The 137,151-nt window shown below is 52.8% G+C and overlaps 8 protein-coding genes across 24 annotated transcripts in view; 4 read left to right on the plus strand and 4 right to left on the minus strand.

The window, feature by feature from the left end:
• Positions 1-2,221: 2,221 nt before the first annotated feature.
• Abcb8 (ATP binding cassette subfamily B member 8) lies at positions 2,222-17,068 on the plus strand. The gene is made up of 16 exons (XM_032907118.1): positions 2,222-2,410; positions 6,362-6,671; positions 7,009-7,164; positions 7,241-7,335; positions 7,458-7,563; positions 8,257-8,418; positions 8,651-8,736; positions 8,843-8,940; positions 9,605-9,710; positions 12,360-12,393; positions 12,676-12,812; positions 12,973-13,067; positions 13,252-13,385; positions 13,877-14,024; positions 15,519-15,769; positions 16,302-17,068. Exons 1-16 carry the CDS (start codon positions 2,316-2,318, stop codon positions 16,431-16,433), a joined length of 2,145 nt encoding a protein of 714 aa, XP_032763009.1. The 5' UTR covers positions 2,222-2,315; the 3' UTR covers positions 16,434-17,068.
• Positions 17,069-20,532: 3,464 nt separating this feature from the next.
• Positions 20,533-24,888, plus strand: Asic3 (acid sensing ion channel subunit 3). Of its 2 annotated transcripts, XM_032907132.1 has the most exons (11): positions 20,533-21,373; positions 22,479-22,629; positions 22,869-22,996; positions 23,150-23,348; positions 23,438-23,494; positions 23,593-23,740; positions 24,008-24,099; positions 24,178-24,257; positions 24,351-24,422; positions 24,545-24,603; positions 24,722-24,888. In XM_032907132.1, exons 1-11 carry the CDS (start codon positions 20,837-20,839, stop codon positions 24,798-24,800), a joined length of 1,602 nt encoding a protein of 533 aa, XP_032763023.1. In that variant the 5' UTR covers positions 20,533-20,836; the 3' UTR covers positions 24,801-24,888. The 2 variants fall into 2 exon arrangements, with proteins under 2 accessions (XP_032763023.1, XP_032763024.1); XM_032907133.1 differs by lacking the exon at positions 24,545-24,603.
• A 398-nt stretch (positions 24,889-25,286) lies between these two features.
• Cdk5 (cyclin dependent kinase 5) lies at positions 25,287-30,681 on the minus strand. Its single transcript, XM_032907131.1, has 12 exons — positions 30,550-30,681; positions 29,899-29,987; positions 29,756-29,823; positions 29,592-29,652; positions 29,436-29,492; positions 28,005-28,100; positions 27,779-27,853; positions 27,530-27,626; positions 27,283-27,352; positions 26,799-26,859; positions 26,615-26,695; positions 25,287-26,489 (listed from the first exon to the last, which is right to left on the minus strand). The coding sequence occupies exons 1-12, from the start codon at positions 30,584-30,586 to the stop codon at positions 26,403-26,405; spliced, it is 879 nt and encodes a 292-aa protein (XP_032763022.1). The 5' UTR covers positions 30,587-30,681; the 3' UTR covers positions 25,287-26,402.
• Positions 30,682-31,457: 776 nt separating this feature from the next.
• Positions 31,458-48,757, plus strand: Slc4a2 (solute carrier family 4 member 2). Of its 7 annotated transcripts, none has more exons than XM_032907122.1 (23): positions 31,458-31,480; positions 34,591-34,704; positions 36,496-36,661; positions 36,773-37,017; positions 37,103-37,221; positions 38,312-38,544; positions 38,633-38,775; positions 40,606-40,786; positions 41,975-42,110; positions 42,210-42,375; positions 42,507-42,621; positions 42,734-42,918; positions 43,031-43,256; positions 43,460-43,675; positions 43,754-43,902; positions 43,987-44,181; positions 46,499-46,750; positions 46,856-46,945; positions 47,060-47,226; positions 47,587-47,840; positions 47,932-48,101; positions 48,256-48,429; positions 48,521-48,757. In XM_032907122.1, the coding sequence occupies exons 2-23, from the start codon at positions 34,654-34,656 to the stop codon at positions 48,599-48,601; spliced, it is 3,714 nt and encodes a 1,237-aa protein (XP_032763013.1). In that variant the 5' UTR covers positions 31,458-31,480; positions 34,591-34,653; the 3' UTR covers positions 48,602-48,757. The 7 variants fall into 7 exon arrangements, with proteins under 7 accessions (XP_032763013.1, XP_032763010.1, XP_032763011.1 ...); XM_032907119.1 differs by lacking the exon at positions 31,458-31,480 and adding an exon at positions 32,364-32,533; XM_032907120.1 differs by lacking the exon at positions 31,458-31,480 and adding an exon at positions 32,666-32,947.
• A 91-nt stretch (positions 48,758-48,848) lies between these two features.
• Fastk (Fas activated serine/threonine kinase) lies at positions 48,849-52,910 on the minus strand. Of its 4 annotated transcripts, none has more exons than XM_032907127.1 (10): positions 52,723-52,910; positions 51,551-51,961; positions 50,920-51,099; positions 50,647-50,786; positions 49,997-50,210; positions 49,739-49,898; positions 49,544-49,635; positions 49,339-49,474; positions 49,146-49,260; positions 48,849-49,071 (listed from the first exon to the last, which is right to left on the minus strand). In XM_032907127.1, the coding sequence occupies exons 1-10, from the start codon at positions 52,802-52,804 to the stop codon at positions 48,964-48,966; spliced, it is 1,638 nt and encodes a 545-aa protein (XP_032763018.1). In that variant the 5' UTR covers positions 52,805-52,910; the 3' UTR covers positions 48,849-48,963. The 4 variants fall into 4 exon arrangements, with proteins under 4 accessions (XP_032763018.1, XP_032763020.1, XP_032763021.1 ...); XM_032907129.1 differs by having other exon boundaries at positions 51,551-52,049; positions 52,723-52,898; XM_032907130.1 differs by having other exon boundaries at positions 52,467-52,898.
• Positions 52,911-53,119: 209 nt separating this feature from the next.
• Positions 53,120-55,773, minus strand: Tmub1 (transmembrane and ubiquitin like domain containing 1). Of its 2 annotated transcripts, none has more exons than XM_032907134.1 (3): positions 55,630-55,773; positions 54,208-54,623; positions 53,120-53,934 (listed from the first exon to the last, which is right to left on the minus strand). In XM_032907134.1, the coding sequence occupies exons 2-3, from the start codon at positions 54,591-54,593 to the stop codon at positions 53,583-53,585; spliced, it is 738 nt and encodes a 245-aa protein (XP_032763025.1). In that variant the 5' UTR covers positions 54,594-54,623; positions 55,630-55,773; the 3' UTR covers positions 53,120-53,582. The 2 variants fall into 2 exon arrangements, with proteins under 2 accessions (XP_032763025.1, XP_032763026.1); XM_032907135.1 differs by lacking the exon at positions 55,630-55,773 and adding an exon at positions 55,116-55,575.
• A 6,204-nt stretch (positions 55,774-61,977) lies between these two features.
• Positions 61,978-112,554, plus strand: Agap3 (ArfGAP with GTPase domain, ankyrin repeat and PH domain 3). 6 transcript variants are annotated; one of them, XM_032907141.1, is made up of 18 exons: positions 61,978-62,592; positions 86,638-86,696; positions 86,943-87,030; positions 87,257-87,342; positions 87,421-87,562; positions 88,086-88,220; positions 88,358-88,485; positions 90,060-90,218; positions 93,657-93,749; positions 98,480-98,584; positions 103,485-103,656; positions 107,045-107,209; positions 108,423-108,560; positions 110,015-110,169; positions 110,273-110,363; positions 110,508-110,730; positions 111,532-111,787; positions 111,915-112,554. In XM_032907141.1, the coding sequence occupies exons 1-18, from the start codon at positions 62,268-62,270 to the stop codon at positions 112,119-112,121; spliced, it is 2,727 nt and encodes a 908-aa protein (XP_032763032.1). In that variant the 5' UTR covers positions 61,978-62,267; the 3' UTR covers positions 112,122-112,554. The 6 variants fall into 6 exon arrangements, with proteins under 6 accessions (XP_032763032.1, XP_032763030.1, XP_032763028.1 ...); XM_032907142.1 differs by lacking the exons at positions 61,978-62,592; positions 108,423-108,560 and adding an exon at positions 83,790-85,437 and having other exon boundaries at positions 103,485-103,701; positions 107,102-107,209; XM_032907137.1 differs by lacking the exons at positions 107,045-107,209; positions 108,423-108,560 and having other exon boundaries at positions 61,980-62,592; positions 111,915-112,394.
• A 2,225-nt stretch (positions 112,555-114,779) lies between these two features.
• Positions 114,780-137,151, minus strand: part of Gbx1 (gastrulation brain homeobox 1) — a 24,512-nt gene continuing 2,140 nt past the window's right edge. Inside the window, 1 exon segment of the mRNA XM_032905322.1 lies at positions 114,780-115,615. Coding sequence (XP_032761213.1) covers positions 115,065-115,615 — 551 coding nt within the window. The 3' untranslated portion in view covers positions 114,780-115,064.

Genomic DNA, 137,151 nt, shown 5'->3' on the forward strand with positions numbered 1-137,151 from the left:
AGACAGGGCAGCCGCAACAAAAATAACAAGCGCAGAGAACAAAATCCTATCAGAGGGTTCTAGAGTCTGGGGTGGGGGTGGGGAGTAGTAAACCTACAGTTACATCCCCTTCCCTTCACCCTGACCGGCACTGTTCAATAGAGAATGAGTTAAGACCACCTGCCCAGAAAGGTGATCCATTCAAAATTCCCAGCACTTAGGAGGAGACGGACAGCAGGATCAGGGGTCTGAAGCCATTTTGGGCAACATCTGACCCTACCTTTTTTTCATATTTTCATATTTTCTCATATTTCATTTCTCTGAATGAAATAGGGGAGACTTTGCGGTCAGCTAGGGGAAAACAAGGAGTAAAAGGAGGGAGTGCTAACCATCTTGGATTTGAGAAATTATTTGAGGAGCTTAAGTAGGAAAGCTTGGTTCCTTGAGAGTTCATTTATGTCTTCTTTATCCTCTTGAACCCCAATATACCCTCCAAGTCCTGACCTGGTGTTGGGGCCTCCTCAAAAGTGTCAGCAAAGGAAGGTAGGAAGAGGTGAGAGCCTTGAAGGGTAATTTGGGTATGCAAGGATGGACTGGCTCAGTCGAGTTCTTTGTTGTTGCCTCATCCAGGAGGAGGAGGCCCAGGTGGCTGGTCTGATGGCTTGCCCAACGCCATTCCCAAGGTCCTGAGTCACCAAGTGCCCTACTGAAGCCCATGCCTGAGATGCTGACTTAGCAAGCAGGTGTCAGGGCCTTCAGCATTCAAGCCAGTATCTCAGAAACAGAGAGGAAAACAGTGCTTCCCAGTGCTTCCTGGAGGAACGTGGAGGACATCCATGGAACGTCCCACAAGTTTAGCCCAGACTGCCTGATTTTCTCATATAACCAGAGCTCATGACTTCCATACCTTTGTGGGTAAGGTTCAAAGCTATGCTTTGTGGCCAAATGGAATCCCAAGGAAGTAAAGGGGTGGGGGGTGGGGGGAGCAGAAAACTCCCATGATCTTTCTGAGACCTCTAGAGAGATAGGTTAAATGTGGCTTTAACTGGTACCTCCCTCTGACATTTCTTACACGGCATTCTTCATAGTATATACTTGTTTAAGACTACCTCTATACACACCCTGATCTCCTCAGCCCCAATCTCAAATTCTGGCTCATTGCTCAGTCTAGTTTCACTCCACATTCTCATATCCAGAGCATCCCTTTGCGACCCTCGGCTTAAGGAAAATTGGATCCCGGAAGCACCACCATGACAACGATACTAGTAACACTAATAACAATCAATGTTCAAAAGTCCAGATGGATTACCAGAGAGTAGATGCGAGTTAGAAGCAGCGCCCCCTGGTGGTCAGTAGACAATAGCGTGTGTCTTTCCCTGACCGACGCGTGGAGGGAGCAGGTATGAGTCAGAGCCACTCCCACCAAGAAGCCACAGCCCAGTGGAGGGGGCAGTTAAAAAAAATAATTACACAGAAGGCATAGTGACTCAAGTCTGTAATCCCAGCACTGGGAAGGAAGGATGGAGAGTTCAAGACAAGCCTGAGCTATAAAGAGTCTCAGGCTAGTCAGAGATAATGTAGCAAGTCTGCGGGGTACTTTGGGAGATAATTATAGCAAGAATAAGCTTAGCCCAACTGCTTCAAAAGCTATACGCTTTTGAGCTGGAACTTTAGGCCAGTGATTCAGATTCAAATGAGGAAGGAACCTATAGGTTTGATCTTAGGTTGTGCATTGATAAACTTCATGACCTACATACTAATAATTCCCGATAACTAAGTGTCAGTAGCAGGATCACACAGAGAATTTTCAATGCATGTGAGTGGTGGCACGTCACGGGCATGTATGTTTTTGTTTTTTGGGTTGGGTTGAGTGTGTGTGTGTGTGTGTGTGTGTGTGTGTGTGTGTGTGTGTGTGTGTGTGTTGCTTTTTTAACTCCCAGGTCTGTTTTCACTCATTCCTTCTCACGGAACCACCACTCTACACTCCCTGAAGATACCAGGGCACATAGAGATTGTCCATAATAACTCTAGAGAAACTGCTCAAGGTCAGAAACGCCAGGACATCCTCGAATGTGAGCGTGAACTACACACAACCTCTGCCGGTCACCCGACCGTAGGCCACTGAGCAAATGGTTGCCAGAGCTGCTTCTGCTCGGTCCCGCCTACAGCCAATACCTTATCCAATCACAGTTTGTGATAAGACTGATGTGTCTTTCCTCCAATCACCGCGGAGGTGAGAAGAGGTTGTCGGGATGGGGGCCATAGCTAACATGGAACCCTCGGTAGGATAAGTGTGAGATTGCCGTTGCTGGCTGTGCCTGTTTTATTGCCTCAACATGCTGGTGCACTTATTTCGGGTCGGAATTCGGGGTGGCCCAGTTCCAAGATGGTCGCTACAATCCCTGCGCTTCCAGACGTTCTCAGCCGCCAGGTAAAAGAACAAGAGCTACTTGGAGTATGGGCCATTGACCGGTCGGCAGTGCGTGGGGCCCGCCGGGAGGTGTAGTTCTGGCCTCGCGCGTGGCTTGCTGGGAGCTGTAGGCTAGCTCGGAGGGAGTGGAATGTCACTCTCCGGGGAATTGGCCTCAATTATTCATGGTGCTGTGTGGGTGCCAGCAGGAGGCTCTTCAGGTCTGCATCCACTAGCGGTCAGGACTCAGCCGACTCCTGGGCACTGACCACACCCAGTCACCACTGCCCACTAAGGGGCGCCACTCGCAGTTCGCATCTGCTCTCTGGTAATCCATCTGGAGATCTGGACGTATCTGTAATTGGTGTTCATAGACATTTACTATTGATGGTGATTCAGGATTAGCCGAAGTAATTTTAAATGATCAAAAGCGATTCCTAAGCTGGCGAGATGGTTTAGCAGGTAAAGGCACTTGCTGCCAAGCCTGAAGACCTGGATTCTAATTGAGAACTCATATCATAGGAGAGATGCAAACTATCTTCTTACTTCCACTATCCCAAACCCATTAAATAAATATACTCATACATTTAAAAATTTATAAAGTAGTTCCTAGCTAGGATCTGCTGTAAATTCAACGCCAGCCTTGTATATAGAGAGCTCTAGGCTAGCCCAAGCTACATAGAGAAATATCAGCAGCAGACACGTTGAAGCAGGAGAGTTGCTGGGAATTTGAAGCCAGCACGGACCACATAGTGAGTTCTGAGTGAACAAAACAAATAAGGAATTGATTCTTAGAGCTAGATGTATTATCATACAGTAGAATGTATACTATACATTCTAAGTCCAAGACCGACCTGGAAAACTTTGTAAGATCCTGTGTCAGAATAAAGAGTGAAAGGGTCATTCATATGACTCCCTGAGTAAAGATGTGTCACCAACGTGATCCCGAGTTTGTCAGTCCCTGGGACTCACATGTGGAAGGAAAGAACCAACTCTTGCAAGCTGTTCTTTGATCTCCACTCACTCTGGAGTGCTCAAGTGCACAGGCGCTCACACACACACACACACACACACACACACACACAAATTAATAAATTTTCAAAAAAAAAAAGCAGGGGACATGGCTCACTAGGAATTTTGTTTTGTTTGTGTCAAACATGAATTATAGACTCAATTCCTAGTAGCCTGGGTGGAAAAAAAAATCTGATTCATTCTTGGTAAGATGAAAAACAAAACCAACCAACTAACAAAACACTAACCCACACTGGTCCAGAGAGAATAATAGGTTGAAAGCATGCAAGAGTCCAAAGTCTAATTGTTTCTCTTAGTAATTTTTTAATTTCTTTTTTTTTTTTTTTATGTACGTGGTATTTTGCCTGCACATATGTCTGTGCGAGGCAACAGATCCCCTGGAACAGGAGTTACAGACAGTTGTGAGCTACCATGGGGATGCTGGGAATTGAACCCTGGTCCTCTGGAAGAAGAGCCAGTGCTCTTAACCGCTGAGCCATCTCTCCAGCCCTTTGTTTGTTTGGGTTGTTTTGTTTTGTTTTTTGAAGACAGTTTCACTATGTAGGTCTGGCTGGCCTGAAGCTCTCTATCTAGACCAGTCTGACCTTGAACTCACTGAGATCCTTCTGCCTCAGCTTCCTGAATGCTGGGATTATAGGAGTACCCTCTACCCAGAACCTAGAATTTAACTGTAAATATTCTACAAGAAGCAGCTGTTTCCCTGACAGGTCCAGGGGAAGATTGCCAAGGGTGGGTAACTGTGGCAAGCCCATGTGCTTGATGGAGGGAGGGTAAGCAAGAGAAGTAGACCTGGTGCTGGGAAGGTTTCCACCAACTGTTGGCAGTCTCCATAGCTTCCTGGTTTGGAAGAGCTGAGAGAAGCTAGAAAGTAGCCATGATAAATTATTAATGGTTTGAAATCAGTCTTTAGAAAGAGGGAGGGTATTGATAATATTTAAATCATAAAGAAACACAAGGTAAGACCAGATAAATGAGTGTGTTCATTTCAGTTCGAAACAAAATATTTCACTTTTAAGGGACCTATTTTGTGAAACCTTTCAACTTTGGCATACACACACACACACACACACACACACACACACACACGGCACTGGGTTGCACAAGTTGCAGCGTATTCAGTGACAGTAAATTTGTATGTTTGCAAAGCATTGCAGCAGTCAGCTTTACTGCAGCTCTAACAAGGGCATACACAGCTCAGCAAACATCCACTCATAGATATCTTATATCCCAGAGATTTCCTAAGTTCTGGTGCATAAAATATGCCTCTGTCCCCTCAGTAAGTCTGCTGGAAAATTAGGACAGCAGTACAGGAAGAAAAGAGTGAGTTTTCCCTAAACTGAGGCTGGATAGATATAAGACATAGTGGAGGACAAAGAGAAAAGCTAGGCATTTGTTTAATTATGTGTGTGTGGTAGTGGGTACATGAACAGGGTCAGAGGACGTTGGCGGGTCACAAGCGGTTGTGAACTCCTGACAAATATGCTGGAATCAACCTCAGGTTCTCTGTAAGAGCAGTGCAGACTCTTAATGCTTAGCTTCCCTCCAGCCCATCTTATTTTACTTTGTAGCACAGGCTGGCTTTGAACTTGAAATCTTCCAGTCTCAGCCTCCCACTTGCTGGGATTTCAGGAATGCACCGCCACACCCGCTTACATACTCTTTCCTTCTTTCTAAGCCTTTCCTCGTGTTAGTCTATCTTGAGCAGTCCTTGGTGGTTTGGCCAGATAACTTCTGCCCGGAACCGGTTCCCTCGATCCCATCCCTCCCCTCCGGCTCTTCCCTGTCACGACCTCTAAAGTGCAAATCTGACTTTATTACGCCTTATCCTAAAAACTCCAGCTAGCCCTAAAAACCCCTCATGTCCACACTGTTGCTGAAAGTCTTTTCTCACTGCAGACACTCCTGCGGGCTTTCCTCTGCCCCATCTCCCCACGGTCCTCATTGTTCACCAGTGCCTTTTCTGATGCTGTGGTCAAACCCTCTGAGCTCTGTGCTTCCCACCCCACCCTCACCCCAACCCGCATGACCCTGGAGGAAGGAGGTTACTTTGTCTGATTTGGTCAGCTCTGTATTCTCTGACACAGTAAGTGTTGTAAGCAGCTGAATCTGTGTTTCCATTTTATACATATGGGAACTGAAAGGTGACAAAACAGTCCTCTGTGTTTCTTTCTGTTTCTTCTGTCAGCATTGAGAGAGGAACATAGGGCCCTCTTGCCCACCTCATAACTCGGGAACAAATTATACCATCTCTCACTCAGTTCTCCTTACCAAGTGAGAATAGGGCATCTCCCGGTGTCGAGAGCTGTGGACCTTAACTCTGTACTGCTAGGTCATGTCTTCCCTGTTGCTGACGTTGCACATATGCAGGGGTAGACACAGGGAAGAAGCTCACCCCCAGGATCGGCTCTGAGCCTTCCTCTAAGGAAGCCTTCTTGGTCTGTGCCTGTAAAGGAGGCCTGGGCTATCTGCCGCTCCAGATGTCTGACAGGCTGGAGGGAGACCTGCATTGACTGGGTGGCTGGAGGCTAAATAGGGGCCTGGCCGGCTGATGCAGGCTGGACAAGAGTGCTAGAGGGAAAGGCTCTCAGGATTGTTCTCTGATGGCAAAACAGTCCCCAGCTGCTGCACAGGTGTGCAGGTGTCTGACAGACCTGCACTGCTTAAGAACGTGCTGAGGCATTCATTCTGGGTGAGGTAGCACATATCTGTAGATATAGCTACTCAGGAGGCTGAGCCAGGAGGATCACTTGAGAGCAGAAGTTGAAGGCCAGGCTGAGTAATATTGGAAGATTTTATCTCAAAAGAAGAAAAGAAAAGAAAAGCATCCATGGGAGAGGCTGCAGATAAAATGCCGTTTCAACTCAACAGGAGCCCACAGGGATGTGAGTCATCTGAAGGACAGCCAGGGCCACAGCTGTCAATGCCTTTTTCTACCTGCAGGTCCTCAGACGACCAGTTCAGCTCATGCCTCCTGCGGGCTGTAGCCCAGCTCCGGTCACAACTCCGCGCTCACCTCCCTCGATCCCCACCAGCTTCCCACCGGAGTACCTCTGCCTGGTGTTGGGTTGGGGGGACTTTGGTGGTCCCCGCTGTGCTGTGGCAGCATCCCCGCTTCTGCCTGATAGCACTATGTGAGGCCAAAGGGTCCCCTCCTGCCCAGCCCACACGTGCCCGGGAGCTGCGCTTTAAGTGGAAGCTATTCTGGCATTTCCTTCACCCCCACCTGCTGGCCCTGGGGCTAGCCATTGTGGTGAGGCTTTCCCTGCTCGCCCATGCTCAGGCCAGGAAGGTGCAACTCCAGACCCGAGTTGCACAGGGACAGCATTCTTGCCTTGTGGAGACAAGGACAGCCTAGGCTCTGGGGCATCAGGATGACTGTGCAGGGGGTCTGAGTTTGTGGGATGTGAGGACTTGGGCTGGAGGTCTGGACTTTAATTCACAAAGAGGCATTTCTGTGACCACATGAGTAGCCACAATGTGGACAAGGCAAGGCTATGTAGGGAGAGAGGAAAAGCCAGAGCCAGAGCCTAGAAGGGGATGAATATGGCCTCCTCTCCAGGTTTCTGTTTCCTCTGTTCCTGTTTCAGCTGGCCTTGGGTGCGGCACTAGTGAATGTGCAGATCCCCTTGCTCCTGGGCCAACTGGTGGAGATCGTCGCCAAGTACACGAGGGAGCATGTGGGGAGTTTCGTGTCTGAGTCCCGTAGGCTCAGTATCCAGCTGCTCCTACTCTATGGTGTTCAGGTATAGCTGGGTAGCAGGGTCTGGGGCTCACAGCAGCCTTCTTGGGGTATCCCTAACTGCCAGGCCTCTCTTACAGGGACTACTGACCTTTGGATACCTAGTGCTGCTGTCCCACATGGGTGAGCGCATGGCCATGGACATGCGGAAAGCCCTTTTCAGCTCCCTGCTCCGGTACTAGCAGCTCTAGTGGGTGGGGCCAGGGTAGACCAGGGTACACCAGGAGGTCGAGGTGGGACAGACCCTGAAGTACCATCTCCTCTCCTTCACCTGCTACCATCATGTCTTACTGCCAGGCAAGACATTGCTTTCTTTGATGCCAAAAAGACAGGGCAGCTAGTGAGCCGCTTGACTACCGATGTGCAAGAGTTCAAGTCATCCTTCAAGCTTGTCATCTCCCAGGTCAGTGTGTCAGTAGGCCAGAGTGCCTGCCCCAGCCCTGGCATCCTAACATTGCCTTGTTCCAAGCTTTTAGTATAGACTGCCCAGCTTTTAGTACAGACTGTCTGAGGAAGCTATGAGAGAGAGGAAACAGAGTCTGGACGGAGGCACTGGGAAAGTGTCAAGGTCAGGACAGGCTGTTGCTCCGTGCTCTGAAACCCTTCCTCCCCCAGAAAGCCATTGGGAGGCAATTATGAGTGACCCTGGCAGAGGCAAACTCACCTGACCCAGCGTGACCCCCTTTGTGTCCATCCCCAGCTGGCATCAAACCCATGCATGACTCTACTGCATACTGACAGCCCACCTTCCGCACCCCTCCATCACCTGGTCCCAGGTTAGCAGGACACTGGCCTATGGCAGCCAGGGTATCCCTGTGCAGTCCAGTGTGTCCAAAATAAACAAACAATGGATTTGTCTAAAGAAAAAGGGTATGGCCCGTGGACATTCTCACCCATCTCTTTTGAAACTGATACTCAGATCCTGGCTGGCCAAGAAAGGGGCTCATTTGGTAACCAGTGACTGCCCTTTGACCTCCAGGGCTCATGCTGGTGGCCTGGGCCTCATAAGTGCAGAGCTGTGGCCAGCCCACCCTCAGCAGAACACTCACCATCTGGTGCTGATGCTCTAACATCCTGCCCTCCTCTCACTGCTCAGGGACTGCGCAGCTCCACCCAGGTGATCGGTAGCCTGATGACCCTGTCTATTCTGTCCCCGCGCCTTACACTGATGCTGGCTGTTGTCACACCTGTCCTCATGGGAGTGGGCACCCTGATGGGCTCAGGCCTCCGAAAGCTTTCTCGACAGTGTCAGGAGCAGGTACTGGAATTCTTGACTTGTCCCCCTTGGTTCTTCCTAGCATCCCTGACCCAGTCTCCTTGACCTTTCTTCAGCCTCTTGCTGTCTGCAACTACTTCTTTTTTTTTCTTTTCTTTTCTTTTTTTCAGGGCTGAGGCCCAAACCCAGGGCCTTGAGCTTGCTAGGTAAGCGCTCTACCACTGAGCTAAATCCCCAACCCGAAACTACTTCTTATTTCCCTGTCTCCACACAGATTGCCAGGGCGACAGGTGTAGCAGACGAGGCCCTTGGCAGTGTTCGGACTGTTCGGGCCTTCGCGATGGAGGAGAGGGAGGAGGAGTAAGTCCTGGGAAGGCAGCATACAGTGGGCCCATCTCACACCCTCCCCTGCCCTGGCCCTCCGCCCAGCTGCTTCCCGAGTGCCCAGCCTGGCCTCTCTTCCCAGGCGCTATGAAGCAGAACTGGAGTCATGCTGCTGTAAAGCAGAGGAGCTGGGCAGGGGCATCGCCTTGTTCCAGGGGCTCTCAAACATCGCTTTCAACTGTGAGTGAACGAGACCCTGCCTGGGAGGGGACGTGGGCATGGGCTGGGTAGGAACAGACAGGCAAAAGACAGCCTCCACTTGCCCACGTGGTCCTAACATTGAGTGCCTGCATTTGTGAGATGCCCCAGCTACTGACTGCTATGGGATGTTGAGTGATGTCATCCCTTAGCTTGTGGAGAATGCCACAGGGCACCTTAAGGAGTGTGCCGTACGCCTCAATGCCAGGGAGACATTCTGTTTCTCCAGCCCTTTACTTTTTCGTTTCCGTACGCATGTGTGTCTGTGTATGGGTGTGTAGATGTGAATGCAGGTTCCTACAGAGGCCCCACAGCTGGAATTAACAGGCAGCTGTGGGCTGCCAGATGTGGCTGCTGGGAACTGAACTCAGCAGCAGTGTGTGCTCTTGGTCACTGAGCCCTCTCTGCAGCCCTTTTAGTTTTAGGTAGAGCCTCACTAAGTTCCCTAGGCTGCCTTCAGACGTTTTCTGTATCCCAGGCTGCCTCAGCCTCATAAGTCATTGTTACAGGCCAATGTCCTATACCTGGCCTGCCCATCCTGTTTCCCGAATGGGGAGTTGAGGGCTCAGAGTCGGCTGGTGGCAGGCTGGGGACAGTCTCCATCCCTTGCACTTCCTGCCTCACTTCCTGGCACCTTTCCATGTAGGTATGGTCTTGGGCACCCTGTTCATTGGAGGCTCCCTTGTGGCTGGACAGCAGCTGAAAGGGGGAGACCTCATGTCCTTCCTGGTGGCTTCCCAGACAGTACAGAGGTGAGTGGAGACCACTGTCATCTCTCAGGAGAACTCCCCTACCCCCACCCACCACCACCCTTTCAGAGCCCTGCTTACTATAACAGGGATAGCAGTGTACTGGGGGGATGGGAGGGCCCTAGCACTTTTAAACATGAGCTCCCCATCCCTCCTCAGCTCTGCACCCCCTTCTACTTCCTGCCCTCTATGACTCTGAGCATACCGGACACCACACAGAAGTAGCCATACATTGTTCTTCCCTTGGTGCCTGGCTGGCTCACCTGGCACAGTGCTTTGGGGCAGGCGGCCCTCCCTTTATGTGGTGTAGCCTGCATCCCTGTGGATACCTTCCTCAGCAGGCTTTTTAAGGGCTGCCCTGGCCTCAGACTATTTCCTAGGATGAGATGAAGACCCCTGCCCCCCAGGAGCTACTTGTGTAACTTCCATTTCCCTGTTTAGCTGAGCCCCATCCACTTGTGCAGCAACCTGGGGCTCCTCTGTCACCTTGGCCACAAGGTGGCCTCAGTGGGCTGCCCAGCAGGCCCCAATGGAATCCCTTCTCTTTCTCAGTGAAACCCAAGCACTTCCTACTGTTGTTTTCTACCTTGCTTTCCCTATACATAGCAAATATTTTTTTAAAAATTATATATTATATATATATGTTATGATAAATAGTGAGTGCTATAATAAATAAAGAGCAAATACTACGTGTCAGAAGTGCTCTCCCCTTCTCAAATCGGTCTCTCCCTACAGAGGTGACACTCCTGATCATAATGGTGCCCTGTCCTGTCATGGCTGTAACTCCACCGTTCTTAGAGAAAGGCTTAGTGTCTGATTGCTGCTGTCTAGTGTGAAGTAAGGCCAACTGGACATGGTAGGACAGTCTTGTCCACACTCTAGCCAGAGGACTACAGAGCAGAGCGCACTGGTTCCCAGCTACATGAGCACTGCCTTTGCTTCCATTTTTGCTCCACATCAAAGACTGTCTGACAGACCCTCTGGTCTCAGAAGCCTCATCTGTCCTCTGGCCCAGCAGCTGTTCCTGCCTTTGCTATCTAGGTGCCCTGATTGTGAAAGAGGTGGAGGTTACTGTGTCCCTTCTGCTACGTTGCATTCCTTGTACTGACCTAATTCCCTGGTCAGCACGGGTTCCAGCCTTTGGTGACTTTCAAGTCCTGTGGACTCAGATGAACATCTGGGCTCTATTCCCTGGTACATGCCTCCCACCTTCATGTTCTTCTTTTTTTTTTTTTTTTTCTGGAGCTGGGGACCGAACTCAGGGCCTTGCGCTTGCTAGGCAAGCGCTCTACCACTGAGCTAAATCCCCACCCCCCCACCTTCATGTTCTTACCTGCCTACTGCATTGTTCAGCCCTAAGCAGGTCTATGCTTCAAGTAGCCTTCCCTATCTCAGGCCCTGGCCAGGTCACCATCACCAGCCAGCTGGAGGGATCAGCTCCTTAGGAAGCTGCTGTTTCTCTCTGCCTCCTGCTGTGTATGCAAAGGCCCGTGTGTCAGGGCTGAGGTCCAAGGGGAGGGGTGAGCAGGGCATCTCAGCTCCAGCTAAGTGTTCCTTTGGCAGAGAATGGATGGTTCCCAGGCAGGGAATTTGCCCAAGCCAGCTTACTTCATCGCAATATACCAGCCCTCAGAGCAGGGTCAGGGCCTCCCATGAGTCGTGTGTTTTGGATTTCAGTTGTGGTTGGCCCCTTAGCCAGGCTCTAATGGATTGCCGGTTTCCTGTGAACTGGTCACATCCACAGATAACTCACCCACTCAGCCCCTCCCCCTCTGCCTTCCTACTCCTGGCAGTGCCTGTTGTCCTACGCCTGCTCTAACTGCTTCCTTGAGGACTTTAGGGGCTTGCCCAGCACTGGAGGAATGGACTTGGTCCACAGGGTGCTGGAATGGCAGTGTCTCTCTTCTCAGAAAGGGCCCGTTGCACTCAGTGCCATATACAAGTGGGTTGGCTAACCCACTGGGGAACATGACTAAGGCTGTTGACTCATCTTCCTCCTTAGCTCTCAGCAGGCGACCAGCCTCAGCCCCAGCCCTGCCAAGACAAGGGAGGTGACCCACTGTCTAGACAGATAAACACATGGCATCACCTACACATGCCCACCTTTAGGGCAAGCCGACAGTAAACTCTCTGTCAGGAAGTTTGCTTTGGGGGCTCCTTTCTTCTGAAAGGGCTTGACTTTTTCCACCTTAATTTGAAATTTTAATGAATTTTCCCCCTTATGTCCTTGCTTCTCCAGAAGTCTAGGGTTAGATCTGATCTCCCACTGTGGACCCATCCTTATCCCTGTGACTTCTGTCAAGGCATCTGTTTAGTTAAGTGGGTAGAGACCACAGGATCGGTTAGGCCCTCTCTGGTGGGCTGTCTTCACCCTGTTTACTGAAGGCCAGGGGAGCATGTGGGCACACCACTGAGTCCCTGTCACTTATCCATCACCCGCTGCATCCCGGAGCCTCTCCAGATGCTGGCTCTGGCAGCAGGCAACTGTTAACTCTAACTAAGAAGGGATCTGCTGCCCCAGGACCTCAGGGCTCCGGTGGCCGTAAGATCTTAGGGCCTTCTACATGTGAGCACTGCCATTGCCTCCCCACCACGGCCTTCCCGTCTGTCTGGCCCTTGTTAATACACTCTTCTCACTCTTTCCTCTGGCAGGTCTATGGCCAGCCTCTCTGTCCTGTTTGGTCAGGTAAGTGAGATTGTCCCAAGCCTGAGTTAGAGAGGTGTGAGGGGTGTGCATGCGTACGTGTGTACATGCGTGCGTGCGTAAGTGTGTGCATGTGTGCATACATGTTGCTGCTGTGACATGGCCTATTGTTGGGGGTGGGCAGAGGAAGAACAAAGAACAGGATTTTTGAACCCCAAGACCACAGTCTGGTTCTGGACACACTGCAGCCCTCTCGGCAGCAGAAGTCCCCTTCCATAGGAGCCCCAGTTTTTAACTCAACAACAAACTGGATTCCTTCTGCAGGTGGTGCGTGGGCTGAGTGCAGGAGCCCGAGTCTTTGAATACATGGCCCTGTGCCCCGTCATCCCCTTGACCGGGGGCTACTGTATCCCCAGCAAGGACCTTCGTGGTTCCATCACCTTCCAGAATGTCAGCTTCAGGTCAGCATATAGGCTAAGAAAAAGAACCTTTTGGGCTGAGAATGAGGGCAAGTCAGCTGGCATTTAACTGAGTGCCTCCTGTGAGCAAGGCCCTGTGAGGGGCCTTAGGGCACTAAGGGCCAGGAGCTGGTCTGACTGGGGCTCTCTTGGCCACCCCCAGCTACCCCTGCCGACCTGGCTTCAATGTGCTCAAGAACTTCACCCTGAAGCTGCCCCCTGGCAAGATTGTGGCTCTTGTTGGCCAGTCTGGGGGAGGTAAGAGGAACCTCACCATCTTTCATCCTCCGGTTCGTATTTTTGGTAACCACTTGGTGCAGGGCTGGTAGCAAGCCCTCCCTGGCTCCTGCTCCTACCTGGGATGAATATCCTGCAGTACTACAAGGGTCTCTCTTTGCTGGGACATTCTCCAAAGCCCTCCTCTTCACAATTCCCCCTCCAGGAAAGACCACAGTTGCTTCCCTGCTGGAACGCTTCTATGACCCCACAGCTGGCGTGGTGATGCTGGATGGGCATGACCTGCGTACTCTTGACCCCTCCTGGCTCCGGGGCCAGGTCATAGGTTTCATCAGCCAGGTGAAGGGCAGAGCTGGGCAGGGTCTCAACAGCAAGACTGGAGCCCATTTTCTCTCTTCCCCACTTATCTCCCTGTTCCTCTGAGGACGTCTATGGCCTTCATGGTTCCTAGCCTCCCTCTGGATCCAGGACGTCCCTCTCCCTCCGCAGCTTTGCCCTTGTACTCCAGAGCATAGACACTGCTCCTGTTGGCTGCAGTCTTAGGACTCCAAGGCAGTGGTTCTGAGGCTGCCGATAGCCACATGCAGGAAAGGCCAAAATTCCCATGACCTCCTATTACTACAGGGCCTGTCCATCGTCACCTATGGTGAGGTAGTCTGTGTCCTTTGTGGGAGGAGTCCTCTGCTTCCCGTTAATGAGCCACCCTGTCCTCACATGATTAGCATCTGGCTTTGAACTTCAGACCCGCACTGCACATGGCAGTCCCCAAGTTTTGAGGCTGGCTCAGAGTATAGCCTGTAGATGTGTTCCCATTCTACTCAACCTTGCAGGAGCCAGTCCTGTTTGCAACAACCATCATGGAGAATATCCGATTTGGGAAGCTAGATGCTTCCGATGAAGAGGTGTATACAGCTGCACGGAAAGCCAATGCCCACGAGTTCATCAGCAGCTTCCCCGATGGCTACAACACTGTGGTTGGTGGGTCCCTTGGTGGGAAGTTGCTGGGTCAGCAGGGCAGTGGTGAGGCTCAGGAGCCATGCCTCCACTGGCTTGAAGCAACTCAGCCGACTCTTGAAAGATTCAGCTAGGAGACAGCCAAGCCAAGAAAGACCGACCAGCCATGCTTGAAGGGACAGAGATGGCTTTATGAGACAGAAAAACCTGAGCCTTATGTCTCAGGCATAACAGACTAGACAGGACTCTGAGAGGAGACGGACATTATAATAGCAAAAGTAAAGGGAAGGCCAAGGCCACAGGCACAAAGGACACGTGCACTCAACCTGCCACAACCCAAGACAAGAAATAGGACCCTCTCAGAACTTCCCATGTTCTGGTTCCCTTGCTCTTCAGTGGCGTCCCTCAGCACAACAGGCTGGTGTCCTGTGCAGGCCTTTTCTGTCTTCAGGGTCCTGGACCATACAATGGCACCCTGTCCTGCCTGTGACAACCTAAGTCTTAGATGTTCGTCCCCACATGTCTTAGTTAGGGTTTTACTGCTGTGAACAGACGCCGTGACCAATGCAAGTCTTATAAAGGACAACATTCAATTGAGTCTGGCTTACAGGTTTAGAGGTTCAGTCCATCATCATCAAGGCTGGTGCGTGGCAGCATCCAGGCAGGCATGGTGCAGGAGGAGCTGAGAGTTCTGCCTCTTATCTGAAGGCTGCTAGTGGAAGACTCACTTCTAAGCATCTAGGGTAAAGGTCTTCAAACCCACACCCACAGTGACACACCTACTCCAAAAAGGCCACACCTACTAATAGTGCCACTTCCTGGGCCAAGCATATACAAACCATCACACCACAGCTCTTGTCTGTCTCTGGGGCTGTATATATATATATACAGAGTATGACTCTCCAGCAGTTTGGCTGTGCTATATAGAATGTCCCAGCACCTCTTGGGGCTTCTCTGCTGACTGACCTGGACCTTTAAGGCTGGACCCATCTCTTGCTGTCCCTCCAGGTCCTAACACAGCTGTGCTCACATGCTCAGGCTCTGTGTTGTTCTCATGGGAGGCCCCTGTCATCTCTATCGACACTCCCTTCTTATTGGGGCTTCCCAGGACTGCTCCCCTCATTGACCTATGACCCTGCCATCACTTGGCAGTCCCTCCCAGGTTGTCCTCTGTGGCTTCAAATTCCCCCTGCGGTTAGCATCTTTGTGCTGTGCAGCCCATGCTTGGGTGCCAGGTGGTCCAACTGCAGCCAGGGCCAGAATCCAGGAGGATAGTCGTTGCTGTAGGCGTTTGGTAGGAGCTCATCTCAAGAGGCCCGCCTAGGAAGGGAGGCTCCTGCAAGACATTGGCGTTCTGTGTGCAGTGTCAGGCTGGAGCACTCAGCCTGATGATATAAACATGGCAGTGTGGAGGTGGGGCCCTGACTGGAGCCTGATGGAAGTCCCTAAGTACCCAGCACCCTTTGCTAGTGTGGGGCTAAGGACCACCTTAGCCCCTGCCCTGTCCCCTTCCCCTAGGTGAACGGGGCACAACCTTGTCCGGTGGTCAGAAGCAGCGCCTAGCCATCGCACGTGCCCTCATCAAGAGGCCCACAGTGTTGATCCTGGATGAAGCCACCAGTGCGCTGGACGCAGAGTCTGAGAGGGTAGTACAGGAGGCACTGGACCGGGCCAGTGCTGGTCGCACCGTGTTGGTCATTGCCCACCGGCTCAGTACTGTTCGTGCCGCCCACTCCATCATCGTCATGGCCAATGGCCAAGTCTGTGAGGTCAGTGGGGCTAGGAATGGGCAGTGGTTCGGGTGGCACAGCTAAGCTAGATGAGTCTCTGGCCTGCTTCCAGCCGCTTGAGGTCATGTTCTGGGAACAAAACCCCAACAGACCAAGGTCTTCCTATCCTTGGATAAACCCAGGCTGCTACCCTCTGGGAAAGATGAACTACAGGCTCCTAGGACCAGAGAAGATATTGTCGGTAAAGAGACTGAGGCACAGCTGGCCGCTCAGAGGCCATGATGCAGAGAGGCTGTCTCACAGACTCTGAGAGCAGCCAGGGGCAGAATCAGAACACAAGGGTATCCCACAGCTACAGCCAGAGGAGAGAAAAGTGACCAGGCCTCTCAGTATCACCTGAAGAGAAGGTCGCATTGGCTGCTAAAGCCGTGCCCAAGGTCAGCACAGAGCTGTCAAGTGTACCTAGAAGGGACATGACCTTACGTGGCTGTGAGCCTCACAGGGGATGGAGGTCAGCCCTGCCGGGACTCCAAGTTCTCCTCTGTTGAAATGACCCTCCTTCTGTCTCCAGGCTGGTTCCCATGAAGAACTCCTTCAAAAAGGCGGGCTCTACGCAGAGCTTATCCGGAGACAAGCCCTGGATGCCTCACTGCCCTCAGCCCCACCTGCAGAGAAGCCCAAAGACCACAGAAGCTGCCAGTGAGGCCCCCTGGGGTCAGTCTGAGGCTGGAGCTCTGCTGGGGACAGAGCCCTTGAGGGCCAGTGTGCTGGAGTGTGGCCTGGACTGCTACTCCCTTAAAGGAGCTGGGACCCAACCGCTGGGGTGGGAGACTGGCTTTCCTCCCACCTGCTCCTGCCATCCTAACTCAGCTCTGTGGTCACAGGATGTATACGGTGAGGCAGAGTCCCTGAACACCTCTGCTTGACCCTCTCAGGCTGGCCCAGTTCTGCCCAACACTCAGTTGTTTAGGCCCCAACGCCAGGGAACTGGCTGGGCCTGGTAGAATGGGCTGAAGTCCCAGCACTTGGGAGACAGAAGTGGGAGGAGGATCAAGAGTTCAAGGCCGGGGCTGGAGAGATGGCTCAGAGGTTAAGAGCACTGTCTGCTCATCCAGAGGTCATGAGTTCAATTCCCAGCAACCACGTGGTGGCTCACAACCATCTGTAATGAGATCTGGTGCCCTCTTCTGGCCCAAATGTGCACATGCAGGTGCAATGCTGTATACATAATAAATAAATCTTTAAAAAAAAAAAAAAAAGTTCAAGGCCATCCTGGGCTACATAGTGAGACTGTATCTTAAAAAAGGAGAACCTAAATAAAAAGACAATTTTAAAAGAGGTTGTAGCTTAGTAGCAGAGTGCTTGCCTGTCGTATGTGAGGGGCCAAGATATAATCCTTAGTACTGCCAATAGGACATAAAACCCAGGGTTGAAGAGTGACCCAGGGGCTCAGGCTAGGCTCTGCCTCCCCCTAGGTAGGACCCACACATCCCCAACTTTACTCCTGCATCCGCAGTGCAGCTCTTGGTCTGTCCTCCGCATAGTCAGTCCTGGTTTCTGGCAGGATAAAGTGGTCCGTTGTACAAGAAGCACCCAGCCTCCCTGCCAGGTTGTGCCCTTTCTGTCACAATCAGACCTGGTGACTCTACAGAGCCAAAGGCAAGACACTGAAGAGGCCACTGTGCCGTGTGTCCCCAGAGACACAGACACAGTGCCAGCATGATGGTACATGCCTGTAATCCCCCAGATGGGAGCTAGCTGCAGGAGATCATCCTTGGCTACACAGGTCGGGGCTAGCCTGGCCTTTGGGAGAGTCTGCCCCAAAGGTGGAAGCACCGTTAATACAAGTTGATCTGAGTAACCATAAGAATCGTGGAAGTGGTGGGATGTTGGCCTCACCTTGAACAGGGGAAGCAGGCAGCCTGTAGTCCCAAAGCTGGGGTCTCCATTGGCTTCTCAGGTGTTGAGAAAAGTACTTGAAAGACCCTGTAGACTGCACTGATGCTCCCAGAGGTCAGCCCTTTGTCTACTCTGCTGCAGATTCCTTGATCCACGTCACTTAAACCCAGAGGATGGTGGCCCCTAGCCTTGGTACTGTAGGTCACTCTCCCACTGAGAATCCATCCCTGGCCAGCCACATCCAGGTTGTAGAACTGCAGATCAGGGACTGGATCGGGGGGAGGGGCTATAACTGCATGACCAGACAAGCATTTGTACTTTTCATGTGGCAAAGGATGACATTGTCTTTCAGGAGTGATGGGTGCAGAGGACCAACAGCTGCTGTTGGGGGCCATGGTGCCCCGGTTCAGTGTCCGTAGTGACAGCCTGGAAAGCAGAGCTCTGGGGTGGCTTCCACTGCCTGGCTACTGCGCCCATCCCCTCCCCTAACAAGGGTAGCTTAGAGCAAGGCTTTCATGGCATGTCCCTCTGTCTAGCCCTACCTTTTCTCCATCTGGAGCATAAAGTCTCCTTCACCAAGCATCCAGACCATTGGCTCCACGTACACACAGATTCTGTCCCTGACAGCCACCGGATGACTGCCCATCAGGGAAGGACCCCTATGGTCAGTGGCTGGAGACCCCAACCAGTAGCTATGTCACCCTGTCACCTGGCCTGGCTTTCCCAGCCCCTCAGAGAACAGTGACTTGATGACTCTTTTAATTCTTTTTTTTTTTTAAAGATTTATTTGGGCTGGAGAGATGGCTCAGCGGTTGGGAGCACTGGCTGCTCTTCCAGAGGTCCTGGGTTCAGATCCCAGCAACCACATGGTGGCTCACGGCCATCTGTGGTGAGATCTGATGCCCTCTTCGGGTGTGTCTGAAGGCAGCTACAGTGTACTCATATATAATAAATAAAAAAAAAAAAGATTTATTTATTTATTTTGTATATGAGTACACTGTCTCTGTCTTCAGACACACCAGAAGAGGGCATCAGATTCCATTACAGATGGTTGTGAGCCACCATGTGGTTGCTGGGATTTGAACTCAGGACCTCTGGAAGAGCAGTTGGTGCTCTTAACCACTGAACCATCTCTCCAGCCCAGACTTGATGACTCTTGCTCTTAAAAGCTCCCAAGAGTTAAATGACATATGTTGGAATTACGCCCTTAAAAACCACAGTATAATAGCCCCAGAAAGTGGTCGGTCACATCAGTGCCACAAGCCCTTTCAGTCACCTATCCTTCCTAAGATGTTACTTGCCTAGTCTGTGCCACTAAGCCTGGGGCCATTTCTGAGACTAAGCCCCAGTGCTTATGAGGAGGGCCGATGTCCATCCAGTCAGAGCCAGCACAGTGAACTGATTGGTTGGTGGGATTATGTCCCCACCACTCATGGCCAGAAGCCACCAGAACGAACCTGGCAGTCTCCGGTGCTTTTGACATGGGGCCAGTGATATTATTGCTCAACAAGTGGAGAACCTGCCACCAAACCTAAGGACCCACGTTCAGTCCCCCAAGACTTGTGGATGAGCAACCTCCAAAAGTTATCCTCGGACCTCCATGTGTTGTGACACACATACCCAGTAAACGAATAAAAAATAAAACTAGAAAAATTTATGCGAATTTGTCTGATTACTCTTGAGCGTACAAGATTTTGCCCAATTCCTAGATACATGAAGGTATATGAGACTTTAGCCAATACAGAACATGACAGTGACAGAACCAGGCCTTGCAGTCCCCTGGGCAGATGTCCTTGAGTGACTGGCCCCTCTCGTCTGAGTCCCTTGTACTCCTTCCTCCAAGCCAGCTAGCACCAAGCTTATGGGTGACTCCTCCTGCACTGGAAGCACACAGGTCCCATCCCCAAAGCTCTTTCCTCATCTTCCTTTCATCTGCATTCCTAGAAGTAGCTTCAGGACCTGATCACATGCTGCCTTTGCCTCATGGAAGGCAGAGTGCAGGCGTGGAGACCCCTGCAGGCACATTCCCTGGTTAAGACTACTAGGAATGCAAAATGGCATTCCTGCTATCAGGGTGGGAGTGGGGGATCTGATGACATCGATCAGATGAGTAAGGCAGTGCCCTCAGCCCAGAAACTCTGTTTCAGGCAGTTTCCCTATGACATCAATAGCAAAGCTGGAAAGTCCAGTGGTTATCAGAGGAGACATAAGACAGCACCTCCAGTAATGAGGGTGCTTTTCGGGTTCTGGAGTTCATGGTCCCTAGAATATGTTTGTTGAGAGAGGAAAATGTAAAGCAGCGGAGTACCCTGGATACCTCTGGGCATTGTGAAGGAGGACAGCTTCGCTAACAGGAGGGCCTGAGAATGAGGTGGGGTCTGGGTCTCCAGGATACTCAGAAGACAGAAAGCCACGGGATACGGAAACTAAAGAGAGCCCCGGTCACGTGGTATTGCTAGGATGCTAGGGGCATAAGAGGATCTGCCTGTGCCAAACCTCCCACCACTCTCTAACTTGGTCAAAAGCCAAGTCCACTCTGCAAAAGAACAAGCGATCTCAGGTAGGGTCACGGAAGGGCAGGAGAGGCAAAAGGAGAGAGGGGATAGACTAAGAATCAGCTGCGGACCCCAGGTCTAGAATTCAGGGGCTCTGACCAGGAGCCTAAAAGGCCCCAAAGGCATCCCAAACCCAAATGTATATCTGGGTTTCCTTCAAGCCCTACCATGGACCGCTGTGGTTTCCTCCTGGCGCCTCTGGTCTCTGACAACAGTGACTCCCCCCCATGCTGCACTAATGGCTCAGCCTGGGGCCCCAGGGATCTTCCCTACCCCCCCAGACTGCTCTGCTGCCCCCCAGCCCCCCTCGTGCTGAAACCTAATCCTCTGCCGCAGCTCTAGCTCAGTGCTGCTCCGCAGCCCCTGCCTGCTGCTACCTCCTGTGCCCTACTTGGTCTTCACTGCAGAGACCCAGCCCCACGGAGCCAACGCCTGTTCTGGGGAAGGCAGAACTGGACCGAAGTTCAACTCATCCAGTCCTAGCAGGCCAGTACTTTCACCTCTGTCTTGGCTCCTCCCTTCTCTCCCTTCTTCTCCTTTCTTTTCCTCCCTAGTCCTTGCTACTTGAGTCCCATCTCCATCCCCACCACTACCCTCCTAGCTCTACAAAACAGCTTCCCCAGCCAGCAACTCCCCGGTCCCTGGTCCAGCCATGAAACCTCCCTCCGGACTGGAGGAGGCCCAACGGCGACAGGCCTCAGACATCCGGGTGTTTGCCAGCAGCTGCACAATGCATGGTCTGGGCCACATCTTTGGCCCCGGAGGCCTGACCCTGCGCCGAGGGCTGTGGGCCACAGCTGTGCTCCTGTCGCTGGCGGCCTTCCTCTACCAGGTGGCTGAGCGGGTTCGCTACTATGGGGAGTTCCACCATAAGACCACCCTGGATGAGCGTGAGAGCCACCAGCTTACCTTCCCAGCTGTGACTCTGTGTAATATCAACCCACTGCGCCGCTCACGCCTCACACCCAATGACTTGCACTGGGCTGGAACAGCGCTGCTGGGCCTGGACCCTGCTGAACATGCTGCCTACCTTCGTGCGCTGGGCCAGCCCCCCGCACCACCCGGCTTCATGCCCAGTCCGACTTTTGACATGGCACAACTCTACGCCAGAGCCGGCCACTCCCTTGAGGACATGCTGTTGGATTGCCGATACCGTGGCCAGCCCTGTGGGCCTGAGAACTTCACAGTGGTGAGCCAGTTGCCCTGAGACTCCTACTTAGTGACTACACTCTTCAGCCTTGTCAGTAAGGAAACCTTAACACGCCTGCCTGGTCCTTCCTGCTGGCCACAGGCCCTCCAATCCAGACATTCTGTCCGGTCCAGGAAGCTGTCTTTGGAGGCTATCTCTCTCCATCTCAGTTAGACATCTGTGCACCTGGCTATGCCTCTCCCCGAGGACACCAACCCAAGCAAGCCGCAGGCCCAAAGGCTAATTGGTAGACGCTGCTGCCCTTGCTCCTAGGATAGACTGCAACACCCCAAGACTATTCTGGGGCAGGAGACCCGTTTGCCAGGAGAGGACTTATGTTCCTTTGCCACCCCCAAAGAAGGGCAAGAATGTATCATTACCCCTGTAGGGGTGCTGCTGCCAGGGCTTTGCTGAGAGGCAGGAGGCTTCCCCATGCCACATGTGAAGCTAAGGACATTGAGATGTGGGCTTTCTTGAGTTCCTTCAAGGGGTGGAGGGTGGAGGGTGGAGGGTGGAGGGTGGAGGGAGTGGTTTCTTTGCATGAGATCCAGTCTCAGAAAACCCAGAACACAAAAGAGGCATGGTAGTCCACACCTTTAATCCCAGAACCTGGAAAACAGCGGCAGGAGGATCCCTGGGAGTTTGAGGCCAGCCTCATCTACACAACATAGCAAATTCTAGGACTACATAGAGAGACTCTGTCTCAAAAGAAAAAAAAATCTTAAGAAAATGAGGACAGGATGGAAATTCAGCTAGATCTCCTAGACTTCATCACCTAGGCTTCCCCTAGGTACTTAGGCAACACAATCAGTGGGATGTTGGACTTCTGCCTCCAGAGCAGGAAGGATTTGTCAGTGCTATGGTGGTTCATCCCTGTAATCCCAGCACTTGTAATTGGAACCAGGAGATTCGGGAACTTGAGGCGAGCTCTGCTACATCATCGCAAGCACCAGACAAACCCAGACTACATAAGAACTTATCTCAATCCCTGTCGTCCCTCTCTCCAAAATCCCAAACGACAAAACAGAGAAGGGGCCCAAGGGGTGGTGTGGTCCCATTCCCAAGGGCTCATTTGAGAGAGGGACTGTCCTTTTCTATCCCCCAGATCTTTACTCGAATGGGGCAATGCTACACCTTCAACTCTGGTGCCCACGGTGCAGAGCTGCTCACCACTCCAAAGGGTGGTGCTGGCAACGGACTGGAGATTATGCTAGATGTACAGCAAGAGGAGTATCTGCCCATCTGGAAGGACATGGGTGAGGGGCACGGGGTCATTCGCTGGTGAGGAGGGATAAGGGTGGAGGCATGCCTGAGGCTGGGAAATCACAAACACCGTGGGAGGGAAAGGAGGCAGGTGTGTCGAGGGAGGAGTCCCAAAGCATTTCATTTTGTGAGAGGCAGGCCTGGCTCCTCTTCCAAATCCTGAGGAGAGGGACTGCTAAGGGAGCCCTCCTGGGAATGGAGTGTCTGGGGCCTTAAAGTCCCCTCTCTGCAGAAGAGACCCCATTTGAGGTGGGGATCCGAGTGCAGATCCACAGCCAGGAGGAGCCCCCTGCCATTGACCAGCTGGGCTTCGGGGCAGCCCCAGGCCATCAGACTTTTGTGTCCTGTCAGCAGCAGCAAGTATGTTGGTTCAACTGCCTGTGCCTCCCACCCTCCCCAAGCTCCTACCCTCCCTAGAAGACCCTCAGACCCCACACCACAATACCTCAGTCTGACTCTGACCCCTACAACCTCTATTACCACACAGCCTCTATAACCTTGTCCCTCCAACAGCTGAGTTTCCTGCCACCACCCTGGGGTGACTGCAATACCGCATCTTTGGATCCCGACGACTTTGATCCAGAGCCCTCTGATCCCTTGGGTTCCCCCAGACCCAGACCCAGCCCTCCTTATAGTTTAATAGGTTGTCGCCTGGCCTGTGAGTCCCGCTATGTGGCTCGGAAGTGTGGCTGTCGAATGATGCATATGCCTGGTAAGGGATTGTGTTGTTGGGAGTAGGGAATGCGGATACCCTAGGGGGCGCTCTCAAGCTCCCGGACTGGTCTCCTCTTCCTATCCTAGGAAACTCCCCAGTGTGCAGCCCCCAGCAGTACAAGGACTGCGCCAGCCCAGCTCTGGGTAAGGCACGCCTCTTCATTTTCCCTGTCCCCATCTACTCAGACGTTGATCACAACCCTCTGGCCAAGTGAGCCTGATCCTTGCTTTGCGGCCTGCAGACGCTATGCTGCGAAAGGACACGTGTGTCTGCCCCAACCCATGCGCTACTACACGCTATGCCAAGGAGCTCTCCATGGTGCGGATTCCCAGCCGCGCGTCAGCTCGCTACCTGGCCCGGAAATACAACCGCAGCGAGTCCTACATCACGTGAGCAAGGGACACGGTAGCAAGGCTGGAGGCACTGTACCTGAGTCGAGGAGCTCCTAGCGGGGAGCTGGACCCGGAACCCTTTTGCACACAGCCTAGGCTGGATTCATCTCTACACAATGGGTTCTGGAACTTGAGCAAACTGCTTTAATTTTCTGACTTGGGGGATGAGAACAACCCATGGTTCTTAAAAGGGGACAGAGAATGCCCTCACCTCAGCCGGCAAAGGTAGTGTCCAGCAAGCCTTTGTGCTTCTTCTTCCTGCAGGGAGAATGTACTGGTTCTGGATATCTTCTTTGAGGCCCTCAACTATGAAGCGGTGGAACAAAAGGCGGCCTATGAAGTGTCGGAGCTGCTGGGTGTGTACAGAGTGCCGGGGTCTGCAGAGGTGCAGACACGGTAGGTGGTCATGAACTGACAGCATTCTGCCTCCACAGGAGACATTGGGGGACAGATGGGACTGTTTATTGGAGCAAGCCTGCTTACCATCCTTGAGATCCTCGACTATCTCTGTGAGGTGGGAAAGAACCCCAGACACCACGGGGAAGAATCAGGTCACCAGTGTTTAAAAGGGTGGACTGGCTACCTTACTCCTGCCACTTGTCCCCAGGTTTTCCAAGACAGAGTCCTGGGGTATTTCTGGAACAGAAGGAGCGCTCAAAAGCGCTCTGGCAACACTCTGGTAACACTCTCTTTGCCCTCCCCCACCCCTAACATTGTAGGCCTCACCCCAAACATTTGGTCCAGGGGCTATAAGTGCAGCAATCTTGGCTGCTCTCCACCTGACTTTCCCTCTTCCCACAGCTCCAGGAAGAGTTGAATGGCCATCGAACACATGTTCCCCACCTCAGCCTAGGGCCCAGGTAATATGGAATATTCCATATAAGGGGGACAGGACAGGTTGAAAGGAGGAAGTTCAAGTTCAGGACAGAATAGGTGGAAGGGCCCTGCCCCAGTGCTATCTGTGGCTTGTCCCACCAGGCCTCCTACCGCTCCCTGTGCTGTCACCAAGACACTCTCTGCCTCCCACCGTACCTGTTACCTCGTCACAAGGCTCTAGACCAGCTTGGCTGCACTGTGACCTCTTGGACATGTCCAGCCTGTATATCTTTGCTGTCTCCACCCTAATAAAGCTCTCGTACATGTGCCTCGGATGTCTACCTTACAGATCAGACACTACCACAGTCGATGACAGCCCCCAGCCTCATCCATTCTCCCGCTGGGACCTGGATCCCAGTTAGACTTAACAACTCATTTGAGGTGTGGGTGGGGGTAATTTTAAGACGAGATCAGTCAGGTGCACCCTAGTGTTAGTGAGCTTCTCGAAGATTTTCATTTAATTTTGTGTTTCTTGAGTAATGGGGACAGCACCTCGAGTCTGGAGGATGCCCACTGTTTGAATGTTTTCCCATGGAAGGGTATCCCCGTCACTCTGGTTCTTCTGAGGCAGGACCTCCAGCTGGGCTTGTACTATGCAGCCAAGGATGATCTTGAACTCCTAACCTCCCAAACATTGACATCATAGGCATATAGCACCATGGTTGGCTTCCCTTTTTATATCTTGTTTATTTAGAAACAGTCTCACTAAGTTGTCCAGATTACCTTGAACTCACTCTGAAGCCCACACTAGCCTTGCAGCACATCTGCCTCAGGCTTCTTGGTAGTTTGGAATACCGGCCAGTACCACTAGGCCCACCTCCAACAATGTCTAAGAAGGTAGTCTCTCCATGCCCAGAGCTTAGGTGATGGCCCACAGGGGGCATGGTCAGGAGGTATTCACTGCACCAACAGTGGAGAGCTGGAACAAAGTTCTAAGTAGCTCAGTGAGACGGTGGAAGTGGCAGGGTTACCCAAGAAACTAGTCCACGTGTAAGAACGCCAACCAGCGTCCCGCCTTCCTGACCTCTCCACAGGAGCTGAGAGTGGGCGGGAAAGAGCTTTCCCTTCCCCTTCCTGTCAAGAGGGCACCCCTGGAGATCTGCCTCAGCTCCCGTTCCCTACTCTCACTGTACCCTAAGCCCTGGAAAAGTGCAAAACAGGAAGTGGGAAGGGCTGCAGTTATGGAAGAGACCCACACAGCTCCAGGTTTCTCCTGCTCCAGCAGACAGCTCCAAGTATGAGAAAACAGATGTGGAAGGCTCTTTACAGGACACAGAGATACAGAGGCCTGGCCCGTTCTCCATTTCTGACAAAGGTTCAGCTTCCCGCTCGGGCCGTGGCATCCTACCTCAAGGCTGCATCTGGCCCTTCTAGGCAGAGGAGAGAAGTGTGCGGGAGTATAAAGCCTGAGTGTGAGACAGGGCTGCCATGACACAATCAAAAGGACGGGGATCATGGCCTCCTGTTCCCGATCTCAGGATACGTAGAGACAGAGCAGACATGAGCAGCTCACTGTACAAGCTGTGGGCCAAATCACAGAGCAGGGGTCCCCAGTCGCCCTTCAGAGCCACCCCACCATCATATCATCAGACTGTGGGAAAGGAACCAATTTATGAAATTAAATAAAGTCCATGGAGGGAGGGAAACCGCGGACCAGGGTAACTCGCCCCTGGCTGGGCCCAGCACAGCTGGTACTCAGCATCCCATACCCTACTCTTCCACCCTCCTGGGAGGGAGGCTTAAATAGGCCAGGCCCCAGCCTGGCTGCCAGGGGTCAGAGAGTCTACGGGGGACAGAAGTCAGAGAAATAGGGGTGCTGCAAGGCCTCCTCTGCCGAGATGCGCTGCACTGGGTTACACTTCAACAGGTTCTGCAGTGGGAAGACAGGCAGAGGTGGCTCAGGCTAGGACAGCCTCCGGGCAAGCATACAATCCCCAGTTTCTAGTCCCAGACAGGCAAATGCCCCCATCTTTTACCCACCCCCCAGGCACCTACCTGCAACAGGTCTCTCCCCGTGGCATTGAGCTTGGGCACGACATTCACCAAGGATGTTGTAGCTGGGTACATTGGGTAGGGCTGCAGAGGAGGGGCCAGGCAGAGTCAGGTCAGAAGCATGGGTCACAGAGTTGGAAAATAAAAGGGCCTCTAAGGAACCAAGACCTCCCAGAGCTAGGCACACCTTATAGTCTGGCAGTTTGGTCATGGCAGGCCACTGTTCCTCAGTCGGTGTCCCTAGCAGTGTGTCCACGTGGTCAAGGGTCACTTGTGGGGAGCAAGTGTGTGGGGGGGGATTCCTCACTCCCACCTGCCCTTCTCTTATACCACCATGCTCTTTCCCCCAGCCCAGCCTGAGATGAACCCCATTTTACAGTATTTATAGCTGAGTAGGAAAACCCGACCCCTGATGCTTGTGGTCCTAACAATCAAGTCATTTCTCTCCAAGAACCCTGTTCCTTCCTAAGGCTTACTGAAACAACTTCTAATGGCTTTGTCAGGAGTGCCGTCCTTACCAACAGGCCACCTCTCTCAACAGTGACTCCATCCATGCAAGGACAATGTGAAGGGCAAGCAATGGCTAACCCTCACCCCTGCTCTAGGCTCTAGGCCCACTCCCTTTCTACAAAGAGGTAAAGGAGCGTAGGCTAGGGGCACTGGGAGGATATCGAAAGATCCTCTTCAGCTGGTCATCCACATCATTGCCGGGGAAGAGAGGTCGCCCTGCATTGGCCAGCTCTGCAGGAAAAAAACAGGGATAGAACAGTCATGTAGGACCCATCATTCTGAGGCGCCCCTATGCCTTCCAGCCCCAGCCCCAAGAGCTCCCTCTCCCTTCCTTCATGAGCTCCTCTAGACCCTTTTTGTTACCCCAACTGGGAAAGAGAGTACCTCCGCAGAACCCCAATGTGTCACCTGCAAAGATGCAGCCGGCTGACCACATGTCGATGGACGTGGAGTACAGCTTGGCCCCAAAGAGGACATCCGGTGGGCGGTACCACAGCGTGACCACCTGGAGAAGACCCCACCCACAGGGACCCCCCCTCCCACTTAGAGAGCTGGAGGGAGGTCCAGGAGGCTCAGAGAGCAGAGGAAATGATGTGGTGTAGAGAAGCCACTGGGGGACTCCCTCCCGCAACCTCACACACCACTTCCCAGGCTCACCTCAGCAGAGTAGCAGCGGACTGGGATACCAAAGGCTCGGGCCAGGCCAAAATCAGCCAATTTCAGTTCCCCATTCTGAGGGGAGATAACACAAAGGGAACATGGGGAAGGGCTTTTAAATGGTTCAGGGTAGGCTCCAGTTTCCTTCTCCCCATCCTGTTCCCTCAGTGCTTCCCATCCCTGACTCCGGCTTCTGATTTCTCACGCCCTGTTCCCAGAGCAATACCCTGTTAATGAGCAGATTCTGGGGCTTCAGGTCCCTGTGCAGCACATTACGGCTGTGACAGAATCCCAGGCCTTTCAGCAGCTGGAAGAGGAGTGACTGGAAGGAGGTAAGGAGAACGGAGTCAGACCCACTTTGCCCTACAGCCCATGTGACTTGCAGCAAGCGGAGAAGTTCATTGTGTGTGTGCACACGAGTGTGCATGCACGCCCACGCATGCACATAAGCATAAAGAAAGGGTAGGGTCCCCTGGAACTGGAGTTACAGGCAGTGGTGAGCCACCCAATGTGAATTCTGGGAACAGAGTCCTCTGCAAGAACATCAAGTGTTCTATGTTACTGTTTTGGTTTTTTGAGACAGGTTTTCTCTATATAGCCCTGGCTGTCCTGAAACTCCATCTGTAGATCAGGCTGGCCTTGACCTCAGAGATGTACCTGCCACTGTCCCAAGTGCCCGGGGTCTGGACAAGGCTCTTAACAACTGAGCTACCTTTTCAGCCTCTCATCAGTTACTTTCGAGAATCTGATTTGCAGGTACTGGGGGTCGGGGGGCAGTACAACAGTAACCAAGTTGTCCTTGCTTCTCACAGCTTTCTGGTGAACCTTCCTGTGCTCCCAGTCCATGCTGGTCTCCCCTACACGGCTGCAAGTGGGCACACACACCATAAGCATCAACACAAATACAAAGCTATAGTATTACTCAGGGCCCGCTTCCCCTGGAACTTGGGCCAAGGTACTTTTTAGTCTTGGGCCTAGAATAGTGACTGGTCCACAGCAAAACCTTCAGCAAATATTTATTTTGTTGGTCTCTCTCTCTCTCGATTTACTTTATTTTTAAATTATGTTTGTATATATGTATGCATGCACGAACATGGGTGTCCAGGGGAGAAGGGTATGTATGTGAGTGCAGGTGCCCTTGGAGGCCAAGAGTGGGTACTGGATCCCCGGGGTCTGCAGTTACAGGTGTTTGTGAGCTACCTCAGGTGGGTGCTGGAAGTTGAACTCACATCTTCTGCAAGAGTAATATGTGTTAACTGCTGAACCTTCTGTCCAATCCCCCTTGTCTTGATTTTGCTTTGATGTTTGAGACATCAAACCTCTCAGGCAGGTCTGAAACTTGAGATCGCCCTGCCTCAGCCTTCTGAGTGCTAAAGTTAGAAGTATGGGTACTGTGCAGGCCTGGTATTTGTTGAATCCAGGAGATAGTTTCTCTTATGTCTCATCTCTGGAGTGCAAATGACATCACTGAAATCAGATACTGTCTGTGCAAGTCAAAGGTGACCACATTAAAAACGTTCACCAAGACAAGTAGTCCTTAGTGAGCAGAAACAGGGTTCGTCTGGGACCCTAGCCCCCAACCTGACACTCAAGAGTGCTGATAACTTTATATAAACACACCCAGGCACCACGAATCCCTCGACATCCTTCCCCTCACCTTCACAATCTCAGGGTCCAGGTCACCATTGCAGCTGTCAAAATATTTCTTCAGGTCCTAAATAGAGGTGGCAATGAGGAGAAAAGGGCAGAGCTCAACCTTAGTCTGGAGTCCTACACCCTCCCAGGATTAATATCCCCCCAAGCCCTCTTTCACCTGATCACAGAACTCAAACACCAATGTCAGCTTCTTGTCACTATGCAGGACATCATGAAGCCTACGGAAAATGAAAGGCTTAACCAGATCCCCAAGTTGGCCTCTAACATCCCAATACCAGCCCAGTCTAATGAGGAGGTTCTACCTTCTCCAACAGACCTTACCTGACAATGTTTTTGTGCTTCAGTTCTTTGAGTAGACAGATCTCCCGGAGGGCTGAACTTGGCACACCCTACAACATGCAAGGGGGTAATAGTCACACACAGCCCAAGATAGGCTTTAGACCCCTCCCATGCCCTAGGCCTACCTCATCGTCATCGTCCAGCCTGACTCGCTTCAGAGCCACAATCTCATGGGTTTCCCGGTTTTTGGCCTTGAACACAGTTCCATAGGTGCCTAGGGGAAGGTCGGGGATGAGGAAGCGGATCCTTCTCAATATCTTAGTGTGTAAGGGTAGGTTTCCAGGGCAAAGGCCAGAGTAGTTTTATGAGTGAGGATGTCAAGGGGAAGGTGCCTAAAAGAGCGCAAGGCTTCAGCTGCAGGGAGAATCTGTCATAAGCTCCAGGGTGGGGGTAGGGTCGGGAAGTAGCAAGGAGTCACCTAGGAGAGGAATGATGGCCTGCAAGAATGTTAAGGTTGGAGGTTCTGCAATGAATTGAAGCAGGGATTCCAGGTGAGGTTTGCAAGTGATGCTGAGGCTAGGGATGAGAAATGCAGGAAGTGCCGCGGTTAGGAAGGCTGGTCCACAGAGACTGCTAAGGCTAAGAGCAAGAGTTTGCCGCAGATGCTAACACAGGGTGAAGGGTTGGTTTCTGCACTGGGTGTTGGGCTCAGCGGCCAGGGCTTTTGGCCAGTGCTGAGGTCGGAGCCTGCAGGCATAGCTGACGGTAAGGGAGCTGGGACTGCAAGTAGGGTCTTCAGAAAAAGACCTTGCAGGAACATCTCGTGGTTCCATTACCTTCCCCAATCTTCTCCAGTTTCTCGTATTTCTGCATCGCAGCGGCCACGGGGACCCCTGCGGGCCCTCGGTTCTAAGACTCCCGGCCCCGGCGTTGCAGAGGAGGTGGTACCCAAAGCTCCAGCCCCGCCCACTCGCTCACCACGCACTGGCATCTGGGACTTGTAGTCCCGGGGCGGCCATGTTTCCCAAGATTGCCTGTGGCGGAAGGCACGCGGACTACAAGGCCCAACAGGCTGCGCTCGGGCTCTCTGCAGCGCTCAACTCCAGGGACTCGTTTCCATCGCGGAGGCAAACCTTAAACTTCAACTCCCAGGAAGCATCGCGTGTCCGCTTTTCGGGCGTCTCCGCCAAGGCGCGGAGGCTCCCAGTGTGCCCCGCTCTTGTTATTATTCCTTTTCTGTGCTCACAGCCTTCCAGAAAAGGGCCGCTCCCGGACTACGCGTTCCAGAATACAGTGAGGGTGGGGGTGGGGTGCTCTCTGTTTGAAGTTTGCGTTTGACGGCCTAGATCCCGAGCGCTGTTGGCCCGGCTCTGACCTGGTTGGGTGTTTTGAGTCACCAGCGACCTCCTGACACAGCTTCAGCACTAGTTTTCACCTCTCCCTAGGCCACCTGGTGACCCCAGGACTGATTGGGGAATGATTCTGAGCGATGTCTTACTGCTGATGACCTCACAGGGACCAGCTGACCACAGGGCTGGGCAGCGAGACAGGTGTGCCCCGTTAGAGTCTGGATTTGAGTGGAAGGACACACGCCAAAGTCCCCTCTTTCTGCTGGGCCCATTTTATCGTCTCGAAACCCACCGGACTCCAGCGGCTCCACTTTGACATGCCGAGGCCAGCTGACTGGAGCCTGGGTGTCCCCCAGATCCCAGTATTCAGAGCAGGCCCACTGGAGTCAGCCAGGGTGTGGCCCACGAAGACTGGCAGGTCAGTTACTTCCCTCAACAGACAAGACCACAGACAGATGCTACACTTGCAGCAAGCAGCCTTTACCTCACCCTATAAAGGAGTTGATTATAGATTTTCTTGCACTACTCTCTAATTGTCTCATGATTGCATTCTTGAGGGCTGTGAACCGGGCAAAAATGGCCCCAAACAGCATTCCTCAGCGCCGGAACCAGAGTAGGCGCTAACCTTTTGTTAATTAACTCACTTAAATCTGAGTGCTATTGCATAAACAATATTGTGATTTGCCCACGTGGCAGACCGAAGACGCATAAAGTGAATTCTTTATCTGAAATAATTGATAATTTAGTTGAGAAAACAAGATGACACGCAAAGGTCTTTAAAATAAAGGTGTCGGCTGTGAATAGGATTCCATTCGGCGCGGAGGTAGTTCTAGGGAAAGTGAGGAATCTTCAACAAGTTGTCTTGTTTTCCATCTGTTCAGGGTCACGGCCACCCAACTCCAGCGTCTTTACTCCTCACATTCGCCGGCCACCCTGTTCTCTCAGGCTGACAACGGGGCTTTCTTGGAGCCAGTGGTGTTATTTGGGAAAGGGCCCTGCAGAACCTTAACGTCAAAAAATTTGTAATTCAGCTCCCTGCGCCTCAATTTCCCGGCCCTACTCCATGCCCTCGATCCCCAACGTGAAGCTGGCTTCTTTCCTCCCAGAGGTGGCTCACTAAAGCCAAGAGAAGGCGTCCCCGGAGTCTCGCCGCGGGTGGGGGGGAGGCACAGCCCGGGTGCCGCGCCAGCGGTGTCGGGCTGTGCCTGGGAGCGCGTCCCCGTCGCGGAGTCTCAGCGTCCGCTTTCCGCCTCTCAGCTAGCCGCGCCGGGGGCGCGCACGGCGCGCTGCGGGGGGCGCGCACGCTGGAGGCTGGCCTGCCCGGCGCGGGGGAAAGTTGAGTTGGGAGAAGTTGGGAGCGGCGGGGGCGCGCCCCGGGGTGGGCACCGGGAAATCGTCGGGAGCGCGCGAGGGTTCCGGAGGATCAGGGGAGACCCGGAGACCCCCGGGACACGAAATCTAGAGCTAGCGGGTAAGCAGTTAGGTGGCGGAGAGGGAGGGTGAGGGCCGCGGAGGTGGGGGGGGACTGGAGACTCGGGCGCCGAGGGAGTGGAAGTGGAGGAAAGGGCGGGGACTGGGGCGCAGGGAGCGAGGTCTTAGGGAGAAGGATGGGGAGGCGAGTGAGAGTACGAGTCGGAAGCGAGATTCCGGGGTCCGCCTCTTAAGAGTTACCTAAAGCCAAGGTGCCGCGCCCCCTGTCACCAGGAGGGGGTAGTCTCAGGGAGCTGCTGCCTTCAGCTGGCTTTCCCACTCCCGGGCGGGTTCCAGACGACCCTCTGCCCCAGAAACTCGCCAGTTTGGGGGTTGCCTGGGACCGCAACCCCCCGGATCTCCGGATTGAGAAGTGGAGCCGTGAAAGGGTTGGCGGGTCAGGTCAGGACAAGAGGTCAGACAGAAGGGGGAGCAGCTGGGTCAGGGTGGTTGGGACGAGCCTGAAGTTTGAGTCCTAGGGGGCTGCCTTCTCTGTAGGGAGTTCCTTGCTTGAGTGTGGAGGTAGTGCTGCTTCAAATCTGGGTCCATTTTATCAAACTCTCTCCGCCCCCACCAGCCCCACAGCCAAGAGCTGTGGAATGTACGAGTTCACTAGGGGAATGGTTAATGCCCATGTGGGGGTCCGGAGTGCTAATCCCTTGGGCTGGGGGAGAGATGCTAATCCTTCGGGCCCGTCGGGGCTGGTCCGGGGAATGTGCCCCCACTAGGATTATCGGTACCGATGCCCTGGACAGAGGCTGCTTTGTATTCTACGACAGCGGTGGTGGTGGGGGGGGGAATGGGTAGAGGGAGGAGGGCTTGGTGGTGGAACACACTGAGGGCAAAGCCTGGAGGTGGGAGTGAGCACCTGCAGGCGGTGAACAGATACCCCTCCTAGACCAGGTCCCCTCCCTGACACCTCTCCCCCACACTGACCGGCCCTGGCTGAAGGCCTGCTTAGGGGGGAGATGGAAAGAGCAGTCAGCTGAGTTGGAGTTCTTGCCAGGAATGTGTGGCCCAGACTCCCCACCCTGGGCTGATCCCCCCAGACCTCTATTATTTGACCGTATACTAGTCCATCTCATTGCCAAGGTAGCCATAAATCAGGCAACCTCACCCCCAGCAGCACTTAAGCTGCTTAGTACTGTTACCTTTAGAGAGCATTGGGTGGTGCCCTCACTGTGCATGGGCACCCCAGTTTGCACTGGTTGGGTTCCCTCTACCCCCATCACAGCTCACAATCTACAGTCATCGTCAGGAGGGCTGTCCTGTCACTCAGATTTTCCTGGCCCAGGGCAAGGGAGGGAAGGGATAGAGAGACTGCCCCTCAGGGTTTCTGTGCCCACCCCCCTGACGATGTCACGTGCCCCTCCCCCATTATAAGCCCGTCATCCTGCTCCTCCGTTCTTCCTACTGAGTGAGTGGAGCTGGTTCCTGTTCTGCACCGGGGAGCCTGTTTCTGTCTTAAGTCTTAAGTGCTGCTGGCCGGCCTGCCTGCTTTGTGGGGCGCCCCTCTGTACTTGCAGGCCTCCTGCTTTCCCTTTTGGGTTCTCTCCAAAGTTCTTTCTAGTCCCTCTCCTTTCTGTTTGGGAAGCCAGCCACCCTGGCCTCCACACCCCTCTTGCTCTGTGGGGTGTCTCACTCCCTACCACACCCCTTTCTGGTCTAGGCTCACCTCCAGGGGCCCCTGGTTACTGTCTGGCTCTTCACTCCCAGTCTTTCTGTTCTTTCTCATTCCCTCCCTCATCTCTTCTGTTTTCTTCCCAGGGCCAGGCCTTGACTCCTTCCTTCCTCCTGCGTGCCTTTTCCCTGTCTGTCTCTGTCCTCTCAGCTGTCTTGGTGCCAGCCACTCTTTGGTCTTTTCTGACTATACATACTTTGCTCTTTGTTCTTGCCACCTCTAAGGGGCCACTGAGGCCCTTCGTAGTCTAGAAGGATCTTGTACGGTCGGTCGGGACACCGGAGTGGCAGACAACTGAGGCTCCTTTTCTTCCTTGAGCTGGGCTGGGGGGCTGGCCTACTCTTCTCGGATGGTGACTGACCCTTTCCCCCACTCAGGTTATGCCTCCACCTTGTTGCCCTGAAAGCCGAAGCGACAGTGAGAAGGGCTAAGATTTGGCCATGAGCAGCGCCCCCAGGCGCCCCGCCTCGGGCGCAGATTCTTTGCACACGGTAAGCACTGCCTGCAGGTGAGCTGGCTGGCCCAGAGAATGAGGTGCTCTTGCCCAGGCTCCAGCGCGGGTGGGTGGGGTGCAGAAACTACAAAAAAAGAGGCTGTGTTGGATTGAGAAGCACAGCCATCCACGCCCAGACTTTGCAGAGAGTGTGAGGATGCTGAAATGGGGAGGGGGAAGAGGGGGAGGTGGCCTTCATTTGTTCGAGGAGTTGAGGACAGTTTAGCTGAAGTTGGAGGAGTTTGAGGACCCTGGCTTTTAAACCCTGTTAACTTTAATTGAGTCTTAACTGCATAGGCCCCCAAGAAGATTTACACACACACACACACACACACACACACATACACACACCCAAGGTTCTAGTTAGAGCTTGCAGGCAGTGACTGGCCCCGCCCCTGGCCCACGTGCTATCCAGGCCCGCCCTCCCCCCCTCCCCAATGTGGCCACTACCCCACATGGCCCTCTTCTGATTTTCCTAAGAAGTCTAATGATTAACTCCGGTGGCACAATCAGCCGCATTATATTGGTCACTGTGGCCCATCGGAGCACGTGACTGGGAAGGGACACTGGCTGGTGCCCTCCCCCTTCTTCTGGGTTCACCCCTGCCGCCATGGACTTCCTCCTACGACCTCAGGTTCGAGGAGATGCCCCATTCCCCCACCCCACAAGCTCCTTGGGAGCTGGTGCCTGGCTAGCTCCCCAGCTGCGCCCTCACTGCCGGCTTTCTCCTGCCCAGCTGCTTCTAGTGGAAATGGGACAAGTGCTTGGGATAGTCTGCTGGAGCTGCCGAGAGACGGGCTAGGCAGGACCTCCCTCCTCCGTGCCTACCCTAGGTGGTTTTGTTTTTTCTGTGTTCCCCACTTCTACCCCTGCATGTCTCCCCAAGATTGATCCTCCTCCCTGGCTTTTCCTTGCTGTAGCAGCTGGCACTGCCACGGAAGGGACGGCATACCCTGGCCTTTGGAGGTCCTGATGCCCTTCAGGTCCTGGAGCTCTTGAGCAAATATTTGGTGGTGGCGCCTGGAGCTGAAACCTGCTGGGGGTGGGGTGGGCAGGGGGCTGGACCAATGCTGCTGGACCTGCTGGGCCAAGGTGCTGGTCTGATAGCCAAGCTGAGCTTTCCCGCAGTTCTGGCCTGCACTGGCCTCGCTGGTGCTGTCAGCTGCTGCACTCCCGCAGGATGACTCAGGTGGGGGGGAGTGGGGGTGGGGTGAGGGGCGGGGCTGGCTGGCCGGCTGTGAGGGAAGGGTAGCACTGCCTGCCTGCCGGGGTGGGCATGTGTGCCGCTACGGAAGGGGATGGGGGCTTTCTGGGCAAGCAGGAGCACACATTCGTGTCTGGGCAGGGATAGATTTGACTCAGATCGACTCTGGGGCAGTTAGCATGGGTGCCTTCAGAAGCTACTTTTAAGGATCAGCAGTTATCCTCTCGATAAGGGGATTTCTTCTGCCACGGTAACAGAGAAGTTCACATTCTGCCTGGTTGCAGAAGGACTAGACCGGGAATTCTGTGGTGTCTTCTAGTGTGGGCCTGCCCTGGATTGATTGGGCCCGACTACACAGGGGGGTAGGTGCTGGGGTGCCAGGTCCCCGGCATTGGACAGCATAGCTGCTGAGGCCGTGGGACCAGGTCCCTGCATTTGAAGGGTGGGTTTCTGTACGTGGAGCTTTTGTGTATTGGAGATTGCAGGTTGTTAGCATAACTGGATCTCAAGCTCCGGGCAGGTCAGGGCTTTTGGGTACAGTTTCCAGTGAACCCCATGTGCTCTCTCCACGCTTCCTTCTCGCAGCCAGAGCCAGAGAGCCTGAGCCCCGGAACACCTGGGTTCCCTGAGCAAGAGGAGGAAGATGAACTTCGTACCTTAGGTGTGGAGCGGTTCGAGGAGATCCTCCAGGAAGCTGGATCCAGAGGAGGAGAAGAGCCAGGCCGCAGCTATGGGGAGGAAGACTTCGAATGTGAGGAGGCACACAGGGGGAGGGAGGCTGAGGGATCAGGTTAGACTGTCCAACAGAGAGAAGGCTGGGTAATAGTGGACCTGCCTGCAGTCAAGCCTCTCCTCCCTACAGACCACCGCCAGTCCTCCCACCATATCCATCATCCACTCTCCACCCACCTGCCTCCCGACGCCCGCCGTCGCAAGACTCCCCAGGGCCCAGGACGGAAACCTCGGAGGCGCCCTGGAGCCTCTCCCACTGGAGAGACCCCCACTATTGAGGAAGGGGAGGAAGATGAGGATGAAGTCGGTGAAGCTGAAGGGTTCAGAGCTCCCCCACAACAACCATCTCCTGCCTCTTCACCCTCTGCAGTTCAGGTAAGTGGTACCCCAGCCCCTGGCAGAGGAGCCTTCTGCAGGGTCCTGGCCTGGACTTACCTTTCCATCTGGGTTCCTGTTGCAGTTTTTTCTCCAAGAGGATGAAGGTACAGATAGGAAGGCAGAGAGAACCAGCCCATCTCCCCCTACACAGACGCCCCACCAGGAAGCAGCTCCCCGGGCCAGCAAAGGGGCACAGACAGGGTAAGTACACTGTACTTAGAGTGTCCCAACTAGACATCCCCTCACTAGAGCAGGGAGGAGGTGTGAAGGGTGGCGGGAGGCCTGCGCTAACCAGGCTAGGTCCCAGGCCTGCCTCTTACCAGCGAGGCCTCACAGCAAGGCCATGGACTGAGTGAATGCTGAGGAGGGAACAGCGTGAGAGAATGGGGCTCGATTAGGATTACAGGGTGGCTTAGCAATCTAAGCTGCCCCCTCCCTAGCACTGGCTTAGGCATTGGACCAAGGGCAAAGTACCCGCTGGAGCCCCCTCTTGTTTCTGGGAGTTGCCAGTGCACCCATTTGGAAATGTCACCACCTGAAGTGGTAGGGGACACCACTACATCCAATGCCCCAGCAGAGTCATCCCCAGGAGCTGATAGGAGTTTGAGGCACTAGGCAGAGAAGGTTTCCAGGAGGAAACGACTTTGAACGGAACCTCAAGGTTAGGACTATCACAGACCTGTGGGTTTCTGGGTGCCAGGCGGTGTGATGTGCTATGGAAATAAAGGGCACAGTGCCCCTCTAGAGAGCAAGTACAGAGGCTCGCTGTGTGCCAGGCTGGCAGGGGAAGAGGTGGGAGCCACAGGGAGATCCTGGCGTTGAGGAAGGAAAGAAGAAGCAGGCAAGACTGGCACAGCAAGGCCATGGGCCGGCACCGGCAGAGAATAGGAGTTCGCTGGAACTGGTGTCTCTGAGGGGCAAAGCATCGGTTTCGGCTGCAGTTCCAGAGTTCATTTCCAGGTTAAAGGGGCAAGGGAATGAAGCAATGTTGATAAATGCCGGGTTAAATCTCACCTTCTAAAACACCAAGGAATGCTGGCCTTTGCCTGTGCTGAGAGGAAGGTTTCTGACCGATGAGCCTTGTGGGAACTGTTGGGGCTGTACTGCCATGAAAGACTAGAGCTGGGCTTCAGACACTGGCCGTGGGCTGTCAGAGCCCTCAGCCTTTCCACATGCCCGCCTTCCAAGAGTGGAAGCCAGACAGGCCGAGGTCAGGCAGGCCAATGTACGTGCAGGAGTTTGCCTAGGAAGGTAGCTGGCTTTGGGGGGCTCATGGCTGTTCTGTCTACAGAACTCTGGTGGAGGAGATGGTGGCCGTGGCCAGCGGCACGGCTGGAGGTGACGACGGAGGTGCTGCAGGGCGCCCCCTGACCAAAGCCCAGCCTGGACATCGAAGTTACAACCTTCAGGAGAGAAGGCGAATTGGCAGTATGACAGGGGTGGAGCAGGCCCTGCTGCCCAGGGTCCCTACTGATGAGAGTGAGGCTCAGACGCTGGCCACAGCTGACCTCGACCTCATGAAAAGTAAGTGCTGCTGGGGCCTATGGCAGTCTCACCGTTGGCAGGACACGGGATAAGAACAGTAAGAAACCCGTTGTGGTTCTCACCCCAGGTCACCGGTTTGAGGACGTTCCTGGGGTACGGCGACATTTGGTGAGGAAGAATGCCAAAGGGTCTACACAGGCTGCCCGGGAAGGCCGAGAGCCTGGCCCCACACCTCGGGCACGACCACGGGCCCCCCATAAGCCCCATGAGGTACACCTGTCTACTTCTGTCTTCCATCTCCTCTCTTTCCACCGTAGTGACATGGAGCCCCAGAGCCGCCTCTACTAGGGTTGGCTGCCCACCGCAGCCTTAGGGTAGTATGATCTCGCACATGGTGCTGTGTGCCTCATGGCCGGTCAGCTACAGTAAGCGGTCTGCAGGAGGAAAAACAGCAGAACATTCAGGCTCCCTCCCTGTAGTGAAAGACCCTCAGATTGAGGAGACTCTCGCTCCAGTCCTGAGGACACCCACCACCCCACAAACACGCGGGACTCAGTCTTGATGTAAAAACAAGAGGTTTACTCTGGGATACCAGTGCATTGGGGCTCGACACGGTCCTCACGCAGGAGGGATGTGAAGAGCCTCGAACAACAGAAATGTACAGCTTAAATAGTCATTTAAGATTACACAGCTTCATTAGCTCAGCTATGTCAGTGCCAAGGATAACTGACTAGACAGATGTTTCTCGTCCCGGAGTTTCTGGGACAAGGCCGCAACCATATCAACGCAGCCATCTCAGTACCAAAGACGTCTGACTTGATATATGTTTTCCCGTCCTGGGATTCCCAGGACAAGGACCAAGGATATCTGACTTGGCAGATGTTTCTCTCCTGGAGTTCCCAGGACAAGGCTATAGCTATGTCAGTACAGCTATGTCAGTACCAAGGACATCTAACTTGATATAGGTTTTCCCGTCCTGGGGCACAATCTATAGTGGTCATTCAGCTTCCTGGAGATTTTCCTGCCTTGTAATTGCCCTGCAGTAAATATGTTCTATACCGTCTGTTCTTATGGTTGGGCAGCTTCCTAGAGAGTGGGTGGGACTGTGCTTTCTGTACTTTCTGGTCTATTGTCTAACATCTAGGGGCTAAGCAAGGGCCAGCTTAAAAGATTCTCATTCTTAAGAAATGGCTGCACTAAGACCAAACGGGGATCTTTCAGTAGCAAATCCTTTTCAAAGCCCAGCCTCCCTGCTCAGTTGACCCTTCCAACAGCTGGCGAAGGTGGTAGGCCAGGTGGTATCAGCCATAAACCAGCTCTGTTCCTTGGCCAAGGTTACTTGGTTATTTAGGGACACTGCCCATCTGAGAGTGTAGGGCTCTGAACTTTGACATAGTGGGTTTTTCTTTTTTAATGTTTTTATTGAAGTATAATAGTACTATAGTAAATTGCACCTGCGCTGAGTGTCCAGTCCAAGGTCATGTTGCACCCACACCACCCAGATGGCCACTGCCCAGCTAGAGCCTGTTCCGACCCTCAGCAAGTTCTTTCCTGCCACTCCCACCCTGGCACCATCCTAGAGAGGTGGCTGTCCCCTGGCATTCTTATGCAGTTTTTCAGGGAGAGAGAGAGAGAGAGAGAGAGAGAGAGAGAGAGATAGATATGGGGGTCTCGCTTTGTAGTCTAGACTGTCTTGGAATTCACTGTGGAACCCACACTGGCTACAAACTCAAGGCAGTTCTGTTCCTTGGTGTCCTGAGGGCTGGGACTTCAGGAATACTCCATCACTCAGCTGCTGCTAGTCTTGTCAGTCCTGTGTAGGTTTCCAGAAGGCAGTGGCTTCTTTGTATGGTGACCGCACTTGGCTCTATGAGTCCGGTTCACAGACTTGACTCAGTCAGTCCTCTATCTGCCATGGAGGTGGGCATCATTGCCATTTTACAGATGAGGGAAATTCATGTCTGGTTAGTCAGTCATGCATGCCCGTGCACCATCACCATGGCCCATGGCCGCCTGCCCCTTCTGATGCTGCTTCTCCGGAAGTAGGTCCCAGCATCCCCTGACACTGTTTCCTACAGCACTTTCTCATCTCACCCCAAGGTGTTCGTAGAGCTGAATGAATTGCAGTTGGACAAAAACCAGGAGCCTCAGTGGCGGGAGACAGCCCGGTGGATAAAATTTGAGGAGGACGTGGAAGAGGAGACTGAGCGCTGGGGCAAGCCTCACGTGGCGTCACTGTCCTTCCGCAGCCTCCTGGAGCTCCGCAGGACACTGGCCCACGGTAATACTTTAGTTTACCTCCTCCAAGAACTCTTTGCTTCTAGCTCCGTAGCTGATGCTTTTCTTCCTAGGTGCTGAAGTGACTTGAGAGCAAAGATTTTTATGAAAATGACTGAAATTCCTGGTGTGCCTTGTTAGCATGTTTTGTTTTAGAGATGTCTCAAATACCCCAGACTAGCTTTGAACTCCCTGTAGCTGACACTCACCTTGAACTCCTTATCCTTCTGCCTTTTTACCTCCTGAGTCCTGGAATTACTGGCATGCACCACCACACCCAGCCTCTGTGTTAACTTCTTAGAGGATCTGGGAATATTACCTAACCTGTAAGGCTTCTAAACTTCACTGAAAAAAACAAAAAACCACAGGTGCGGGACACAGTGGACTTACTTCCTCCTTCCTGTTGGGCAATCACTCCCAGTTGCTCTTTGAAAGGTTGTTTCTAAGCAGCTGAGGACTGAGATCTCCACTGTTGGAATTGTTTCCAAACAGAAAGCAAATAGGCTGCGAGTGAGGTTTCTGGGCTTTGGGTGAAGCCGGAGGGGAGGGGAGAGCTTTATCTCTTAGGCTGTTTTGGCTGCTCAGAAGCACTGAAGTCTATTTATTCCTTAGTTCTTTGTTCTGGAGAGTTGACCTTGCCAGATAAGTGTCTGGTAGCTTTTGAAAGGAGTTTCTTTTCTATATGTCTTTGAGTGACCAGCAAGCCCCCACTGGGCTTGCAGAAGTGAAGCAGGGAGTTGGGGAACTTTCAGTTGACCCCAGGCTGTCCTGTGGACAAGGCCACCGGCTAGCTGGAACATGAGGGAGATGTAGGACCCTGGGAACATCATGGAGAAGCAGCGCTGTGGGTTAATAACAGGAATAACTTTCTAGCATGTCAAAGAGGACGTAGCCTAGTAGTGGATGCCCTGGGTAACCTAAGCTGGGTGCTCCTTGGTTAGGGAATCAGAAACTAAATCGTGGTGGTTTCAGTCAGCCTCATGTAGTATTCCTCGGAGGGGAAAAGAATAGCCAAGAGGTCAGAAAGATAAATTGGCAGAGGCTCTCGGGGCAGAGCCGGCACTCAAGTCCAGGCCCTGGCCTACACTCCCGACTGCCCAGCCTGCCCAGCCTGCCCCACTCTCCCTCCTGTCTGCTCCCTACTGCTGCTACTGGTTCTGGGGTAACAAGTTCTCTCTACCCCTCATGGCAGGAGCTGTGCTCTTAGACCTCGATCAGCAGACCCTGCCTGGGGTGGCCCATCAGGTGGTCGAGCAGATGGTTATCTCTGACCAGATCAAAGCAGAGGACAGAGCCAATGTGCTACGAGCCCTTCTGCTGAAACACAGGTATGGCCTTCAGGCCAGGAGAACCCAGCCACCTTCCGCCTACCTGTTCCCTAGCCCCACGGTGGCCGATCCTGATGTGCATTGTCCTCTGTCTACCAGCCACCCATGTGATGAGAAAGAATTCTCCTTCCCCCGGAACATCTCAGCGGGCTCTCTGGGCTCTCTGCTGGGGCATCACCACACCCAGGGGACTGAGAGTGATCCTCACGTCACTGAGCCTCTCATCGGTGGTGTTCCTGAGACCCGGCTGGAGGTGGATAGAGAGGTGAAGCGGGATACATCCTGCCTAGGGGCTGGCAGAAGGGGCTGAGCAAACCCAACGTGGAAATGCAGCCGGGGTGTGTGGGAGGTGCTGCCTGGACTGATTTGTCCTGTTCCTCTCACCCCCATCCCCAGCGTGAGCTGCCGCCCCCAGCCCCACCTGCAGGTATTACCCGCTCCAAGTCCAAGCATGAGCTGAAGCTGCTGGAGAAGATCCCTGAGAACGCGGAGGCCACAGTGGTCCTCGTGGGTATGTGAGGGAAGTCAGGGGTGTTAGAAGCTGGGCTTTTGGGCCATCCAGGACTTGGAAAATGGAGGGGTCCTGCCACCTGCTCTTGCCCACAGTGGCTCCACTTCCTTAGGCTGTGTGGAGTTCCTCTCCCGCCCCACCATGGCCTTTGTGCGCCTGCGGGAGGCTGTGGAATTGGATGCGGTACTGGAGGTGCCTGTGCCTGTGCGCTTCCTCTTCCTGCTGCTGGGGCCCAGCAGCGCCAACATGGACTACCATGAGATTGGCCGGTCCATCTCCACCCTCATGTCTGACAAGGTCAGCTGCTTACCTGTGCTGCTCACTGCCCCGGCCACTTACCTCGTACAGCCCCAGTTCCCAGCCTCTGCCCCTCTCTTGTATGCTCCCTGATTCCTGTCTGCTCCGGCAGCAATTCCACGAGGCAGCCTACCTGGCGGATGAACGGGATGACTTGCTGACTGCTATCAATGCCTTCCTGGACTGCAGTGTTGTGCTACCGCCTTCTGAAGTGCAGGGCGAGGAGCTGCTGCGTTCTGTCGCCCATTTCCAGCGCCAGATGCTAAAGAAGCGAGAGGAGCAGGGCCGCCTGCTGCCCCCTGGTGCTGGGCTAGAGCCCAAGTCTGCCCAAGATAAGGGTACGCCCGCCCGAGTAGCCTGGGCCAGGTGATGCTACCTTAAGGAGGGAGCTCATGGGCAGTGGACGGCCTGTAGGCACCTGACCGGAAGCCAACTACATTATCTCTATCTGTATTTAGCATGGTCTGCATTCATGGAGGAGGGCCTCTTGGGGGGAGGGGAGGTGCCACAGGCACCCTGATGATGGAGGCCTGGGTTGCAGCACTCCTGCAGATGGTAGAGGTGGCAGGTGCAGCTGAAGATGATCCCCTTCGGAGGACAGGCCGGCCCTTTGGGGGGCTGATCCGTGACGTGCGGCGGCGCTACCCGCACTACCTGAGTGACTTCCGAGATGCACTAGACCCCCAGTGCCTGGCTGCTGTCATTTTCATCTACTTTGCCGCCCTGTCGCCTGCCATCACTTTTGGGGGGCTACTGGGTAAGGAGAGGTTATAGCGGGAGTGGCGGGTGTGCACAGGCCTGGCCACCAGGCTGAGCTTGCCCCTCTCCGCTTCAGGGGAGAAGACACAGGACCTGATCGGAGTGTCAGAGCTGATCATGTCCACAGCGCTCCAGGGAGTGATCTTCTGCCTGCTGGGCGCCCAGCCGCTGCTGGTGATCGGCTTCTCGGGGCCTCTGCTGGTCTTCGAGGAGGCCTTCTTCTCGGTAAGAGCTCTTTCTGTCCCACCTGATTGTCCTTCCCAGACGTGAATTCTAGCACCCCTAAGGGCTTCCACCTTTCCCGCCCAGTTCTGCAAGAGCAACCAGTTGGAGTACTTGGTGGGCCGAGTTTGGATTGGCTTCTGGCTGGTGCTCCTGGCCCTGCTCATGGTGGCTCTGGAGGGGAGCTTCCTGGTCCGCTTTGTCTCCCGATTCACCCAGGAGATCTTTGCCTTCCTCATATCACTCATCTTCATCTATGAGACCTTCTATAAGCTGATCAAGGTGGGTATGCATGGGGTACAGGGGCGCCGGGGGCATCCTGTCTCATCTTTAGGGGGAAATGTTTTAATTCGATTGTATTTGTTATCTGTGTATGCACGCACACGGCTGTGTCCCAGTGCCCGTGTGGAGTTCAGAGGACAACCCAAGGGAGTTGGCTCACTCGTTCACCCTCTGATGGACCCCAGATTGTCCAGCTTAGCACCAAGCACCTTTACCCACGGAGCCGCCTTGCTGGCCTCTGTCTGCCCTTGCTTTTCTCTCTTTATGCCTATATATGTCTTGTATCTTGGTTCTTCCTTCTGGACTACACTCCGGGCTGATTCTGACATCCCATGGAGTCTGTTCATGAGCACAGAGTGACATGGAGTCAAGAGAGGGCTGGAGGAGGTGGGTAGAACAGGAAGACTACTGGGAGTGTGGCAGAGATGAGGTACAGGGCTGGCTACAGCTGGCCTGCTGGCCCTCCCACCCCCACCCCCATCCTTCCCATGGCCTCATCATCACCAACACACAGCATCACATCAACTCCTTCAAAAACTCAGTTTTTTTAAAAAGACTTATGTATTTATTTCATGTATGTGAGTACACTGTAGCTATCTTCAGACACACTAGAAAAAGGCATCAGATCCCATTACAGATGGTTGTGAGCCACCATGTGGTTGCTGGGATTTGAACTCAGGACCTCTGGAAGAACAGTCAGTGCTCTTGACCACTGAGCCATCTCTCCAGCCCAGAACTCACATACTTTGAATAACAAGGATAACACACACTTCCATTCGAATCCAAGAATGTAAAAATGAGGGCCCAGAGATGGCCCACCCAGTCACAGTGTGATATCCAACACACAAGCGTCTCAGGAGCCCCGGTCGGTCCTCTTCCCTTAGCCTTTGGAGCCCAGCTTGGGCTCTGGCTCCCTCCCACTCCCTCCCCCACTATCCCAGGTAGCCTTATGCTTGCTTGTACCAGACTCTCTAGGCTCAACTAGGTCTTTGCTTTGATTTCATTTTTCATCTCAAATTCTTTATTATATACATCATGCTTGCTCAACATGAGGCTGGACAGTTGGTTTCCAAAGTCTCTGAATGTTTTCTAGATACCTACATGTAAGTGAGTATGAAAATATTTGGCATTCTTTTTCAAATCTGAAATTCTGAACAGGCACATATGTGAGGAGAAACATTGCCATCCATCCATAGATACTGACATTTAAGAAGCTGCTCCAGGCCGTGGTCCGTACAAGCTTTGGGCAGTGAAGATGAAGGAGATGGTTACTCTCAGAATGCCATAATAGGGGTTAGGGTTCGAGCTCAGTGGTAAAGTGCTGGCCTAGCAAGTGCAAGACCCTGTGTTCAGTTCTTAGCTCCAGAAAAAAAAAAAAACTGGAGTCAAAAATGCCATAATAGTAAAATAAGCTTAAAGAAATATAATTTGGGCTTTTTGGAACTCATAAAATTAACCGAGATTCTTGTGCTGAAGTCCATTAAGAAATCTTGGGCCTGGGTGCATTGGTGCACCTTTGATCCTAGCACTCCAGCGGAGGACGCAGAGGCTGGGAGATCTCTCTGAGTCTGAGACCAGCCTGGTCTACAGAGTGAATTCCAGGCCAGCCAGGGCTGCACAGAGAGACCTTGTCTTGAAAAGGGAAAATGAAATATTGGTAGAGGGCCAGCAAGATGACCCACTGGGTGAAGCTACTTGCCACCAAGTCTGATGACTCCAATTTGATCCTTGGGACCCACCTAATAGTAGGACAACTGCTTCCCAAAAGTCATTGCAACCTCCACAATGGGTGCCATGGGTGGCACATGCAGGTGCGCACACATGCACATGCATACACACACACACACACACACACACACTTGCACTACTATGTGTATACGTGCATGCATGCATACATTCACATACTAAATAAATGCAATAAAGTAAAAGAAAAACGTAATGTTGGTGCAAAAACCAATGAACGAAGTTAAGTGAAAGCAGTTCCCACACATACATTTCACGCTTTGTGTGTCTGGTCAGACCCTGTGCGTGTGAATTTGTGATGGTTACTTTTTTTGAGATAATGATTTAGTGTTAACTTAAAATAGAATGGGTAAGTTTTTTAAAAACACTGGAGAGGTGCACACCAGCCCTTGCCTGATCTTCTCTGTATCCAGTTTTAGTCCATGTGCTGCTGAAGCAAGCACAAAGTCATTTTCTTAACCTAGTAAGACAAGCTTCTAGAAGGCAGGCTGGCCTCTGCCAGACTCCCACTCCAGCCCGCCAACATCCAGCCTGGCCCCAGCTCAGCCCATGGTCCTGTATGACTCCTTTCCAGATCTTTCAGGAGCACCCCCTCCATGGTTGCTCAGTCTCCAACGACTCAGAGGCAGACAGCAGCAGTAACAACATGACTTGGGCAGCAACCACACTGGCACCAGACAACAGCAGTGCATCTGGGCAGTCTGGGCAGGAGAGGCCCCGGGGCCAGCCTAACACTGCCTTGCTATCGCTGGTGCTGATGGCCGGCACTTTCTTCATCGCCTTCTTCCTGCGCAAATTCAAGAACAGCCGGTTCTTTCCTGGCCGGGTATGTTTGCAGACTGGAGGAGCTGAAGACAGGAAGGGGATGGCTTGAAGTACTGGGGAATTGCATGGGATAGGAGGCCTCTGAGCATGGTGCTTGCCCTCTTAGATCCGGCGGGTAATTGGGGACTTTGGGGTGCCCATCGCGATCCTCATCATGGTGCTTGTGGATTACAGTATTGAGGATACCTACACCCAGGTAAGGCATTGTACAAGTGGCAGAACAGTGCTGCTGCCCCGGGCTTTCTACCCCTCGGTTCTGGTGTTCCATGGAGCACCCTCCATGGAACAGCACACTGTCTCTGCCTTGCAGAAGCTAAGTGTGCCCAGTGGGTTCTCAGTGACAGCCCCAGACAAACGGGGCTGGGTCATCAACCCCCTCGGAGAGAAGACCCCTTTCCCTGTGTGGATGATGGTGGCCAGCCTGTTGCCTGCCGTTCTGGTGTTCATCCTCATCTTCATGGAGACACAGATCACCACGTGAGCTATCCTAGCTGAGGGATCAGGGTCCTCAGCCAGACATAGGGATGCGAGGCCTATTGCCATTGGGCAATGACCTCAGGAGACCCTGAAAGCCAGGCTAACTAGCTTCCTTTCTAGGTGACAGAAACGTCACTGATGTTAGCTGGGGTTGGGTAGGGCACAGGGATCGCAGGCTAGCCTAGCAGGGATTGCCAGGAGAAATCCTGCAAGGTACAGACTAAGGACACAAGTTCAGCTCTGTAACAGAGGTCTAGTCCCAGTGGGATGGACAGAAGCCACCAGAACCAGCGGGGCCATGCTATAATGATCTCTCATTCTGTGAGTAGCCTGGGTCTCACAATGCCTCCCTCCCCCCAGGTTGATCATCTCCAAGAAAGAGCGGATGCTTCAGAAGGGATCTGGCTTCCACCTTGATCTGTTGCTCATTGTAGCCATGGGTGGCATCTGTGCCCTCTTTGGCCTGCCTTGGTTGGCTGCTGCCACTGTCCGCTCTGTCACTCATGCCAATGCACTCACTGTCATGAGCAAGGCTGTGGCACCTGGTGACAAACCCAAGATTCAGGAAGTCAAGGAGCAGCGGGTGACCGGGCTGCTGGTGGCCCTGCTTGTGGGTATGCTGCCTATACTCTGAACCTCACCTTCCTTGGGAAGTCCCCAGGTTTACCAACTGGAGGGGACCAACTGTTTCTTCCCCTTTCCCAGGACTCTCCATGGTCATTGGGGACCTACTGCGGCAGATCCCCCTGGCTGTGCTCTTTGGCATTTTCTTATACATGGGAGTTACTTCCCTTAACGGGATCCAATTCTATGAGCGGTTGCACCTGCTACTCATGCCGCCCAAACACCACCCAGATGTTACCTATGTCAAGAAGGTTAGTTTCTGCGCTGAAGGCCAGCCTGTTGGCCTCCTCCCTGTACAGAGCAGTTCTGGAAATCCTGTAGTACTTCATCTCCCAGGGAGGGGAAGGACACTCATCGTCTTGGCTGGCTGGGCTGTGTCTAGGCTCACCTCATCTCTGCCTCCAGGTTCGGACCATGCGGATGCACCTGTTCACTGCCTTGCAGCTGCTCTGCCTGGCCCTGCTTTGGGCGGTCATGTCCACAGCTGCTTCCCTGGCCTTCCCCTTCATCCTCATCCTCACAGTGCCTTTGCGCATGGTGGTACTTACCCGGATCTTCACCGAGCGAGAAATGAAATGTGTAAGCACCCCTCACCCTCTTCTCTCTCTCCTTCCAGTCGTCTCCTCCATGATTCCATAAAAGCCAACCCTCCCTCCCTTTCTTCTCACAGCTGGATGCTAATGAGGCAGAGCCAGTGTTTGATGAGTGTGAAGGTGTGGACGAGTACAACGAGATGCCCATGCCTGTGTAGCTGCTGTCCAGAGGCATAGCAGAGGGACTAAGGGGCAGGGGACGGGGGCTGGGGGCTGGGGCTCCCCTCCTCCTGCCCCTCCTCATTTTTATTTAAGTGAATAATTTAAAGCCCCCTTGTCCCCACCCTGCAGTAAAGTGCTTCAACCCCAACCTAGACTTGGTGCTGTGTCTTTGGTGGTAGGCGTCATGAATGGAAAGAGGTGGTGGCCCAGCTCTGTTCCTTATCCCAGAAACGAGATTCATCATCAGGAAGGAAAGGGATTTTAATGAAAAAAATAACAGGGAGCCAAAGTGCAAACTGTCCACCCTCCTCCCCATAGGGGATCCATCCTGTGCCCCGTGTGTACTGTGTGTACTCCCTCACCCACCCTCAGGTCCCCAGCGAAGACCTAAGGCCTGAAGCTTCTGCCTCAGGTAGCTCTTGAGCTGGGGCAGGCCTCTCTGAGACTCCAGTTCTTCAAATGGCAGCTGTGGGGAGAAGACAGGCTGCAGTGGGTTGTTTATAAGAACACACATGGAAAGGGTGGGACAGAATTTCTCACCGGCAGGAGTTGGTAGCCCATTAGGCCCAGGTGCCGCTCCCTCAGAGCCCGAGAGCCCAGCAGCACCCTGCCATCACGGCAGAAATGCCAGCGTTCTCGCAGCATCAGCACCACCCTGGAGAGCAGTGGGCTTGCCTCAGGTTGCTGTTGGACCAGCAGCCAAGACCCCCTAACCCCATTTCATTCTCCTTACCTTTGGGTAGGGTCTTGGGTTGTGGAATTAGAGTTAGCCTGGTCCTGTTGGCAGGGCCGTGGTGGGTAGGGCAGGAAGGGGTCCTGTGTCCTCATAGGTAGCACAGCACCAGAACCTCCCACACAGAGTAGGAAGTCTGCAGGGCAGACAAGCCTTAGCCTTGCTACAGCTTTATGTTGACCGCCCACACCCATGTATACCTTACCTGTGCAGTAGCCGGGTGGTACAGTCAGGTCCTGACGGTATTTTTCTTCCCCTAACAGCTGGCGCAGCCCCTCAGCTACCATGTCCTTGTGACTGAAAGGAAAGGGCAGCGGTAGAGGAAAGGTATTCTTCCGTTAGGAAACACTGGCTTTGGCTTTCCTACTCTGCTCCTAGGGCTGCCCATCCCCTAGCCCACCTGTATTTGCAGCGGGCGCGGTCAGTGATGAGGGGCTGTGGGAAGATGGGCACTCTCTGCCTTTGGGGGAGGCGGGGGCCTCGGTATCCTGGGAGTTCAAGCTCCACAGCCGTGTCGAGTAGAGAGAGGTAGCGTCGCACAATCAGAGAAGGAGGGGTGCCTGTAGGGAAGCAGGGACTGGGGGACACTGGGCGGCTGACACCTGGGGATGCCTCTGCCCTACAGCCCTAGCCCTCACCAGCCGCTCTGTCTGCATACCATTGATGTGGCTGATGAAGCTGGGGGAGAAGACAAACTGCAGGGCTCTGAAGGGCAAGCGCTGCAGCTGGCACAGTGACATCAAGATGTTGACTGTGGCCAAGGGTGCCACCCCTGCTTCCCGAGCCAGGATCCTCTCAAGACAGGGCATAAACTGTTGCTCCAGGGGCAAGTAGTTCAACCTCCCAAAGGGCAGGACCAACTTCTGTACCACCTGCAGAAACAGGCAGCACTGTCCAGCAGGGAGCACCGCCCTGTGTTGTCTTCTCTCCCATTTGAGGCAGGGTCTCTGGAATTTGCTATACAGACCAGGTTGGCCTCAAACCCAGAGAGCTACCTGCTACTGCCTCTGTCAGGATCAAAGGCACCACACCAAGCTCTCTGCCACGTTCAATGGGTACAAGCTCAAGGAGGCCTGGTTCAGTCAGTAACGGCTTTCAAGGCAGAACGCCCTCCGTATCAGCATCCGCCCCAAATTCTGCAGCTTAAGCAGTGTCCTGAGCCACATACTACAGTAGGGACATAACTGCGGGGCTATGGCTCACAGGACTAAGCAGAGCTAGGCAGCTATGCAGGAGCTTTAGACTCTACTGATATGAGAGTCGGACAACCAGTGAGCAAGAGACATGGAAGGTGGGAGGCCAGCCCACCTTGCTGTTGAGCTGGGCTTCCTGAACCACCAGGAAATGAGCAATGGCTTCCAGAAGTTGGGGTTCCCGCAACCGGTGCCGAGCCAGGTGCTGCGCCAGAAGCACCATTACGTGAGGAGTCAGTTCTTCTGGCCTTGCCTCTGTGAAGAACAGCCTGTCATACTGTGCCTTCAAGGAAGACTCCTGAGGGCTGGAGTGCAGGCCAGCCCAGGTGCTTCATCCCAGTGGCTTCCTCTCATCCCTTGCCTCCCTTTTGCTTTTACCCCTCGGCACCTGCCAGGCTTCTGATCAGATGCTGACGAGGGTACCGCAGGAAACGGGGGCAGCTCAGGGCCGCTTCCAACCTTTGACCACCGTAGATGGCAGGCTGACGTGGGGAGGGTGGTTTTGGAGGGACACGTGACCTTCGCTCCTGCTCGAGGGCACACAGGAGTGGTCCATCTGATGGGAAGCCTGGGAGGGAGAGGGACAAAGACCATCCTGGTGAGTGAGCTGGGGTGTGCCATCTTGCCAAGTGGAATGAAGGAGTTCCTAAATTCCTTGTCATCGTTTCTTGAATGGGAAAATACAGCTATTTCAGTGGAGTGATATGGTATCATGTGAACATGATGTATCAACACTGTATGGGGAAAGCCTTATACAAGTCATCTTGCGGCAAATACAGCAAACTCTGCCTCTGTGGCTTCCGAGGGCACTGTATTAGAAAGAACCGAGTACCCTGCAGTTAGAAAGATGCTGCTTGACTTGGACATCTCCCATGGATACAAGAGAGAAATCAGCAAGTGTGCTTGGGGAGGTGCCACTACAGGATGGGAATCTGAGAGTTATCAATGGCTTGAGTCCTCTAAGCTCTCTCTTCCTTCACTCTTCCCTCAACACCCACACCTTCCAATACGCTCCTCACCAAGTAAGACTGCAAGGTGTAGACACACATGGATGGTGTGAACGTCAAAGGAGGGGCAGTTTCGGATGATGAGCTGACTCAAGTCCTGCAGCGTGGCCTGCTCCACAGGAGAGGGCCTAGGTTGAGACACCAAGAGCTGGCCCAGACGACGAAGTGCCACAGGGTAGTGATGAGCTCGAACCTTGGTGGGGTTCTGACTCAGCCATCGCAGCAGCTCCCCAGGGCTCCGTGCCTGCTCCAGAAGCCGTTGAAGGCCTTGCACAGGGCCTCCTCCAAAAGGCCGGTCCCCGGACTTGCTGGGTCCCAAACAACAGGGCTGTACTGGCGGGATGAGCAGCAAACCAGACAGCCGAGCAGGGGAAGTCTGGGCAGAGAGCAGGATTCGAAGCATGGAGCTGGGTGGTGGAGACCCTGAGGGGGTGGCCCAGAAAACCGGGTGAGGTTTCCTCCAAGGGGAAATATGCTATCTAGTCCTTACCCGACTCCCCATCCAAAGGGCCTGAGGTAAAAAAAAAAAAAGCCCCTGTGACTGCTCTGGTATTCTGGTTCCATCCTGCCCCTCTCCCCCCATATTCCTTGAAGTAGAAGCCCTAATTCTTTAAATGTGCTCAGTGCAACTCTATTCACATTTCACATGCATATCTCCTTCGATGCTCCGTGCACCACGCTGATGAGGAGTAGCAGGGCTGGCATTACCTCATTTCACAGGTGGAGAAACAAGGCCCAGAGCGGCGGAGAGGTTAAGCCCGAGGTCATTCAAAGGGCTAGTGGTCGCACCCAGCCTGGAGCCCCGGTGGTCCCGGCGACGAGCCCTGCCGACCACCTCCCCCTCCCGCAGGAGGCGGCGGCGGGGTGGGTGGAACGCAGGCTCTGCAGCGGGCCGGTGCTGGGTCCCATGCTGGGCGCTCCCACTTACCAGCTGCGTGACCTTGGACTAATGTCTTCGCCTCTCTGCCTAAGCCTCCTCACTAGTGAAATGAGAACACAGCGCAACCTCGCAGGGCGCGCGCCGAGCCCGAGTGAGCCGTCTGCCAAGGCGCGGAGCTGATGCTGTCCGCGGGAGGGGCCCCCACACCCTGTCCCGGCCCCAAGAGGCTAGCAGTCCGTGGCCTCCACCACTAACACGAGCTCCCGCCGCCCAACCGAGGTCCGCCCCGCAGGCGCCACCCTACATGACTCCCCGGACCCCGCGTAGGTCACTCTCTCAGCAGGTCTCGGGGCCCGGGAGCCGGGCTCCCCCCGGGGCCTCCTCATCAGCGGGCCACTGAGTCCGCCATCTTCCCAGCAGCCCCCGGATCGTCCCCAGACACCAATCGCAGCCCGGCGCTAGGGAAGGGGAGACGTGGCTCCCGGCAGGCGCTGCGAGTAGAGGAGTCTCGAGCCCCGCCCTCCGCTTCCGGGAAGTGAGCATGTCGCGGGGGCGGGGCCACAGAACTTGTGGTGAAAGATGCAAAGAGCCGCGGTCCGCTGTCCAGCCCTGGGGTAGCTTGCGAACACAGGATCTAGGGCAGGTCCCATTTTCCTAGGACAAGGGCTCCCCACCCTCAAGCCCCACACAGACACACTAGGTGTGAAAACATCACAGTTTCTTTAATCTGCACAAATTCCAGAAAAACAACTCTGCCCCCCTCAGTTCCCCTTCGCCAGTCTTCACCAGTTTCCAATTCAGCCTAGGCAGCTCTTTGAAACTAGATGTATCTAGATCCTCTGTCAGCACACTAAGATGGGCCCATTGGGGTGGTCTGGCTCTGTGCCAGGCCAAGGCAGCGGCAGCAGGTGCCTGATTCAGAAGAGCCCACTGTCAGAGAAGGCTGAGGGCCAGCAGCCCCAGGAGATGGCCCAGAGCTATGAAGATCACATGGGGTGGCCTCCGCTAACACCTGGAGTCCTCTGCTGCGCAAGGCTGGGCTCCAGGGTAGTGGGAAAAGACAGGCAGCGGGTGAGGTGGGCCTGGGCAGACAGCAGCTCCCTTTGCGCCTTGGGGAATGAGGTCCAGAGGGGACGGCGACACTGCCAAAAGCCCGTGGAGGCACTACGGGCGATACATGGCAAAGGCCAGGAGACTGAGGAGCAGGGTGAAGCCGGCCAGGCCCAAGGTAGCGGTCAGGGGAAAGAAGGGCCGGTACTGGATCTGGCAGTACCAGAGCAGGAGCAGCAGCAGAAGCAGCAGGGGCAACAGAAGGCTGCCGATTTCCAGCCCGGAGGGGCCGGGCTCTGACCCCGGTGGGCAGGGAGGATGCGGGGGACCGACTCTCGTGGACACGTGGCAGTGGAGAACGCAGTTGGGGGGAAGGTGGAGACTGCCCAGTGTCTGGGTGTCGTCTCCTAGCAGTTGGCCTTGGTAGATGAGTCGAACCTGCTGTTCCCGGCCTGGAAACTGGGTTCTGAGGAGAGAGGGACCTGGGTAAGAAAGCAGGCCTCAGGCAATCCTGGTCCTTTGTTCAGAGAATCAATCCCAACTTTCACCCCTGCCCTACATCGGACCACCCAGATCCAGGCCTCTGAGGGGCTGATTGGAACAGGTTAACAAGTATGGCATGTAATGTGAGGAGACAGTTTTCTCAAACAGAAAAATGAGGGAGAATTTCATATGGTGGCCCTTCAATAGTCACCCACCCCATTTTTAGCATTTTGTTCTCACCCTTTTCCAGGCTTACCTTTTCAAGGAGCCAATGGTGTCCTGAGGCCAGGCCCTGGCCACCTGTTCAGAGTCATTGAGAAATTTCAACCGTAGCAGTAAGGGTTCCTGTGGAGAGTCTGGAGGTGTTGATGCTGTGACCCCTGCCTCAGGCTCTGGCTGTGCAGATGGACCTCTGTGCCTCAGGCTGGGACTCTCAGCTCCTGGGGCCTCCTCTCTGATGCTATCAATGGCTGTCATGGCTTCACTGGGCTGTGCTGGTGTTGTGGTCCCTGACGACTGTGGTAGGGGATCTGTACTCTCAGTCGTATGTGTTGAGACCCAGGCAAGGGCCAGCACCAGAAGGCAGGCAAGCACCGAAAAAAGGACAGTCACCTCATCCCCTACGCCTTCAATCAAGGCCATGGCACCTGTGTTGCCAGAGGTGCTAAGGAGCTAGAGAGGAACAAAGAATTGGTGAGGGGCTGCTTTCTGGTCAGGAGTCATCCCAACTTCAACTGTCCGAGTTAGTCTACATTCTTGCCCACTCAGGATAAGGACTGGTCCAGCATCCTGTAGTTCCAAACTTGCCTTTTGGGTATGTCCCTTTCCATCACCAGGTTCCAAGACCTAACTTTGCTATCTGAGTTCTAGACCTTCATTCAGCTCCTGATTAACCCAAACCATACATTCAAGAAAGGGCCTTGGGCTGGAGAGATGGCACAGTGGTTACGAGCACTAGTCAGTTGCCTTTCCAGAGGTCCTGAGTTCAATTCCCAGCAACCACATGGTGGCTCGCAACCATCTGTAATGAGTTCTGATGCCCTCTTCTGGTGTTTCTGAAGACAGCTACAGTGTGCTCATAAATAAAATAAAGAAAGGGCCTTGCTTTTCTAACCAACCCTCTCCTTAAATTTAACCTTCATCAAACTTTACCCAAAAGCTTACCTATTCTTTGGTCCACTTCATCCCAAAGTTCACTCCTTCACCTATTTATAGCAAAGCTCATCTGACGCCCTGTCGCCTAAGTTTCTCCGACAGAAGAGTCTCTATACCTCCCTGACTTCCCCCTTACCATCTACCCAAACCTCACCCACAACACAGACCGCTTTCCAAAGCTTCCTAGACAACCCCAAACGTCAAACTCCGCCCTTGGCCAATCTGGAGTCTACGGAGCTCAGCTGCCTACTCAGCTCGGCCCCTTCTCCGGGTCCACTCAAAGCCCATTCCGCAGCAATCCGACTCAGCACCTCCTGGGTGCCAAACCCAGAGGCCTCCAGACCCTTGATCTCTCGGGGCGAGCCTAGATTTAGCCTTCCCCACCCCCGACTGCTCCATCACTCCTCCCATCTGCCCGCCCCCCAGAGCTACTGGAGGGCACCAGCGATCTCGGGGCGGGGCAAGCAGGTCCCAGCTGTGGCCTGGGGCGACCGGGTGGGCGCGGCCACGCACAGAGACTCACCGCCCAGCTCCACCAGCTCCATTTCGGCTCCTCGGGCACTTCCGGGCCGAAGGCACCGAGGTCGCAGACACCTGAGGTCCCTCTCCTTCCCTGCTGCCGCGGCCCGGGAGCATTGTGGGGATTGTAGTTCGCCCTGTTTAGTTCCCGCCCTCCGCCCTGTTAACCCACGTGCCGGAATGGACCAGATGTTCCCGGTACCGGTAGATCTTCGATGCCCACGCGTCCCCACTCCCCGCCCTCCCCCTCAGAGAGGACCCAGGGGTTTTTCTTGTCCATAGAAGTTTGGTCAGCAGCGCAGCAAGAAACTCTATTTCCGCCGCCAGCTACTGAAGCATCTGTCACTCCTGACACCAACGTCAGTCTGCAGCACGTCAGAGCATCCGCGTTGGTGATACAGTGATGAAGGCTTTGGGGAGCGCAGGTGGCCACTACTACCCCAGTCTAGCCTGTATCACAGTGGACGTCAGAAAGCAGCTTGGTTTTCTAAACTGACTCTAGCCGAGGAGGCGTGAATTGCCTGTGCCACTTGCTAGGGAAGAGTGCCTGACCCCGGCTGTCTCTTTTCCTGCCTGACCTCCACTGTGTCCCTATGAGATTGTAAAAGTGGCATAGACCTTGGAATAGAGCATACATCCTGAGGTCTCACGTAGACTCATCAGCTATAAAATGTCTGGTGGGTTATTTAATCTCTGAACAAGTATAATTCTTCTAGGTCAGTTGGAAAGAAGAAACGTAATGTTTTATTAAATAAGTATGACAGCTCTGTAAAATATATGTCACTATATTTTGCTCGCCTAGTATTAAAGCATCGGCTTCACCAAAACCTAAACTGAGAAATTGGAAGTATAGTGGCATAGCCCTGTAATCCCCAGCACTGGGAGGTTGAGGTAATGATTAGGAGGTTTGAGACTACCTTTGGCCACCTAGAGAGACCCTGTCTTATTCCCCCCACCCCTAAAAAAAGTGTTTCTGCATATAGCGATGGATTTGTGGTAGCTAATCTCTGTAGATTTTTCCTTGACTCCAGTAACTACAGAAATCTTGAATCCCCGGTTTTACAGACCAGCTTTTACTTGGGAGTTTACGCATGCATGTATGTGTGTGTGTGATGCATACATGTGAGTGTACACATACAGGACTGGTCTCTGCTCCCTTATGCTAAGGTTACAGGCAGAGGCTCCCATGCCTGGCTTTTGACATGAATACTGAGGAGTCAAATTGAGGTCCTTATGCTTGCAGTACAAGCCTCTAATTATTCTTTTAAAAGGGGGTTTGTATATTATATTTGCATGGGTGTTTGCCTAGAGTGATAGGCAGTTTTTAGGAGCCATGTAGATGTTGGGAACTGAATCAGGGTCTTCTGCAAGAGCAGCAACCGTAACAGGTACAGTCAGTGCTCTTAACCTCTGGGCCATCTCTCCAGCCCAATTAAGCCCAGTCTGAATTAAAAATACTCTACTCTGGTCTTCTATGGATGGTGATTCTGTTTAACTACTTCAGTTTTTAGATTAAGACCAGATCAAATGTTGCCCTGGGCACATCAGTTTGGGTTTATAAAGTAAGTAACTAACTTGTCTCTAGTTTTTTCGTATTTCTTCATTTATGCTATATTTAAATATATATGTTTTATATGCTAGGTATTGTGCAAGATACTGAACATATAATGTTTTCCATGCCTTCACCGATACATACACTAATAGAGGAATAGATATGTAGGCAGACAATCGATGAATGTTAAAGCAGGCAGGTGCTGGTGCCTGGGCAACACTTTGGAGCTTTTCCCCTTTAAGAAGTTCTAGGAGAGTTCCAACACTAAGAATCCACTGTAGTAGAAGATAAAAGCTGAGACCTACCAAGCAAGCTTCAAGTCTCATGAAATGCAGCCAAGGTCTCACAGGGAGCCTTTAAGTGACAGTGAGCTCAACTGTAAAACAGATTTCAGACCCGGGGGGTGGACATCTTCACTGAGGCAGCCTAAGCAGCCACAAATCAGACTTCAAGGTGCACACACTACAGAGATCCAGTCAACTTCCCACCGGCGTAAACACCAAAAGGCGGAGAAGACTATTGACAGTAAGAAAACACCATGTCTGCTGATCCCATTCTGCTTCGAGACTGATTGATCCAGACATGGACAACAACCAACTCATCCCAGATAGGGAGCATCTGGTTTGGACACTAAATGACAGTTAAACCCAAAAGGAGGGTCCAGGACACCACAAGGGAAGCCTGGTGTTGGTCATCAATGAAGAGGAATAAGGCATCCAAGGAAAACCAAACTCTCTACAGAGAATTCAACTGGGGCTGGAACTCAATGGCTGGAAAACAAGCATCACCTGCAGGCTCCTTTGAGCAGATGAACCCAGGTGTTGTCTGGTCCACGGAGGCCAGAAGAGAGCATTGGATCCCCTGGCACTGGAGTTACAGATGGTCGAGAGTCACCACGGAGGTGCTGTGGATCGAACCTAGGTCCTGTGAAAGAGCAGCTACTGCTCTGAACCCCTGAGCTATTGATCCACACCCAGTGTTTACAGAAAGCACACCTACACATGGGGCAGGAGCTGGCAGATGGGAAGGTGGAACCAAACATGGAGGCGGTGGGAAAACAAACATGGAGACCCGCCACACTGCCGTGATGATCCAGGAGCGAGCACACTGCCTGCATGCCTGCCTACCTCTACAGAAGCCTCTTCAACTCACTGTCGCCTGAAGTTGACCAGGGTTTCTGTCCTAGGCTCTAGCCTCCTTCCTGCCCCGTGTCTAGTCTGCCTGTCCGCCATGTCCCTAGGGCCCCAGCCAACCTCTTCCTGGGCTCTATGAACACAGAGGGCACACTGGCTGCAGGGTCCAGGATCTTGTCAATCTGCATTTGTGCCCTGCGGTACACTCGGTGTCGCTCCTTAGTGTCACCGGAAGACAGGTCGTCCACCACCGGGAACTCGTAGTGGCCTCTGCGTTTGGCACGAAGGCGAATCTGTTGCGGTGGTGCTCTATCTCCGACTTGTGGCGTAGCGCCAACTGGATCTGAGTGCGGGGAGTGAACAGCAAGGACCATCACTCAGGGTGTTTCCTCAGGTTTCTGGGACCCTTACTCTGTAAAGCCCTTTTAGAGTTGTTCCCTTTCTCTGACCACCCTTGCTCTGTAGGCTTGATGGAGGTGACATATGTCACCCATGGAGGTGACAAAGAATGACCATTGCCTACACAATGAGTGGGAGAAAGCCAGCCGTGCATTAATGATCACTCTCTTAGGGAAGGCTGACCAAAGCCAGTGCACCAGAGCCGGGGGCAGCTGAGGCAGCGTGCATGGCTCTGAGGAGGAGCCGTCTCAGGGCTGCTGCCTCAGTGCCTTCAGTTCATCCTGTCAAGATCCATCACTCTCCCCGAGTAGTGGCGCAGTTTAAAAAAAAAAAAATCAATTGTGGGTGGTGGGAGGGCTCCAAGGTCGTCGCCACTGGCACAGGAGCTACAAGCAGCTGATGACGTCTGCCAAGAGGAAGAGACACCTTTTCTTCAAGGATTCAGCTACTGTTAAGCTGGCCACGTGCGTGTTCAGAGTGGATGGGCTTATTATGAATAACAACGATGAGAAGACAGCATGGAGTTGGGAGGGAGATAGGTTAGGAAGTCTGGGGAGAGATGGGGGGATAGATACGTTGTATCAAATATGGATACGTGTATCAGATATTCGAAAAATAAATCAAACATTAAAAAATAAAAAAATAATAAAAAAAAGAAGTTCTAGGAGAACTTCTTCCTGCCAATTCTATCTAAGCATCTAACAGAGACGCTATGGGTGTGTGGGTTTGTTTGAAGTTTTGTTTTTGTTTTTCAGGATGGGGTTTCTATATGTAGCCCTGGCTGTCCTGGAACTCTTGATGTAGAGCAGGCTGGCCTTGAACTCACAGAAACCCACCTACCTCTGCCTCCTCAGTGCTGGGATTGAAAGCACACATCTGCACCACCTGGCCAGAGTATTAGTATTAGTTTTAGAATTGTAAAGTACAAAAACTATAATTTTTTATGAAAAAAGCTGTATTTTCTGTTTAACTCCTTCAGTTTTCAGATTAAGACCAGGAAGTTGACAAGACATTCCTAAAGTCACACAGATAGAAGTGTGAATCATTCAATAGTCTGAGGGGTCCTAGAATTATTGATCAGTTTGCATCTGATCCTTTGGGAACTAGGAGAAATGTAGGAAGGTGGGTAAAAAGTCAACTAATGGTCAATATTATTTTGGGAAGAAGTCCAAGTTGACCTTTGAAGTAGAAATGAGTGTAAAAAAGATACATGCGGGCTGGAGAGAGGGCTCATCTGCTTAGAGCATGGCTGTTCTTTCAGAGGACTTAGGCTTATTTCTCACTACACCACATGGCAACTCAAAAGAGTATCTGTGACTCCGATTCCAGAGGATCCTGACCTCCGCAGGCATCCACTACTTGTCTGTACATAATACACATGTATTCACACAGAGAAAACACCGTGCACATACATAGCTATGTGTAGAGCATTTGGCCAGCATGGTTAATTAGTTCCTGCAGTCCAACCCTAGGACCAAAAGAGAGAGGGGAGTGCAGGGCATATATCAATGGTGAAATCATCCACTTAAGATAGTATCGACTACTATGCTAATTAAAAGTTTTACGTTTTTATTGATGGTCAGACCAAGAGTTGGTTTGCGTTACTGAAGTCTGTTGGTGTCCAAGCTCAGGGGTACAGAGTTAAAAGGCAAAAACCACAAAGAGACCATAATTTACATCAAAGTTAGATGACAGTTATAGAAACCTTGAAACATTTATGCCTGGCATAGCATAATAATTATTTCAGACATAATACGACTTTTTTTTTCTCGAGACAGGGTTTTTCTGTGTAGCCCTGGCTGTTGTGGAACTCATTCTGTAGACCTGGCTGGCCTTGAGCTCAAGGATCTGCTGCCTCTGCCTCTGCCTCTGCCTCTGCCTCTGCCTCTGCCTCTGCCTCTGCCCCTGCCCCTGCCCCTGCCCCTGCCCCTGCCCCTGCCGGGATTAAAAGTGTGTACCTCACTCACTACTACCCAGTGATGCTTTTCATTTTTTTTTTTTTTTGGAGCTGGGGACCGAACCCAGGGGATGCTTTTCATTTTTGAGACAGGGTTGGTGATCTAGGCTCTGCCTTCCTAACACCGTGACTTTAGACATGTACTCATATTCAGCTGGTTCGGTTTTTAAAGACGGTCTTATATAGCCCAGGTTGACTTTGAACTCCATGTAGCCCAGGCTGTCCTTGAACTAATCCTCCTATTCTGTGACCCCTGTGCTGGGATAATGTGTACATCCTGACACCTGGCATCCTCTAGCAGATTTATTCCACAGGGTCATTCTCTTGCACATGCCACCTCATGGAGGTTCGAGGATCTGTGTTGGGATGTGGGTTAACACAGCTGAAGACAACTTTGATAATGGGAATACAGAAGAACTGGGACATTGAAGGGCGATCTCTGGCCCTAGAAAGGGCACAAGATAAGACAAGGGGATAGGACAAGAAAAATTATGAGACTCATGTAGGTTCTGGTGAGTTTCTTTAATGAACCAACGGACCCTCTTCAGTATGGTATCTTTTGGGAGAGGGCTGTCACTGGGAGATAAGAATTGGGACACTGGGGGCTGGGGATTTAGCTCAGTGGTAGAGCGCTTACCTAGGAAGCGCAAGGCCCTGGGTTCGGTCCCCAGCTCCGGAAAAAAAGAACCAAAAAAAAAAAAAAAAAAAAGAATTGGGACACTGTTGTTTCAAGCTTGCAGGGGCCCTCGGGTGAAACTCAAGGAGAACTGAAAATAGGAACGGGGAGCCCATCCCAGTCTCTGCGGTGCAGCCAGCAGTGAAGACCCGGGCAGAGAGCCAGGGAAGAGAACCCTGACATGATCCCTAGGGCTGACTTCGAGGCCTGTAGACAGAGGAGCTGGTGCAGCACTAAAAGAGGGTGGCGCCGCTGGGCCTGGGCGAGCTTCTCCGCCAATCAGTCCCATTTATCAGCACCCTCAGGCGCAGGGAACTGTTCCGAGTGACCCAAGGATTCTACACCATCCTAGAGCGATGTAGAGAGGTAGAAATGACAGCTGGCCGGACGTGGGGGGGACAGCGTGGTCGTGTCCCCAGGCGGGAGGCCCTCAAGGCGCGGAGCTTTGGGGGCGGGCGAGCGGGCGGAAGGGCCTACGCGGGTGGGTGGGGCGGCGCGTCGCGGCCAACACGCGGCTCTTGGGGGTGGAGGCTGAGGCGCCTGCGAAAGAGGGGCGGGGCGCAGGGCGATGCGCTGGAGGGGGGGGGCGGCTGGGAGGGGGCCTGGCTGCGTGTGCCGGAGCTGGCGGGGCGGCGGTGTGCGCATGACGCGGGGAGGGCCCGGGCCGCGCGCTCCCGGTCCCGTTGTTGTTGCCGCTGGAGGCAGCTCCAAGGCGGCGGGATCTCAGCGCCGGTAAACGCCGGGCGGCGGCCCCAGCGTGCGCGACCGCGCCTTTTGGCCTCGGCTCCGGGCCTCATGCGCTAGCCCTGTGCCGCGCGCTTCGTAGTTAGGGTCCCGCCAGCCCCGCGCGCCTACTCGCCGCCGCCGCCGCCGCGCCGCCCCAGGCCCTGGCTGGGCCCGCTTTGGGCCCCGCGCCTCCGGAGCCATGAACTTCCAGGCGGGCGGGGGCCAGAGTCCTCAGCAGCAGCAGAGCCTGGCGGCTCCGGGGGGCGGCGGCAGCGGCGGCGGCGGCGCGGGGGGCGGTGGGCAGTTCGGCGGCGCGGGGCCCGGAGCCGGGGGTGGCGGCCCCTCGCAGCAGCTGGCCGGCGGGCCCCCAGCAGTTCGCGCTTCCAACTCGGCCGCTATCCGGGCCGAAATCCAGCGCTTCGAGTCGGTACACCCTAACATCTACGCCATCTACGACCTGATCGAGCGAATCGAGGATTTGGCACTGCAGAACCAGATCCGGGAGCACGTCATCTCCATCGAGGGTGAGCGGAGCCGGGGGGCTGCGGGATCTGAGGCGCAGTGGCATTTGCAGCGCTGGCCAGTGGCGGGTGGAGGGGGGCCCTCTATGGCCCCGGCCCGACCCCTCTCTGGCACTCGGGGGTCTTATGAAGCTGAGGTTTGCGGTTTGCTAATACCGGCTACAGAGCCTTGGTACAGGTTTTTCATACAGGAACACTTCTTTTTAAGGGGCCGGTGGGTTCAGTCCTGTGCCAGTGGACACGTTTTTGGGGTTTGTGTGTGTGTGTGTTTCTCTTCGTGACCTGGGATGTGAAGATGGTTGTCGCTCCAAGGACTGATGCGCCGAGTCGCCAAGGACCCGGAGGGCCTGGGGCCACATCTGGCTATGCATGGTCCGGCCGGGTGGGTGCGACGGAAGACCTTGGTGGGTCCTGAAGGTGGGGCTGATGCTTGAGCGTAATCTTAGCTGCTACCCTGCCCAACCCAGCAGTAGGGGTGGAGGATCTGAGCTTCAGGTTAGTGGATGGCAGCCTTCCTGGGCCTCTCCTGCAGGCTTTGGAGGGTGGCGCTCCCCGCGGCGCCCTCTCCCGACGCACACCCACCCCCACGCTTCTGTGGCCAGGCGGGCGCGGGCCTGGCCTGGGCGCAGGACTGGGGAGCTGTGGCCGCGTGGGAGGCGCTGGATGGTCCCTCTGCGCTACCAGTGCCCTCTAACCCCCAGGCATACATGCGGCTGCTGTGAGGATGCTGACTGACCTCCAGGGAGGTCGGGCCTGGATCTAGGGCCCCAGGCCATGCACTGCTCCTAGTTATGTTTCTTTCTGTGGGTACCTGCGCCCTGAACTCTGGCAGCTGTAGGGCACATTAATTAGGGGGCACACTGCTGGCAAGAAGCCCCACGACCTTCGGTGTGGTGGAGGCTGGCTGGCAGTAGCAACAGGCACCCCAGTGGCAGTGTTGACCTTCTAGCAAGCTTGGACAGATGGGCCTCGCCCTGGTCCATCTGCTTCCTTTTCCAACTCTGCTTGAAGGGGGACGCCCACCAGCAGGTGGTGAGTTCTGCCTTAGTGGCAATGCAGGGAGAGCCAAGGCCAGTTGCTGCCGACATGGAGTTGGGAAGGGCATGCCCACTTTTTGAGCCCTTCAATTTAGGTCCCGTTCCCATCTTGTGTGAGGCTTTGGGGCCCTCTGTACCTGAACAACCCTGTTTTGCTTTATGAGGTACCCAGATCTTTTGTGAGTAGAGCCCCCCTCCACCTTTATTAGATCTGGGCCCTTTTGTTGTAACATTCCCAGCTGTCTTCCTTTTGATCTTTTCCCAGCCTGTTTTCCTCTCTTTCCTTTCAAGGCAGAGTTCACTGTGAACTAATTAGGTGACAGAAAAAACTCATTAACATGGATTTGAGTAAATGGCTTGGAGTCACTGCTGGAGATTGGGAGGTAGCATTTGAGTGAGCCAGGGTCTTTAGAAGAGATGAGGTTTTTCAGAAGAGATGAGGTGGGGTTGTTTTGTTTTTTGTTAGGTTCAGAGAGGGTGAGGCCAGAAGAGACTGTTCTCTGAGCTTCCCTGTCCCTGGAGGAAGTATGAAGTTTTCATCAACTCCCAGGGTGATTCCCTGCCTTTCTGGGAGGATGAAACAACTTACTGGATTGCCACCAGTGAGAGAGGGAGGGGGGAGGTGCGTGTGCGTGTGCGTGTGCGTGTGCGTGTGCGTGTGCGTGTGTGTGTGTGTGTGTGTGTGTGTGTGTGTGACTTTCAAGGGTAGGGAGAAGACAGGCTGAGCAGGCTCCACACCTAATTTCTGTTTATTAGTGTTATTAGTGACCTAAATCATCCCTACTCACATACCAGATGGGGCATCTTCTGTGTAAGTCATGGTCCCAGGAAGTACTTGTCTTGGTTTTGAGCCCTCCCCCAGACCAGCTTCCCCACTGAGGTTTGGAAGTACCCCACTGTCCATCTGCCTCGCCTGGAAGCTTTGTGTCACCCTCATGAAATCCTAGGCCCTGATGATCGTTGTCACAAGACTGACCCAGCTGTTCCCCATACACGAACAGCCCTCAGCTCTGCTGTCCCCACCCCGTCCCTGTCCCTTCTGCCCGGGAAAATCTCCAAGCCCCTTCTTTCACCTTCCCCTTCCAGGCCTTTCCTGGGAACTCATTTTTTTTTTTTTACCCCCACCACACTGGCTTTCACACTTCTGTCAACCCAAGTTTTCCACTGTAGGCAGCAGGCTAAAAAGAAAAAATAAAATAAAAAGTAAGGTTAAACCTAAGCAACCAGACTCCTTCTCCAGTGTTCAGCCCTGCGTGCTTCCTGCAGTCGGATTCTTCATCTGCCTAACCATGTTGATCTGTTCTGCAAGGTGGTGTTCCCACCTTGCCCACAGAAAGCAATAGCAGCATCTTGGTCTTTCTGTTTGGCCTACAGAGTTGCCAGGAGCCTGTGCTTCAAGGGCCCAAGCTTCCTTCTCTAAGGGCTAACATTTCACCTTCCTTCAGTTACTCTCTTGTGAAGAAGGGCTTACTCTGTTTTATCAGAAGGCGACTGCCAGAACAGTTTAAAACACTGAAATTCCTATCCTACTCTAGGGAGAACACCTGTTCAGTCCTTAGCCCCAGGGAATGAAAGAAACACTACCAGGGCCTGGAGGATAGATACGTGCAGGACCTCTGAGTCACTCAGCCTCACCAGTGGGAAACTGACCCTCAGAAATGGGAGGGACCAGTGTGAACCCAGCCTCTCTCCTTCCCAAGGAAAAGTGAGTCTCCTGGGTGCAGCTGGAGCTGTATCCTAGAAAGAAGAATGCAGGGACACTAGGGTTCATGGCAGTGAGTGGGGAAGGGAGACTCAGGGTAGGCCTGGCCATCCAGAAGCCCAGAGAAGGTGTTGGGAGGAGCAGCTCTAGGGGTCCCACTGTGTAATGCCGACCAGGTGTATGTCTGTGGGGGGATGGGGCAGCAACGGGGCCAGCTCAGTTTCCGGTTTGGGTTGTGGGCCTGAAAGTGTCTATGTGTGTGTGCCACATGGCTATTGTGTATGCAGGAACCCAGCTTTGTCCGCTGCATGAAGCCCCTTTGTTTTTCCCTGGGGTTTGTGTTTCCTGAAAGAGGGAGAAGTTCCTTTGAGCATTCCTGCTCTCTCTGGATTGTTCCCAGCCTTATTCATGCAGTTCCCATTCCGCCCGCCTTCCTACCCAGCCTGTGGGTTAAGGGATATCCCAAAGGTACTGGAAGGAAGAGATCCAGGCTTCTTCCTGTTTGGTTCAGGCCAAGAGGGGCCAGGTATTTTGGGAACGCCCAGGGGGGCAGCAGGAAAGGGTTCAGCCACAGTCTTTGCCTGACCAGCCTGGGGTTAATGCTATGATTGTATTTCCCCCTTGCTCAGATTTCTCTCGCCATAAGGAAAGGACATGAAAGCTCTGGCCCGAGCTCCTGACTTTGCTCATTGTTTAGGGTAGTCTCCACCCTGGCTAGGATTCTTGCCACAGGGTCTGCTATCTTGTGCAGTGCCCAAGCTAGGCTTTTCCCAGTGGCTGGCCTAACTTGTAGGTCAGGAATGGGTTGGAATCTACATCTGTGACTCTAGTTCCCACAGTTAGCTATTTCAGTGGAGAGGGCCTATTGGGAGCATGGCTGCTTATGTAGGACTTTTCACACAAGGGTTCTAGGAATTCTGAGAAAGGATACCCATGTGGGGTGCTGGTAGGCAGCGAAAAGTGCATTTGTTCCCAATTTATCTCTTTAACTCCTATAGGTGGCCCAGTTGCATCTAGGACCTCAGAACACTGGAGAACAAAGGGGAGGGAGGGAGAAGAGGGCCGGCCCAGCCACCCTTTGGGGATGGCTCAGTGGGCAGGAGGTATCAGAGGGCACCCGGAGTGACAGTAATGAAACTGGCTTTTCTGAAACCAGGGCAAAACTGGGAGACCTGCTTTGGGGTTAGAAAGGACCATGCTTTCAGAATATGACCTCGGGAGAGCCTCCTTCACACCATTGGCTCTAGAGTCAGTGCCTGTTTGACCTCCCTCATCAGGGAAGCAGGCTGCCCCTAAGTACCGCCTGTGTCACTTCTCAAGCGTGAGCTGCGTGTGCTGGTTGGGGGGCTTCCCACCCACAGGGGACAGGACTGTGTTAGGGGTGGTCTGAAAACATACATGTGACATTCAGAGTATATAGCAAGTGAGTCTCTGTATTCATGGGGGACAGTTAATGGGTGAAGGAGGGAAGTTTGGTTAATTGAAAAAAATCTTTTTTCATACAGTATATTTTGGGCATGTTTTACCCCTCTTCCCATTTCTCCCAAGTCTTCCCCACCTCCCTACCCACTCAACTTTATGTTCTTTTTCTTGCCTCTCTAAAAACATAAAGGAACAAACTCACAAACCTCTACAAAAACAGAAACTAAAATATACAAGTAAAAGATCAATAAGAAAAAATTCCGAAGAAAATAAAATGAGATGAAACAGCTACACAGATAGCCTTGAGTTTGTGCTGGCCGACTCCTCCTGGGTGTGGGGCATGCCCTGAAGTGTGCAGTTCAGACCACTCTACTGGAGAGAATGGACTTTTCTTCTGCTGGGGAATAACTGTAGATGGTTTCTTAGGGGTGGGAGCCTGCATCCACTTCCTTCTTTCAGCACTGGGACCACATATGCTTGGAGCCTGTGCAGGTCATGGGTGTGTTCTCCGGTCTCTGAGTCCATGTGTGCATCTGGAAGACAGACACTGTTCTCTCGGACTCAGCCATGGCCTCTGTCTCATACAGTCAGCCCAGGAAGAGCCTTGATACAGACATCCCATTTAGAAACTGAGTGATCTGGGCTGGAGAGATGGCTCAGTGGTTAAGAGCACGGACTGCTCTTCCAGAGGCCCTGAGTTCAATTCCAGCAACCACATAATGGGTCACAACCATGTGTAATGAGATCTTATGCTCTCTTCTAATGTGTCTGAGGACAGCTACAGTGTACTCACATACATAAACAAATCTTTAAAAAAAAAAAAAAAAAAGAACCGAGTGATCCAAAGCTCTGCACGCTGTCCAGTTGCGGGCATCTGTTAGTTGGGAAAGGCATTTTTAATGCTCTCCTATAGTAACTCATCTCCATCTTCTAAGTCTCAAGAAACCGTGGGAGTTGGTGCTTCCTTCTGTAGGACATAGGTGGCCCGAGAGGGCGCAGGCAAGTATATGGACTGACCTGCCTGAGAGTGGGCCCCTCGACATGTGCCTGTGAGCCCTTGGCCAGCTGTTAGCACGTGTCATGTCGGCCCAGGTGCAGGGGTGCTCTGGGAAGATGGGTTCTCGGGGAGACAGGTGCCTTCCTGCTCATCACCTGAACATCAGCGTGTATTGCCACATTCTCTGAGGTTAGTTTAATCCTGAGGATTTGCCCTGGGGTGGGTAGGACAGGAAGGTGAGCAGGCCATGGGGCAGCTGTGTTGTCTGCCAGCTCTCCATGCTCCCTGGTCTTCAGTACTGTCCTGAAGGCAAGACAAAGACTTCCTCAGTGTTGCAGAGCCCCCCCCCCACGCCCCGCACGGTTTTCCCAGTGTCCTTTCATTTAGTACATAGATGGCCTGGGACTTAGAGTAGCCCCCCCTGAGGCCCTACTGTGAGCCACAGAGCCAGGACTTTTGCTGGAGTTCCTGTTCCTTAATTGCATGGTTTGGTCAGGTGGGCACATGGTGTCCACATAGATGACTCCAAGGGAAGAAAGTGTTTGAGATTCAAACTGCCCTGGAGTTTAAACTTGTAGATCATAGTGTGCAGTGGCTCAGGCCTCCTCTTCCCTGGTGGATCCCTTTTCTGGTTCCTTGATTCTCCATCTGAAGCATAGCATTTGAGGGTATCACTTCCACTCAGCAGAGTGCATGGACAGTAGCATACATGTGTTTTTAAAAAAAAAAAAAAAAAAAAAAAAAACAACTCATGTGAGGGCTGCAGAGATGGCTCAGCAGTTAAGAGCACTGGCTGCTCCTCCAGAGGACTCAGGTTTAGTTCCCAGCACCCACATGGCAGCTCAACTGCCTGTCACTCCTATTCCAGGGGCTTTGACACCCTCACACAGACATACATGCAGACAAAACTCTAATGCACATAAAATAGTAAGTAAAATAAACTATTTAAAAACTCTTATTCGAGCCACCATAATGGTGCACACCTTTAATTCCAGCACGTGGAAGGCAGAGGCAGGTAGATTTCTTGTGAACTGTATGGAAGCATCACCTGTCAATAAAAACGTCTGTGACCAATGAGTTGAGGCAAGAAATAGGAGGTGGGAGTTCCAGGAGAGAGAGAGGGAGAAAGGAGGATCGAGGGAAGGAGAGACTGAGGATGATGATGATGACTGATTGATTGATTGATTCTGCTAAAGAGTCAGGCAAGGGAGACTTGCCCCATGCTGAAGGAGACAGTAACATGAAACTGAGGAGAGGTAACCAATCACATAGTAGAACTTAGAATAGAATAAATGTGTGATTAAGTTATAAACTAGTTGAGAAACAAACCAAAGTTAAGGCTGTAAGCCAGCCCTGTCTCAAAGTAGATAAGTAATAAGCCTCGTTTGAAGGGCTAAGGGAATGGCTCAGTAGTTCAGAGCACTTCGTTCTCCTGTAGAGGAGCCACAGTTCTGGGATCTATGATCTGGAACCCTCTGGAGGCATCAGACATGCACGTGGCACACATATGTGCATGCAGGCTGTTCCTGTTAGGTTTCTGTCGCTCTGATAAACACCACAACCAAAAGCCACTTGGGGAGGAAAGGGTTTATTTCATTGTGCAGCTTATAGCCCATCTGGAACTGAGGTAAGAGCAGTTACTAAGTCAGGAATCTGGAAGTAGGAGCTGACACAGAGATCGCAGAGAGTGGACTGTCCTCTGCCTCCCTCCAGTTCATCTGCCTTGCCTTTCCCCACCCCGCCTGCCACCTGCTTTTGTTTTCATGACAGGGTAGCCCTGGCTGCCCTGAAACTTGCTCTGTAGACCAAACTGGCCTCAAACTTAAGAGATCTGCCTGCCTCTTCTGGAATCAAAGGTGTGGGCCGCCGCTGCCACCGCCACTCCTACTGCCACCTTGGCCTCAACTACCTTCCTTATACCTCCCAGAGCCATCGGCCCAGGGGTGGAACCACCTACAGTGCACTGAATCAAAAAGCAAGTGCCACATGCTTACCCCAGCCAGTCTGATGGGGACATTTTATCAACTGAGGTTCCTGATCCTTAGATGACTTTAGGTTATTCACAGAATAACTGTCCAGCACCCCGGTAAAGTAATCGCATACACAAAAGTCTTTTTAAAAATCTCATTTAATACACGTTTATGTGTTGAAAGTGTATGTTATACCCAATTCATATAACAAAGGAAGTTTAACCGTGCCTGCCCCTCTTCCTACCTGAAGTTACTGTCAGGAGAATCTTCCCTGCTTCCTTTTCTGCTCTTCCCCCTCTGGATTTTTGGTGGGTTTTGTACCACTGGTGTTCACAGCAAGGATAGAATGTTTTGGCTTGGTTTTGTGGGTCTGTGCTCATGCGTGCGCTCCTGGAGTAAGGGTGTCAGCACTGAATGCCTTCCTCAGTTGATCTCTGACAGTTTTTTTTGAGATGGAGTCTGTCACTGAAACTGGCCTCACGATTCAACTAAACTGGCTGGCCAGCAAGTCCCAGGGCTTCCCCTGTCTATGTCTGTCTGTCCAGTGCTGTGATTACCAGCACATGCTACCGTGCTCAGCCTTTCTATGTGGATGCTAGAGATGGAATTCAGACCCTTATGCTGTGTTTCTTTGAAACTCACAGTGGTCCTGCTGGCCTGGAACCCGCTATGTGATGGGGGATGACTCTGAACTTCTGTTTCTCCCGCTTTTCCCTTCCCAAGTGTGGGGATTATAGGTGTGCAACATGTTGGCGTTATACCTTAAAGAACACACCTATTTCTATGTAGGAGCGTTTTGCCTGCACGGGTGAATGTGCGGAGTGTGCATGCCTGGTGCCAGGGGAACTGGAGTTACAGACAGTTAGGAGCTGGTATGTGGGTTCTGGGAACCGAGCCCCAGGCCTCTGTCTGCAGCAAGCGCCCTTAGTCACTGAGCATCTCTCTGGCCACCTTACTCTAGCTTCCGTGCTTGGCTTTTGTTTTGTTTTGTGGCAGATGCTGCAGTGGGAGAAGAACCAGAGGCTCAGATACGATAGCAAGAATCACTTGTTAGTTGGCAGCCCCTTAGGCAGGGAGTTCTGGTCTCCGCGCTCCTTCTGCCCAGCTCTCCAGTTTAGGCCGTTCACTGCATGGCTCTGTGCCTGTCTTCCAGGGCCATTTCAGTTGTGTCCACCTAACAGATGTACAGTTACAGTATTTAGAGCCATTTCAGGCATGGCTCTTGGGACAGGGGCCCAGCTACCAGGTCTGGGACTGAGAAGGACTCTGCTGAGTACAAAGCTTAGAGTCTTGTGGCTTCTAAGATGTTTCACTTTAGAGCCTACCGGGACCTCCTCAGTGGAACAGCCTGTGGGGGAGGAGAGCTTCTGTGCCTCAGTTTACGCATTTGACATGTCTTAGTGTTGGTGTGCTGAGTACAGCAGGATCACACGTGAGCTAGGCTGGCGCCTGGTACATAGCCAGCCCGTGTTGATGGTAGGCATTATTCCAGACAGCTGTGTGCATCCTCTCCGGGAAGGGCACACTGTTTATTACCTAGTTGTGAGTTTGTCTGGTCATTTCCTTTGCCCGATTTCCCAGATGAAGATGGTAAGATACAGAGTTTGCACATTTTAGGGCCTCCGCCACCGTTCTGACTCCCAGGGCTGAGGTAGCCTTTTCCCTGCCCATTTCCCTGACAGATGAGGGGGGAAAACCCTAAAAGAAAAAGATTGAATGGCTTCCCCTCTTTGCACCTGTGTTTCTTTGATTATGGCTTTTTGTTTTGCTACTTGATTGGCTTTAGTAGTAAGAATCATTAAAGTTTTGTTGGGCTGAGGGTAGAACACTTGTTTATCGAATAGAGTCCTGGCATATCACAGCACGCACATGTACACGCACGCACACACACACAGTGTCATTTATTCTCTTTTGATTTAATTCCGTCCTTTGTGCAGGTTCCTTTGGTTCGTCACTCCAGGATCTGTTCAGGCTTAAAATAAGTTTAATCTCTCTTAGTATTGATTTTTCTTAACTGTTTCTGTGTTTGAGAGTCAGCCCCTCTGCCCCGCACTGTTTTCGTCAGCGCATTGGTCCATTGTGCTTGACGCAGGGCTGACAGGGCTGGCCCCTGATGTGGCTGAGGCCCTGATCCTGACCACAGTGGTGCCTGGTGTTTTGTTAGACAGTGTTCCCTTTTCTTTCCCTAGCTCCCCTTCTTGCCACAGGTGGGGTACCACGAGCCCTACCGCTTGCTTTTGAATCTGATGTAGCTGTGACATTTGTGCATCTGAGCTCTGGGCTCTCTTTTGTGTGTCTGCAGCACTTGCTTTTGCTGGTTTTACCTCTAGATGGAAGCCTCTTTAATCAGTAACGTCAGTAAGGCCTCTGAGGCTATCCTCTGATCTTCCTGCCTCTACCTCCCAAGTACTGAGATCACAGATGTATACCACCATGCTTTCTTTATGTGTAGCTCCCTAGCTTGAACCAAGACCGTGTGCATGCTAAAAATGTTTTCTACCTAAGGAGCTACATCCCTAGGCCTGAGTGCCCAGTAGATAATGTGGCTGATTTTCATGGTACAAGAAAACAATGTCGGGTTGGGGATTTAGCTCAGTGGTAGAGCGCTTGCCTAGGAAGCGCTAAGGCCCTGGGTTCGGTCCCCAGCTCCGAAAAAAAAAAAGAAAAAAAAAAAAAAAAAAAAAAAACAATGTCTTTTTTGCTATTTAATATTTATTTACTTTACATACATGAGTATACTGTAGCTGTCTTCAGACACACCGGAAGAGGACATCAGATCCTATTACAGAGGGTTGTGAGCCACCATGTGGTTGCTGGGAACTGAACTCAGGACCTCTGGAAGAGCAGTCAGTACTCTTACCCACTGAGCCATCTCTCCAGCCTGAAAACAATATGTCTGAGTTACTTTTCTACTTCTATGATAGAACATCATGCCCAGTACAACTTATACATGGAACAGGTTATTTGGGCTTATTCAGAGGATACAAGTCCGTCATGGAGAGGAGGCATGGCAGCAGGAAGCTGGGAGCTCTTCAAACCCAGGCACAGAGCAGAGAGGGTACAGAGAAGAGGCTGCATGATGTCAAAGCCCACCCCAGTGACACCTACTATACCTTCCCAAACAGCACCACCAGTTGGGAACATTTCTCATTCAAACCACTGTGCTGTTGACCTTGTAAACTATAAGGTAGAGTATTCTGCTTGGCTGTGAAAGTTGAAAACATGAGCATGTGAGCATGTCGGTGCTTTAATATACGTCTCAGCGCCGGCCTTGAGTTTAGAATGCAGACATAAATGTGCCTTTTCTATAGATCTCCGTCTTCCTTCAGTCATCTGGTTAGCTTCTGCTTCTCTTTTCACTTTAAAGGTTTATCTTACTTTTATTGTGGATATCTGTGTGTAGGCTTGAGTATACATAAATGATGTGCATCGGTGTGCAAGTGTTCGTGGGGGCCAGAAATGGGCGTTGAACTCCCTAGAATCACAGAAGTCGTGAGCTGCTCCATGTGAGAGAGACCAGGAACTAAAGCCAGGTCTTCTACAAGAGCAGCGCATGCTCTTAGAACTGATAACTTTCTCTAGCTCCTCATGTTTGTGCTTTTATGTTGGGAGGACATCACAGGATCTCCCTCCCGTACCATTGATGGTCTCAACCACACAGCCCACAGCCGTCCTGCCTCAATGTGGCCAGGGCTTGCAATAACAGGCAGGTGCTACCACGCCCTAGCTAATTCATATTTATCTACTGAGCACCCACCAAGGTGACGAATGACAAATACATCCACTTAAAAACATTACATATGCCTAGTAGGGTTTTTTTTTTTTTTGCATGTATGTATTTGTGTGTGCGTGTGTATACACACGTATGTGCCCATGCAGAAATAAGAGAACAACTTTGGGTCAGTTCTTTGTTTCATCATGTGTACTGTGGATTTATTTAATTCAGGTCATCCTGCTTGGTTGCAAACATCTTTACCTCTATTGAGCCATCTCACTACACCCCCCGCACCATTTTTGTTCAGCCCTGTATATCTTTTGAAAGCCTAGAAGTATGTCTTGTTCTCCCCAGCCTCCGTAATAAAGGACAGGGTACTGAACCAGGAAACCGAGTATCTCAGAGTACTGCAGCAGTAAATACAGATGCTGCAGGGGACTCCTCTTGTCCCCATGTTGGAACCCAGGAACTAATGGGGCCTATGGGTGAGTTGGACCCTGTTATCCCAGGCCATGTATGACACTCAACATGATACCCCATGCCTCCTTCAGCCCATGTTGACGAGGTTTGAAGTGATTGTCTGGTTAAGAACTTATTCTCGCCATCTTTGTCTGTCACTGTTAGGGGAGATGCGGTCCTGAGCCTGTTTAACACACTCAGGTCCTCAGTGTATCTGGCCCAGAGTCTAGAGCCGGCTTCCTGCTAGACCTAGCAGGTCAGAAGATTCTAGGTGCATCTACTTCTGTGTAGGACTTGAGCCCCTATAACTCGTGGAGGACAGACAGGCCACTGTCCTTCTATGTGTGGGAGGAGTTCTCCCGAGTGGCAGCAGGCAGTCCTTGCACACTGTTAGAATGAGCCTGGCTGTCCAGCATCAGTGCTCCACCCCCAAGTCAACCATCAGTTTTCTCATCCAGCCCCTCACTCGTATTAGCACATTGTCTTAGCACGCCTTGCTTGCTGTGGGTCCCACAATTTGGCTCCTTCTGGCAGCCCCTTACCCAGCTGGGTTCACTCTGCTCACTTTATCCCCTCTCTCCTCAAATACAGTAGTAACCTTCCCCACTCTAATTCTCAGTGACCTGGAGCAGCTGTTGCTGATCCTAGCTGCCATGTACTATGTCCTTGTGTCTGTTTGACTTCTACTTCCTGATGGAGCCTGAGCCCTGTGCCTATGGCAGAACTGCCCAGCCACGCCCAGCTTCCCCTCCTGTCCTCTCTGCGTGATATGAAGCTTTCTCCAAGGACCCTTCATGATTCCACATTAGGTCAGAGGAGCCTGAGCCTCCCGAGCCTGCTCCTGGGGCACAGTGGAGGAGAGGCCTCCTAAGTCACGGGCCAGGACTGCTCTGGAGTAGTTGAGAGGGCTCCCAGGCCAGTCGCAGCCAGGGCAGTGAGCGTGGGTTTTTCCAGCTACCAGGTCAAGGGCCTGTGCATCATCTTCTGTATGGGCTGAGGCGGAGAGGCAGGCCATTGACCATGGCCTGTGTGCTCTGCAGAGCAGCAGGTCTTCTGACTCATGCCCTCTCTGTGGTGCGAGCGCTAACGGTTGTGTTGGGTTTTGTTTTGTTGTTGTTGTTGTTATAGTTTTTGTTTTGTTTGAGACAAGGTTGTTTTTTTTTTTAAGATTTATTTATTTAAGGGTTGGGGATTTAGCTCAGTGGTAGAGTGCTTGCCTAGGAAGCGCAAGGCCCTGGGTTCGGTCCCCAGCTCTAAAAAAAAGAACCAAAAAAAAAAAAAAAGATTTATTTATTTTATGTATATGAGTACACTGTAGCTGTCATCAGGCACACCAGAAGAGGGCATCAGTTCTCATTACAGATGGTTGTGAGCTACCATGTGGTTGCTGGGATTTGAACTCAGGACCTCTGGAAGAGCAGTCAGTGCTCTTAACCACTGAGCCATCTCTCCAGCCCGAGAACAAGGTTTCTACATAGCCCTGGCTGTCTTGGAACTCACTGTGTAGACCAGGCTGGCCTCAGAATCAGAGATCTGTCTGCCCCTGCCTCCCAAGTGCTGGAATTAAAGGTGTGCACCAACAGGACTGGCCACTCATGAGTTTTGGACTAGCCCAGGAACTGTGGTCCATCTTAAGCAGGACCAGTGGCTAGGGAAAGATATAAGTAGGGAAAGAGTGCCCTCTGAGGACTCAGAATTGGGCTCAGAAATCACAAGAGCCCTGCTTTTGAGCTCAGGCCAGCCCAGGCCTTAGGGTGGTACTGGGAGGACAGCTTGTAGGATGCAGGGTGCTGTCCTTGTTTGGTCCTAGCTACATGGAGATGAGTAATAAGCTAGGAGCTGTACGCCAGGGGCTAAGGGTTACCATGGAGCTATCAAGAGAAAGAGGAAGCTTACAGAATGGTGTAATCTTTCTGTGTGGGGTGCAGACAATGAGCCCCACAAAGACCCTCTGAGTATTTGAGTATCAGATGCAGAGAGAATCGCCCACGCCATCAATCCAGGGAAGAGGGGTAGAGACCAGGCCCAGACTCAAGTCCTGGCTACACATGCACCCTCAGACCTCTGAGGACAGACGGGGCCATCTCAAGTATGTGCTGGCATCTTCCTTTCTCTGAGCTGTGAGATCTCCTTTGAAATATTGTGGCCTGCTGATGGGGACACATCTCATGGGCCTTGTTAAGCAGTAGACTTTGATGGTGTTTGGGGTAGGACAGGGAGAAGAGTTGACCTCTTCCTCATAGTAGGGCCTAGAATAGGGCCAAATCCAGGAGAGTGGGGCCAGCATCTCAGGGAGCTTGGCAGAGACTCACTTCCTGGATACTCTGTTTGACTGCCCCCTCCCTTTCTGCCCAGGAAGCTGGGGTGGTCTGGTATAGTCCAGGAGGAGGAGACCGTAGGGGAAACAGGGCTGACAGCGGTAAAGTCCAAACATTGGACAACAGTACCACAGCCTTTTCTTTCAAAGTGCCCCGAACTTGACCAATAGTACAGTCTGTTTCTGGGGCAGGCTAGAATGCAAGGACTGGTCTGGGCCCCCATGTTGGAAGTGTGAGCGTGAGCGTGAGCGTGAGCGCTCGCTACTGCTGTAAGCAGGAGGTGGGCACGTGTGTAGTGTGATGGTGAACTGCCATCAAGAGACACTGTGCTTTCAGAATCCCAGGGGCACCGGGGTGGCCCTAGGGCAGGGTGGCTCAGTAGGTGTTGCTGGTGGCTGCAGCCTTGACAGGCCCGGCAGACAGGTTCACGAGTGTGATGTGATTGTGAGAATTGCTGCCATGATGTGCTTAAATCCACATAAACGTGCCGCCCTCACCCCAGCGCCTCGGTGTTCATGCTGCAGATGTCACAAGACTGGCAGCTCTTGCTGTGGCTGGTGAGGGCTGCAGGGTTCTGAGCTGGGCCGTCAGGACCATCACTACCGTGCAGAACAGCAATGAGAAAGGGACTTTGGTCTGGCACTTGGGTTAGTCCTGACATTACCCGTCACACCTGCCATTCTCCTAACAGTGTGAGCTTTAGATCATTTTCCCAAGGTATTATTGACTCCATTTTGTAAGTGGAGAAACTGAAGTGTAGAGGTTTTTTAAAAAAAAAAAAAAAAAAAAAAAGTGCCTTAGGCTATCTGATCATCATGGCAGAGTATTCGAGACAGTGAGGTAGGTAGTGGCTACCTAGAGCTCATCCCCTGTCCTGTGTTGATAAGCTAGGTTGTAGAGGCTTATGTCCATACCCTGGAAATAAAGTATATGTAGTCCTTACCCCATGGCATTAGTGTGCCTCGATGATCCTTCCTTGTGTCTGTAGTCTTTCTGGGTGTCAGTGGATAGACTGCTTCCCTCAACAAACTACCTTCCCTCAACAAATACCACTCCCATCTGGCGGATGGCTGGTGGCGTGTTCATATGTTCTAATCCGTTACAAGTCTGTCAGTATAATTACGTCTCTCATCACACAGTGTACGTGTACTGGATAAGCAGCTAACATGCTCCCTCCTGCAGAGAGCTTCTACGAGGTGTTAAGAAACAGGTTTGAAAAACCCAAGAGAAAGGCAAGCAAAGAATAGGATGAGAGAGACGTGAACAAGAAACTCATGTAGTCAGTCACCATGAAAAGATGTTCTCCAATCAGAGCAGCACACATCCAGGGAGATAGAGCCACCGGATGCCCTGTCCACACAGCAGAGCTGCAAGGTTCTATGGTGTGTGCATGTGTATGTGTGTGCGTGTCTGTGTGCACCTGTAGCAAGGGTCCATGCTACCTTTCTGGTGGATGACTGAGTGAGTCCCATAATATCTGTGTAGCTGGGAATGACCTTGAACTGATCCTCCTGCCTCTCAAGTGTTAGGATTTTAAGTATATACCATCATGAGGGTTTATGGTATGGGTGCTAAGGGTTGAACCCAGGTCTTTTTTGTGCACCTAGACAAATGGTCTGCTGACTGAACTCTAGCTTTACCTGCAAACCCTCTACTTTTTGAGACAGGGTCTTTAATCATATAGCCATGGCTGGCTTGGGACTTGTTACCCTGTCTCAAAAATTCTGAACAAAATGAAGAGATGATAAATGGAAGGGTTTAGAACCCATTGAGAAACTGACAGTTAGGTGATAAAGCCTTTGCCCAGGATGCATGAGGTCCTGGGTCAGTGTTCTCAACCTTCCTGATGCTGCAGCCTTGTGGTATGGTGACCCCCAATCATAAGAATTATTTTCAGGGGTTGGGGATTTAGCTCAGTGATAGAGCAGGCCCTGGGTTCGGTGCTCAGCTCCGGGAAAAAAAAAAGATTAAAAAAAAAATAATTATTTTCATTGCTACTTCATAACTGTAATTTTGCTACTTTTCTGAATAATAATGTAATTGTGTTTTCTTTTTTTTTTTTCTTTTTTCTTTTTTTTTCAGAGCTGGGGACCGAACCCAGGGCCTTGCACTTGCTAGGCAAGCGCTCTACCACTGAGCTAAATCCCCAACCTCCGTAATTGTGTTTTCTGATGGTCTTATAGGGCACCATATAGAAGGTTCGTTTGACTCCCAGAAGAGCTGTGGCCCACTGTTTGAGAACCACGCTCTGGGTTTAATACCATTGCCAGACGGCGAAAAGAGAGAAACAGAAACACATGCAGCTAAGTGGAGCAGAATTTTAATCATGAAACTTCCGTCCTTTTTAAAGACAGTCATGGCAGTCCTGCCTCAGCCTAGGACCCTCCGGGTTAGGATTATAACAGGAGCCCATGTCTGGCTGGCTTCAGTCTTCTGAAGGAAGAAACCATTTTAAAAAACACATGAGAGAAAGCAATAGGTGAGGGTTGCTGCTGCAAAGTCACTCCCTTCAGGATCAGAAGGGTTTGGGATAGAGAGGAACCAGCAGGTCAGTCCTCTACAGTGTGAGCATGCACGTTTGTGGGAGTACATGTAGAAGTGCATGTGTGTGTGCGTGTGTGTGTATGTGTGTTTGTGCGCTCGGAAGCTCGAGGCTTGACCATGGGATCTGAAGTTCTGGGCCTGTTCTGGGCTCTAGCACCCACAGGCTGTGCAACCTTAGACAATTCACTTCCCTCTCAGAGCATCATAGTTACCCCCTCCAAAAGACTAGGCTGCAGCTTCTGAGCTGAAATAGTGCCAGGCTGCAGGGGCCTGGTAGCCTCCTAAAACTACCCCAACTCAGAGCTTTTCTATAGGATCCTTTTGTACTTTCCTTGGTCAACGAATCATAACAAATTACCATGAGCCAGATATCAATTTATCGTCTTATTTTAGGAATGCAAAAGTCTGATGGGATCAAGGTGTCAGCAGGGCCACCCTGCTTCTGAAGGTACTAGGAACACATCTGCCACAGGCTTCTCCTTGACTTATGTTTATAGATGGCCATCTTCTTGTGTCTCTAGGTTTTAAAGACAGGGTCTTATGTGGCCAGGCTGGCCTCCACTCACTATGTAGCTGAGAATGGTCTTGATCTTCTTCTCCTTCTGAGTACTGGGATGACAGGTGTGCCTTAAATGGCTGGGTGGTGCTGTGCTGGGGACCAGTCTCAGGCCTTGTGCATACTGGACAAACACTGACTCACACCTCTAGCTCCACTGTGAAGACTTATATTAGCATTTCTCTACATAGTTAGACCAAACGTCCCTTTTTCTATAAGGACATTGTCAGGTCGGGTGCCTACCCCACTGCAGTCTTAAGTACAAACACAACACCGCTGTTTTCACGTTATGTCTTAGACCTACTTCAGGGCCTCAATCTCCAGGGCCCAGGCTTGGGAGGTAGAGGGACCAGCTGGCTTGGCTGGCCTGGCACATGTGAACTGTAGCCCTTGACCTGAGTTTCTACCTAGCCTATTGGGCATCCTGGTTTGGTTTTTTTTGTTTTTTGTTTTTTGTTTTTCTTCTTTTCTTTTTTTCGGAGCTGGGGACCGAACCCAGGGCCTTGCGCTTGCTAGGCAAGCGCTCTACCACTGAGCTAAATCCCCAACCCCCTGGCCCTGGTTTTTGTTTTGTTTTTTTTTTTTAAAGATTTGTTTATTTTATTCATGAGTACACTGTAACTGTCAGACACACCAGAAGATATCAGATCTCATTACAGATGGTTGTGAGCCACCATGTGGTTGCTGGGATTTGAACTCAGGACCTCTGGAAGAGCAGTCGGTGCTCTTAACCACTGAGCCATCTCTCCAGCCCCCTGGCCCTGGTTTTAATCATTCATGTTTATACCACCCTTTCTTACCCAGCGGGGTTGCACTGGTCACTGCTCACCTGCTGCCCACCAGGCTCCAGGATGCCACCATGGTTCTGTGACAGTTTGAGCTGGGAAGAGGGGCTTTCTCTGTCTTACACACCGTATCTGCGGTCAGCAAACTTGCCATGAGGGCAGGTACTCACACAACAGTCATGTCTGTATTATCTGCTTTCTGTGTTCCTATGACCAAAGAGAAAGTTCAGGAGCGTTTGGCTGTGCTGTCAATTAAAGTAGGGAGGCAAGCAGCAGGAATGTGGGGCAGCTGGTGGGTCACATTGCATCTGAAGTCAGGAAGCAAGAGCAGAGACTGCTGGCTCCACTCTTCGTCTGGGATCCAGCCTGTCGAATGGCACCACCCACATTTAGGATGTGTCTTTCCAGCAACTCCATCTAGAGACCTCTTCACAGAAGTGCTCAGAAGTTGGGTTCCTGGGTGGTTTTGGGTCCTGCCAAGTTGATAGCACTAATCCACTGCTGCTGGAGGGTGAGTTTGAGCCAAGTTGTGCTCTTCTTTGGGTTATGTGGATTATGGCACTGTCTTACCGTCTCAGCCGGCTGTCCCCACCAGGAACTGTCTCCTTCAGGAAGAGCTCTGGTGCATAATTCATGTGTTGCCAGAACTCTATGAGGTCCCGCTGGGAAGCAGGATGCAGGTGAGGAAGGCATCTCAGAGTGGAGAGAGTTGGGTCACTGAAGGGAGGGACAGTTCCACTGAGTTCCAAGTGACCAAAAGGACAAGGGATGGGTAGATACTGTATAGTTCAGTAGAGGGAGGGTGGAGTCGGTGAGGTCAAGCCCCAGGGTCAGGGGCACAGAGACATGGACCGATACAGTGTCAGGGACTGCAGGGCTCCGTTGACAGTGACAAGGTCATGGTTTTAGCAGGTTGCACACCTTTGTGGGCATGAATACAGGTGTCAGTGTGTTAGCAGATGGGGTAAGGACACCATTAGGAAGTTGCTGCAGTGGCAAAGGTGCTTACTGGGCAGAGGAACCCGTTTTGGAGAGAGAGACGATAGAACAGTCAGGATTGGCGTGGTAGTGGAACAGACACCGAGTGTGACCAGCCCAAGGGCCCTGGTGCGGGCATGCCTGGTGCAGGAGACGCTCTGCTGCCACCTTGTGGCCAGAGAGAGCTCACACCTGAAGACACCTAATGCCTCAGCCATTCCTGGGAAAGCTAGCTGCATAACTTTGATCTCTAGGCAAAAGCTGGTCCTTCAGAGAGTGACAGCCACCATTTCTTGCAGATGAAGTGGGTTGTGACACTCATTTGTGATTATCAGGGCATCAGTAGCAGGACTAGGTTACTGAGACCAGGTGGATGCCTGTGGGAGTTACGCAGAGCTGCCCTTCCCCTCTGCTAAGGAGTCAGTGTTCTTTCCCAGGTGTGTCTCAGCCCTGCTCACGGGGTCATTCTCTTTCTGCCTAAAGAGTTCTCTGTTCCTACACCTCTGCAGGATTCATCACTAATCCTTCAGAAATTTTCAAAGAGCCATACATGCAACCTCTGTAGGACAGATACAGCCTGGCACTTAAAAAACAGCTGCTCTGAGAGAGGCCGGGTCTGTGGGGTTCTGACCCTCTACAACAGTCCAGCACAGAGCTTTCAAGGACAACCTTCTTGCTCTTTGTAGGTGATGGCTGTGTGGGACAGTGTGGTTGTCAAGAGCATTCAGGGCAGGTGTATGGCTGCATACACAACTAGTGCCGTCCTACCCACTCCTGAAGCAACCCTTTGGGCACCTTGTCCTCCACTCCACCCCCTTCAGTCCTCAAACACTGGCTTCTTAGCTACTGTCCTGTGCTTGCATTTTCATTGTGAGTGCATGAGGCTGTAATGGGCCATCCTATTCTTTTGTGGGAGAATAAATAGTTCCTATGGGTGGGATAGACAGGACAGATAGATGAAGGCAGGGAACTGTTCTAGTTAGCCTTTCTGTTGCTGGAATAAATATCATGACCATAACCAACCTGGAAAGGAGTCTTACTTTGCTTATACTTCCACATCACAATCCATCATCAAAGGAAGTCAGGGCAGAAAGTAAAGCAGGGCATATGCTAATTACTGGTCTGCTTCTGTGGCTTGCCCAGCCCACTTTTTTTTAGTTCTCTCACACATTCCTAACTCAGTTTCCCCACCCTCCACCCCTTCCAGTTCCTCCCCTCATATCCGTTCTCATCCAGATTCACTCAAAAACCAGAGCAGACCTCCCAGGGATATCAACCGAACAAAGGCTAACAAGTTACAAGACCATTCGAAAACCCTCATGTCAAGGCTAAGTGAGGCAACCCAGGAGGAGGAAGAGGCTCTCAAGAGCAGGCAAATGAGTCAGAGATTCCCCCCCCCCCACACTCCACTGTTGGGAGTCCCACAAGAACACCAGGCTACACAGCTGTAACATATGCAGAAGACCAGCCAGGCACGCACATACAGGGTTGGTTTGGTGCTTCAGTCTCTGGAAGCCCCTGGGAGGGAGCCCTGCTCAGTTGATTCTGTGGGCATGTCCTTGTTACAGTCTGGACCCTCTGTCCGCCCACCCTTCTGTAGCTCTCAGAATCATCTGCCCAGGGATTGCCAAGAGGTGAATCAAGAAAATACCCCTCACAGATCTAGCAGGTTTTGTTTTTTGTTTTTGTAATTTATTTTTATGTACATTGTCTGTGTGTGTGAGGGTGTCAAATCTTGGAGTCACAGACCATTGCAAGCTATCGTGTGGGTAGTAAGAATTGAACCCTGGTTCTTTGGAGGAACATTTAGTGCTCTTAACCACTGAACCATCTCCCTAGCTCCAACTTGGCAGTGTTAAGGTGTAGCTCAAGAATGATGGATAACTTACATTAGAAATTGTGAGTTATGGGCTGGAGAGCCGGCTCAGAGGTTAAGAGCACTGGCTGCTCTTCCAGAGGACCTGAGCTCAAATCCCAGCAACCACATAGTGGCTCACAACCATCTGTATTGGATCTGATGCCCTCTTCTGGTGTGTTGGAAGACAACTACAGTGTACTTATAAATAATAAACAAATCTTTAAAAAAAAGAAAAGAAAAAAGAGTGCTGGGCTTTTGTCTGTCCCTGGGCCTTCCTGAGAGCCTGGGAAAGGCTCCTTCATGGAGCTGCCTATTACCTCTGCTACAAGGAGCAGGGAAGCAGCCATCATCTCCACTCTTAATAACTAGTCCCACGAGAGGGCATGCCCGAGAGATCCAGCCCAGGACTTGAAAGTTTCCAGCTCTCCTTTCTGGGAGCACCTTGATTGGAGGGGCCCTGCGTCCCAGGCATTCCCCTAACCCCAGCCCCTCAGGAATGTGCTACTCCTTTAGTCTGCTAGTTCTCTAGTTTAGTCTGCTAGACCGTGGGATTCTGAAGCTCAAAGGGACACGGAGTTGGGCTGGCTGGGCGGAGGCAACCTGGGGTTTCCAGGGACACTCAAGCACTAACCTAAACTGGTTTCTAGCAAATCTGTTCCTGGTATCAGTGGTTGTCTTCTGCGGCTGATGGAAGCTGATGTCTGGGTCAGGAGTGATGAAGGCAGTGCAGGATCAGTCATAGATGGAGCTTTTGCCACATCTTGGGCTGAACCTGAGTTATCTGGGGATTGTGTGCAGCCCACAGCCCTGATGCCAGAAGGGCACTGGCTAAAATTAGGGGTGTTTCAGTTTGCAGTGTCAACTCAGGCAGGTGAGTACCACAAATTCTCTTACTGCTTAGGAGTTTCTCCCGGGCACTGAAGTTTACCTTTTGCTTTTTCTGCTGCCCTTTGGCCTAGTCCAAGCAAAACAGTGTCTTCTGAGTTTTATTATCTCCAAGGAAAAAGGGGTCCTTAGTCATCAACAGCAGCTGCTGTAGCATCAAGCACCTCTCAGCCTTAAAAACATCAGAGTGGAACTCTGAAATACGGTTACTTCGTTAAATTCTCCAGAAGTCTGAAGCTAAGAGAAGACAAAAGATTTGCTTGTCTCCTGCAGAATTTGGGCTTCTAACGAATCTGGTTGGCTCTGGAATCCTTGGTCTTGGTCCTCCCTCCTTGGAGAAAGAGAAAATGGTTCACTTTTCTGCAAAAAACGGTGTCTCTTGTTGGGAGTGCTTGAGGACTGTTATTTATTTGGCCTGCTCTTAATGACAACTCCTCACCTACCTGCCCAGTCTTAGGAGGAGCCCTGGCTGGAATTTCCTGTTTTCTGAGGGCTCCCAGGGGCTGCCCTGCACCGCCGTTCCTGGGTGTTCCAGGCCAGACTTGCTGCCTCTCCTGGTTAGGCTGGCTTCAGGCCCTACCAGGTCTGGGCTTGCAGCCTCAAGTGGAAGAGTCGAGGGACTCTATCGGCCCGCACCAGGTGCCTAGAGGCCGTTGGTCCGTGCGCCCCGGCCGCGGCCCCGGCCCGGGTCCAGCCCCGCGTCCCTCGCCATGGGCCTGGCCTTCGCCTGTGGGCCCTGAGCATGGAGCGGGGCTGGCCGCCCGGGGCAAGCTGCAGCGGGGAGCGGCCGGCCGTCTGCCGCCGCGCCCTCAGTGTCTGCGACTCGCTGGACCTGCACAGCGCCTCGGCCGACCGGACCGCCGCCGCCCTGCAGGCCGCCTTGTGCGCCGCGCACGAACAGCCTGCGCGGCCACGGAGCGTGTGCTCCGGGACTCCGGGGTCGGCGCCCTCTGGTGCGCGCGGCCTACTACTCGGCCTCTTGCGCCCGCGCCACGGCCGTCGGGGCCCTGCGCCCTCAGAACGGCCCGGCTCGCCGCCGCCCAGTCCTGAGCTCAGCCCCGCGCCTACCCGGCGCAGCCGCGGTCCTGGAGAGAGGGCATCCAGGCCGCGGCCCACCAGCATGACGTTCCTGGAGGTGAACCGTCTAGAGCTGGCGGCTACGGAGGCGCCGGGCACAGGGCTTGGACGCACGGGAAGCTCGGGCTTCCTGCGAGGAGCGTCGCTGTGGAGTAGCCAGCGCTGGCAGGTGTTCCGTGGTGGTGGCAGCGGCCGCGGCGCAGAGAGTCCCCGGCGCGGGCTGTCCGCGCTCAGGAAGAGCTTTAGCTTCCGTCTGCGCCGCGGCCAGGAGATCCGGCGCTCCGAGTCCGGGCTTCTTGCCCGGCCACCCCGCACGCGTACCCGCAGCGACGGCGACGCCAGCTCCCTGGGTACCTTCCCCAGTCGCCGAGACTTGCTGGGCACCGATACCCCGTGCCCACCACCGGAGCCTGGCCGCCCCCGCGCCGCCGCCAGCCTCTGGAAGCTGCTCACCAGCCGCTTCCGCCGGAGGGAGCCCGCGCCCGCAGCGCCGCTGTGGAGCCGCCGGGCAGCCCCAGCCCCAGGATTCCTGGGCGCGCACAGCGGTAAGGGGGAACGCTGTGCAAATTTGTAGTGGCTTCTGGTTGAAGTCTGGCTGAAAACACTTTGTGTCGGAAGCCTACCTGATAGAGACCGGCGAGTGGGCGTTGCCTGGAAAAGCTAGGTCTGGCCCAAGCGCCCTTACCGGCCAGTTGGTATGCTTAGGGTCGCTGGAAGTGTCCAGAGGAGATGGCAATGGCAGAGGATTCCGGGCAATGGCACTGCCCATAGCATCCTAACATGGCATCCTTGCGTTTCAGTGCCATCCTCTTTCTATAGTGGCTCTACGGTGGCTCTCTATACATCTTCTTTCTGTACAATATGGCTGCTCAGGAAAGGAGCACTAGACTAGAGAGTTTCTTAGCTGGTGGCTGACCTCTCTTCCTAGCTGCCTCTGGAGCTGAGGTCAGGGACTGATCCTGGCCTTGAATGAGATAATGCTGTGAAACATCTGTGGGCTGGGCCAGTGAGTGGGAGCTGGGCAGGACAGCAAGTACTGCCCAGACGGAGTCCAGCCCAGGCCAGGCTGTCTACAACTTGCTGGGGAATAAGAGATGAATGCTGGCTATCAGGTCAGGGGCACTGAATAGCAAGAGGCTTCCTTCCCAAGGACCCTGTCTGAATCTAGGCTAGCGGTGCTGAGTGTGGGATAACAAAAGGGAGCCTGGAGGTTGGTTCTCCTGCAGAGGTGCTGGGGAAAAGGCCTGGCAGGACCTGGTAGATGTGCCTCCTTGGACCTGCCTCTACAGAACAGGGCCAGGTGAGGCTCCTCCCTCTTCATCCTGGCTCTGGAATGTGGTAGGTGGCCCCACCCTGCCAAGGGTGAGCTGTTCCTACTCGCAGGAAGGAGACTGGTCCCCCTTGCCAGGGCCCTGCCCATTTTGGGTCTGGTCTGAGACCTGCTGGAGTAAGTAGCCTCTCATCTGGGTGAGAGGCATCCAGGCACCAAGCCAGGTGAGCTCATGTGGACCATAAAAAGGAGGACTAGGAGGGGCAACAGGCAGGATGAGCCTCAACTCACAGCCCTGCCCTGAAGACTATCTTTGTCTGTTCCCTAGTGAGCTAGGGTGAGAATCAAGGTTCCACAGAGGACAGTAATGTCCTCTGGCCTTGACTGAGAGGAGTATTGTAAGTGGCAGCTGCAAAGGTTAGGGCAGGTCTGTGGACACTGCTTTGGCCCTGATGGATTGACTCTGTCTTCACAGACTCATTTGTGAACAGCCAGGAGTGGACCCTGAGCCGCTCTGTGCCGGAGCTTAAAGTGGTGAGTGGGTCCATGGGAGCCCAGAGGCCCTATGGCTGGGTGGGCCCTGGCTTTAGGTTTTGTGTCTGGCTGGACATTGGTTCTCCTGACTTCCACCCTTTCCTCTGTGGCCTTGCTCCCTCTCCCTGGCCTTTTCTGGGTCCCTCTATACTTTTCAACTTGCATGTTCCTTCCTTCCTCTTAAGCCCGAGTCTCAGGTTGTCCTCATGCCATCTGACCACTGCTTTACCCATTCCTCTTCTGCAGGGCATAGTGGGGAACCTGTCTAGTGGGAAATCCGCCTTGGTTCACCGGTATCTGACAGGGACCTACGTCCAGGAAGAGTCCCCTGAAGGTGAGCATCACAGGCTGGGCTGGCCATAGGCTGTCTCTTCCTCCATATTGTGTCTGTGCGGGGCTCTTGCGCCTCTCCTGGCCCATTCTCTTCCCTTCTCCCCTGGGAACTCAGGACTCTTCCCACACACCTCCACCATGCTCTCTGGGCACCCGGGGCTTCTGCTCACACACACACCCCATGTTCCCCTTCTCTGCATTTGGTCCTGACCTCTACTCTGTCCTAGGGGGTCGGTTTAAAAAGGAGATTGTGGTGGATGGCCAGAGTTACCTGCTGCTGATCCGAGATGAAGGAGGCCCCCCTGAGCTCCAGGTGATGCGCCTGCTGACTTGCCTGCCTTGTGTCATAGTTCATCGGGGCCAGTGGGTGCTGACTTGTTTATCTCCCCAGTTTGCTGCCTGGGTGGATGCGGTGGTGTTTGTGTTCAGCCTGGAGGATGAAATCAGCTTCCAGACAGTGTACAACTACTTCCTGCGTCTCTGCAGCTTCCGGAATGCCAGCGAGGTGCCCATGGTGCTGGTGGGCACGCAGGGTGAGGCAGGGCATGCTGTATGGCAGGGTATGGTGGTAGACTAGTGAAGCCTCCATAAGCAGGCCACGAGACCCCAGCTCCCACTTCCTGCCTAGCAGTGACAGGCTCTTAACTCCATGGGCTTTAAACACGGGGTCTTCAATTTGCTTTTCTCACGATGATTCCCAAATTCTGTATGATTATTGTGTCCACAGTTTTCATTGTTGTCATTATTGTTACTGTTATTGAAACATGGTCTCTCCCTGTGACCCTAGTTGACCTTGTCTTATAGCCTCCTAAATCTGGGATTATAGACATGTCCCCCAAACTGGGTTGTGTCCACACTTGTTTTCAGTGTACAAGCAAGGGCTCATTAAAGTAATTGGTTTGCCAGTTTTCATTCAAAGAGACAGTAATAGAATGAATTACGATCCAGGCACCTGAGGTCTCCATGCTGTGCGTCCCACTTGGGCCTCTGCCGGCCCACCAGTGCATAGCCCTCTGTTGCTTCTCAGCCAGCTGAATGACTCCCATCTTCCAACAGATGCTATCAGTGCTGCCAATCCCCGGGTCATTGATGACAGCAGGGCCCGCAAGCTGTCCACAGACCTGAAGCGCTGTACCTACTATGAGACATGCGCAACCTATGGGCTCAATGTGGAGCGAGTCTTCCAGGACGGTAACTCAGGACCCCAGAGCTGGGTATAGGGTGGCTCTGTGGCAAGCAGTTAGTGCTAAGTGTACTTGGGGAGCTGCCAGCCTGGACTTCGAACCCCTCTCTCCAGCAAGTAGAATTGACTTTGCTATTCCCTGCAGTGGCCCAGAAAGTGGTAGCCTTGCGGAAGAAGCAGCAGCTGGCCATCGGGCCCTGCAAGTCCCTGCCCAACTCACCCAGCCACTCGGCCGTGTCTGCTGCCTCCATCCCAGCTGTGCACATCAATCAGGTGCGGTTGCCTCCCTGTACTTCCTGGTTTTGTCTGCCTTGTCCTACCTCTCGGTGGCGTCATCTCACCTTTGCTCATCTCTCCTAACTCTCAGCTGTTTGTGGCTTCATTTCTGTTGCCTGTGTGGTTGGCTTCGGTCTGGCCTTTTCCTGCTCCTTGCCCTGGTTTCTGTCCCCTTCACTCCACTGTCTTCCCTCTTCACTACTCTAGCTAAGATATCACAAACATGTGCTCTTTGAATTCCATCACTTAGTCTCCCACACTACTGCTTATGGAAGCCTTATGTGTTAGCAGGCATGGAGGGACCAGAAAGTTCTTTCTGGTGTGCTCATCGCTGCCCTTGGTAAGCAGGCCTGACCCCTTCTTCTCTGATAGGCAAACACTTCCACCTGGTCGCAGGTGCAGGGGAGGAGGTGGATGCAGCCCCAAGGCCACCAGGCACCCATGCTGGTCCTCTGCCCCGTGGCAGTCTTTTGTATTAGAAGGGCAGCACACCCTTACAAGGGTGTTTGGCCTTTAGCTCTGCGTGGGATGTGCAGAATCCCTGCACAGAATCCCTGAGCCAGCTCCTGCCATTGAATTTGGACCCAGCATACCATTTGGACATTTGTCTATATCTGGGCCTATTGCTGGCTTAGTTTTTTGGCCCTGACATGTAGACCAGTGTTTGGTTCCATAGCTATACATCCTTCCTGCTCTGCTTCGCTGCTGTTCGCTGCAAGCCCAGAGCCATCCACAGCGGTCTGTGGTCAGCCACTGTGCTTCCCAGTGACAGTTTGGTTTCAGTGTCAGGACCCTCATTAGGACTCTTACACCATCCCTTGATGGAAGGAAGAGGGAGGAGGGGGTGAGGAGGGAGAGAGAAGAAGGTCTTCATGTCTTCATTGGTACATCTACTCCACCAGCAGGGCCAAGGTAATGCCCGAGCCTCTGCGATGCCCCCACCCTTGGGAGGCTGCTGAGGGCAGGGTGCATTGCAGTCCCTTGGCCAGATTGTGTGGAGATGGCGCCTGTGCTCTAACGAGGCCTGGTTTCCACACATCATCTCTCTGGTCTAGGGAAGACACTTGTGTATGTTCTGTCTCCATCCTTTGAGTGTTTGTTGGTTTTCTCTTCCTCCTTTTCCATTCCTCATCTGTAGCTTATTATACCCAGAAGCCTTTGCTCTGTTCTGCACTACACCTGTGGCTCTTCTGGTGCCTTCTCTGCCATGCACTTTGTTGAAGCAAACCTCAGATTGCCCAACACCCTGAGCCCAGCCCCCAGCCTCCTGTCCCAGGCCGCCTGCAGATCATGGTGCTGTCATTTGCTCACTCTCAGACTGTGTCTCTGATGTGGTAATGTTAGCTTATGCTCCTGACCTAGCTCTCAGGTTGGCACAGACGCATCCCATCCAACCCCTTTCAGAGCCCTGGAACAAGGGTGCAAAGTTCCTCATGGGGACCGTGATTCCCTTGGTCTCCAGGACACACCAGCTCCCCGTGACACCACCTCTGTGGCCCTTCTGCTGCCTCTGGTGCAGTGTGCTCTGCCCCTCGCCCATGGTCACTCTCAGCAGCCCTCTCTGTTCTTAGGCCACGAACGGCGGCGGCAGCGCCTTCAGCGACTACTCCTCCTCAGTCCCCTCCACCCCTAGCATCAGTCAGCGGGAGCTGCGCATCGAGACCATCGCTGCCTCTTCCACCCCCACGCCCATCCGCAAGCAGTCCAAGCGGCGCTCTAACATCTTCACGGTACGTGCCCCATCCTCCTCCCTGCCCAGATGCCATCACCGCACAGGCAGGGCTGCGCCGAGCTCCCGAGCAGGAGGGCAGGCAGCCCCAGGTCAAGAGGATGCAGTTGCTCTCACACCTAGACACACAGGGCTCCTAGAGGCTCCTCACTGAGCCCGCAGCACCTTCCAGGCCATACCTCTGAGCCCAGGCAGGCTCCCCTCAGACTGTGCCCTGTGTACATGCTCACCCTGTAGTTTCCCTCCCTCCCTCCCACCCTCCCTCCCAAGACCTAGAGTTTCTGTGTCAGCTTGAGGGATCTTTGGACTCGGTGGCCTAACTACCCTGACCCCCTTTGATTCAACAGCTAATGAACCGGAGGCCGGAAGGCTGTTTGCCCAAGGCGACACAGAGGGTTAGCTGGCCCAGCTAGAGGCCCAGCCAGGCTTCCCAGTCCGCCTTCCGGCTCTTTTTCCGTTACCCCACTGCCGAGGGGAACATTCATGCTTCCCACCCACCGCTGTGATTGGTTTAACAAAGGCTTAGCCATCTTTTCCTGGGCTTCACCACGCTGCCTCGTGCCTCCCGCTCAGGTTTGTCCTGTCTCCTTGTGAGCTCCTTGCCCTTCCCTACCAACCTCATGCCCCTGCCCGGGGTCCGCTGAACTCCCTGCTCAGGGCCAACCCCTCAGCTCTGTGGCCCCTGAGCTCACTGCTCCCCATCCCAGTTTTCACACACCATGCCCCTCCCTGCTCCTGCTGTGGCCCTTGAGTGGGGCTCTGGCTGGACGGTTCCAGGAGCTGTGGGCAGAAAAAAGGTGGGTGAGCAGCCGTCCCTCTGCATCACTCCACACCTCTCTCGAGAGCCAGGGCTGGGCTCGTGGCCTGGGCCTGTATCCTCCATCCTCACATCTCTCCTGCTCGACATACCTCTGCCCTGCATCCCTTTGTCTGTTGGCTCCTGATGTGCGCGCTCACTGGCCTCTTTGTGCTGACGGCTGCTGCTGCTGCTGCTGGGGTGCACTGTGCTTACACAGCTCCCACCCTGAGACCCACAGCTCCTCCTTTCTGCTCTGTTCGTCCATCGAATATGCAGAGCCGTGGTGGCTGCCGGCTTGTGTCCACACTGCTGCCGTTACCGTTGCTGTAAAGCCCTCGGGTGACCACATTGGCACCCTCCACAGCCTACTCCCCAGCATCAACATCCTGTCTCACTCACCACTGCCTCGATTCCATTCTTAACCTCCTCCCACCTTCCCCCACTGGCTGGTTCAACGTCAGGGCGTCCCTGCCTCCCTGCTTGGCCTGCTGTGCCCGACTCCATGGCCTCCTTGCCACAGTACCTTCAGGCTCCCTCCATGTGTACTCTGCTGCCTGCCTGCTTCAGCTGTGCTGCCTTGCCCTACCACACCCTTGCTGCTTAGAGCACGGCCTTCCCCCCAGGCCCTTCCCTTCTCTCCATCTTCACAGTGGCGACCTGAGTTTTTCTCTCATCGTTTCCATGGTGACCTCACTTGCACCATTGTCCCTGAGACAGCCTCAAGTCGTGGTCAGCTCAGTGGGTGTCTTGGAGATTCACCCCATCATTGCTGTTGGGGTTGCCTTCCTTCCTCCCTCCTGAGGAGTCACACCTGCTCCAGGGGGACCCTGTTGTGTGCTGCCTGTTCTGTGACTGGTGACTCCTTGCTGGGCATGGTTGTGATCCCCCAGTCTCCCCTTCATGACTCCATGTGTTCATTTGTTGCCACTCTTGCCCTGGTTCCAGTTCCCATCCTTCATGGAGAGGCGCCACTCTGGGCTTCTGGGTTTTCTGGTAGTTGGCAGCCCCTTGGCTTACCAGCCTGGCTGAGGTAGGCTTCGTCACACTCATCCTGACCAGCCATTCAGTCTGGAGACCCAGTGACAGCAATGCCATCCTCCCTCCTCCTGGGGCCAAAGGGGCAGAGGGCTTTAGCCCTGGAGGGTATGGATTCGGGCAGGTGCTGTCTGTGGAGCTGCTGGGCACCAGTGTAATCTTTTGCTAAAGATTTTGGCCGGGTTCTTTGTGCCCCCTGCTGGGCTTCCTCCCACATCGCAGTTGTAGTCCTTTGTCCTGACCGACCCTGTGCCCTCGGCCTCTGACAGCCTGGGAATACAGGAGGGATGGGGCCCGGGCAGCAGAGTGGTGAACATTCCCTGCTGACATGGACTGCTGGGCCACAAATGCCCAGCAGTTGGCGGCCTCCTCCTCCTCTCCTTCTCCTCTCCTCCTCCTCCTCACATCCTCCTCTTCATCCCGCTGCCGCCTCTCCCCAGGCGCCTGGGTCTCTGCCCTCACCAGTGCTGACCGACTTTTGCGGGGCTGAAGTATAACTTGCCAAAATCTTTATTCTTTCGATATTTGCAGATATGTGCCACTGTTTCCAACTTTTCATCAACAAAAAGGCCTTTCCAACTCCTTCCAAATTAGAAGACCAGGTGGTGATACACAGCACCTCTGGACATTCCCCCTGTGCGGGGCCGGAGGCGGGCCGGGCCCTGGGACTGCTCTCAGATGAGAAGCGGCCGCCGAGCTCCCCGCTCCAGAGACCCACAGGAACCTTTGTAACTAACCCTACCCCCAGGGAAGGCTAGGAACGCCGGAGCCCGCGCTGGGGGCTGCCGGGGGACCAGGCCCGGCTGGATGCTGCGCCAGGCTCGCTGAATGGAGAAGAAGGGAGCTCGGCCCACGCCGGCCGGCCAAAGCGACGAGGCCCAGAGGGGCGGGGGCACTCAAGCCCGCTGGCCCAGCTGCTCCTGGGGGGAGCTTTCCTGCCCCTCCCCTCCTCTGCTCCTTCCTGCATGGACTTCTGCCGTACCTGCTCCTGCTCCGGAAGCCGCCGCCACCGCGCTTGCCTTGCCCCCTCTTTTTGGCCCCTCCCCATTTCCTAGGATCCGCATTTGGGTGGACTCTGCCCCAGGAGCTTGGCAGGGTGCAGGCCCTCTTCTGGCCTCTCTCCTCTCTCTCTCCATCCACTGTGCCCCTTGGGCCACACCGACGCGCTCGGTGCCATGTGGTGTCTGTGCCGCAAACGAGCACCTGCCCGCTCACTTCTGGACTTTGCTATCCCTGGTTGTCGTGCCCTGTGCTCCTGGCCAGCCCTCAGCCCCACTGGGCCACCTCTCCTCGCCCCTCCCTTCACTTAACAAACTCCAGACCCTGGGCTGCGCACTCATTGCGCCCTCCGTATTTCATGTCCTTGCTCTTTGTGAGGGGCGGGCCTGGCTCAGTGACCTGTGCTGCTCTGTATGGTGCCGTGTGTAAGAATAAACCCATTGGAATACTCGTGTCTCGGTTCCTTCCCGACCCGCCGCCCAGGCCGGACCCAGTGTTAGGGCTGCCCAGGAGAGGGAGGAAAACGGGAGGGTGGAGAACTGCAGGCAGGCAGTACTCACCAAAAAGGCCCCAGACCTCTAACACGCCTGTTCTTTTCTCTTTCAGTCTCGAAAAGGTGCTGACCCGGACAGGGAGAAGAAAGCTGCAGAGTGTAAAGTGGACAGCATTGGGAGCGGCCGGGCCATCCCTATCAAGCAGGTTAGTACTTTCCTCCTAAGCCCAGGACTGAGTCTTCTCAGCGCCCCCGAGGCCGCCTGCCTGCCTTTTTACCAAGTGATCTTGGTCTGAAGCTTGTGGCCCAACAACTTGGTCCCCAGACAGCTGCCTCCCCTCTTACCACTAGAGGGCAGCAGAGAGCCACCTGCTGCCTTCAGTTGGCTAAGGACCTGATGGTTGTTCTTTGGTGCAACCTGGAAAGAGGGCCTCCTGGATTCTGAGCTAAGGAAAAGGCTTGGGGTCAGTAACATAGGTGCAGATGGTGAAATATGTCTGTAAGCCCAGGACTTTGGAGGCAGAGGCAGGGGTGTCTATAATTGAGCCAACTTGGGTTGTTTAAGGAATCCCGGGTCAGGCTCTGCAGTATAGTAAGACTCTGTCTCAAAAACACAACCAAGCAAAAAAGAGCCTGAGAAAAAGGCAGCACTGAGAGATTTACTGATGCAGATTTACTATTGTGAGCATCTCTGTTCCTTTTTTCCTTATCTACTGATTCCCAATTACTGTCTTACACACACACACACACACACACACACACACACACACACACACACACACACTTCCTTGGTAAGTAGATCTTGCTCCTGATCAAAGCAGCTTCCATTTGCAGCAGATCGAGTGGATCACAGTTCAGCAGCATAGTGGATCACACCTGGTCAAAACAGAGAATCAGTGAGTGGCAGGAAGGAGAGAGGTGACCCAGCAAGTGAGAGCACTGGCCTTCCAGAGGACCCAGCACCCCATGGCGGGGGATATCTATATCTATATCTATATCTATCTATCTATCTATCTATCTATCTATCTATATATATATATATATATGCCTTCATTCTCTGGAACTACAGACAGTTGGAGCCTAGGCTTAGGTAGCCTACCTGAGTTATTTCTTGAACAAATCTGGTTCTACTTCCTCAGTAGCATCCCCGATCCCTGTCATGTCCAAAAGGCGCCATCTTGGTCATCTTTCTTCCCCCTGCTGTTTTCCCTATGCCTTAAGTGTAGGGTTGTATTTCTGATGTTCCAATTAAGGCTGGGCACTCTATGCTCATTTAAAGATGTATTTGCTTACTGTATGTGCCTTGGAGTTTTGTCTGCGTGTATGTCTGTGTAAGGGTGTCAGATCCTCGGGAACTACAGACAGCTGTGAGCTGCCATGTCTGTTGATTGAATTTATGTCTGCCAGGGACCATTTCAACTGGGCCAGTCTCCGGGAGGGAAGTGACCTGAACAGGTGAGAGCACAGAATGGCAGCAATGAGTCAGTCTCCTCCCTCTGGCTCCTCTGGGTGCCAGTGTGACCCCAGGAGGCCAGGGCCTTCAGCTGCTGGTGCACTGCCATTCAGCCTGAGTGAGGTGGGGAGGATGGCAGGGGCCTTCAGTGTGGAGCTGTTATACCCACCGAACACATTGATGAGTGACTGAACACTTGCCTCAGCTCCCACTGGCTTTCCTTTCTGGGGGCCGCAATAGCGGGGGCGGGGGGGCTGGATTATTTGTTCTCTGAGTCCCCCACATGCAACAGTGAAAGGGAAAGGGTGTCTTGTCTGTCACCTTACAGCCTTGAAGTCAGGTGGTCGCTTGAGTATTAGACTCCCTGAGCTTCTCAGGAAGGCCCCTCCTACGTTAAGGCTTTGGTAGCTGTCAGACTTGTGTCTGTCATTTGTGCTGTAGGTTTGATTCGTCCAGGGGATTTGGGGGAGGGGGGCTGCCCATTAGGGAGGCTCCGCCCATGAAGGTTGAGGAGCAGCACTCTTATCCTGACCTCACCCGCCCATTAGGTATCAGTGTACCACATTCGTGGCTCCTCCCCTTTCCCGCCCTCTTGTCCTGTGCTCACCATTTCGGTACCTTCCCCTCCCCCTAGCTCCTGCTGGGAGTGGAGATTGCTTTTCAGTTGCCATTTGCATTCCCAATCAATCCGGACTCCGCAATTAAGTCGGCTGGCGGAGCTGGGAGGGAGGCGGCGGCGGGAACGGGTCCTCTGGGGGCTGTCGCCTCCGCACCGCTCCCATTCCGCCCCAGATTGCTTCCTGCTCCGCGGTGCGCAGCCGGCCGGCCAGGGAGGGAGTGGGAACCCCACAGCTTCTCTTCTTCTTGGAACCCGGGTTGGAGGGTGGGGGCAGCAAGGCTGGGCATAGGGCTGGGGCTAGGGTCGCTCTGCCACCCTCTAGCCTGCTGGTGAGCCAGCTCTGGTCGCCCCGCCTACGCCTTTTGCTGAAGAACCTCATTAAGCGAAGGGGAGCCGGGTGTTTTGTCGGGCTAAAGGGCTTCTCTCCCCTCCTGAGCTGCCTCCGCAGCAGTCTGACTTCTGACCCCGCTAACCGGGTGGAGGAGGACCTGGGTAGGTCTGGTGGTCTTTAGGCAGCTCTGGTCCAGACAGGCTAAGAGCTGTTGTGGTTTTTCGATGTACTTAGCCAGCTGGTGGCATGGAGGAGAACTGGGCCTGGGGCTTAGAGGCAGTGCCTACCATTGGTGACAGGAGGGTTTCCAAGGAGACTCTGTAGCCTCCTTTCCTACCTGGCTCCCTTCTCTTCTCTTCCTGATGGCTGTCTGTCCTTAGAGGCCACTTGCCCTTGGGTGCCATTACTGAGGGTCAGGGAGAGGGAGGACCTTGGCTCTCTTCTGCTTGTACAGCTCGCCTGTGGCAGGAACACTACAGCCACAGACAGGGCACCAGGCGATCCTCTCAGAGCCCTTCACATATTATATGACCGGCTTTTTTGTAAAAGAAAAACCCCCTTGTCTGCAGAGCCTCTGTTTGAAGGCTAAACCTCACCATCAAGGAAGCAGGGACGTCCTGGGTGCTACAAGTGTTATTACATCCACTGCAATGGCGTTGCTTCTTGGGGGTGGGGGAGGAGAAGGAGGAGGAAGGAGGGGAGTTTTCAGGGTTATGGGACTGTCAAAAAGTGGGAGCTGGAGACTAGAGCTGATGAGGCTACCCTGGGTCATCACCCTTCCTCGGCTCCCGCTCGCCCCCCAGTGGCCAGGGGTGAGATGACTTGTAAATCCCTAATTGCCTTTTATGTAATCAATGCTGGCAGGCCTTCCTCTTTTCTTTTTAGATTTGTTTATTTATTGTATATGCATACACTGTCGCTGTCATCAGACACACCAGTAGATGGCATCAGATCCCATTACAGATGGTTGTGAGCCACCATGTGGTTGCTGGGATTTGAACTCAGGACCTCTAGAAGAGCAGTCAGTGCTCTTAACCACTGAGCCATCTCTCCAGCCCTGGCTGGCCTTTTTTTTTTTTTTTTTTTTTTTTTTTTTCGGAGCTGGGGACCGAACCCAGGGCCTTGCGCTTCCTAGGTGGCGCTCTACCACTGAGCTAAATCCCCAGCCCCTGGCTGGCCTTTCTTTAATTGGCCTTCTGCCTCAGTCTCTCAAGCTCTGGGGCTACAGGAATGAGCCAGCATTCTCACCCCTTCCTCCATGTTTTCACGTCATCCACTGGGTCAGGAAGGACTCACAGGGCAGTGTATGACGGAATCTGATGCTGGGCCTGCTCACTGACATCCCTCCCTCCGTGACCATTGTGCCGACTGACTGAGGGCAGGGCCAGCTTTTGCCTCCACATATGGTTATTATCACCTTTATCCCCATGGACAGCCTAGAGTAGCATTGCTCCCTTCTCAGCAATGTCTGTCAGACTCCTCCCACCGAGTCCCAGTTTGTGACCATAACCACATGCCTCTCCTACCTATGTTGAGTTGGAGACTTTGAGGGACCAGCCACTAGGGTTGCGCTGTGGCGCTCAGGTTCTCCTGTGCTGTGATCTCGGGGTGATTCCGAAGACGTCTTTAAGGGAGTATAGAGGCGGTTTCTCCCAGAGAGAAGGAAGGAAGGCCGTGGGGGTGTTGCCACAGGTTCCGTGTCTCGCCTTCATCTCTTGATGTCACACAGCCCTGTCTTGGGGGCACTTTGTCCAGTTCTTCCAACAGACACCTCTGAGCACGGTTCTGGCCCGGGTGTTGTGCTGGCTGTTGAGAATTATTAAAAGCAGCCCACACAAATGTCCTTGCCTTTTACTTGAAGAGCATATCATGCTAGGCCTTGTGCTGTAGGCTTGTAACCTCGGCTCTTCAGAGGCAGATGCAGGGGGATGATCCAGGCTCACCTGGACTGTAGAGTGATCTGAAGCCAGTCTAGGCAGTCTGGCAGAGCCTGTTGTAGAAAGAAAACTGGGAATACAGCTTGGTGGTAGAGAGCTTATAAACCACACGGGGTACTGGGCGACAGGAGACCTCTCACTGCTTTACATGGGAAGTTTGGTGGCTGAATGGGAGACTTAGACTTCTTGGTACCTAGCATAAGGTCTGGGGCATTGTTGGGACAGTCAGGGCTGCCTGGAGCTCCTTTGGGTGGTAGAAGACCAAAGCCTCTAGCAGCTGCCCTTCTCTCTTGTAGAGCCTTCTAGTTTAACAGTGGCTCAAACTGCTTCCTGCTGGAAGGCCAGTGGGGATAAAGCCTTTGGGAAGGTGTGTTACCTGCTCTCTAGTGTGGCTGCAGGCCCTCCACCCCTCTGCTCAGATGCATTCTCTCAGCAGGAAGCAGGGTGAAGAGTTACCTGACCACAGCATGACTCTTGTGGGCTGCCTGGGCTCTGCATCAGAACCAAGAGACCTTTGTGCTGGTCTCTGGTTGGAACCCTGGGGCACAGCGACCCGCAGGCTGGCTCCTGATCTGTAATCGTACCTCTGGTCTTAGGGGATCCTGCTGAAAAGGAGCGGCAAATCCTTGAACAAGGAGTGGAAAAAGAAGTATGTGACACTGTGTGACAACGGGCTGCTTACTTACCACCCCAGCCTGCACGTGAGTTCAGAAGGGTCGGGACGAGGGGCTGTGACCGAAGACTCCGGGGATCTCGTGGGCTCCCTTTGAAAATGCACCATACCTTAGTGGTTTCGAAAGGGCACAAGAGCTGGGATTTGCCCTTCCTGTAGAGCAAGCTCCCCAGCAGCTACGTAAGCGGTGCTGCCGCCGCCGGGCTGTCGCGGCCAGCCTCCCTTCCCTTGCCAGCCAGACCTGAACAAGGGTCTGTGCTGGCCATGGCACTGAAGGGCACTGGTCTCCTGGGCCAGCGGTGACAGGGAGCCGGGACGTTGAGTTTGGCCTAAGGAGTAGTAGAAGGCTCTAGTCTGAAGAACACATAACTTACGCCCAGCCATGGCGACATGGGTGTTCCAGGATCATAATGTGGCCCCTGTGGCAGCTCTCCCAACCCTCCTTTCTCCTTCTTCCCTCACTGCGTGGCTCCAGCACACAGCTGTCACCAGAATCCATCTCTGTCACCACCCCACTGTGGGGCTAATGAGTTCTCCTGTGAAGCCCCTCGAGCACAGCACGTGGGCCAGCCCCACCTCCCCCCGACCCCCGCCCAGAGCCTCTGGGCTAGCCTCGGAGGGTCCCTAGCCCATCTTTAAAACTGCACACGGTGTCAGGGAGGCCCTGCCTGACAGGTGCCAGGGCTTTCATTTCTGGCCATTACCTGGTCCTAAGAGGCCTACCCAGACAACACTCCAAAGGGCCTGGCATGGGATGAGCCTAGGCAGAGCAGGCCTCGGGAGGCCTCCCTTCAGGCCAGAGTAAAGCCTGGGCTTCCCGTCGGTCTTCCCCTTTTCTGACTCCTGGCCTTCCCCTTACCTCGGGCAACACTGGTTAAATTAATCCTCTTAGTTCCTGTGCCAGAATGCCAGGTACTAGTGAGCCCTGAGAGATAGAGAAGGACCCACATCCATTGACTTTAGCAGGCTCTCTTCTCACCTTGACCCACCCTCCTCTCACATAGCCCTCAGCCTCGTCCGTGTTCTCAAAAGACAGTAGAAGGCAGTAGGCTTGCTCAGGTGGCACTGCCTGCAGAGACAGAAGGTGCCTTAGACCGACAGAGTGCCCTCTGCAGATCAAGGCCTCAGCCCAGAGCCCTGCACCTAGGGAGGGCTGGAGGAACATGTGCTAGTAGACTCAGGGTTGTCTCCTGTGAAGGGGATCTGAGGTGTTTGTCCCAGTTTCAGGCCCAGAAGCACACAGTACCTACCACCTCTCAGGAGCCATGTCTCCTCTCTGTCCACCGGGCAGGCTGCATGTGTTCTCTGCTTGTTTACCTCTGTACCAAGGAACTTGAAAACGAGCTGACTAGGACTCCTGCCTCCCTCCTGTGAGGGTGGTCTCAGCCTCTTGCCTACGTCCTTGACAGTGATGGCCGAGTGTGGGGTCTGTCCCTTTTGCCATTCCTACTGGAGAGTGAAGGGACGAGGAAGGGAACCTGGAGGGGTGGGGTCAGTTGTATCAGGCTAGGTTCTGGTTTTAGAACCAAAAGAAAAGCAGAAAGGTAGTGGGGATGTTAATCTCTACGGCCACAGTGGGAAAGTAGTAGCTTGTTGATTCTGTGGCATGTTAAAGTTACCCAGCTAGTAAATGAGTCAAAATGTGGTCCGTCAACATTACCCAGACTTGCCAGTGTTGGCCAAGAACACCACTTTTGAGACTGACTGGAAAAGTCACAACAGAAAGTAGCTTAAGGAAACCACCAGAGGCCTGCCTGGCTGGGCATCTGAGTTTCCCAGGAGTCCAGGCGTTCTCTCATCATACTTGCACTATGTGCTTCAGAGAGGCCTGTGACAGGACCTGAGGGCCATGGACTTCCAGACCTGTCCTGATGGCCTGCAGGGTGAACTCGTAATCAGTGACAGCCAGCCAATCACCTAGCTTCTTGATTTCTAGCACTTTAGATCCCCTTGGGCTCTATGAGGATTCTGTGGCCATTGTACCCAATAGTTGGAGTCTGGTCCGTCATCAGCTGCTCTTCAGACAGCCAGAAAGGCAGATCCTTCCCATTGGGTGTCAGGACACACCGGCAGGGCGTTCAGCCTGGCCTTTTCTTCTTGTCACCTCTGTTTCCTGCTTGCCACCTTCCTCTAACCTCAGCAGAGCTTTAGTGCAGCAGTGACCTAGCCGTCTAACCTGCAAGACTCAAGGGTTCCTGAGTTGCTTGGGTCTTAGTGTTCACAGTAAGAGAGAGAGAAAGACCTCTTAGCCTTTAATGCAAGATCAAATGGGAGAAAGGATCTCTAGTCCCTCAAGTCATGGGCCTGTCTGACTCTCCTGAAGAGCACAGGTCTCACCTAAGAGGCAGGACCACAGTGGCTGGACCTCTCCCACTAATGGAGGTGGCTGGGCCCAGCATGTGGAGCACAAGTTGGTGGGCAGCGGAGAGCTTCAAGCCCGGAGCCCGAGCCTCGCCTGGCCCAAGAGAGCCTGCCACAGCTTCCTCCATTTTGCAGCCAGCGGAGCCATTCACACAATCACCTTCTGTTAATTCTATCTGCAACATCAATTAAATTGTTTGTAGAAACTAATTGAATGTGGCTTAATCACACATCTTAATAGCTTTCCACGCTCTGAACTCGTTGTTAATTCCAGTAATAAAACGAGATGAGAACGCTGGCTGGGTAATTAGCGAGGAGGCTGGGGAAGAAATTGCTGTTTGATGGTGGGTAATAAAGGCAGCCGTGGTGACCGCTCTCCTGAGCAGCCGCTGCCACCACCATGCTCCCCTGTTCTGCTGACGGAGGGAAACACTATTGCTCTATGCCTGAGGTCCCTGTTCTGCTGCTACTCCTCCAGGCTCCTCACCGTGTCCCCTGGGCCAACACTCAGCCCGAACTTCTGAGGGTGTCGTGCTGCTGACCCACAGGACATGGTGTAATCAGGTGCAGAAGTTCGACAGTCTCTTTCCCTGCTAGGCAGCTTCTAGCTCCTTGGCCCTGAACAAAGCCCCTCTGTGCAGCTCTTGTTCTTGGCCTTGGGTCATTTTCTCACACTACACACCAGCTTTGGGCATCTCAGAGCTTGAGTGGCCTAAAGACTTATAATTGCTGTGACCTCCTTGCGAACTGGAGCAACCCAAGCCCTCCCTCGGGAGAGGGACCACAGCTGGGCCTTTGGCCCGGCCAGATGTTGACACTTGTCTGGAGCGCCAGTGCAAGAAGTGGGGATAAGGGCTGAAGATGAAGAGCAGGAACCAGAGATGAGAACGTTAGCCAAGGGGACTCGAATGAGGGAGAGAGAAAGCTAGTGACAGTACAGTCACTTCTGGATGTGAAAGCAAGGACCAGAGGACAAGCAGCAGCACCTGCATGGCAGAGCAGGGTCAGACGAGGCAATCCTTGGCAGGGCAGCCAGGACCTGTGGCTCCACTGCACAGCGCAGCTGTAGGTCCCATGCTGTTCATGGTGCTGGTGAGGCCCGGAGCCACAGCCAGAGCTCAGTGTGTGTGTGTGCAGCTTTGGGGCCAGAGTTGTCAGGGCCTTCCTGGATTAGAAAGCCACATTCTCTGATTTCTCAGTAGACCCTTCTATGGATCCAAAAAAAAAAGAACAAAATCCCTGGGCCAGGCTCTGTCACAGGAATGGACAGAACCGGGGGACCGTCCTAGGTCATGGGCTGGGAGCACTGGTGGCAGGAACTGAGGAACTGAATGTCTTCACTGAACACAGCTTGCGAAGGAGCAGCCCAAAGGTCCTGAGTCTTCTGAAAGGTTGCCTGTCTGGGAAAGTCTCATGCCCACCTTAAAACCCACGGTGGCTGCAAGCTCAGGCTTCTGTGGGTCTGTGTACAGGCAAAGGGCTTACGCAAGATTTCCAAGAGCTTCATGAGAGATCTGACTTTATGTCTGATCAATACAATCTTACATTCTTCTCTCAGAAAGTTCTATAACACCAGAGGAGGAATTTTTGTCAGTGTGGAGACTGAGAGGTTGGAACCATCGGTGAGCTTGATGAGGGCGTGAAAGTCAGCGTGATCTGGAGAGAGGCAGGAAGCTGTAGTTAAAGCCAGACTCTGGGTCAGGTCCAGCTTTAACCAGGAGCTGCCAAGACAGAGGGTTCTGTAGACTTGGGCCATAACCAGCAGACAAGTCAAGGGTTCTGGCTGAGGATGTCACCGTGAAGAACAGCCTTGGGAGTCTGCAAACCTGGGCACTGTCTACCTCCACTGTGACCTTGGGGAGATTAACATTCCTAAGCCTCAGCTTCTTCATCTCCAACATAGGGCAAAGAACATTCTGGAGACTGAGACAGGAGGATTGCCGTGAGTTTGAGATGAGCCTGGAAACCCCTTACTCAGCTGGTTGGGATTTGAAATACGCTGACATATGAATGTAGATTTATTGTACTTAACACACAACCTAGGGATGGGCAAATGGCAGTGTACCGATGACGGGTTCCACTGACAGAAACCCAAGGTGTGTGTGATGTACTCCCAAGTCCACCACAGAGAGCCAAAGGTTGGTCTCTAAACTATTCAACAAACCGTTATCTGGGGCTGTCCCAAGGGCTGATTGCTCCTCTGCACCCAGGCGTGGATGGCAGCTTGTGATAGGAGCATCCTCGAAGATTGGGATCCTCGGCCACATGGGTACTCTCCCCAGACACTCTTTACCACTGAAGCCATCTCCTCTAATGGCCTTGGTGTTTGCTTTCATCTCCATCTTCCTAGCTGAACTCCACCCCTTTGAGCACCATGGAGACTTGGGCATAATCAAGTTTGAAAACTTGGTTGGCCTCAGAGACCTGCTTTTTGAGACTAAGTGCCTCCCCTGACAGCCCCCGTCCCCTAGTTAGCAGAGAGGGACGAGGCCTAGACAGTCAGTGCTGGAGACACGATGCCGAGGGGAGCCCAGCCTAAAGCATCTTCCTCATCTGTGCACCTCCAGGATTACATGCAGAACATCCACGGCAAAGAGATCGACCTCCCGCGGACCACAGTCAAAGTACCAGGGAAGCGCCTGCCCCGAGCCACGCCCTCCACAGCCCCGGGCACCAGTCCCCGTGGTGCCAACGGGTTGGCCCTGGAGCGGAGTAACACACAGCTGGGTGGTACCACAGGTGAGGCGGCTGCTGTGGTGGGGAGCGGCTGCTGTGGTGGGGAGTGTGGGAAGTTTTAGAAAGTTGGGAGCAACTGCACATGGGCCTCGCTTATGGGCCAAGACGCGGACTTATTGGAGTATGTTGAGGTAGCCTTGGCTATCAGGTGTGGTTAAGGTATTCGGACTGCTAGTGATCCTAGGACTATCTCCCTGCAGTAAGGAAGGCCAGCAACTCAGCTCATCACAGGAGTGGGGCAGAGTCGCCTGGCGTCTTCGGGGAGCCATCTTAGGTCTGTGGTGCATGCAAGGCCTCTGCACAGAAAGCATTGGATCTAAACCCAGGGGTTCAGGAGGGCAGAATGGAGAGTCGAGGACCACAGGTTGACAACAGTCTGTCTGGGCAGCTTTCCTATGGATATGGTGTTTTGGGGTGTGTGTGTGTGTGTGTGTCTGTGTATGAGGTCTGTATGTGTGCTTCTATGTGTGAGTGTGTGTCCATGTGTAATGAGTGTCTGTGTAAATGAGTGTGTATGAGTGTCTGAGTGCATGTGTTTGTAGGGGCCAGAAGCATCAGGTCCCCCTGTGCTGGAGTTACTCGCAGTTGTGAATTACCTCATGTGAGTGCTGGGACTCTGAGGCTAACCCCGGAGCCATCTTCAGGTCTCCTGCTATGCTCTTCCTGTCCCTGCACAGTGTCCTCCCCAGGTCCTGGTGCTGCTCATCCTCAGGGCTCCTTCCCTTGCTCTGTGAATGTCTTTACTCCTCAGCCTGCCCTGGACTCCCGGACCCTTCTTGAGGACTCAGTGTCCTTGGCTGGTCCAGTGTTAGCTCTCACTGCCCCTGAGGCTTCTGCTCAGGGCACGGGTGCTGGCCTTGTGTCTTGCCGCATCAGACCGCTCACAGCAGTGTGGATTTACCGAGATTGCCACCTTGCGTAGGGACATGTAAGGAGGGGGGAAGGTGTCATAGACACTGAGTGAACACGGATGTACTTAAGGATACGGAGTTCCATGGACTAACAGGACAGACCCAAAATAAAAACTTGTTCATTGTAGGTACTGGGGATTTGAACCCAGAGTCTTGTGCATACTGGCAAGTGCACCATTGCTGAGCTGTGCTCTGCCCTCTGAGAGTGCGCCTTGTGTCTGAGTGGGCTGGAAGTGTGGGGAAAGGTGCAAGAGCGGTCTGACTGCATCAGTCGATCTGTGCCAGCGTAGCGGCTGTCTCAGAACCAGGTACCAGGGCCACAGCAGCTTGCATAGGTTAGTCTCCCGGCTTCCCGAGGATACAGCAGCTCTGGAGCGCGGCGTTAATGTGTAAAACCCTACTGTACGTGAGGGGTCTGGGGCTGACTCTTGCTTCCTCTAAATTACCTGAGCTGGGGACAGGGAGCTCTTGAGGTGCACCCCGGTTTCCCAGGGTGGGCAATGGGAAGAAAGCAGGCCAAGGGAGAGGAAGTCCACCTGTGAGGTAATTTGGGAGAACCCAGCCTGTGTGGCAAGAATGGTTCCTGTGCTGTCCTCTGTGCTGAGCCACCGAGCTCTTCCAGAGTTCTGTGCAGGGAGCCCTGTGCGGCCGACCTCAGCATGGGGCTCTCATTCTGGTGCCGCGGGAGGGAGCAAGGCAGCCAGAAAAGCAAACCTTTCCTCGGAGATGTGAGAGGGAAACTGGGGTATCTCCCAAAAATGGGGGAAGCAAGATGCCTCCGGCTCTTCCATCCCATCCTGGGCCCACCTAGCCTTCACCTAGGATGCCACCGTGGCACACAGGAGGAGCCCCAGCAACTTGCTCCTGTAATTACGGCACCCACACATAGAAACACATGGATGCTGCTTCCCAAGCATGAGTTCCCGCTGCCGCACGCTGACACCGACCCTCGTGCACACTCACACATGTCTCTCGCTCACCGGGCGATGTTAACATCTCATTATCTTTGTTACTGTAATTACATTATCCGCTGCTTTATGCAGAATTATCCTCGGAGGACTAATTGATGGCTCCATGTTTAATTCATTAATCATTAGCATCAAATTCGACAATTACAGTGCACACTGATTGTGGGATTGCAGGCGTAATGAGGGGAGAATTAACAAAGAAAAGGGAAAGCACTTTCCCTCCCTCAGGGTTTTGGGTTGGGGGCTTGGGGAGGAAGTTGGGACTATGATGCCTTTGGTTGGGGCAAGGGACAGGGTGGGGAGTCCCGTCTGGGATCCAGGAGGCATAGGGACCAGGCCGAAGTAAGGGGAGAAGCAAGAGGCCTCAGAGGTTTAGGGAGGCTGCACAAGCTAGGGGAGGGCCTGAGAGCAGATGATGGGAGCCGGGCGCGTGTGCAGGTCACCAGCACTTACCGTGTTCAGTTGTTGTGGGTGTTAGAGCAAACACACAGCTGGCACCAAACTCTCCTGCCCGAAGGCTACTCTGAGGGCGTTTGCAGCGCGTGGCCTCCCCTCCCTTGCCCTCCTGCAGCTGCTTCTGCTCCCCATGCTCCCCTGTGCATCTGAAATCCAGATCCACGCCTGCCTGCTGAGCTGCAAGTCTTCCTGTTTAGCATTCTCCGGTGCCTGGGTGCCATTGCCGGCCTCCTCCAGCTTTGGCTGGTTCATCAGGCTCCACACTGGAGCTCCTCAGGAGGCCTAAAACCATGTGGCTTTGGCCTCCCGAGAGGCTACAGGCTTACAGAGCGACCTAGGCGCTCTGGCTTTCTTCTTGGCCTCCTCACCACCCTGTCTGGGGGAAACCGAAGAAGGTGAAGGAAGTTTAGGATCCTAGTCCTTGGAAGTGGTGTGGGCTCTGAGGCCCATGGCTGTTCCACTTTATGCAGAAGGCCTCCGGCTGGGCCCTGAGTGAGGTCAGAGGAGCTGAGTGCTCCTCCTCCTGCCCATGGCGGGCTGTGCCTGCCCAGCCCTGGACTCCTGGAGCCTTCCATCTCCCTTGGCTCTGCCGTTCTTCCCTGATGGGAAACGAAAGATTAATTTTCTCCAGCCCAACAGGATAATTACTAATACTAATTAGACATAATTACTTGAATTTGATACACTTATTTCTCGTCAGAATGGCAGCAAAGCTGAGGCAGAGCAAATGACATGTGTGGACTGAAATGTTAGAGGCAGGGACCAAGTGGGGTAGGACTGTGGGGAGTGGCACGCGGCCTCGTCCGTCCGAGAGGCCTCTAGTGACACCCCAAGGCCCTGCCTTTCCCAGCCCATGGTCATAGTGATGAGTGTGGTCTTCATGTTCATGGAGAAAGTATGAAGGCTAGAAGTCCCCTTCCCTGTGGAATCTGCAGGAGACCTTGGTACACCGCTGTGAAGACCAGGCCTCCTTTGTGGCCTCTGGCCTGCTGGGATTAACCCAGGCTCTGCTCGCCACCTGCCCTTCCTCCCAGCCTGATCCTTCCCCTTCCCCAGGTCCCCCCCAGTCGGCCAGCAGTGCATCCCTGCATTCTGAGCACCCTCTCCGCTCAGCCTGGGCTGGCTCTCGCCCTGAGGGGTTGCACCAGCGCTCCTGTTCCATTTCCAGCACTGACCAGTGGAGTGAGGCAGCTGCCCTGCCTGCCAGCGTGCAGCGTCCTGGTGAGTGGTGGGCGGCTCACCTGCTTCCCACCTCTTCTGGCATCTGCTTAAGCAGCACAGAGAGGGAGCCCAGATGCCCAGGAGCCTGGAAGACTGATAGGGAGGGCCCAGGAGTCCTGCAGGGCGCGCTCCAGGCACTGTGATGCAGGGCTTGATACCTCGGGCCCAGTCCCTTCTCTACATCCAGTTTACCAGCTTCTCTGGCCCCAGGCCTAGGAGTATAGGCCTGCCCTTTGTAAATCCTCCTTCCTGGTTTCCAAGCATTGCTGGCGGCTGCTGTATCCCATCAGCCCCCGTGCAGTCAGCTCGTCAGGGCAGGAGGACCAGGAGAGCAGAAGAGGCGAGAGGCTACAGGCTTACACAGTGCACAGTGAGAGCCCTGTCTGGGCCATCACTGGCCTCCCATAGTGGAGAGGGTCCCAGTCCCTTCAGGGTTGTCCTGAAAAGCTCTCCTTCCATGTGCTGCTCCCTTGATTGGGTGTGTCTTGTTCAAAGAGCCAGAGACAACCTCTCACACACCATTTCCTATGCTCTCCCTAAATCTCATAACCCCCATCCCATAACTCTTGGGCCACAGACCCTTTCTGCCCTGTTTGCCCATCCCTCGAGCCCCCCAGCTCAGGGGTACTTTTGATTTTCTCCCAGGGGCCTCTCATACACACACACATACCCACTACATGTCCCCATCCAAGACCAAGGCCACCTTGGGGGCCAGGGGCCATTCCCTTAGGTCAGGGACCTCTGGCCTGTCTGGCACTGGTGATGCCCCTCTGTGGAGTCTGGAAGGCGTTAGTCAGGGAGGGAGGGAGTGAGTCTGCCTCTAATGAAGTTTGACATTTAGTGCTGAGCGCCGGGCGGGCGGGCGGGGTGTGGGAGCGGAGCTTGATTAGCGTGCTCTAATTGACAGTAATTAGGCAGCTCCCTGATTGTTTCTAATTCTGCTATTAATTGTGAGGAGCGGGGAGTGTGATTGAGGATAAATTTGGTGCGGAGCTGCTGGGGCTTCAGCTCCGAGAGTTCCCTGGGCCGCCTTGCACCCCTTCAGGTTGCAGAAGCTCTCGCCTCTCTCTGCCTTTATTCTGCTCTGCCTAAGTTTCCAACTCTTCCAGGGTAGGAGGCTTTGGGGCTTGGAGGCTGGGCAGCCCCTGGCCTAGCTCACTTTGTGCCCAGCTCCCTCCCTCCTCCCACACTTGTCCACCTCTCCCCTCACCAGCCAGTGGCCCAGCTGAGTCACTCAGTTCCAGCCCCAAGCTGGAGCCTCCCCCATCTCCCCACTCCAACCGGAAGAAGCACCGCCGGAAAAAGAGCACCGGGACCCCCAGACCAGATGGCCCCAACAGTGCTGCTGAAGGTTAGGGGGACCCAGAGGTGGGCAGTGGGACCTGCGTGTACATAGCACCTTGAAAAGCACAGTTTCCATGGTAGACAGAGAAAACACTTTGTGTGAATGACTTCTGGAATAGTAACTCAGCCCTCAGAGATCCTGGGCTCTTACTCAGTCTCTGCTGAGCTTTCTCCTGCCATTCCTGAGGAAAGACAGGCAGGCAGCAGACACTGCCTTAGCTGCTCTAAGGCCTCCTGAGCAGGGGACCGCAGTCGGTGCCTCAAGACACGTGTAGGGTTGGCTAATGCTCTCTGTAACCTTCTGGGAGCAAAGGTGTTCCAGCTCAAGATGCTCTTCTGGCCTTTCTCTTGGTGTCTGTTACCATAACACCATTCTTCCAGTGTCTCCCCCTCCCCCAGGGCTTTTCTTGGCCCCCACATATCTTGCAAGTTCTCATCTCTGTTCTTATTACTGTGGGGTTGGGTGTGGGTCAAGTGAACTTCTGATAGTGATGCAAAGTCTTGTGGTCCAGAGCCTACTGTGGCCTTGGGGCCCAGGACCCCAAGGGGTAGAGGAGCTCACACAAGGGGAGACGAGAGAGGAGTTACCAGTTTACATGTGGGCAAAGGCATTTTCTTAAGGGTCCCCAGATGAGGAACCCAGCAGGTGGAGATTTCAAGGACTGTGGTATCACTGAGGTGAGAGGCTGCAGGGATGGAGAAGCAGCGGGAACTTAGGGTCAGGGATGTCCCTGGCAGAATGCATGGCTCACCCTAGGGCCATATAAGCACCATTTCTCTCTAGCCCCCAGGACAAGTCACACTGCTCACTGGCAGTTGTTCAGGGGCAGTGGCCTCTGGGAATAGATGTGTCTCAATATCTTTTAGGGGTCCAGTGGGCAAGCACAATTCCTGGGGTCACAGTGCGAACTCCTGTGCTTGTCACTACAGATGTCCTTGGGTTCCAGTTGGTTCCCATCCTCCAGTTCCTGGAGCAAACCTCCCCACCCACTTGCCCTTCCTGCCTGTCTACACCAGGGCAGTGGGGGAGGGGCCCAGCTCCCAGGAGCCCTGTGCTGACGCCGTCCAGAATATTGGGTTTAATGAGCTGCAAAATGAGGAGGCTGCAGCTGACACGTACGGATGGCGCTCGCACCCGCCTCCTTGCCCAGCATGCGCCGTCTAGCACCCGCCGCATCCTTCTCCAGACATTTAGCTCGCGTTCCTCCAGGATGCCTCCTCATGGTGTCCATTCCTGGTGCTGTTTAGGAAGCCAAGCACGGCACCCACCATCTCTTTGGCTCCACAGGTGGTTAGAAATGGAGGGCAGGGACTCATATTGGTCTCACCCATTTTTGAGGAGGAGGAGGAGGAGGAGGAGGAGTGTTGTCAAAGCAGGGTCTGGATGGAGTTGTGGCAATGGTGTGCCACTGGGTGTGTGTGTGCTGGCACAGAGCCTGACGGTGTAAGTCCCCTCCACAGAGACAGAGGAGTCCTTTGAATTTGTGGTGGTGTCCCTCACTGGTCAGACCTGGCACTTCGAGGCGTCAACAGCGGAAGAGCGGGAACTGTGGGTGCAGAGCGTACAGGCCCAAATCCTCGCCAGCCTCCAGGGGTGTCGCAGCGCCAAGGACAAGGTCGGCATGGGTGGCAGAGCCTGCCTGGAGAGCCTGGCTAGGGGGAAGCCAGTGGAGGGCTTGAGACTGACCAACTACTGTTCTCTCTCCGACCTCACGGCAGACCCGGCTGGGGAACCAGAGCACAGCCCTGGCTGTGCAGACCGTCCGCACAGCCCGTGGCAATAGCTTCTGTGTTGACTGCGAAGCTCCCAGTGAGTACCAGGCCAGTGGAGCTGGGTGTCCAGGGTTCAAGTGGCAGCGGGAGGTGGACGGTGTGCAGAGGGGGTGACCTTCTAAAATGACCCCCTCTCTGTGTGCCACCTGCTGTATCTATCCTTCTCCCTCTGCCCATCTAGATCCAGACTGGGCCAGCCTGAATCTGGGTGCCCTGATGTGTATCGAGTGTTCAGGGATCCACCGACACCTGGGAGCTCACCTGTCCCGAGTCCGCTCCCTGGACCTTGATGACTGGCCACCCGAACTGCTAGCTGTCATGACCGCAATGGGCAATGCCTTGGCTAACAGTGTCTGGGAGGGGGCTCTGGATGGCTACTCGAAGCCAGGCCCAGAAGCCTGCAGGTAAGCCAGTGCTGCCCAGGAAGGAGACAGCCCACCCTGCTGTGGGGTAGACAGAACCCATGGCAGTACAGCATTGGAAGGGTTAAAAGGCTGTTGCTCTGCTTGGCAGTTGGACCCTGGGGATCCCTCCTTTGCTGGTCCTGTCACTCAGGCACCTCACAACAACAGAGCCTTTTCTGAGCTGTTATCACAGGTCAGGGGCCAGCAGGAGACGCATGCGCAGGACCCATATCACTGTGCCGCTCCTGCGTCCAAGCCTGCATGCTGAGATGGGGAGAATGGGTGGTAGATAGGGTGGCCGTGGCCCCTCCAGGCCATTCCTGCTTTGTTCCAGTGCCACCAACCACTGAGAGTTCAGCCAGCTTGATAAGCCACCTCTCAGGCCCGATTCCTGCTCCCTAAGTCCCAGAGGGCTCCCTTCAATGTCCCTCTTGTCTTACTCAATGCCACCCAGTTTCTGTGATCCACTGTCCCTCTGAAGGCCCTGGAGTCCCTGGGGCTCCTCTCTGCCTTCATTCTCATCATTGCGGGGGTGCAGGGGTGTCCCCCTAGTCCCTGCCTCCTTCTTGCATCTTGACATACACGCACGTGCACACGCGCACGCACACGCACACACGCGCGCACACATGCACATGCACACACGCACACACACACGCACACACACACGCGCACACACACACACGCACGCACACGCACACACACACGCGCACACACACGCACGCGCACACACGCACACACACACACGCAGTCTGGGCTCCATCTCCTTCCTTGTCGCATGCCTTGGGGGACCTCTACTTACAGAGAGGAGAAGGAACGCTGGATCCGGGCCAAGTATGAACAGAAGCTCTTCCTGGCCCCGCTGCCGAGCTCGGATGTGCCGCTGGGGCAGCAGTTACTCCGGGCCGTGGTGGAGGATGACCTGCGGCTGCTGGTGATGCTGCTGGCCCATGGCTCCAAGGAGGAGGTGAACGAGACCTACGGGGATGGCGATGGCAGGACAGCCCTGCACCTGTCCAGCGCCATGGCCAACGTGGTTTTCACACAGCTGCTCATCTGGGTGAGTCTGGGTACTTCTGGCCTGGCCTGCTCTCCCCCCTCAGCCTTCCGGGGCCGCCTCCTCTTCCCCGATAGCCGAAGCCTTCCCTCCCACATCATGCCAACTGTGAATGTGCTTTCCCCTGCAGTACGGGGTGGACGTGAGGAGCCGTGATGCCCGAGGCCTCACCCCACTGGCCTATGCCCGCCGTGCCGGCAGCCAGGAGTGTGCAGACATCTTGATCCAGCATGGGTGCCCCGGGGAGGGCTGTGGGTTGGCACCCACTCCCAACAGAGAGCCTGCCAACGGTACCAACCCTTCTGCAGAACTGCACCGCAGCCCTAGTATCCTATGAAGCTCAGGAAGAGGCCAGAGGGACCAGAAGGACTCCACAGCCTGGAGGAGACATGGCGAAGCAGGGGTGCAGAGAAGAGGGGTGACGAGGGCGCAGGGATGAAGAGGTCTGTGATTAAGCAGCAGCAGAGCAGGGTCTGTCGTTCAGCCCTCTGCCCTGTGGTGCCATTAAAGGACAGAACCCTTTGGAGGTGCCTGTGAGGAGAGGGGGGCAGGACCTCTCCCTCCTCCAGAACCCTGCCTCCTCAGGACACCTCCCACAGTCCTCCCTGCAGTGGACAGGGACACAGGACACAAGATGGGGTGCCAGATGAAAGAAAGACAAGGGGCGATCTGTGAGTCCCATGTAAAACTTGTACATTGGAATATTTATGTTCGTGTATATACGTGGTGTGTGTGTATGATGAGCCAATAAACCAGGCTGTATGTGTGGCCCCATTTCTCCTTTTGTGCCTCAGTACCCCTGAGCTGCTGAGAGAGCCCCTCCCCTCCAAGCTCTGCTTCTGTAGTCTGTTTTAAGGTTTGCTGGCCCCGCTCTCCTCAGTCACCGTCCAGTGTTTCTTGGCAGGGGTGATGCATGACAGGGCAAGCCTGGCTGACAGGAGACAGGCTCTGCTTCCTGCTGTGTGCTGCCTTCCCCGCCACTGCCCACTTCTGAAAACTCCGTGTGCACAGTCAGCAGTGCCCTGCGGTCGCCGCACCTGCGCTGGTCAGTGTTGAGGAAGGCAGTCAACAGCACACAGGAGGCTTCCCTAGGGTGGTGGGGACAGGGGCCATGTGGCTGGAAGGGGCAGGTCACAGGTGGCTCAGTGCCACCTCGACCTCCAGCAGCCTTCTAAGCTTAACCTGCCGAGCTAAGCTGGGAGAAGAGCCCAGGTGCCCACTCCTCGTGCCAAACCTCTTTATTGTTGAAAGAAAACCCAGGGAAATGCCCGTCCTGGTCTGTGAAGAATGGGAACGTTAAGTTTTGGTGCTGGATCTGTTTTCTGTCCTGGAGCCACCTTACTGCATGGCCCGTTATTTCTGAAACACCTTGAGCAGGTGTCCACGTGGTAGGCCGGAGCGGTGCCAGAACACTCACCACATGTCAGGTAATAATCAACGCTACTGAGAGGAAACCAGAGTTTATTTGATTTTTTTATCCACATTCCCCTTCTCAAGTGTGGTAAGGTCCTTACACGGGGCAGAGTCTGGGCAGTGCCGTGTAGGTACAGGTCAGACTAGCCCCAGGCTCCCTAACAAGTTGCCTGGGCTGGCTCCCTCTTCAGCGCTGTTGAGGCTGTATGAAAGCCCGGAGCCTGGACGCTGGCCACTCCCCGGCTTTCTGCCCTCCTGTTTGCCTCCTCCTCAGAACCTGACAACAGCTCTGCTCTAACAGCCTAGCCTCCACCTTGGCTTTTGTGCAGATCAGAGTTGACTGAGGCAACCCTGGCTGGGAATGAGCTAGCTCTACAGTGCGTCCCAGGGTTAAATCCCTAAGCCTGACCAGAGAGAGTGCATACTCCGGATCATGTCCTCACTAGAGTTGCTTGGGAGAAATGAACGGCCAAGGACACACCGTCTTGGCCTCATATGAAGCGTTCAACAGCTAACTGAATGTGACGCTGACCAGTTTGCCACTCAGCTCACCAGTGGTGGCCTGTAAGGCAGGTCAGGGGTGTGAGTGGGTTGTGCTTGGTCCCCTCCCTTCCTGGTAACTGCTTTAGCCATAACTTCTTCATCTTTGTTCCTTTCTCCCTAATCCACACAAGTCCCGTTTCTCTCCTAAAAACAGTTACCATGACAGCAGCCACAAGTGGGGTTCTAGGGCAGTCTTCTTTCCCCAAAGTGTCTGTAGATTCCTAGAGCCATGCTTGTGAGGTTTACTTCTCTGCCCATAATCTCTGCCTCCACCCTTCCAGAACCATCCTGGACTCGCCCTTGTCCTATCTATCTGACAGTGGCTTCTTTCAACCCATCTTTTTCTGTAATAGAAGAGGCCGGTGGGAGCCCAGCTTCACAATGTAAATGGACAGGAGAAAACAGCTAACGTTGCAAGAACAGACAGGCAGTGGGCCTCTCTCTGCCCCAGGCCCTGGCATATAAAATAGAGGAAGACAGATGAGGCCGCGTGCCCCTGTAAAGGAAGCACTTCAGGTGGTGGAGCGAGCCTCCTATCCCACCCTAATCACTGACAGGACAGCCTCTTCTATGTAGAGGACTTGGACGTTCTCCAGGCTAAACCGGGGTCTCCCTTCAGTGCAAACGGAAGTGCATCTCTTCCTGAAGTGTGCCACCTCTCCCAAAGAGAAGACACCAGGAGCAGACAAGTTTGCCTGTTCACAGGAAGAAGGGACACAGTGGCCCAGTGGGAGCAGGAGGTGTGGGAGTACACTGGAGGGATGCTTAGGAGTGACGAGGGAGCTGCTGATGGCCGCCCCCCCATTGGCCAGTTCCATTTCATGTCCTTGCATGTCTTTAGGCTAAAGAGAGGCAAAGCAGTAGGATGGGACAAAGTGGGTGAGGCTCAAGGAGTCAATTTCACAGTCCCCTTTTGGGGTACAGACAGAGACAAAATAGTTCCATATATACAAACTTTACATAAAATAAATAAGGAACTATGGCCCCAGACTGGTATCACCAGGACCTCCCCCCCTGTCAGAAGTTGCCCCCTCAGGGCACTTAGCTGTGGAACCGGCTGAGCCCTGGGCACTTCATATCCCCACCTCAGGAATCCACTTCTGCTCCAGAAGCTCTCTGGGATCAGAATGAACGCTGCATCCCTGAGACCCCTGGTCCTGAGGTCTCTAGAACAGTCTCTGGCCGAATACTCATGCCGCAGTCCTGGGAACACGCTGGTCTTTCCCAGAACAGAGTCCACCAGGCCCCTCTAGGCTGCAGCACCCAGTGAGTCTTGGGCAGGCACAGGTTCAGATCCTTTGACTTCCGGTCCCCGGGAGCTTGGTCATGGCCGGGCCCCCTGCTCCATCTGTTGGTGCTGGCTGCGCACAGCAAACCTGTTGACGTGCACAGGTATGGGCACTACGATCTTGGGGTTTCTCACGGGCTCCCCAGAACGGCTGCTCACATTGCCAGCCTTGATTCGCTTCCACTTGGCCCGGCGGTTCTGAAACCAGATCTTCACCTGCACCTCGCTGAGCTTGAGGGCATGGGCGATCTGGGAGCGCTCGGTCAGACTCAGGTATTTCTTGCAGTGAAACTCCTTCTCCAGCTCCAAAAGCTGCTCGCTAGTGAAGGCTGTGCGCCGCCTTCGGCTTTTCCCCCCAGGCGTGGTGACCCCTGTGGCCACTGGTGTCCCCTCCTCTGCGCCAGTCCCCAGGCTTCCCTTTAGCTTCGGTTTAGGTCCCAGAAGAGCCCCTGGGCCCCCTGCAGAACTGTCCAGGAAGCTGTCCTCGCTGTCACCGCCTGAGCCTTCTTCCTCCGGCTCGCTGCCTGCTGGCTCTCCTGCTGGGGGCTCCAGCTTCTCCTCATCTGAGCTGTACACCTTCCCCTCTGCTGTGGGGGTAGAGAGGGATGGGGTAGAGAAACGATGGATGAAGAAGGAAGGGCAAGGAGAAGGTGGTTTGGAAAGGACCGGTGAAAGCATGGTCAGGAATGATCAATTGGCAATAGAAAACAACGGAGTCAGAGAGGAAGAGATGGGTCAGAAGGAGACAGGACGCACATCCAGTGGGCAACGGGAAAGGTTTAGGAGAGACAAAGAATGGGAAAACGGTTTTTAACCAGCAGGCTTCACTATGGAAAAGTAAGGAGGCAATGTGGATGACAGTGACTCCTCAACGTTCCCACCACTCCATTGCGTGCTCCCCACAGCCTCCCAGGTACCAAGTATGGTACCTATCCAGGGTTCAGTGTTGAATGTATACCAAGCTTCCAAACCTAGCCCTGCAGTCCCAGGGCTGGCTGGGAGGAGCTGCACATAGTCTTTGTGTCCCCCAACGCGTCCTCTATGGCCCCAAGAGCAAGAGGTACCCTGACTCTCGACACCATGTACTAGACCTAGGTCCCAAGTCTTGTCTGCTTGGTTCCTGTTCTTAATTAAACTTCCCTGTTAGGAAAGCACTGCCCCTCTTTATCTGTGGCCACACCTTCTGTCACTTGCTGCCTTGGTGCCCTGGCTCAACCTTTAATTTTAGCACACTGTCCTCTCTCCTGCTCAGGCCCTCCTGGCTAAGGTTGCGTGCACAGCACCAACAGAAGCTTCTTGAGGACCCATAAGAAGATCTTGGTGTGCACAGGGAAGGGCAGAGGGAACAGCAGGGGGCAGAGGCAGACAGGAGAGAAGAAACTAGAGAAGGGAATGTGGGAAGACATTTTTGACTCCCAGTGGGTGACTGTTATCCCAGGGTATAAACATTTTAATCTTCAGTCAGTTCGAAAGGTAAACCAGTCACCGGCTCTATCATACCCACTGATGTCATGACTGCACACATGGCATTTCAAATGCTTTCAGGGTTGGGGAGATAGCTCAGTAGGTAAATGCTTGCTGTACAGGCACAAGGAACTCAGTACAGATCTACAGAGTCAACATAAAGAGGAAGTTGGTCAGGCATGGTGGCACGTGCTGTAACCCTAAATATATGTAGGTCAGGCAGATCCTGGGGGCCTACCAGCTAACCAATACGGTTGAAACAATAAGCTCTAGTTTCAGTGAGAGACTGACTCCAATAGATAGGTACATGGATAGATAGATGTTAGATAGATACATAGATAGATGATAGATAGATACATAGATACAATGGTAGATAGATAGATAGATAGATAGATAGATAGATAGATAGATAGATAGGTAGACAGACAGATACATAGATACATAGATACATAGATGGATAGATGGGTGGACAGACAGACAGACAGACAGACAGACAGACAGAGTAGATGGCCAAAGAGATGCTATCGTGGGTGCAGCTGTCACCAAGCCTGATGACTTGCATTCATTCCTGGAGATTCACATGGAGAGAGGAGAATACCAACTTTCAAAAGTTGTCCTTACTGCCACACAAACACTCTAACACATGCACACATACACACATACCCAGTCACACACAATTGAAAATTACTTAAAACAGTCATAAGATGGAGAACGGATTTGAGGAAGAAATCCTGGCGTCGACCTGCAGCCTCCACATGAACCCATGCAGTCTAATCCTGCATAGCCTGCACACGTGTCCACACCACCCACACTTGCACCACACACGCAGTCATCTCCTTTAAATATTTTTTCGGTGCTTCAGTTTTATGAACTCCTTGGTTTTCTACCTATGGAAACAACAGAAATCCAAAAGACAGCCCACCTTGTATAGGAAGAACACCAGGGCGCTGTAACTTGGGGGTACAGTGAAGCTACGACTGCATGAAAATTAGGGTTGCACCCCAGTCCCCACATCCCACACTTACACTCCCGAGGCATGTTCAGAGCTGAGGCCACAGCTCAGAGCAGACTGGATTCCGGGCGTAGTGACTGGTGTGTAAGGGAAGGCATGTACAGAGGCACCCGGCAGGCCGGCAGGCAGGCAGATGGCAATGGTCCCGGCTTATCGCGGCCCCTCACAGTGGGCCTGTAGTCAGCAACCTGTTTGCTCCCAGTGAGTCCACACTTGGTCCTTCATGCCTGCTCCTTTTCCTCAGGATCCCTGGAGACTTTTGCCCCTGAGGACATGTCCCCCGACTCCATCACTACAGTCAGCATCTTCATGCCGCCCCTGCCCAAGCTTGCAGCAGCCCAGTCAGTCTCCAAACTTCCCATAAGCAGCTTGCTATTCAGGTGCCTCGTGCTGGCTAGAAAAAGTGCCAGCCACCAAAGATGTTGCAAACATGGATGATAAACCTGACCACACTCAGTCAGTCACCCTTCCTTCCTTACCTCAGCCCTGGCCACAGACACGGCAAGATTTAGCGCCTGGGGGCTAGAGAGATGGCTCAGCAGTTAAGAGCACTGGCTGCTCTTTCGGAGAATCAGGGTTCTAGTCCCAGTACCCATCAACAACCATCTGTAACTATATCCAAGAGCTCTGATGCTCTCTTCTGGTCTTCATGGGTACTGCATGCACACGGAGCAGACATACAGGCACTCTTAGGCATAAATAATAGAATAAAAAGCAATCTTTTGTTGGAAATTCAGAACATGGGTGCACTCCTTCCTCTTGCTAAGGGGTCTTGTTCACATTTTTCTTATTTCCACAGACTCAGATTTCTCAAGTCCCAAATGGAAATCTCAACCTCTCTCCAACCTTCTCACCTAGGCATGCTTCCCCATTTTTAAACTCCACCATAAAACCACTCGTTACTTCTCCTCCCATGGTCCCATCCAACTCCCCCCACCACACACACACACACACACCACACACACACACACACACACACACCGCACACACCCACCACACACACACACACACACACACACACACACACACACACCACACACACACACACACACACCACACACACACACACCACACACACACACACACACACACACCACACACACACACACCACACACACACACACACACACACACACACACACCACACACCACACACACACCACACACACACCACACACACACCACACACACAACCACCACACACACACCACACACACACACACACACACCACACACACACCAACACACCACACACACCACACACCACACACAATAATAACACACACACCACACACACCACACACCACACACACCATACACACCACACACACACACACACACACACACACACACACACACACACACACCACACACACACACACACACCACACACACACACACACACACACACCACACACACACACACACACACCACACACACACCACACACACACACACACCACACACACACACACACACCACACACACACCACACACACACACACACACACACACACACACACACACACACACACACACACACCACACACACACACACACACACACACACACACACACACACACACACACCACACACACACACACACACACACACACACCACACACACACACACACAAACACACACCACACACACCCCACACACCACACACACACACACACAGCACACCACACACACACACACACACACACACACACACACACACACACACACACACACACACACACACACACACACACACACACCACACACACAGACAAATCTGCCTTTCAGATCTGCCCAGAGCTGGGCCCTTTCTCACTAACCTGGCTCCTTCTAAAGGTTTTCCTATCTTCTGTCCCCACCTGACCCCAGGTCAGAGAGTCCTCTCTGCAGAGACTTCCTACTCCTTCCAGACCAAGCATGGACTCCTTCCTCTGCTCCTTGAAATCGGCTCTTCTTCCTTCATCCTCTTGGAATTAAGATGCTCTTGGGCTCATCTGCTGCCACAACATGTGACACCTTACGCTATTCACTTTGTCCGTAAAAGCTATGTCTCAAGCTGGAGAGGTGGCTCAGCAGTTAAGAGCACTGGCTACCCTTCCAGAGGTCCTGAGTTCAATTCCCAGCACCCACATGGTGGCTCACAACCATCTGTAACAGGATGTGATTCCCTCTTCTGGCACATGGGTGTACATGCAGAGAACTCATACATTCATAAATAAGTAAATCTAAAAAAAAAAGCCTATGTCTCTTCCTATTAGAATATAAGCTTCACGAAAATATGGGTTTCAGTCATATCTTATTCACAGGTGTGGCTTTGGTATCTTAAAAATTACCTATAGGGTTGGGGATTTAGCTCAGTGGTAGAGCGTTTGCCTAGCAAGTGCAAGGCCCTGGGTTCGGTCCCCAGCTCCGAAAAAAAGAAAAGAAAAAAAAATTACCTATAAAGTAATCATGTAATAAACACTTAACATAGTAAAACAGCTATTTCCAGCACGTACACGCACCCCCACCCCCATCGATTCCCTTCTTGGTCTCTTCTAAGATACCTGCTTTAACTCTACACAGCCCCAGCACCAGAACAGACCCCCTCTTCTTCTTCTATTACCCTACCCTCTGTCCAGCGTGCCTCAGACCTTCCCATACACAGAGGAATGCCACAGGATCTTCTGGTGCTAAGAGAAATGAACAACGTTTCCAACGCCATTACTAAGTTCTGTGGTTTCAATTTTTTAAAACATACTTTGTTGTAATTCATAATATGTTAACAAAATTGTCTCCCAATAGTGCAGTGTTTTAAACAGTGTTAAAAAGGCAGAAACTGGATTTCAGGGCTTGAAGGATGGAATCATTTAGTACAGTGCCAAGCCCTCAGGGGGCGTCCAATAAATCTAAATTGATTATGATTGAGAGGAGGCTCCCAGCTCCTCGGTCTGGCAGAGCCCTTCTGAGATAATCTCATCCATCCCTCTGTCTTCAGACAGACCCAGAAACTCCAGCCCACACAAGCAGGCCACCCTCAGTGCCGCTTTTAAAGCCACACATGGAGTGAGGGTTCATGGCCTCTCTCTGTTTCTTGATCCCGGTGGGACACTGAGTGGCAGGGCCAAGAGTTTCTGTCTGCGCCTTTATGATCGTGACATTGAAGACTCCGATAAGCTACCTCTAGATCGGGGTGGGGGTGGGGCAGCTGAGAGAAACGCACAGCCACCGGCCTCAAAGGACAGCTTTTGGAACAATGAGGAGATCCACAAGAGGGGAGAGGGAAAGGGAAACGCAGGCCGCAGAAAGGAGGCTGAAGCCGAGTGAAGTGGCAGAGAAATGAAATGGTGGACCAGACAGAGTGAAAGGAAGGTTTTCCTAGAGACAGAGAAGATGGCGGTGGGGTGTTAAACCGTACCGCCCCGCCCCCGAGTACTGACTTGTGAGATGTGCGCTGCTGTCTCTTGCTCTTTGCTCCACCAGAAGAGGGCGCACTGAGAACCGGGACGGGGTCAGCAACCAGGAATGAATGAACTCAGATACCCATGGAAGAAGGGCAGGCAGGCGGGCAGCCCGCGTAGGTTACCATTACTCATAACTTAGTTAAGAAGGAAATGCAGGGGCTGGAGATGGCTCGTCACAACCACCCACAACCCCAGCTCTAGCGGATCGGATGCCCTGTTTTGACCTTCTTGGGCCTCGAGGATGTACGTGGTACACGTACACACATGCAGCCAAAACATGCACACATACAATAAAATGAATAAAGAAAGATGAGAGGGAGGGAGGGAGGGAGGGAGGGAGGGAGGCAGGGAGGGTAAAATGCATCTGGCTGTGGTGCACACACCTTTAATCCCAACACTTGGGAAGCAGAGGCAGGCAGATCTTTATGAACTCAGGGCTAGTCTGACACACATGAGTCTCTCAGCCAGGGCTGTAAAATAAGACCCTGCTTTTAGCAAGAAGGGAAATGCTAGTCCCATCGCTCTGCTTTATAATGAATATTAATGGTGAAAGAGTCAAGACAAAAAGAACACACATTTTTGTTGATGACTGAAAACTAGCAGAAGAGGTGAGGCTGTTGCTTCCTCAAGATGAAGTCTCTCTCAAAGGAGCTCTGTGCCTGGAGCTCACCATGGAGGCGGGGCTGGCCTTGACCTTGCAGCTCCTGTTTCTACCTCCTGAGGGATGCTTAGCTGTCAAACCTTCCTGATGAACTTTTTTCTTTACCAAGTTTGATTTAGAGAAATTGGACTAGATAGATGTAAATTTCCAGTTGAAAATGGACTTAGTTAACAAAACAAGATGTAACGTGGTTGAATGTCTTTTTCACTATTTATTTTGATTGTATTGCTGCTTTGCTTTTGTTTTTGTTTTTGTTTTTTTTTTGTTTGTTTGTTTGTTTTGGCTTGGTTTGGTTTTACTTGGAGGCCTTGTCTCTCTAAGTAGTCCTGGCTGTCCTGGTGCTTTCTCTGTAGACCAGGCTGGATTCGAACTCACAGAACTCTGCCTGCTTCTCCTCCCAGGTGCTGGGATTAAAGGCGTGAGCTCATGGCTGGGTTACATTAACATCTTTTTTATGATTTATTTATTTTATGTGTGCGAGCACACTGTAGCTGCCTTCAGACACACCAGAAGAGGGCATTGGATCCCATCACAGATGGCTGTGAGCCACCATGTGGTTGCTGGGAATTGAACTCAGGACCTCTGGAAGAGCAGTCAGTGCTCCTAACTTCTGATCCATCTCTCTGGCACTACCACCCCGCCCCCCATTAACATCTTATAATGGAAAATAATGATTCTGTGGAGGAAATCTTCAACAAAATGAAAAAGGGTTTCAAATGCGAGTAACCTAGCTGTCCTAGGGAGGTGGCCAAGCAGGCAGAAAGGTCACCTTGTGTGTGGACTGGTGCCAGAGTGTGCTAGGCTCCCTGTGAGTCCAGAGCCTGTGGAGAAACCTCTCTGTCTCTGGCTGGTTAGTTGGAAACAGGCAGAGTTCATGGGATGGTTCGTCATGGAGTTCCTATCCTGGGAACTGGAAATCACAAAACTTGGACTACAGTTGCACAGAGAGCTGATGCAAGACACAGACACTCACACACACACACTCACTCTCACATACTCACAGTACACACTCTTACACGCACACGCACACACTCTCGTGCACACACACAAGTACACACACTTGAGTGCACACACACATGTGCACACACGGGCACACACACACACACATACACACTCTCACACACACGGACACACACACACTGAATCCAGACACCATACTCACACTGTGCACACAGTATGCCCACATGTGGACAGTGGCTGCTTCCCACAGCAAGGGCAGCGGCTCCAGAGACAGAGGAGGCCCAGGGAGGGGAAAGACCAAGCAAATGAAACAGGCAATGAAGGAACACTGAGAGGGGGAGATCCAGTGGTTATCCAGTAACAAGTAAGGAGCCCTGGGAGCATACGTGTAATGTTATACAGACCAAGCAGGGGTAGTTAGTAACATGTGTGACCGTACATGTGTGTGTGCATAACAGTTAATGAAAAAAGGTCAAGAACTGGAGAGAGAGCAAGGGGAGTATATGAGGGGGTTGGGAGAGAGGAAAGGGGCTATGGTGTAATTATATTATAATCTCAAAAATAAATGAGGAAAAGGCTCCGTCAGGCTAGGGAGGAGCTCGACAACCACACACCGCCTATGGGAGCCATTTCCCCAGTGGACAGATGCACAGTGTTGAGGTGGGCGTGGCGGCGCATGCCTGAAATCTTGGCACCAGGGAGGTCAAGGCTGGATGGTGTTGAGTCTGAGGCCAGCCCTGGCAGCCCCAGACTCGCCTGCTAATGATGGAAGCCTGCACTGGAGTCACCAAGGATGAGGCGGTGAGGGAGCATCTTCAGACTTATTCCCGGGAACACTCCCAGAGTGGGTGTTCCCCGTGGTCCCAGCTAAGACTCCTCCCTACTTCCTAGCCATTCATCCTTTCCCTGGCAGGTGGGGTCAATTCTCCAAAGTACTTTCCAGTCCTCAGAGCCCTAGTCAGCCAGGTGTCATGGCTGAACCCCTCCTCTGTAAGCCAGAACTGTCTCCCATGTGTGAGTACCAGGCCCCTTCCAGCTCTTTCTTTGCTCATCCCTTGCACTCGCACAGGGTCAGCAAGCCACTGTCTCTGGAACTTGATATGTCGTAGGGAGCCTCCCTGTCTTCCCACCCCTCCACATTCCTTGCAGGACATTCACTAGATCACTGCTGTCCTGCCTTGTGACAAGCTTTGTGACACGCTCGGGGTAGTTCTGAGTCCCCATGTGTCCCGTTAGTTTTTCCATCTCCACACAAACTAGAACTGTCTGAGAAGAGAGACTCTAATGGAAGGACTTCCTCTATTCTATTGGCCTTGGATATGTCTTTGAGGATATTTTCTTGGTTAATGGTTGGGAGGATCCAGACAGCTTTGGGCAGTGGCCCCCTTGGGTGGGTGATCTTGGGTTCTATGAGAAAGCAGGCTGAGCAAGCCGTGAAAGGTAAGGCAGTAAGCAGCCCTCCCCCGTGGCTTTTGCTTCAGTTCTAGATTGAGTTCTTGTCCTGGCTTCCCTGGTGATAGACTGCGATTGAGGCATATAAACCCTTTCCTCCCCGGATGACTTTTGCTCAGAATGTTTAATCGCAACATCAGAAAGCCATACCTTTTCAGTGCCGGCAACCTTTCCGGGTACTCTAATATGACCACTACCCAGAATGCTCTTGTGTAACCTTGGGCTTTCCATGTGTGTTTTCTGTACCTCGAGCCGCTTGCTGCTTGCTCCCCTCTATCGGTGCAGTCGCAGTCACTAGCCCCATTTCCAGGTAAAGGGAATGGGATTTCCTAAGCCCCACAGCCAGGGACATTGCACCATACCCCTGCAGCTCAGTCTAGGAAACCCCTGCACTCATCCCGGCCCTTCCAGCAAATTCCACCCCACCCCACCTGAGGTCACAGCTCTTTCCCAGCTGCCCCCCTCCACCCTGCAGTAGAAAGTAATTTTTAAGATTTTGGTTTATTTTCATGTGTGTGACTGTTTTGCCTGCAACCCTGTCTTTGTACCACGTGTGTGCCTGATGCGCAAGGAGGACAGGCGAGAACACCAGATCGCCTGAGGATGCAGTTCCGACAGTTGTGAGTCACCACGCGGGTGCTAGAAATTGAAGCCAGGTCCTCTAGAAAAGCAGCCAGTGCTCTTGACTGCTGAGCCACCTCTCCAGGCCTAAATAACCCTCTTATCAAATTCAAATGCAACTCTGATTTCCTTCACATACACATAGGCTCTAATTTAATTACCAAATCACACCGAATGCACTCACAGATGAGTCCTGGAATTGCCAGAGGGTCTGTCACTGAGCACCGTGTTGTTTTTAGCAGGTGAGTTTTCCTATCATTCCCGAGGCAGAATTCCCACCCAAGTTATTCTTGCCCTTGCTAGCTTGGATGATGGAATCTTACCACTTAGTTTTTCTTTTCTTTGAAAACGTATTTCCTAAGTCTGGGGAGGTTGCTCGGTGGCTAAGGGCACTCTTGCAGGCCTTCAGTTCTGAGTACCCACTTAAGGTGACTCACCATGTCTGGGTCCAGCGAGGTCCCCTGTGGACATCTGCATTCACATGTACGTATCCACAGACAGGTGCACACTAACACTCATGTAGTGGTTTGAATAGGTTTGTCCCTCATAGACTCATGTGTTGGAATACTTGGTCCAAGTAGCAGCACTATTAGGAGGTGTGGCCTTGTTGGAGTGGGTGTGGCCTTGTTGGAGTGGGTGGCCTTGTTGGAGGAAGTGTGTCTCTATAGGGGATAGGCTTTGAGACCCTCCTCCTAGCTGCCTGGAAGACAGTCTTCTCCTGGTAGACTACATCTTCTACAAGATGTAGAACTCTCAGCACCTCCAGTGCCATGTCTGCCTGAACACTGCCATGTTTCCCACCTTGATGATAATGGACTGAACCTCTGAACCTGTAAGCCAGCCCCAATTAAATGTTGTCTTTTGGGCTGTAGAGGTGGGTCAGTGGTTAAGAGCACTGACTGCTCTTCCAGAAGTCCTGAGTTCAATTCCCAGCAACCACATGGAGGCTCACAACCATCTGTAATGGGATTGGATGCCCTCTTCTGGTGTGTCTGAAGACAGAGACAGTGTACTTATATATAATAAATAAATAAATCTTTAAAAAAATGTTATCCTGGGGTTGGGGATTTGGCTCAGTGGTAGAGCGCTTGCCTAGCAAGCGCAAGGCCCTGGGTTCGGTTCCCAGCTCCAAAAAAAAAAAAAAAAAAAGTTATCCTTTATAAGAGTTGCCTTGGTCATGGTGTCTCTTCACAACAATGGAAACCCTAAGACAAACACACACACACACACACACACACACACACACACAAATTTTTAAAAAATATTTATTTATTTATTTTTCATGTATGTGAGCACACTTGTCGCTGTCTTCAGCCACACCAGAAGAGGGCACCAGATCCCATTACAGATGGTTGTGAGCCACCATGTGGTTGCTGGGATTTGAACTCAGGACCTCTGGAAGAGCAGTCAGTGCTCTTAACCTCTGAGCCATCTCTCCAGTCCCCTCCCCCCCACACACACAATTTTTAAAAATGTAAAAGCTGGTTATGGAAACAGGCTCACTTTAGTATCAAGTTCTGTATTTTCTTCTACTCTGCATCAGCCTTTGAAGGGCAGAAGTTTTCTAACTGCCTTCCTCATTGTGGGTTTGTGTCTCAGATCCTCCCTGGTCTCCTCTCCATCCTCTGATGGCCCCTGAGGAACCGAGCTTCTTCCCACTAGCATTCCTTCCCCACCCTGACAGGCACTAGATTAGAAGTTGCTCCCTGTCTTATTTCTGGGCCAGTTGTCTCCCTTCTTTTTCGCCTTCTTTAGGGCCTCCCCTCTCCTGGGCTGCCCAGAACCAGGTAGCCTGTCAACACATTCCTCTGTGTTTCTGAGCTCAGGCTAGCCTGTGGCCGGATGGGACCAAGAACGACATGCTATCCCCCGAGCCTTAGCGTCATCCTGAATTGTACACTCAGGGATCTGAAGCAGGGATTGTGACAGTCGAGAGCTGCTGGTGCTGTGCCCTCTCCACCTCTCTCTCTAGATGAAGACAGTGCCTTAAGGGAAGCCAGGGAAGCTTCAGGCCGAGGTCGAGGTCGGAAGACCTAACACCATCTGCAGTTTTGGATGTGTCCAGATGCTGTGTAGTTGCTTGAATCAACAAATGGCTGTTTTTTGTTAAGACAGTGGCTCAGCCGCTAAGAGCATTGCTGCTCTTCTGGAAACCCTAGGTGTGGTTCCAAGTACCCATACCCAGGGTCATGCCACACCCACGTCACAAGTCTGGTTCCAGGGGATCTGATAGCACATGGAACACATACACACACTCAAACACACACTCCAGCACACACATACATATAACAAAATAATACATAAATGCTTTTAAAAATCGAGGTTGAGCTATCGTTACAAGCAGTTCTTGGGGAGTCACTAAATAAATGCCGTCACAAGCCTTTAATCCCAGCATTCGGGAGGCAGAGGTAGGCAAATCTCTATGAATTTGAGGCCAGCCTGGTCTACAAAGCAAGTTCCAGGACAGTCATAGCTACACAGAGAAAACTTGTCTAGGCTCAGGGGTGGGTAGTGGGGTGGGGTGGGGCTTGGGAGGTGGAGGCTCTCAGGAGAAGCAGCAGCAGTCAGCAGACTGCAGACAGACAGACGAACCCTCCACCCCGCACCTACAACACTCCATGCAAAACAGCCCTGCCTTGTGCCCTGGGGCTGTTCCTCCGCACAGCGCCTTGGCAGGAATTCATTTGGACTTTGAACCTCTCCGTAACCCACCGGGCTTTGAGTTACTGTCATCCAATCAATAGCATCGAACTGAAACACACACCTGAGGGCACAGGAGTTCTGAAGAAGAGGAAGGCAGGAAGGGAGGAGAGATCAGGTCCTAGGGGGGCACAGGAGAGAAAGAGAGAGCTTGAGGCTAAAACAGGAGACCACTAGGACGCCTTCAGAAGAGAAAGCCACACACATGCACGGGCATGGTGCCTTGCCTCTGTAATCCCAGGACTTGAGAGGCTGAGGCAGGAAGACCATGGCCCAGTGCTAGCCTGGCCTATAAAGTCAGTCTGTCCCCTCTCCACAAAGCAAGGGAAGGCAGAGGTCAATTTGAACCTGTATCAGTCAGCATGGTTTTCCATTTTGTCTGTCTCCTACAAAGTCCTCAGACTATTGTGTCCACCGCCACCCCAGAAATAATGGTACCTTGCTTTATGCCACTCCCGGTAAAGAGATCTCTCCCAACAGAATGCTGTAGAAAGCTACCATCTGAGAGCTAAGATGATGACTCTTTACCTTCAGTTAATTAATTTTTAATTTATTTTTCTGTGTATAGGTGTTTTACCTCAATAAATATATCCACTACACGCACGCCTGGTGCCCATGGAGACCAGAAGACAGCGTTGGATCCCCTGGTATTGCAGTTCCTAAAGGTTGTAGCTTTCATGTGGGTGATGGGAACTGAACCCCGTGCTTTTAATTGCTAAGCCACCTCTCCAGCACCCCCTGCCACCCCCACAGGTTCTCATGGCTCTAGGCTGGCCTCAAACTCTTTACCATTTGTTAAGGATGACCCTGAGCTTCTAATCCTGCCTCTACCTCCTCCCAGCTTGGATTCAAGGCCCACACGCCACACCTGGTCCTGGGATCTGCCTCCGGGCTTTCTTTATTCATGCTAGGCAGAGTCTGGGGCTGAGCTACACCCACAGCCCTCAGCCGTACTTCCTTTACGCCCAGCACTCGGTGTAGGGCCTTCCTGTTTGTAACTGAGAGATCGCACCACAGCCCTCTTTCTCGGATAAAGGCCACTGGGGCCTCACAGGTTAACCTTGAGTGTCTTCCTCAAAGCAGCAACCCTGGCTCTGAGCTCATCACTCCCAGGTACAACCTGTGATGTTCCAGTGTTATCTGACGTAAAGGCTGAACTGGACAGGCAACCATAGAAAGGCCAGGCCCAGACTCTCCAGCCCAGCTAGCATCTCCTGCTCTTGCCGCCCTCCTCCATCCACACCAGGCACACATGAAACCCACACCCAGTGTTCAACATCACAGCCATCTCCTCAGTCTCTGATCCTAACCCAGTCTTAAACCCAGGCCTGGCATCACCACACTATGTACACAGCTGGCCTGCCCCTGCCCAGCTGGCTACTCCATATTGGGAAGTGCAGAAGACTCCTTGTTCAGGGTGCCTTTAACATATATTAAATATTACACACATACACACACATACAAGCACACGCGCACACACACACAGGTATCAGTATCAGATGAGGCATTAGGTCATCTAGAAGAGTTACAGATAGTCGTGAGCCACCACATGGATGCTGGGAACTGAATCCAGGTCCTCTGCAAGAACTGCAAGTGCTCTTAGTGGCCGAGCCATCTCTCCAGTCACCCTCCCTGCCCCCTTTAATAAAAGAATCAATAGAGGTACCCTTAAGCATCAAGCAGAATTGTAAACCAGGCTTGGTGGCTTGCACGTCTAACCTCAGCTAACGAAGGCCACGGCAGGAGAGTTATGAGCTGTGGGCTAGCCTAGAACTGTGAGAGCCACCACATCTTTTCAATAAATGGACAAATGAGCAAGCAAACAGGAGGCTCGAGCACATTGAGAGCCCAGTGCCCGTACAGCCGGAAACCGTTAGCCATAACTTACTCCAAAGCCCTGATCTCACTGAGGAGGCAGGAGAGAGGTGATGTGGCCAGCGTCTCAACGTTCTGTGTCCGTGTGCATAATACGCAGGATTCCGGCACTCGGGGCTTTGCACGGTCCTTCCCTACAGCTCCCCATGAAAGTTCTAGCTTCACCACAACCCCTATTCTGACCCCCCTTTTCTGCACTTCACGGTTTGAAAGTTGCTGCTGCTGCTGCTGCTGCTGCTGCTGCTGCTGCTGCTGCTGCCTGCCGCCCGCCCATCGCCGCCCGCCCGCCCGCCCGCCGCCCGCCGCCGCCGCCGCCCAGGTCAGAGCAGTTTTTTTATTTGTCTCACCCTTTGAATGGTGCTTTCTGCTTGTGACCCTCATGCCCACGGCTCCCACAGCCCTGATCTAACTCACATACAGTTTGTTCCCTGTTCCAGGAGGTCTTCTATGCTCCCCTCCCCAATGGCCAGTGAAGACGCTAGCTATTTCATGGCATTGACCAGCATGGGGCTGTCTCTCCCGAGGACACCTGAATTCAACCCTCTCCCTTAACCTGTCTTTTCTCAAAACAGTCCCCACTGCCAAGACTGCCTCCAAATTCCTCCAAGCTGGTAACTCTTCTCTTATGTTCAGAGTTTGACAAAGGCTGCCAGCCCCTCCTGTGCAGCAGGAACCCAGGCTTCCCCTTCTCTGTACACACGCGGCTCATCTCTACCTCCAAGGCCAGCTCACACACAGCCACTTCTCCCCACCCAGCCAGCCTTTGCCTCATACCCTCTAAGTCAGCGATTGGTTCTCAGCCTTCCTAATGCCGTGAGCCTTTAGTCCAGCTCCTGGTGCTGTGGTGACCCCCAACCACAAAATTGTTTTTGGTGCTGCTTCGCTACTGCAATTTTGCTACTGTGGTGTGAGTATCTGTGTTTTCCAATGGTCTTAGGCAACCTGTGAGACAGGGCTGTTCAGCCCCCAAAGGATGGAAACCCATAAGTTGAGGACTGCTGCTCTAAGTAATGTCCTCGCTTCTACCTCAACTCCTCTCTCGGCGTGCCCACACGAATCTCTTTCTCTGTGATTCCGATTTCCTGATGTCAAGTCAGCTCATGAAAAAGACCCAGAAGACTGCAGCTTCTTAGAGCAGCCTCGAGCTCAACACAAAACACTTTGCTCATAATATTATCATAGCCTCTCTTCTTTCCAACTGAAATATTTCCATCATCATCACTCAGCAGCAGCAGCATCTGGAGCACTGAGAGGGAGGTCGTTGTATAGTCCTCGCTGGCCTGGGACTTCTATGTAAACCAGCCTGGCCTCAAACTCACAGGGATTCATCCACCTACCTATGCTCTGGAGAGCTGGCATTAAAGGCATGCACCACCTGCCCAGACATTATTCTTGTTATTATAGTTATTATTTCTTCTCCTCCTTCTCATCCTCTCTCTTCTCCTCCCTTCTCTCTTCCCATATCTCTTTTGACACAGGGTCTCATGTAGCCCAGGCTGACATCAGACCTGTTCGAGAACAAAAATATCCTTGAATCCCTCCCTCCCGGTCTGGCTGGTTCCTCCCACTGTTCTCAGTACCGTCTTCCTGCCCCTTACTCTGAGAGGAACAACTTTCCTCCTGACCCGGGCAGTGGTGGCACACATCTTTAATCCCAGGCAGAGGCAGGAAGTCTCTGAGTTCCAGTCAAGCCTGGTCTACAAAGTTAGTTCCTGGATGGCCAGGGTTGCACAGAGAAACCCTATCCTCAAAAACCTAAAGGAAAAAAAAAACAAACCAAAGGAAAGGAATTCTCTTCCTAATCTTCTGTACTATGCACCTCCACAGCTGTGTGTGCATCACAGAAGCTACTCATCCCCACGCAAATCCATGCAGCACAGCGCCATTCCAGTCCCCCAGCAAAAGTCTCCAGGGCTGCCAGACACTTTGAGATTTGTCCCTCCTTAGGGGATCTTCATGAACTTTGTACCATGAACTCCCCGGGTGGTGGATAAAACCAGCCAGCCCCTTCTCAGCTATGAAGCAGAGTACACGTTTATACTAAAATCACAGTGACAGGGGCTGGAGGGGTGGCTTGGGGGCTAAGAGTGTTTACTGCTTTTGGAGAGGACCAAGGTCAGTTCCTAAGCCATGTGTGGAAGCTCACAAGAGCCTATAACTCCAGGTCCAAAGGATGTAAATCCTTCTACCTTCAGACACTGTATTTATGTGCAAATACATGTAGTCACATACATATACATGTCATTAAAAATAAAATTGTATTATTTTATTATGTGGTAAATTTGTTGTTTTTTTGTTTGAGGCAGAGTCTCTCCAAAGAATGTAAACTTTCATGAAACATGTTTCTATCCATGACAAAAACTTCTTAAGACAATCATGATGTTTTATTTCATGATCACAAATTAAAGGACATGCTGATTTTTGGTTCGGAGTCAGTAAGAGCAATGTCGTCAGACTCCTTGCAGGAGGCCTTGGGAGTTCAGATCCCTCTTTAAACACTTGGTCTAGGAATTGAAGGAGTAGCAGAGGCCCCTTCATTGGCTGGGTGTGACGCACACCCTTAGTCCGGAAGCAGGTAGATGAACATGAGCCCAAGGTCAGCCTGGATGATATGGCAAGCTCCAGGTCAGCATAATGAGTCTCTGTCTCAAAAACAGATAAACAACACACATGCATGTACACCCACACATACACACGCAGACACACACATGCACATATGCGCACACACACTTGCATACACCTATGCACGTACACACACACACACACACACAAGCACCTCAATGAAAACTTTTGATCTAGATGAGGAAGGTAAAGCCTAAAGTAGTTATGTGACAGTGGCTCTCCCAAAGTGTCAAACATACACGGGCTACACTAGGCATACAATAACATAGTCTCTGATTGGAGCAGGTGTGTTATCAAAATTACACAGCAAAATAGTTACAAAACTGAGACTGGACTCTGTATCAGAGCTCCAAGTAAATGATCCTTAGTCACTTTGAGCTAATGCACCATTTGCCTTTTTTTTTTTTTTTTTTTTTTGGTTTTTTTTGGAGCTGGGGACCCGAACAGGGCCTTGCACTTCCTAGGCAAGCACTCTACCACTGAGCTAAATCCCCAACCCCACCATTTGCCTTTTTAAATGTTTACAATTACAATGTTTATTTAGTATGTGTGTGTGTACATGAGCATGGATGACATGTGTGTGCATGAGCATGGATGACATGTGTGTGCATGAGCATGGATGACATGTGTGCGCATGAGCATGGATGACATGGGTGCACATGAGCATGGATGACATGTATGTGCATGAGCATGGATGACATGTGTGTGCATGAGCATGGATGATATGTGTGCGCATGAACATGGATGACATGGGTGCACATGAACATGGATGACATGGGTGCACATGAACATGGATGACATGGGTGCACATGAGCATGGATGACATGTATGTGCATGAGCATGGATGACATGGGTGCACATGAAGCATGGATGACATGGGTGCACATGAGCATGGATGACATGGGTGCACATGAACATGGATGACATGGGGCACATGAGCATGGATGACAAAGCTTTTGAGACCTGGTTCTCTCCTATCACCATGTAGGTCCCATGGATTAAAACTCAGGGCTTCAGACTTGACAGCAAGAACTAATACCATCTCTTACTTGTCTTTTTTAAAAGTCAATGGAGTTCTGACCACAGGGACACACATCATCAATGCCAACATTGAGGAGGCAGAGGCAGGAGGATCTCTATGAGCTGAGGCCTGACTGGTTCCAGGTCAGCCAGGGCTACATGGAGGGATCCTATCTTGGGAAGAGGAGAGGAGAGGAGAGGAGAGGAGAGGAGAGGACAGGACAGGACAGGACAGGACAGGACAGGACAGGACAGGAGAAGAGAGGACAGGACAGGACAGGACAGGACAGGACAGGACAGGAGAAGAGAGGACAGGACAGGACAGGACAGGACAGGACAGGACAGGACAGGACAGGACAGAGAGGCAGGGCTGGGTGCTCCTTTAATCCCAGTACTAGGCAGGCAGAAGCAGGCGGATCTCTGGAATTCAAGCGGCTAGCCTGGTCTACAGAGTGAGCTTCAGGACAGCCAGGGCTACACAGAGAAACTCTGACTGGGGGGAAGGAGGGAGGGAGGAAGGGAGGGAGAAAGGGAGGAAGGAAGAAAGGAAGAAAGGAAGGAAGGAAAAGAAAAAGTCAGTGGAGAGTTGTCTGGGGCTGTAACATCAGAAGTTCAAGATCGGGCTGGAGAGATGGCTCAGTGGTTATAGAACACTGACTGCTCTTCCAGGGGTCCTGAGTTCAATTCCCGGCAACCACATGGTGGCTCACAACCATCTGTCATGGGATCCGATGCCCTCTTCTATTGTGTCTGACAGCTACAGTGTACTCATATAAATAAGATAAAGTAAATTTTAAAAAAATAAATAAGAAGTTCAAGGTCATTTTGCACACAGTGAGTTTGAAGCCAGCCTAGGATACATAAGACCTTGTCTCAAAATAAAAAACAAAACCAGCCAGAGAGATGGCTCCATGTTAGAAACACATACTGCTCTCCCCGGCACCATGCCAAGCATTTCACAGCTACCTGTCACTGCAGCCTCAGGAGACCCAACACTCCTCTGTCTTCTGACATACGTATGCACATAATTTACAAATAAAAGTAAAATATTTTAGAGAGATAAAATAAAAGTACAAAAAGTCAATGGAACAAGCCTGAGTCCTAAACACACGGAGGTAGGCTCAGGCAGACGGAGTGCTGGGAGCTTGAGACCAGGCTGGGCTACACAGTGAGTCTGAGGTCAGCATGGGAAAACAGAATGAAAAACCGTTTTTAAAAAACAAAACAAAGCAAAAAGCCAGCGGAACAAGCACTCTCTCTGTGCAGCTTCTCAGAAGTTCTAGGAAAATATACTCCGGGTCTTTGTCACCTGAAACAAAACATTCCCCGCTTGTTTAGGACAGCGGAAGTCTCTGGCTCTACAGCACTGTTTCCCATTTCCCTCTCACAGGTAATATTATATCGTGACAGTCATCAATGAATGGTCATCTGAAGATGTCCCCTCGCCTCAATCAGGCGCTCAGCTTAGAGCTATCATCGGCCCTTGACTGGCACACTCCTCTGAAGTTTCCTGGTCGCCTTTGTGATCACCATTATTACTGCAATCTCCATTTGGAAATTAATAAATCCTTTCCTGCTCAGTTTTGAAAAGACGGTGCTCACGACACCGGCATCTCTCAGGCTGGTCCCTTACATGCTGAGGTCCTTTAGGCCATCCCTAGCTACAAAAATTCTAATTAGTTCAGCATCCAACGTGGTGTCCTGCCTCATTTTTAGTCTCTCTCTGCGTTTTCATCATCCATCTAATGGTAATACACGGCGTACCCACCCCCACCGTCTAAGCCTTCAGGTGGTCCGGCCTTCCAGTGGAATACTCCAAATACTCTCATTTTGAAGCTTTGGTCTGCGTTTTCCCCAGAGGACAGTTGATTCCTACACACACACACACACACACACACACACACACACACACTCCCCAGCAAACAGCATCCTTCCCAGTCATCGGCCGAGTGCCGCACAGCCTTCCCATATCTGGCACACAGGTTAGCTGTGCCTGAGCTCTCTCATTCTTCAGACCCTTGGGACCGGCTCCGACCCTCCCAGTTGGGGCTGGACCTGGTCTTGTCCTTGGGAGCTCCCTGGAGTCTTCTGCATGTTTCCTGGGGTGCTAAGGACCTGCCACCTCATCTCTTCCTCTATCACTTTCATTTGTCTATTCTTTCAGACCCTTGGGATATGGTCACCATTGGCTCCCGAAATATGTCAGCTTGAAGAGAGCCAAGGTGGGAGTGGAAAACAGTGGGTTTCAAACAGTGTAAAAAAAGGATACAAAATATGCCATTCAAATATTTATATGGATTAATGCTGAAGGGTATTCTGGATGCATTTGATTAAATAAGATTGTTATCACCCACTGCAGCCTTTTCCTTTATCTTTTTAATGTGACTAGTGGAAACCTTTAATATATAGCTTCCTTGATAGCTCTAGTAGTCAGTTGTCACTTCTTTGGGTTCTTCTGTTGGCATGTGCATGTGGGATAGTGTGTGTGCGTATGTATGCGTACATGTGCATGTATGTATGCATGCATGTGTGTGAGAGTGTACATGTGTGCATGTGTGAATGCATGTGTGTACATGAGTGTGCATGTATGTGTGTATGCATGCCTGTGCATGTGCATTGTGTATGCAAGCATGCATGTGTGAGTGTGCATGTGTTGCATGCATGTGTGTGTACATGTGTGTGAATGTGCAGGTATGTGTGTCCATGCATGCGTGTGTGTGTGTGTGTGTGTGTGTGTGTGTGTTGTGTGTGTGTGTACAAAACTCAATACCCTGCCCTGTGTTGGGTAAGCATTCTACCACCCCAGACTATTTATTGATCCATATTTAATCCCTGCTACCCATTCAAAATCCTCTTGTCTTTTTCACTCCTATTAAAAGGCTGCCCTGAGGGGTTGGGGATTTGGCTCAGTGGTAGAGCGCTTGCCTAGCAAGCGCAAGGCCCTGGGTTTGGTCCCCAGCTCAGAAAAAAAGAAAAAAAAAAAAAGGCTGCCCTGTTAGCCCTACTGCCCCCACACTCCAAACCTAGGACTCTCTTGAATCTACCACACTCAATGTGCTTTCTATCCATCATTTATTCACTTAGGTTTTCTTTTCATTGCTAACATAGCTTTCACCCCTACACTCAAACTATAATGCATTTCTGGGACCTTTCTTCCTCAATTCTCAGATAATGACATCTTTCTTAATTCTTAACTAATTGAAAAAAATTTCTGTGATTCCCAAAGAATAGAACTTTTTCATTCTCCGAACCGGCCTATCTTCACGGTAAGTTTTTCTTCTTTTCTTTTTATAGATAGGGTTTTAAGTAACCCAGGCTGGTTTCCAACGTAATATGTAGCTATTGACCTCCTCATCTGCCGGCCTCTACCTCCTGGTTACAGGTGCCACCACGCCTAGTTATCCCATTCAACAAGTGTGGGTGACCAATAATTTCGGCCAGTGCCATCCAGCTGTCTCTACCAGGAAAGCGACTCTTCCTCTGTCACTTTAAGGACTGCACTGCTCCCAGACTCTCTCCTGTGGAGGTTCCTGTTTCATCACACACAGCCTGCCCAGCGCCACATCCTCCAAGCCATCCACCATAGAGGCTCCATGTCTCATCCCCTCAGTGGCCGTGTGCTCCCATCCCCTGGATGGATATAAAATCCTAACATTTCAGACTCACACCTAGGAAGGTAGGTGAGTGGTTGTCAAAGGGCTGAGACAGCCCTGCTGAGGGAGAAGTCACAGGCCAGGACCCCGCCCCTGGGACCCTCGGGTGTTCCCTTCGAGCCAGCCTTCCTGACAGGTCTTGTAGCCTCCATGGTGATACTACCAGAGACCTTCCGGGGTGGGGCATGACCTTCAAGACAGAGACTGTCAAAACTCCGCTTCGAGGCCTCTCTCCCGTTATTGTGCCAACAAAGCCCTTTCTCCATGCCCCCTCCCTCTCTGGATTATATATATATATATATTTTTTTTTAGATAAGGAAATATGTTCTTCCTCACTTTCCTTGTGTCTCCAGCCACCAACCGCCCTCAGTCCTGAAACCCTACCTAGGGAATAGAAATACTCCTGGTGCTGAAACCCAGCTCTGCTCAGCACCTTCCTTCAGCTTTCAGTCCCCCCCCTTCTCAGTGACAGAACTCTCTTCCTCAAACACTTTTTTCAATGACGTTGCTCAGTTACCTTTCAGCCCAGCCCAACTTCCTCTCCCCACAGTCTGTGCCCCGTTTGCAATCTCCAGACCCCACCCCTACCACAGCTCTCTCCACCCCCCCCACCACAGGTCTTTCCTTCCTTCTTT

The sequence above is a fragment of the Rattus rattus genome, chromosome 6 (assembly GCF_011064425.1).
Source record: "Rattus rattus isolate New Zealand chromosome 6, Rrattus_CSIRO_v1, whole genome shotgun sequence".
Lineage (NCBI taxonomy): Eukaryota > Metazoa > Chordata > Mammalia > Rodentia > Muridae > Rattus > Rattus rattus.

Coding starts and splice junctions, on each gene's coding strand:
- Slc4a2 (XM_032907122.1), top strand. CDS start 34,654: ATGAGCAGCGCCCCCAGGCGCCCCGCCTCGGGCGCAGATTCTTTGCAC. Junction 37,222..38,311: donor AGCAAAGGGGCACAGACAGG/GTAAGTACACTG, acceptor TTCTGTCTACAG/AACTCTGGTGGAGGAGATGG. Junction 48,430..48,520: donor CCGAGCGAGAAATGAAATGT/GTAAGCACCCCT, acceptor TTCTTCTCACAG/CTGGATGCTAATGAGGCAGA.
- Tmub1 (XM_032907134.1), bottom strand. CDS start 54,593: ATGGCCTTGATTGAAGGCGTAGGGGATGAGGTGACTGTCCTTTTTTCG. Junction 53,935..54,207: donor ACCATTGGCTCCTTGAAAAG/GTAAGCCTGGAA, acceptor CTCTCTCCTCAG/AACCCAGTTTCCAGGCCGGG.
- Abcb8 (XM_032907118.1), top strand. CDS start 2,316: ATGCTGGTGCACTTATTTCGGGTCGGAATTCGGGGTGGCCCAGTTCCA. Junction 7,564..8,256: donor TCAAGCTTGTCATCTCCCAG/GTCAGTGTGTCA, acceptor CTCACTGCTCAG/GGACTGCGCAGCTCCACCCA. Junction 12,394..12,675: donor TCTCTGTCCTGTTTGGTCAG/GTAAGTGAGATT, acceptor TTCCTTCTGCAG/GTGGTGCGTGGGCTGAGTGC.
- Agap3 (XM_032907142.1), top strand. CDS start 84,558: ATGGAGCGGGGCTGGCCGCCCGGGGCAAGCTGCAGCGGGGAGCGGCCG. Junction 107,210..110,014: donor TGCCAGCGTGCAGCGTCCTG/GTGAGTGGTGGG, acceptor TCCCCTCCACAG/AGACAGAGGAGTCCTTTGAA. Junction 111,788..111,914: donor TCACACAGCTGCTCATCTGG/GTGAGTCTGGGT, acceptor TTTCCCCTGCAG/TACGGGGTGGACGTGAGGAG.
- Fastk (XM_032907127.1), bottom strand. CDS start 52,804: ATGAGGAGGCCCCGGGGGGAGCCCGGCTCCCGGGCCCCGAGACCTGCT. Junction 51,962..52,722: donor CGCGGGGTCCGGGGAGTCAT/GTAGGGTGGCGC, acceptor CCACCCCCTCAG/GGTCTCCACCACCCAGCTCC. Junction 49,261..49,338: donor ACCCAAGACCCTACCCAAAG/GTAAGGAGAATG, acceptor ACTGCTCTCCAG/GGTGGTGCTGATGCTGCGAG.
- Asic3 (XM_032907133.1), top strand. CDS start 20,837: ATGAAACCTCCCTCCGGACTGGAGGAGGCCCAACGGCGACAGGCCTCA. Junction 22,630..22,868: donor GCCCATCTGGAAGGACATGG/GTGAGGGGCACG, acceptor CCCTCTCTGCAG/AAGAGACCCCATTTGAGGTG. Junction 23,495..23,592: donor CTGCGCCAGCCCAGCTCTGG/GTAAGGCACGCC, acceptor TGCGGCCTGCAG/ACGCTATGCTGCGAAAGGAC.
- Cdk5 (XM_032907131.1), bottom strand. CDS start 30,586: ATGCAGAAATACGAGAAACTGGAGAAGATTGGGGAAG. Junction 27,627..27,778: donor TCCGCTGCTACTCTGCTGAG/GTGAGCCTGGGA, acceptor GGTCTTCTCCAG/GTGGTCACGCTGTGGTACCG. Junction 26,860..27,282: donor CAGCTGAAGAGGATCTTTCG/ATATCCTCCCAG, acceptor CCACGTGGACAC/ACTGCTAGGGACACCGACTG.